A 144,179-nucleotide genomic window follows, 5' to 3' on the forward strand; every position below is an offset into this window, starting at 1 on the left:
TTTTAGTGATTGCACCATACAGGTTGATGAAGTTGCTGGAGGGAGCCTTTGCTGCGAAGGAGCTTCTTGTGACCATTCCAGGTGGTTTCGTCCCCTTTTCGAGTTTTTCCCTTAAGAAATTAATGATATATGTGCAGGTAAGGGTTCCTTTCTTTTGTTTGTTGAGGATCAGAACTTGAGGCATGAAGTCCCAAGTTTAGGCTCTGTATGTCTGGGGGAGGTCTGAGTAGTCATTGCCTCCTGCAAAGGCATTGTCAGGCATTGAAAGAGCTATTTTAGAAGGAAATCCTAGTGACCCTGTTATGCTCACCTACTAGGCGGCCATTCTAGGAGTTCCTGCTAGTTGTGAGGCAGTTAGAGAAGCCTACTATAGTAATGATGGAAAGAGATAAAACCTAAAGATCTGAAAGCCAATTTCTGAATATACGGAGGTGGTAAAAATGGGTTCTAACCTCTAAAAAAATAGAAAAGGAAAGAAAGAAAAATCGTTGAGCTGTTGTTTATTGCCTTACAAAGGCATGGTAGGTTCCTGGGGATGAGACAAGACTTGGGGCCGATGCTTTGTCTTTCTAGGGGTGACATTTGGCAGAAAAAATAAGAATAAAAGAAGGATGGAGCGAAAACAAAAGTGAGCGTTAGAAAAGGATTAAGTGTCACCTTGCGAGGGCTTGGTAGGTTCTTGGGTACCGAGACAGGACCTGAGGCCGATGCCTTGTTCTCCTTGGGTCACTAAGCTCAGCTCCCTCCTTTTTACACGCCCGAGTATGGAAAATGAGAGGTTAAAAGAGTAATGTGCTAAAAGAAACTATTTCTTGATCAGGCGATAGGAGTTCTCACCTAGTAGAAGCTCCTAGTTGAGTTGTCCTTAGTTAGGTAGGTAGTTTACACTACCACTTAGGATGACCTCTTTGATAGTTCTTTTTAGCTTGGCTATGTTGGAGCAACTGGTTTAGTGATTAGCTTCAGACTTTCTGTTAGATTATGCTAAGCCTACTCCTCGTGGATTTCATGCCTTGGTTTTGACAAGGGGTAGGGTGAGAGCTGTGATGTGTTTTGTTATGTATTTATTTTGTATCAGCTTGATGCTCTTTGTAGTTCCATTTATGTGCAGATTTGTTCGTGGGATTTGATGGGTTGAATCGCCCTATCCCGTGGTCACCAATGACAAATGATTTTTAAAGCCGAGAAGTGCTTAAAAATAGCTAAAAATTACGAATATCAAGGGAAAAATAAACTTCATCGAAGGCGGTGGTGGCGATCAATATGATTTTAAGCAACAAGTCCCTAAAGCGCTAGTGCTAATTTTCATGGAAAATCAAATGGTGGCATATGGCCGATCTGGAGTTTCCCTAGATGCAAAATGACGTCACGAATCCAATGCAAGTCTCAGATCTCAATTCCGAGGTCGTTTGATACCCCATTTAATCCCTACAAGGTTCGGGTTTGTGAAGCAGCTACTAGATCTAGAAGCCGAGAAGAGCATGACGGGACTAGCTTTGTAGATTTTGATGCCACGGAACCACTTGTCCAGACGGATCTCGAATCCGACGTCGTTTGCCCCTCCAAAAGCGAAAAAACCACTTGCTAAAAGTGTGAAAGCAAAAGTCATGAACTAGATAATTTGAGTTTTAAGCTTAAGCTCTAATTAAGAGCTTAAAAGATGCTTATGAAATGAAATGCCATGAGAGGGGGTATCAAATTTTTTGCGCCTCATTTTTTTCCCAATTTTTAGCATTTTCTGATTGGGAAAATGGAGAGGAATCCTCCTGGCTGTGGAATGAAGATTCTCTGCATCTCCGATCGCTCCAAATCGCGCGAGGAATGATGTACTGAGCAAAGAGATAAAAAACTAGTATTTCTCTCTCCTCCCTCTCTCTCTTGCATAGAGGCAATTCATGTGGCAAGAATCAAGAAGAGAATTGAGTGATGGATGCTTGTCCGAGAGACACCCGATTGTTCCAAGAGACTGAGGAAGCTGAAGACTGAAGATCTATGCTGAAATCCATGGCTGGTGGGTCAATACACAGTCCCAATTAATTATTCAAGAAACCCGAAACACGCAAAAAGCTGGCATGCTCTATTTTATGAAAGAATTTTGCTTGTTTTTTATTGTTCATGGTCTAAATGGTGTGCACATGGGCTGAAATTTTATTTGAATGTTCCTTGCATTATTTTTGAGGGCTGCAATCACTATTATGTAGAACCCGTATTGATTTATAGCAATTATAATTTTTCAAAACCCGAAAAACCACTAATTTTGATAGAAAATGATAGTTATTTTGATTTTGAGTGGGAAAAAACGAGTGGACAGGGGATAAAATAAGGAAAAATGCTAAGTTTCAGTTCAAATGATCAGTCATCAGAGGAAAACCAGAAAATACCTATTTTCTATTAAGAATAAATAGGAAAAAGCGAGGAAAATAGGAAAAAATGGGTTTCTTATGTTCGAAAAATATGGAAAAATAAGATCTATGTATGTGAATGTCTAACGGGGCTGAGCATGAGGTTAAGCCTTAGTTTGGCCTTGTCCTTTTTGTGTTAGAGTGCGTATTTATTGCTTTTACATACAAAAAATGACATAAAAACCCCTCTATATCTATGCAACACAACAAAATCTAAACGGTGAGGGGGAGGATGATGTTATACAATCGTTTAAACGCTGAAATGATAAAAAGTCTGATTTTTTTCTTTATGCATAACATTTAGGAGGCGGTTTATTCCAAAAATAATGAATCTAGCAGCACGAGTTTTGCCTTGGTGCTAGGTTAATACAATGAAGCATTGTGCATTAGCAGAAATTCATTAAAAGGAATGGTTTCTCATGACACAGGCTGATTTCAAACCATAATTGTTACCCTATTGGGATTTGGCATGTCTGGTGCTATGTATTCGATGTATTAGAGCGTTGCTTGCTCTCTTTGCATTTGACTTTACTTCTAGTGGGAGCCTCTTAGTATATTCAGATGCACACAGAGTCTTACTTACACTTGAGCTTGAGCTTGTGGGATAGCTACATGCATTTGCTCTCTTGAGAGCTTTATGTTTGCAGTTAATTTGTAGTGAGCTGATTTGATAAGCCTATTGGGACAGGCACCTATCTCTGTCACATGTTTATCAGTTTTATATGCATCTTGGATGGTTACGCATTGAGCTTCTTGCTCTATCAGTTGTGCTTGTGCTTGGTCTCTTCTCTTACCTCGAGACCCATTACATGCCTGACTTCTAGACCTATGAGATGTCTCTTTCCTGACTAGTTATTGTTTTGACAGTTCTTGGTACCTTCTTGTCCCTTGACACTCACTGTTGGATGTACCTTGCTACCTGGCAGTTGCAGTGACATATGTATCAGTGATTGCTTCATTTTGGGACAGTTTTACATATTGTTGTCATTTAAGCTTAGTGCACATGAGGGTGACTTGATTGAGGATGTCACTATGTATTGGAAGATTGTGAGCAACCTTATCTATTTGATGATTACTAGAACATACCTAAACTACACAGTTGGTTTTGGGAGTTAGTTTATGCACCTTCCATGGAAGCCACATTTGGATGCAGTGTAGCGCACATTGTGCTATGTCAAGCCCACATTGGACTATGCCTTATTCTATGGTGCAGGTGTATCATTAGACTTGCATGGTTACATAGATGCAGATTGGACATGTAGTACTTTAGATAGGAGATCTACCAGTGGTTTTATGTTCTCCTTTGATAGTGGTACTATTACTTGGAGTAGCAACAAGAAATAGTTGATAGTTGCCTTGTCTAATATAGAGGCAGAGTATAGAGGTGCTATAATTGCAGCATGTGAGGTAGCTTGGTTACACAAGCTACTTGGTGATTTGGGAATGCAAGTGGACAAGAAAGTTATCATCTATTTGTAAAAATATTGAGGATGCATGCTAAGGAGGATCACTGATGAGCAAGTAAACAATCATAATGAGGCATAAGCATTGACAAAGAAGAACAACTGATATTATCCAAGCATAATGCAAGTACAATTGATGAGAATGACTAATAGAATGAGTGTGGGGATGAGTACCTTTTATAGGCTTACAATAGGTGGTATTGGTAGGTGGAAAAAGGTGGAAAGGGACAATGGTAATCACCAACTGTGGGTTTTAATAAACCATGCATACATGAGCTAGTTTAAGGCTTTATTTGTAGCATGTTTGTTTCATATAAAGATGCTATGGTGGATGTGATTGCACATTTCTCAACACCCCTCCTCAATCACAACCAGGAAAGACATTGAGTATACAGAGGCTCTCATGAGTAGAACCTTGCTAAGTGTAGACATGGAAAAAACCAACCATACAAAGCTAGAGGCTATTACAAGGCCTCACTAAGTGTATAGAGGCAGTAGTGTGCAGAGGTTACATGAGGAGTATAGGAGCTTATGGTGGGAACATTAGGCAAGTCCACATTTTAAACTTAAAAAATTCTATGAGAAAATGAGCTACAAAAGAGTGACTGGTGAGTCATATCCTTTTGTTCTTGGGGTTCTTCATCTTCATCTTCTTCATTTTTGTCTTCATCTTCTTTGACTGTAGCAAGATATGCTCTTTGAGACCTTTTCTTAGCATAACAAAATTTCTCAATATGCCTAGTTTTCTTACAGAAGTCACAGACTATGCTCTTCTTGCCTTTCACATAGAGGAGTTGTTGATCTCCTCTTGGGATGCTTGTTTCTCCCTTGTTTTCTTACAAAAGTCACAGACTATGCTCTTCTTGCCTTTCACATAGAGGAGTTGTTGATCTCCTCTTGGGATGCTTGTTCCTCCCTTGTTCTTGATCTTCTTTTCCTCTTCCAAGAGAGAGGCTTTGATGTCCACAAGTTTCGACTTTGGCATGTTTATTAATGTGGTAGATACATTATTAAACTCAGGTGGAAGACTCTTGAGAAGCACTCCAGTGCAAATGTCTTCATCCATCTTCAAGTTGATTCTTGCAAGTTGTGTCAACAAGATTTCTATATAATTCAAATGAGTTGCAAGGGAGGTATTACTTTGCATGTCAAGCCTATTTACCAGACCCGACTAGTTTTTTCGTTGTTGTAGCACGTATAGGCAATTACATGTCAAAATATTTGATGGGGAGATAGCTTACATAGTAAGATTATAAAGCCCTATGATTCCCACCAAGATTGTAGGGTGCAGGAGCTACATGTAGCATATGACAGAGACATAGGCGCGCGCAGACAGGCAACGGGCTGAAGAAAATGCAATGCTGGAGCGATGAGAGGTTAATGTCATCATGCGAGGTGATATGCATCTGCGCCTAGAGCTGAGGAGGATTTACCTAGAAGAAAGCACAAGCTCAAATGGCTGGAGAGAGAGATTCAAGTCCTCCACTGAAGGTGGGTAGCTATGGAAGTAGGTGAGAGATTCATGGGAAGGTGGAGGGAGCCAAAATTTCAAAGTGAAGTGACCCAATCAGTGGCCTAATGACTCATTGTTGAGATTGCAAGCTCAACACATGCGGACATTGATGATGGACCACCTGTTTAAATGAGTCCGCACATCTACACTTAGCATGTTGGTGGTCATTATGATACTCATGTGGCCACTGACTTATCACTTATTATATTTATTTTGTTACACCTACCTGTAGCTGGCAAAGACATAGTGCCAGTTGATTAGTGTAGTCGGTTATGCACTGTTTGACTTAGTAGGCCACTTTTCTTTATGTTGTATCTTATCTATACTTTGTGTACATTGTATAGTATGTGGAAGAAGAAGAAAAAAACTAGCAAGAAAACGTTTTGGCCTCCATCTCTCTTCTTGTATTCTTGAGTGAGCTTCCTCTTGTGTATACAATGTGTGTTTGGCACCGCAGCTCAAGCAAGTCCTCCCACCACGCAATTCTTGACATGGTATCAGAGCCGCGCCACTAAGAGAGGCTGATTTTGAAGGCTAAAGTGAAGGAGAAGAAGCAAGGTTTGAGCAAGCAAGCAATGCATAAGAAGCTCTCCCATTCTTCCACTCTCTCTCTTGGATAGTGCCTGTGGAGGCACCAGAAGCAGGGTCGAGCAAAAATCTCAGATTGCTGTGAGATTTGGTGTGCAAGCATATCATTGCATATTTTGTAGATAAGCCCTTTAGGGTTGTTCCGCAGTTATTTTGGGCATTTGAGGCTGTTTCAGGCCCCGTTTTAGAGCCGCAAGGTTGCGGACAATAGTTTCAGGGTACACTGTGATTTCGGTTGTATTGACCGAAAGTGAAGGCACAGGTTACAGATTGCGAATCTATAATTTTTGAGGTGTTTGCAAGAAGCAAACATAAGGTTTATCTACAAACAAGTTGCAGATTACATGTAATGTTGAGCAATCAATGAAAAAGTTTGCTTGGTGTATTACTATGCACGTGTTGTGGAAGATTGCAGAAGACTAGCTTGCTGTGTTATATCCTTGTTTGTGATAATGGCAGAAAACAGTGGAAATCCCATTATTGAGAAGCTCGACAAGAACAACTACCCTTCAAGAAAGTTGCGTGTTACGAACTTCCTCATTGGAAAGGGCCTTTATGAGTTTGTGTTAGGTGAAGAAAAGGAGCCAGAGGTGGGTATTCCTCCGACTGCAGATGAGTTAAAAGCATGGAAAGAGTGGAATGCGAAAGACAAAAAGGTGATGTACTGGCTATCTGCAGTAATTGATAATACTATACTGGGACATATCAGGAACGCTGAAACTTCACATTCAGCTTGGAAAATTTTTGAGAGTATGTTTTCAGTAAATACAAAGGCATGAAAGATTCAACTCAAGCAAGAGTTGAATGCCTTGAAGAAAGGAAAAATGTCTGTCAATGAGTGAAGAGATCAATATGCAGGGTGATTTGTTTGAAAGAAATGGTAAATAGGTCCAAGAATTTTACTCGAGTTCAGAAAGGGGATGTGGTAGATCCTCTTCGAGAGGCCGTGGTATGGGACGTGCTGGTGATAACCAGCAAAACAGGTTCAATCAACAATTTAGTGAAATGCAAGTTTTTGGAGGCAGAGGAAACTTTAGAGGTAGGGGGAGCTCTAGAGGAAGAGGTGGATGGTAGAATAGAGGTTCTGGAAATTCTACTATTGTTTGCCATTATTGTGGCAAAACAGGCCATATTTCAGCCCATTGCTATGCAAAGAAGGATAATATTCGTAGTGGTAAATTGCAGCAAGAAAACTATGTATCGTCTTCACGACAGAATGAAGACAAAAATGAGCATCTATTTGTTATGTAGCATATGATAAATGCAGTTACAGGAAAGGGGACACATGATGATGTATGGTATGTCGATTCAGGTGCATCTAATCATATGATCAATCATGTTGAATGGTTTGGAGCGATGCAGGACTTACAAAACCCAGGTTATGTGCAGACGGTGGTGATTCATGCCACCCAATTTCACACATTGGAAAGGTTCCTTTGTCCTTGTATGATGGCCAAACAAAGAGTCTGATAGATCTATTACATGTGCCATCAATTACAAAGAATCTAGTATCTGTTGGCCAAATGGTAGAGCAGGGGTTGCACATCCGATTCAATGCAAAAGGTTGTTTTGTAGAAGACTTTAATGATAAGTGTAGGTTGGTCGCAAAAGGAAGTAAAGTTGGCCGAATGTTCACTTTAGATGCTGGAATTCCTGCAATGGATGCTGCTATGTATGCTAAAGGAAAAGGAGTAGTTGGAGATATTGAAATATGGCATAAACATATTGGACATGCAAATGTGCAAAGGCTAAAATTAATGCAGTCGAGAGGATTGGTTACAGGGTTGCCTTATTTTAGAGTTGTAGAATTGCATAAAGTCTGTGAAGCATGCCAGTTTGGTAAGCAGGCGAGACAACCCTTCTCGCATGATAGAGAAGTGAGCAGAAACATACTTGGTGTAGTACATACAGATATCTGGGGGCCTACATAGAATGTATCTCTTGGCGGCAACAAATACTTTGTCACATTTATTGATGACTATTCAAGGAAGCTATGGATATACTTCATGAAGGAAAAGAGTGATGTGTTTGAGCACTTCAAATCTTTTAAGGCAGCTGTTGAAACAGAAACATGCTTAAAAGTGAAGTGCTTGAGATCAGATGGAGGGGGAGAGTAGCTCTCTAATGAGTTCAGTGGCTTCTTGAGGACTCATGGGATAAAGAGGCAATTTACTTGCAGGTATACCCCACAGCAAAATGGTGTTGCAGAAAGAAAAAACAGGCATATTGCAGAAGTTGCACGAGCATTAATGGCTAAAAAGAATATGCCCAATTTTTTTTGTTCTGAGGCTGTTCATACTGTTGTTTACATTATGAACAGGACTCCCACAGTTCCAGTTCATGAGATGACTCCTGAAGAATGCTTTACTAGCAAGAAGCCTGATGTATCGCACTGAAGGTATTTGGCTGTGTTGCATACGTTCATGTGCCAGATGAGCTACGGAAGAAGCTTGATCCCAAGGCAAAAAAATGTGTTTTTATTGGATACTCTTTAGAGCAGAAAGGGTATCGCTGTTATAACCTTGTCACAGGTGAGTTCAGAGTGAGCAGGGATGTTATCTTTGATGAGATGGAAAGTTGGTATACACCTACTAGTGATGTTTTGGATGATGATAATGATCAGGACAGCTATGTGCAGAAAGATAAACAAGAATCACGGAGTCTTAGTGGACCAGAAGCATCATCTGGTACTACATCTACAGTGAGCCCTTGGTCTGGGAGACTAAGGAGTATCCCCACATCTTCAGATGGATCTATAAGTGTTGCAGGGAAGGACAAAGAAAAGAAGAAAGTACTGGATGGTAATGATTCATCTACTAGTCATTTGGGATTGGATGGAGATTCTAGTAGTTTGGAGAGCTTGGATGATGAGCTTGGTATTCCTTTTATCAGGACACCAGGTGTATAGAGAGCTCATAGTAATGTAAAGACTCCATTGAGTGATCCGATGGTATGCAGATCTAGCAGGGTCAGATACCCTGTTAAAAGATTTGGTTTTGAAGGTTATGCAGCTCACCATTATGCTTATATGGTGAAACTAGTTGAGGATTTTGAGCCCACTTCTTTTGAGGACACTATTGGTCATGCTCATTGGGATGCAGCAATGGATGAGGAGATGGCTGCATTAGAAGCCAACAAGACTTGGGATTTGGTACCCTTGCCTAAGGGTAAGAAAGCTATTGGATGTAAGTGGGTTTACAAAGTCAAGCATAATGCAGATGGCTCCATTAGTAGGTATAAGGCTAGACTGGTTGCAAAAGGCTATGCTCAAACATATGGCATAGATTATGAAGAGACATTCAGTCTAGTTGCTAGGATGGCAACTGTTAGGTGTGTGATTACCTTGGCAGCAGCCAAAGGTTGGAGTTTGCAACAAATGGATGTTAAGAATGCCTTCTTGCATAGTGAATTGCAAGAAGAAGTGTATATGGAGAAGCCAACAGGTTATGAGGATTTAGAGCATCCCACATATGTGTGCAGGTTAAAAAAGGCGCTCTATGGGCTGAAGCAAGCACCTAGAGCATGGTCTGACAAGATTAGAGAGTATCTTGTCAATATTGGATTTTGTATTTTTGATGCTGATCACTCACTTTATGTGAGAAAGGGAGATGCAGGCTTGGTCATCATAGTCATCTATGTGGATGCCTTGATTATTACAAGTGACAGTGACAATGGGATTGCTGAAGTTAAGGACTTCTTGAAGAAGAAGTTTGAGATGAAAGATTTGGGTAAGCTGAGCTACTTTCTTGGTATTGAGGCGATCAGATGTGATGATGGTATATGGCTATTCCAAAGGCAGTATGGCTTGGATATGTTATCCAAGTATGGTATGACAGCATATAAGCCTCTTTCAGTACCATTGGAGCAAAATGTGAAGTTGAGTGCTGATGTTGGGGATGAGATAGAAGACCCTACTATGTTTAGGAGGATAGTAGGCAGTTTGATTTACATGACTATCACAAGGCCAAACTTGAGCTATGTTGTTGGCCCTTTTAGTCAGTTTATGCACATGCCTAGAAAGCCTCATTTGGATGCAGTTAGATGTATATTGAGGTACATGAAGTCCACTTTATATTATGGACTTTTTTATGAGGCAAGTAAGGATGTACAGGTCTTTGGATACACAGATGCAGATTAGACTAGTCGCATGTCCGACAAAAGATCTACAAGTGGATTCATGTTTTCGCTTGGTAGTGCAGCAGTTACATGGAGAAGCAAAAAGCAACCTACAATTGCTTTATCAAGTACAAAGGCTGAGTATAGAGATGCTGCTATGGCAACATGTGAGGTGGTATGGCTGCAAAAGTTATTAGGTGATTTGGAGGTGCAGGGAGATGGTCCATTTGTCATTCATTGTGACAACATGAGCAGCATACAGCTAGCTATGAATCCAGTGTTCCATGCTAGGACAAAACACATTGAGGTGCACTACCACTTTGTGAGAGAGAAGGTACTTGCACGAGAGATTGACTTGGTATATGTCAGCACACAGGATCAGATAGTTGACATTTTCACAAAGGCATTGCGTATAGAGAAGCTTCGAAAGTTCCGAAGCTTACTTGGAGTTGTAGAGATAGAATTGAGCTTGAGGGGGAGTGTTGAGATGGCAAGCTCAACATGTGCGGACATTGATGATGGACCACCTAGCTAAGTCCGCACGTCTACACTTAGCACGTTGGTGGTCATTATGATACTCACGTAGCCACTGACTTATCACTTATTATATTTAGTTTGTTACACCTACCTACAACTAGAAAAGACATAGCGATACTCGATTAGTGTAGTTGGTTATGCACTGTTTGACTTAGTAGGCCACTTTCCTTTATGTTGTATCTTATCTATACTTTGTGTACATTGTATAGTGTGTGGAAGAAGAAGAAAAAAACCAGGAAGAAAACGTTTTGGCCTTCATCTCTCTTCTTGTGTTCTTGAGTGAGATTCCTCTTGTGTATACAGTGTGTGTTTGGCACCGCAGCTCAAGCAAGTCCCCCCACCATGTGATTCTTGACACTCATTACCTTGAAATTGGCTCTGATACCATGTAAAAATATTGAGGATGCATGCTAAGGAGGATCACTGATGAGCAAGTAAACAATCATAATGAAGCATAAGCATTGACAAAGAAGAACAATTGATATTATCCAAGAACAATGCAAGTACAACTGATGAGAATGAGTGATATAATGAGTGTGGGGATGAGTGTCTTTTATAGGATTACAGTAGGTGGTATTGGTAGGTGGAAAAAGGTGGAAAGGGACCATGGTAATCACCAACTGTGGTTTTAATAAACCATGCATACATGATCTAGTCTAAGGCTTTATTTGCGGCATGTTTCTTTGCCTTATTTGTTCCATATGAAGATTTCTCAACACTATTGTGATAACCTTAGTAGCATTCAATTTCCTAGTAACCCTAGTAACATTCAATTGCCGATTTAGGACTATGCTTGGAGTTCATGAGTTCATGCTAAGCTCGAGGGGGAGTATTGAGATGTTGAGCTCTATATGAGCTAGCATCCACTATGTGCCTTGGTGATGTGACACGATATTATTCACTCACATGTTAGGTGATCAACATGAGGATATGCTTGTGATTCTACAATTGGACTACACCCATGTAGTCCATCCTTGGTTATGGCACATCTATTGTTCCACCTCTTCCTTCCTAGTGTGTTCACACTTAGTGACTGCATGTATATATGTTGTGGTACTTTTATATTATTCTTTTATCATATTTTAGATTTTGATTTTTGTAAGAAATAAGAAAAAAGAAAAAAAAAGAAGATTTCAACCCTATATCTGTGTTCTCAAGTCTCCATTGATTGTGTATGTGTGTGTGTGTGTCCTTGAGTGCTCCACCTCCCTCCTCTCTTATTTGTTTTCACATACGACGCAAGGGTGGGGCCTTGAGATTTAGCATCAGCCCTCCCTTGGGTTGTGTTACACAATGTAAAGAAGAGGGTTTTAAAATGTCAAAGCCCAATCTTCATGTTGCACTATTTTGGTAAGTCGAAGACTCACCGTTTTGATGTCCTACTGAGAATACATGGATCAAGAAGACTATGAAGCTCCAAGGAGAGGCATGCAATGTGTGAAATCAAAACTTTGCTTTCATATTTAGGTTACATAGGGTGATTGCATGTGTTGACATCACTTTACATATCATCATTACATACAATGGTGTACCCATATCAAAATTTATCACACATGTTCAAGCCACTTGTGCAATCCCTAAGGCTGTAAAGGCCTTAGGTATTGTCAAATTGACTTTCCATTTTTGTTCTCTCTCTCTCTCTCTCTCTCTCTCTCTCTCTCTCTCTCTCTCTCTCTCTCTCTCTCTCCTCTCTCTCTCTCTCATGTTGCATGGGAGAATTGAAGCCCCCTCTATCCTAAGGTGCAACCCTAATTTAGCTCATTTTTTCCCCTCTTATATATTCCTTCAGGCTAGCACAACATGAGATGGGGCTCAATCATGTCTAAGTCCCCAGTCCTGCATTCCACAAGTCTTAGATCCTTTGGAGCCACATAACGTGAGGGAACAAGGGGGGGGGGGGGGGAACTTGGAGACCTTCTAATTCCTAGAACCCCCCCTCCCCCCCAAACATTGTGCAAGCACTAGACTTGCACAATCGAAGGGGAGGGGGGGTCTAAAAATCTCCAACCCCCTCCCCACATTGTGTGGATCAAGAACCATGTAACTTGAGTGCGAGGGCCTCCAAAAGTCTCAAATCCTCCTTCTCCCTTTGCATTGTGCAGGTCCCACATAACAAAAAGGGGCTTTCTTTGAAATTCTTGAGGGCTTCCCTTGCATTGCGTTGGCCCTACATGCCCTCCCCTCACATTATGTGGGTCCAAGACCTGCACAACATGAGGAGGGGGGAGGGAGGGGGGAGACTCTAAAAATCTATAAGCTCCCCCCTCACATTGTGTGGATCCTCCAAAATTCTTGAGGTCCCTCGTAGATCCTCATAACACAAGGGGGAGGGGGGTCCTTCAAAATTCTCAAGGGTCCCCCTTGTGTTGTGTTGGCCTAGCACACCCTCCCCTGACATTGTGTGGATCTAAGACCCACACAAAATGGGGGGTTCTTAAAATCTCCAAGTTTCCTCCCTCTATTGCATAGGGTCCTAAACTTGCACAACACAAGAGAGGACTCTTTGAAATTCTTGAGAACCCCCCTCATGTTGTGCTAGCACCTCTCCATGCATGGAGTCTAAGGAGCCCACCAACGAGATTGTAGAGCCTAATAGAGTTATATGTTTGCATATGGATTCTATCAATGTACATAATATGGAGCATCAATAGCCTAAGTGTGAAGGCACTCTTAACAATATGTTTCAAGATTTCCTTTCTTAAGTGGGACAAGATCATCTTGATTCTCTAACCATAGGTATCCCGAGTGTTTCCTGTCATTGCATCTGTGAAGAAATAGATAAGCTCTTCAAGAAGATACCTTGAGGAGCACGAGACCACTTTCATAAAGCAACATCTAGTGAAGAGGTTCATATACAGGGTGTCTAGTACATGCATATTGGAGCCCCAAGAGGAACACTAAGAAAATGAAGAATCTACTACAAGAAAATCAATCTTGTATCATCAACAAGTATGTTCTTCATATTTGAACCAATGACAAGAAGAAAAACATCAATCTTAATATAGCAATCCTCCTACGGATTTATCACAACAAAACTTCAACACATTTTTCATATTCTTTATCAAAAGAACAAGAGAACACAAAGGAATGCTCCACTTTGAATGAAAATCATCACATAATATTCATCTTCAATAGTTTCATAATTTTCATACTCTTTCTGATGATCTCACTTATAGTTACATTTTTTTGCACGAAAATTTAACTCTCTCACTCTATCTCTCACACACACATACTCTCTCTCAATAGTACATTGAAATAATAAAAAATAATCATTCATATCTCCTCTTTGATTGTGGATACCCCTCCCAAGAGGTAGGTTTAATATGAAAGGTCACCAAAGCCATTATAGTGTCCTTTCGCAGCTCAACAATGTCACTATCACTTCAATCTTCACTTGAGTCTTTAGCAGCTACCTCTTCCACTTCTTTGAGCTACTTTAAACTTGTATTCATCTCTTCCCAAGATTGGAAAACTTTCCCAATCAAAACATTCAGCCCACAAAACACTTACAAAGGCATACATAGCAAAAACAAAACAAAGATAGAGGCTCTATAGATGATCAACAAAGACTTTTAAAAAAAGTCATGAGAAAGCATTTAGCTCAACGAAACCATTCAAAACCATCAAGAACCATTCAATAAGTTTCCAAACAATCTTAAACTCCATCAATCATCATTCCATTCTCTTATACAGAAAAAAACAAAAAAACAAAAGCTCAATTGAACCAATCAAGCACTCAATAGAACCTATCAACACATTATATCTCCACTTAAAAACATCATGAGCTTCTCAAACATATTCAACCTTATCTAAAACTCTCTGGAACACTTCCAAACCAATCAATTAATTTTCAAATCATACAAAAATCTCCCAAACAACTAAAAACACAGTCATATCAATCCTCAACACATATCAACTATGGGTATTTTCATATGATGGTTTTCTTTTGTATATATTACTAGGAAATGAAGTGAAAGAGCATGTCCAGAATGTAAAAGGTACATAACAAGTTATTGAAGAAGATATCCATGAGGTGCAAGAGATCTCATAGCCATTAGAAGTGGCCAATGTGAGGGTGCAAAGTGCTCAGGTAGATACTGAGGCTTTAAAAAGGGAGAACATAGAGGTGGATTTAATTGATGGACAAACAAGTGAGGTGGATGATGGTGAAGTTCCTACAACTCTACCGCCTCCCATATTCCCTCTTAGTAAAAGGAAATATGTCATCTTGATTGATATCTAAGCTCTTTTTCACATTAGGAAGGACTATTACCTAGTTATTATAACACAAAATCTTAAAGAAGATTATGATTTTGTTGTTCCAAATTGGAATAAGTATTTGCTAGTGAACTAGAATGTCATGGATATAGAATACTACTCTACACCAAAGACTTTGACCATGATCTACAATTATGTGCTCCGATATGAGACAACACTTCCTTCAAGGACTTTGAATCGAGATATGACATCAAAAACCTCATCTTTCCAAAGTCTATTGTTTTGTATCATGTTTTCTCTTTTTACATTGAATTCCCTATCAAGATATCTTACAGAGTAACCCATTAGATGGAATACAAAGAAAATAATGTTGCTAGAGAAGTAAGAAGCTTTGTAATTTTTTTAAATCAAGGCTCTCGGTTTCATTTGCAAGGTGATAGATACCATTTAGTATATGCATCTTTTGGTTTAATGTCTGGGATCAAGGACCCAAATTTGCTTGCAAAATATGAAAAAAGGCACCTACTTAGATCTATATCAATTCCAATAATTGATCAACATTCCTTGAAAGAACTAGAGTAAAAATCAATAAAATAATTACATAATGAAGCCGAGCCATCTTCAAAGAGGCCATAAGGAGAGGAGTGAGATTTGACCATTGTATTGTCACTTTACTCAATGACAATATTTTTCAAAACATTGAGATACATTTTACTATATAATAATATTTAAAAAATTTATAAGCGTTTCATTATATCAAGTTTTCTACAAAACTCTTCAAGTATTTCATTATATATAGATTTTTGAGAGGAGTTGTGGATAGTGGGCATTCAAGCCTTTCCTTGTCTTTATATGGCACTTGATAGCATGTTTTATTTGCTACATTTGAATTTTATCAAGATTCCTTTCTTCTTTGTCTCTCCAAATGTTGCATTACTTTGTTAATTTTAGATGCTTTTAGTGCTTCTTTCTTGTGAAGTATATGGACAAGATTTTTGTAGATCCATTAGTATAATCCTTCTAAATTGTTAGATTTCTCAACTCCTTCACCATATCTTGTATAATTGAAATAACTAATACGAGCTTGATAATAGGTGTTCTTTATCCCTTGAGTTGATTACACTAACAAACTACCAGATTCCTTAGCAAACCAAGGGATATGATTGTATATAATGTATTGCCAAAGCATTAAAATGATGGATTATTATTGCACATTCAATTAAACATTTGAACTTCATCAAAATTTATGAAGACAACATACCATATAGTGAGTAATATGTTGATATGTCCATACACTAGCCATTGACTTTTTGAACTCTTCTAATACTATTTCAAAGGCCTTATAGTCAAAGGAATTCCATACTTATAAGTCACAAAACTTAAAGATCATCTGTAAAGACTTGAAAACATTGGCATTGTGTGATCATGCTTTACCACTATCTATATGGCCTACAACTACATTATGGATACACTTCCATTGGTTATATTGAATAATTTTTAGCAGACTATATTCCTTGACAAGGATTATTATATAAGGTTGGTACAAAAAAAATATTTGTACTTTCACATTTCCAATGGAATGTTTCTTCAACATCTCTTAGCCATCCTTTGATCTTTTCTCATTCTTTTCAATCAATGTTTGACAAAACATTTTTCAAGTGTTGTTACAATTGCCTTGACCTACCTAGACATAAGTTGTATTGTCCAAGTAAAACATATATATAAGAACAGCAATCGAATAGTAACTTCTCAATAATTTTGCATACACCATGCTTTGTGAAAATATAAACTCTCGACATTGGAATATCTAAATTTGTTCTAAAATTTGGATATTTTAGGTGCTTGTCAATAGCCCTTTTCCAATTCTTATGATCAAATTTATTTGCATTGTGCATGCAATATATACATTAGCTCTTTGAATATACCCCCTTTGAAAATCACATGCTAGTTACAACACTACTTTTTATCATCCAAATCTTTTCACCTCCAATAATCTTCCATTTCTTTACTCGCTAATAATTTGTAGCAAATTTATCTTATAAAAACTCTATTACAAGGTTTCAAAATTCTCAAACGTAACTTGGCACATACACACATATTATAAGAATGTAATACTCTTAGTTTGACATAGTCACACTATTATCATGCATGATCATAAGTGAACTTCTAATATAAATATATTGCTTGCCTCAAAGGACCCTAGCGAAAATGTATTGCTCTCAGAGTGGACACTAAACCATTTTGGATTTCCCTTTGAAATTGTTGGATCAAGTGCCCTATTTATTAAGGTGATGATAGCTCATTCTAGCTTTCTATGATTCATCATATGACACTTATCGAGCTTGAGTAAAAATTTTAAGGTACCATCACATTTCTCTAGAGTAACTTCAGATAAATGAACAAAGTATAAGTGCAAGGCCTCCAAGCTGTAAAATATAGACCACCACCTCCCATGTTACTCAATAATAATATGAAATGGAGCTCGTAAGACTTGTAAAACTTATTCATTCAGTTACTTTCGTATTTCTTTGAGTGATATCAAATTTCGCAATATTAATCTATGCTACCTAGATTCTTTCATTTTTTATTAAATAGATTTGTAAATAGCTATGTATACTTTGCTAGATATACTTGTCTCATCTAACAAGGCTTGTATATCACTTGGGTTAATTTGGTTCCCTTTCAAAAAGACTTCAATCTCGTATTTTGTAAGCTTTTGATCCTTTTTATCCTTTGGGATCACTTTGATAGCTTCAGTATTAAGCAATTTTACATGTGCAATTGATATCTCCATGCTTAAATCCCTTTCTTCATTAGGTTAAAAGATATCTCTATACTCCAAATTAAAGTGTTTAGTTATCATACAATACTTCAAAAAATACTTTTTAAGGTGGAGAAAGAAGAAACAAAGAGCGAGCTTACTTCATTGTGTGAGCACTTGCAAGGACTCCTCTTGATGCATTTGACTAGACTAATCTTGCACAAGGCTATATTTTCATAGCACCTCATAGCTCAAATTCTCTCAGTCCTTTTTGCTAACTAATTCATTAGCATACTATCATACAACAGCTTGAACATGATAACAACATTATCCCATAAAACATTTTTGTCAATAGCACGTCATCTTCCGCATCAACAATCACTTTTCTTGTTTTTTTGGAAAATATTCAAGGATATAGATAGTAGATTGATATGATAGGCAAGATTGTATATATTGAGAAAAGTAAGAACCATCGCAATGAAAATCACAATCGAGAATACCAACATTCACAACATTATGACCATGAGGATTCTCATGAAGATTGTTGTACATCAATACTCAAATTGTGATGCAAATCAAAAAATGGACTGTGACTAACTTCCTTACTACCAACCACCTTCATATCACTCTATTGCCTTTCCTGTGGCTACAAGTCTATGATTAGTCATTATGACACCACCCATATAGATACCTATCCTACCCTCTCTTTCTATTTCTAAAAAGATAGATATGATGAACTACTATGGTCATGAAAAGTTGAGTGCATCCTTGACAGCTTGGACCTCTTGGTTTTCGTGATAACCCTATATCACCCAACTACTCTGGATCCCAATGTTGAAGCAACTATAGACTCAACAACTTAATGCAATCGGCTCAACAATGGAAGCACATTCCTTTATATTCTTAACTTATAAAAATTTTGTGCTTGTGCATATAAGACATGTCTCCACCATTGCAAAAGTCTTGGCCAGATTGGCATCCCTTTGCCAAGTCTATACATTCAAGTATTGCATAACTCTCAAATTGAAGCTATGACCTCTCTCTGTCATAGATTCCCCTACCATGAAGGATTGCATCAACAAGATGGAGATACCAAATGAGCTTGCATCCCATCATAGCTTCAAAAGACCTTGTTCTGATGCTTCTGTCACATCTCGCATCATCGAAGTATTGTATATTTCAAATCAATCTTCTCACCTCTCATATATGAGATACTATACCTTCAGAGGAGCTAGTCCCAACAATACTAGAGCAAGATACACATCACAAGGAAATATATTCTCATAGAGCCAAAGCCCAAAGCTATGCTTTTGTGGTATTTGTTGAGAATTCTTCATCAAGAGCCATTCCTTTGACAAATAATTAGCAAGAGTAGGCTATATATGCTCTATTCCCTTCTAGAGTAAAGGGCCCATGAGAAAGCTTTCTATTGTCACACTTATTCCTATTTGTGCACCAATCATCTCATAAGTCCTTCCTCCTCCCCTACCATCTCACCTAGGGACTCCCTCATACTCGTCATCCCTTTTTAAGAAGGACGATCTTGGAGATGTAGCCACAAACTCCCTTGTTGTTTATGTTTGAAAGGGGGATTCCCAAGATCATCAGGAGCTTCTTCAAGGATTATAGTCCTAAGAGCTTCTTCAAGGAATATAGTTTTCTTTAAGCCTTTCTTTCATGCGGGAATCAATTTCCTTCGTCATCGAGCTACCATCTCCTACCACTTGTATAACCATTTCATGGCCCTTGGTCCCTATTCTTTTTCTAACAAGTTATGGTGCCTTCAATGGCTCCTTGCTTTTGTCTCTCATTTGGGTCAAAGGCAATGTACAATAAACATGAGAGAAAAACTCAAAAGCACTAAAGAAGAAGATTGAAGAACGATGAGCACTGAATCCTATTGAATGAATCATGCTAATACATTTAAGTGAAGCTAAAAGATAATTGCACTATTTGGCTTGGAAGGAATCTACACTATGATAGAAGCAAAATGTAGTCCTTCTCACAAAGAGGGGTCAATGACAAGGAAAAGACCTGCTCTACGAAGGGAGGGAAATGCAGTCCTCCCAATAGTGGAATATTGGAGTAGTCACTAAAAGATGAAGGAAAACTGTAGAGGGAGTGAGATGCAATAGTGACCAATAGCCCAAGAATGCTCCAAACAACTAGCAAACAACAAGGTGGCTTCTTGAGCTAAAAATTACATGCATAAACACTTGATGTGACATGTTACAACAAACCCATGAGCTCCTGGTGATGGCAATAGTCTTAATGAGATACCTAAGAGCAATTAGTCAGTGTAGGCAACAAATATAAGTGTAAACTACTGTTGGAATAAAATATGCAAGTGGACATCAAATCAGGGTGGCAGCTTCAAATGGTGTGGGCGTCAACAAATAGCTCCAAAAGGTAGCCCATGAGTCTCTCTCATGGGATACATTCACGAAATGTTGGAGAGGTGAAGGTGATACACAATCACTGAACAGTGAGACTCATTGTTGTGTAAAGTGATGAGTGCCCATGCCCTATTGATAGACACATGAGCCATTGATCTATCTAGGATGGTGCCCCAACTCTCTCATATTGATACTCAAGCACTAATAAATGATATAAATAAAGAAAATTTTGGGGTTGTAAATGGAAATCAAAATAAGAATTAATGGAATTTAACAAACTTAATGGCCTTTCAAGTGGTCTCCCACCTGCATTTCATTTTTGGTAGGGTGGGTGTACGTGTTCAAAGAGACATATACAACTCAATTCAATCTCCATTAAAAAATGCATTCTTAACATCCATCTGCCAAAGCTTCCATCCCTTAGACGATGCAAATACAATGACAATTCTCATGGTTTCCATCCTTGCAACTAGGCTGAAAGTTTCCTCAAAATCCAAAGCATGTTTTCATGCATACCCCTTAGCAATCAAGTAGGCTTTGTAACTTTCCAACAACCCATCTATCTTGTACTTCACTTTATCAACCCATTTACAACCAATGGGTGCTTTGCCTTCAAGTAGACTAACCAAATCCCATGTGTCATTTTCACCCAATGCTGCATATTTCTCATCCATGGAAACATACCAATTTTTATTTCCAACTGACTCATTGAACTTTATAGGCTCTTTGTGATCATCACTTTAGTCATGTAAGAAAAATGTCGAGTTGAATACACATTGTAAGTCAGCCTATCAAGCTTTATGACCCTTTCTAACCTTCTTAATTGCAGTTCACTATGCGATTGTCTCTCATGAGGAGGTACATACCTGCTACTCCAGGTGTCATAATAGATGGCATATCAAATTCACTATCAAGTCTATCACTACCAAGTTACTCATATCCAGATGTAAACGGACCAATAACATCATCAAAGATCTTCTCTTTGCCTTTATCTAATATCCTTCTCACTGACATATCCATGTCAGTGGATGTAGAATCATGATTGCACTGTCATCCTATCTAAGGACTGACATTAGAAGACATATCACTTATAGGTCCACTCACTATAGTACTAATGGTGGAAGGATAATTTTTAGCATGATTATGACTAATCAATCCATCAAAAAGCATTGCAATTTGGCCACCATACTATGATGTCAACTCATCAAATATTACATCCTTGCTAATCGATGTCTCACGAGTAAACAAATCGCAACACTTATAGTCTTTTATGTCCTGTACATAGCCAATAAAGACACTCTTAACAGCTTCTGGATCTAACTTCTTTCTCTTCTCATCAGGCACATGCACATAAGAAATGCAGCCAAAGACTTTAAGATGGATGATATCCAATATTCAACCACACAATTTTTCATACAATGTAAAGATCATGAATGCCAACTATAGATGTTCTGTTCAAGACATAAAGTGCAGTTACAACTGCTTCAATCCAATAACCATTCAGCAAATTCTTTTCATTAAGCATGCCCTTAAAGCTTCCATAAGCACTCGTTTTTTTCTCTCTATCACACCATTCAATTGTGGTGTATAACTGCATGTAAGATACCTTTTAATGCCATACTTAGCCCAAGTACTTGTCTAACTCTCAAGAAACATACTCATCACCTCCATCACATCTCAAGCATGAGATATAACATCCAAATTCATTTTTAGCATGTGTTTGAAAATCCTTGAAAACATCTAGCACATCATCTTTGTGCTTCAAAATATACAACCATGTATATATGTTGAAACCATCAATAAATAATACATAGTATTTGGCACCACAAAAGTATGCATTATGGGCTAGATCCCATACATCCAAATGCACCAACTACAAAGGTCTAGAACTGTTTCTGACATGTTTGACAAATAGAAACCTCACTTGCTTTCCAAACTAACAAGCAAAACATACATGTCTTAAATCCGTATACTTGAACTTTGGCTTGAACTTTGGCAAGCCAAGTACAATCTCCTTTTGCTACATAATTCTTAACCTTTGTATGTTTACATGACCAATATGATTATGCCATATTTCCACATCTCTAACTACTTCATTATCATGGGTAAACATGGCTGCCTTTAACTCAGGAATAGAAGTATCCAAAGTGAACATCCTACCATCTCTTTTGCCTTTAGCAATCAGCTTGCATCAATTTCCATACTAGCTTGTATGCTCCTACCATTTCTAGTCATATTATTGAACTGCTACTTTAGTTGTATTTTTCGTATATGAGTAATATTGCCACAATTCTTCATAAAAATGTCCCAAGCATCTTTTGGGGACTAACAACTAGTAATCTACATAGCCATTGCATCCGAGATGCATAATGAGAACCAATGTAGCACCTTTCTTGCTCTTTCTGATCACTACTTATAAGCCCTCTACTATTCAGGCGAGTCGGATTTCTCTCAAGTAGTTTTGGTTCTACTTCAGTTCTTGTACTCCTTTGCCAATCAAGAAAATTTTCATCCTGAACTTCCATAGAGAAAAGTTCTTGTTATCAAGGTTCTGTCCCACAATTTGAGTGATATTATAAGTACCTGTTCCATTTGCCAAATCTTCAGCTGTAAGTATTTATTGTAGTATGCAAATTGTCGATGCTTGACTCCTTGCAATCCAAGATGTCTTTTCATTGATAAAATGCTTGCATAACATTCAAGAAACACATGTACATTTGTAGGTACCCGACATTCAATTCAATCTATCTCTTCTAGACATGTGGCAAACAATAACTCATCAATTAGAACCCCAAAACTTTTAGTCGAGTAACATAGGCATGCCACTGCTCAGACATGTTAGTTTCAGTTCTAAAATTAATGATAGTAAAATATTTGTAATAACCAATGATATTTTAGCTTAGATCTCATGTAGGTATTTCCCAATAAATAATGATAGACAATAGCATGAAGCAACCAATAGTGAAATCTCTGCTAAAACCAAGGTATTCTCTATGCATAATAGCCTCAAAACATATTAGGCTTGTGTCGTAAAATCTGGGAGTTGATACATGGACATATGATCATCAATGCTTGTAGACTCTGCAAAAGTGGTAGTGAGAGACAGACTTTAAATAGGCTATAACCAGCCAATAGACCTGTTAACCAAGCTATAAATCAATCTAGATCTGAGCATTCCATAGACCTTCCACCTATAGCAACATCCAAGCATAAGTAGGTACCAAAAAAAAGTTTCAATGAGCTCTAAGTGTCAAGTACAAGCTGTCACAGATTTAAGACAGCACCCTGCTTGTCAAATACATTCAATTTTTGAGCTTCAATACTCCAAGGGTGCCCAAAGTGAATCGAGACGATGCTACACTAGTTGTTAAACACCTCATTGATGTTTGAGGATGCCAAGGTTAAGCATTTGTGGGCTAAAACATTTTGATCCACCATAAAAAACTAGCGCAGTTTTTCATGCTAATCTGTGGGATTCTTTGGGGCTGCTACTGCCATCACTAATGCTGGCAATGATGATACTAAATAAGCTCTTGATGAAAGGATTTAATTGGCCCTCAAAGGTACCATGTATGAAAACCATATCAAACACAATGATCATCAGCTGATGCTACCATTTGACTCCCAAGAGAAAAAAGTGCAGTTTTGGAAAAAGCAAAATGATCTACCAGTGTTGATGCTAGTCATGATGACCACTTCTCAAGCTCTAATGGATGTTAATGAACTCATTTTGCAAGCCTCAATAGGCTCTTTTAGATGTAGGAACCAAAACACATTGATACATACCACATCAAGTGCAAGCTATGGCTACCAATGTTGTAGGGAAATCTTCTTCACAAAGCTACAGGTCACAGTCACCCTCCAGCTTCCAAGACTGAGCTCCTATGCACTGTGAAGTGGAGCTCTCTAGCTCTAATACCATGTTCAAAGAGAGGGAAGGGACATACAAAGGCATGGAGCTACCAACCAAGAGCTATGTATATTGAGCTAAAAATGCATTAGCTTCACTTAAACAGCCCCAAAACATGCTTAATTAAGGAAGAAACCTTGTTTATTTAAAAAGGAAATGCATTTCTAGAGAGGGTATGTATCCCATAAGCACAAACCCACTTGGGAGGGCCCAAACTTTCTATAAATAGGTATGTTTCCCTCCATTCAACCTTAATCTTGTTTTTGCAAATTTTAGGTATTTTAGCTTGCTGCCCACACCCCGAACGTGGAGGACATTGTGATCCAAGCTGGCCATTGCTGTCTACAACAGTTAGGCACCTATTTTCCGCCTACCATACATTGTTCGGAGCTGATTTTAGCATGCTAACTATTGCTATTGGTTTTTGTTGCATTTTTAGTCTCTCTCTCCTCACCTGCATTTTTAGTCTCTCTCTACTGCACTACCATCTGCATCAGATCCAACCTTCATTGGCTGCGCTTGTTGGTGTTCAACATTCGGAGGCTACCTTGGTACGTTTGGGATGCAATCATTTTACGACACACTCTCTAGCTCATTACTGTGCCCTGATACTTGAGACAGGAGTTTGAGGTACGCGTGTTTGCTACATGAGCATTGTATATTCAATAGTCATATCACTTCATTCATTATTTGTGCTCATTGTCTTTGAGTTACCCTAACCCTAACTATGTTCTTCTATCAATCTGTACATTGTCTTACATTGTTATTTGTGTTTCTGTGTTAGGGTATTCTTTCACATGGTATCATAGTCAAGTTCTCTGAGAGAAACTTAGGCCTTGATTTGAAAGCTCTACATAAGAAGCAAAAACAACAGAAATGCAAATGACTTTGAACACTACTTCCACACCACTTCTCACATCTGAGCTAAATCCATCGAGGAATGAGTTAGAGTGAGCCTCACAGCTTGCTTCACAAGCTCCCGACATGATCAGACAAACATTGGAGTACCATGGAGTTCCACAACCTTATGAGATCACTATAGTTGAATACAATCTCATTTTGATGCATAGAGCCCAGCAACAAATAGGAGGTAAGTCTGAATTTCACCCTTTAGATTTGGTGCACCAATCTACTGACCACACACGAAGGGCAGAATCTCCAGTTAGGATTGGCCATCCGCAAGTGGAAACTCGCATTGAGTACACTCCATTTCCTTCATACTTATTCTCTCTAGTGCTAGGTTTGTCTACCATTTCAACTTCTGTTAATGATAATTCCCCTTCTCCTATTGGTATGGATGATTTTCATCATGAAGAAACTATGCAAAACAATTTTTGGTTTATGAGTAATGAGGAAGAGAAATACTTCTTTATGAACTCAAGACTAGGTAAGCATTTGAAACAAGAAACTATGAGTACTCCTTCCTCTTCTTTTCCTTCAAATAATTTTTTTTTCAAAGTTAAAAATGTAGGTGTATCTTCATCATCATTATTTTAATTTAACGCATTTAATAGACAAAAGGAACCCACATTATTTCCCACATCTACTATCACAAATCCATTTAATTTCCCTCCCATCCCACCCTCTTATTCCATCGCCACATCCTTTCAGCCTCCATTGAATGCACCGCATGTTGCCTCTCATGTGGGACCACGTGATTTTTGTCAAGAATCACGTGGTGGAGGGACTTGCCCAAGATGCTGCTCCGAACACACATAGAATGCACAAGGAGAAGCTCACTCAAGAGGCAAGAAGAGAGATGGAGGCCAAAACGTTTTCTTTCTAGTTTCTTCTTCTTTTTCCACACACTTTACAATGTACACTAAGTATAGATAAGATACAACATAAAGAAAAGTGGCCTACTAAGTCAAACAATGCATAACCGACTACACTAGTCGGCTGGCGCTATAACTATGCCAGCTGTAAATAGGTGTAACAACCTGAATATAATAAGTAATGAGTCAGTGTCCATGTGAGGGTCATAATGACCACCGACGTGCTAAGTGTAGATGTGTGGACCCATCTAACCAGGCGGTCCATCATCAATGTCCGCATGTGTTGAGCTTATAATCTCAACACTCCCCCTCAAGCTCAATTGTATCTCTGCAACTCCAAGTAAGCTTCGAAACTTTTGAAGCTTCTCTATACCCAATGCCTTCGTGAAGATGTCAGCTATCTAATCCTATGTGCTGACATACACCAAGTCAATCTCACCTGCTAGTACCTTCTCTCTCACAAAGTGGTAGTGTACCTCAATATGTTTTGTCCCGGCATGGAACATAGGGTTCCAAGCCAACTGTATACTGCTCATGTTGTCACAATAAATGACAACTGGACCTTCCACCTGCACATCCAAATCAGCCATTAACTTTTGTAGCCATACTACCTCACATGCTGCAACAGCAACACCTCTATACTCAGCCTTTGTACTCGACAAAGCAACTCTAGATTGCTTTTTGCTGCTCCAAGCAACTGCTGCACTACCAATAGAGAACATGTATCCACTGGTAGATCTTCTATCAGACATACTACCAGCCCAATCTGCATCTGTGTATCCAAACACCTGTACATCTGTACCTGCCTCATAGAAAAGTCCATAATGTAATGTGGACTTCACATATCTCAACATGCGTCTGACTGCATCCAAATGTGGCTTTCTAGGTACTTGCATAAATTGACTCACAAGACCAACAACGTAGCTCAAGTTTGGCCTTGTAATGGTCATGTAGATCAAACTCCCCACTATCCTCCTGAACATAGTAGGGTCTTCTATCTCATCCCCAATATCAGCACTCAACTTTACATTCTGCTCCAATGGGACTGAAAGTGGTTTGCATGCTGTCATACCATACTTGGACAACATATCCAAGCCATACTGTCTTTGGGACAGCCATATACCATCATCACATCTGATCACCTCAATGCCAAGGAAAAACCTTAGCTCACCTAAATCCTTCATCTCAAACTTCTTCTTCAAAAAATCATTGACTTCAGCAATCCCACTATCACTATCACCTGTAATAATCAAGTCATCCACATAGATGACTATGATGACCAAACTTGCATCTCCCCTTCTCACATAAAGTAAGTGATCAGCATCAGAAACATAAAAACCAATATTGACAAGATACTCTCTGATCTTGTCAGACCATGCTCTAGGTGCTTGATTGAGCCCATATAGCGCCTTCTTCAACCTGCACAAATATGTGGGATGCTCTAAATCTTCATAACCTGCTGGCTGATCCATATACACTTCTTCCTGCAAATCACCATGCAAGAAGGCATTCTTCACATCCATTTGCTGCAACCTCCAACCTTTGGCTGCTGCCAAAGCAATCACACATCTGACAGTTGCCATCCTAGCAACTGGACTGAAGGTTTCATCATAATCTATGCCATATGTCTGGGCATAGCCTTTTGCAACCAGCCTAGCTTTGTACCTAACAATAGAACCATCTGCATTGTGCTTAATCTTACAAACCCACTTACATCCAATAGCTTTCTTTTCCTTCGGCAATGATACTAGATCCCAAGTCTTATTGGCCTCTAATGCAGCCATCTCCTCATCCATTGCTGCATCCCAATGAGCATGACCAACATCCTCCTCAAAACATGTGGGCTCAACATCCTCAACTAGTTTCACCATATAAGCATAATGGTGAGCTGCATAACCTTCAAAACCAAATCTTTTAACAGGGTATCTGATCATGCTAGATCTGCGTACCACCAGATCACTGAATGGAGCCTTTACATTATTATGAGCTCTCTGTACACCTGGTGTCTTGACAGAAGGAATACCAAGCTCATCATCTAAGCTCTCTGAGCCACTGGAGTCTCCATCAAGAATTGCATCAATGCCATCTGACACTTTATTCTTTCCTTTGTCTTTACCTATAGTGCTACTAGATGCACCTGAAGATGTAGAGGTACTCCTTAGTATCCCAGACCAAGGACTACCAGATGATGTCTCTGGTCCACTAAGAGTTCATGATTCTTGCTTTTCAGCCTGCACATGAGTGTCATGATCATCATCATCATCATCCAATGCATCACCACTAGATGCATACCAACTACCCATTTCATCAAAGATGACATCTAGTGAGAGGGTTATAACAGCGATACCCTTTCTGCTCTAAAGAGTATCCAATAAAGACACACTTTTCAGCCTTTGGATCCAGTTTCTTCCACAACTCATCTGGCACATGAACATATGCAATGCAGCCACTTTCAAGTGTGATACATCGGGCTTCTTGCCAATAAAACATTCTTTAGGAGTCATACCATGAACTGCAGCTGTGGGAGTTCTGTTCATAATATAAACAGCAGTATGAACAACCTCAGACCAGAAATGCTTAGGCATATTCTTTTCAGCCATCAAGGCATGTGCAACTTCTGCAATATGCTTGTTTTTCCTTTCTGCAACCCCATTTTGCTGTGGGGTAAACCTGCATGTGAACTATCTCTTTATCCCATGAGACCTCACAAAATCACTGAACTCATTTGAGAGGTAGTCTCCCCCTCCATCTGACCTCAAGCACTTTACTTTCAAGCTTGTTTCTCTTTCAACTACAGCATTGAAAGTTTTAAAGTGCTCAAACGCTTCACTCTTTTCCTTCATAAAATATACCCACAGCTTCCTAGAATAATCATCAATGAATGTGACAAAGTATGAACTGCCTCCAAGAGATACATTTTGTGTAGGCCCCCAAATGTTTGTATGCACAACATCAAGGATATTTCTGCTTACATCTCTGTCATGTGAAAAGGGTTGTCTTGCTTTCTTACCAAACTGACATAATTCACATACCTTATGAAATTCTGCAACTCTAAATGTAGGCAAACCTGTAACCAACCCTTTGGACTGCATTAATTTCAGCCTTTGCACATTTGCATGTCCAATGCGTTTATGCCAAATTTCAATATCTATAACAACACCTTTTCCTTTAGCATACATAGCAGCATTCATAGTAGGAATTCCAACATCCAGAGTAAACATACGTCCAACTCTACTTCCCTTTGCTACCAACATGCACTTGTCATTGAAGTCTTCTACAAAGCAGCCCTTTGCATTAAATCTGACTTGCAGCCCTTGCTCTACACTGACACCAAGTTCTTTGTAATAGATGGCACATGTAATACATCTGAAAGACTCTTTGTCTTACCATCATGCAAGGACAAGGGAACTTTTCCAATGTGTGAAATTGGGTGGCATGAATCATCACCCGTCTGCACATAACCTGCATTTTGCAAATCCTGCATCTCTCCAAACCATTCTGCATGGCTGGTCATACGATTGGATGCACCTGAATCAACATACCAAACATCATCATGTGTTCCCTTTCCTGTAACAACATTCAGCATATGCTGCATAACAAACAGACGTTCATTTTTGTCTTCATTCTGTCGTGAAGACGATGCATAGTTTCCTTGTTGCAACTTACCACTCCGAATATCATCTTTCTTAGCATAACATTGGGCTGCAATATGACCTGTTTTGCCACAGTAGTGACATACAATATCAGAGTTGTTAGAACCTCTGTTCTGCCATCCACCTCTTCCTCTAAAGCTCCCCTTGCCTCTAAAGTTACCACGACCTCCTGAAACCTGCATATCGTCAAATTGCTGATTCAATCTATTTTGCTGGTTATCACTACCACATCCTGTACCACGGCCTCTTGAAGAGAACCTGCCACGTCCCCTTCTTGAACTGGAGTAGAAAACTTGGACCTACTCACCACTTCTTTCAGATGTCTCACTCTGCATGTTGATCTCTTCAGTGATCATAAGGGAGACCAACTCATCGAAATCTGGAAATGGCTTTCTGACATATACGAAAGTTACAAAAGAGTTCCAAGCCTTTTCATTATTAAGTCCACCCAAGGTAGACGACACCAAATCATCATCATCAGGCATTGCATCAATCGCTACCAATGCATCTGCAATGCTTCTTACCTTCAGTGGCATACTCATCGACAGACATCTTCCCTTTCTTTAATGTATTCAACTCTTGCTTGAGTTGAATCTTTCGTGCCTTTGTATTTACAGAAAACATACTTTCAAGTATGGTCCAAGCTGCATATGAATTCTCTGCATTTCTAATGTGTCCCAACATATTATTGTCAATTACTGCAAACAACCAATACATTAACTTTTTATCTTTTGCATTCCATTCCTTCCATGCCTTTGTCTCTTCTGCAGTTGGAGGATCACTCACCTCCAGCTCCTTTTCTTCACCTGAAACAAACTCGTAGAGGCATTTTCCAATAAGGAAGTTCATGACACGGAACTTCCATGATGGGTAGTTGTTCTTGTCGAGATTTTCAATGATGGGGCTTCCACTGTTCTCTGCCATTATCACAAAACTAATACCAAACAGCAAGCAAATCTTCTGCAACCTTTGACCTGTAGTGCACAGCAATACACCAGACAACCTTTTTCACTGTCTGCTCAACAATACATGTAATTTGCAGCCTGTTTGCGGATAAACCTTATGTTTGCTTCCTGCAAACACCTCAAGAATTACAAATTCGCAATCTGTAACCGGCGCACCCACTTTCGGTCAAAACAACCGAAATCACAGTGTACCCTGAAACTGTTGTCCGCAACCTTGCGGCTCTAAAACGAGGCCTGAAACGGCCTCAGATGCCCAAAATACTGCAGGTAAGCCCTAAAGGGCTTGTCTGCAGAATACACAGTACTCTTCGCGCACACCAAATCTCACTGCAATCTGAGATTTTTGCTCGACCTTGCTTCCAGTGCCTCCACAGGCACTATCCAAGAGAGAGAGTGGAAGAATGGGAGAGCTTCTTACCCATGGCTTGCTTGCTCGAACCTTGCTTCTTCTCCTTCTCTTCAACCTTTGAAATCAGCCTCTCTGAGTGCCGTGGCTCTGATACCATGTCAAGAATCATGTGGTGGAGGGACTTGCTCAAGATGTTGCGCCAAACACACAGAAAATGCACAAGGAGAAGCTCACTCAAGAGGGAAGAAGAGAGATGGAGGCCAAAACGTTTTCTTGCTGGTTTCTTCTGCTTCTTCCACACACTTTACAATGTACACAAAGTATAGATAAGATACAACATAAAGAAAAGTGGCCTACTAAGTCAAACAATGCATAACCGACTACACTAGTCAACTGGCGCTATAACTATGCTAGTTGTAAATAGGTGTAACAACCTGAATATAATAAGTAATGAGTCAGTGGCCATGTGAGGGTCATAATGACCACCGACGTGCTAAGTGTAGACGTGTGGACCCATCTAACCAGGCGGTCCATCATCAATGTCCGCATGTGTTGAGCTTGTCATCTCAACAATTTTATTCACCACACCAGGGGATTCTTCAAACTTAGGCATAGCCGTTAGGACCTCATTTCTTCCTTAGCCGGGTGGTGTTCCACCTTTACCTCACACACTTTCAGGATCATTATAGCCTAGGTATTCCCCCTAGTCTCTCTGAATAGTGGAACAATTAGTGCCATAGTTTGCCTCCATGGCATTACCTAGTGGACCCTTTGGTCATTATGTTGTATCCTAGCCGACATTTAGACAAGGTTTATGTGTCCTAGAGTCTCCACCTCCACCGCCACCTTATGGAAACATTCATGTCCTAGTGCCTTCATATCAATCAACACCATAGTTTCCAGAAATGTCGCAACAGGAACGGAAATGGAAACTGAAACATTAATTTTTAGAAGGGGTGAAATGGGAACGAGAATGCCATATCATCAAGGAGATACAAGGGGTTCATGCTGCATAGTATTCTACTTAAAAAGATTCTAAGACTTGCAAGAAAACTTAATTTATCAATAGTGAGTATTGAAGAACTTAAAGCTGAAGGTTGAAACTTGGAACATCTTTCTGAACTTATAACGAAGGGAAGGCCAAACTTACAAAAGATCACAGGTATAAAGGCTGAGTTTAAGCATCAAGAACTAAAAGAAAAATACAAATGAAATGTCAAGAAGAAGTAAAAAGAAAATACAAATACATCAAACATCTATCTCATCTAGAATCTCTTCCTCTTCGTCATCAGCATCCTCCTCCTCTTGATCTTCAAATCCTTGCATGGAACTTGGATTGTTTTCATGTTTATGAAATCCAATATAAAGATCATGAGTATACTTGTATTTCATCTTTGTTAGCAAATGCAAGTTTGCATTAACAAAGACTAAATCATTAGCCTTCTGAGTGCCTAGCTTGTTTCTCTTCTTGGTGTGTATATGACTAAATGTGTTCCAAAGTCTTTCAAGTGCAGAAGATGCACAAACTTTGCTTAAGATTTTGATAGCCAAGTTTTGGAGCTCTAGAGAATCAACTCCATAGTTCTCCCACGATGTAATTGCACCTACATGGAATCTACAACAGTCCAAAATAATGTATATTTAGAAAAGCTATTTTAAAAATTTATATAAATTGAAAAACTAAGGAATTTTGTGAATTACCTATCACATTGCACATCAGGTCAGTCAAACATGCCTTCTTTGTTGCAGTAGTTAGCGAGTTGAAATTTGATTTCTTGACGTTCCTCAAGACTTGCCACCAATTTTTGAAGTGTGGTATTCCAGCCTTGAGTTACTTCAACATCTAACTGGAGTTGCTTTCGCTTGTATTGGAACTCTGCATCCAAATTGTAAGTAGCACAATGAAGTGCTAACTAGTATTGGTTCCATTTGGTGAATGCAAGATCCTCAATTTCTTATTTCTTAGGTGGTGCAAGATTAAGAGCACGGATGTTTTCAATGAGACAATCCATTGCTTCATACACTTTATCAATATACAGTACATCACCATCCACTTGCCATAAGAGATTTACCATGGGTAAGCATAGAAGAACAAATTGCTTTACTTCCTCCCAATACTCATCTTGGGTTACCGTTGTGTAGCACAATTGGCCCAAAGCTGACTTTGAAGTAGACCATGATGCCCAAGATGGACTAGTGAACATTTGTTTTAAAGCTAGCCTCATGTTGTATAGCCGACAAAGCATAAGGAAATTATAGGCAAACGTGGTCTTTGAATATTTTAGTAGCTCCTTTTTTGGGAATTGCCTATATAAGAAGGCTAGAGAGAAATGATGGTGGGTGAAAAAAGAAATGATTTCCTTGCCTGTAACAATTGTACTCTTGATCCATGCGAATGCTCCAATGTCTTTCAATAAATTATTAAGACAGTGGGTCATACATGGACTCCATGTGATATGGGGATGTTGTTGCTGTAGTAACGAACCTGCAGCTCTATTTGTTGCCTCTCCAACGGAGATTAATTGAATTACATTCTTGGGTCCAACATACCCTTCGAGATGGACGTGGTGGTGAGTATACATTCGAGGTACTTTATGTGTTGGCTTTGGGGTACCTGTGAAGAAAACTGCTAGGGTTTGCACTGGACACACAGAGTGTACAATCACGATAGAAACACAAAGAGACAAACACACACATAGAGGGAAAAACTTTGGTAGACATGTACATCAACTGTGGTTGCTTCCCAGATGCTCAGTGCATTTTTCAGAGTCTGCACATCCGAGATGGCATCTCTTGGAATGCTATGATTGCAGGATATGATGATCATGAGCTTGGCGAGGAAGCACTAGCCTATTTTGAGCAGATGAGGTCGGACGGAGTACCCCCAGCTAATGTCATGTATACTTCAATATTGAAGGCTTGTAGCATCTTAAAGGCCTTGGAAAGAGGCCACAAACTTTATTCTGATATCACCAAGCAAGGTTTTGAGAAGGACCTCTTTATTGGGAGTGCAATAGTAGATTTATATGCCAAGTGCGGCTTGCTTTTGCAGAAGCACAATAAGCGCTCCTAAAACTTCTTGTTTGAGATGTGGTCTTGTGGATTGCAATTATTGCAGAATATACTGAGCACAGGTTTGGTGAGGAGGCTTTGAATTGTTTTGAAAAAATGCAGCTAGAGAATGTGCATCCAGTTTCTATCACATTTACTTGCAACTTGAAAGAATGTGGGAGCATTGGAGCTTTAGAAACAGGTAGAGAGATACATGCTGAGACAACCAAAAGAGGACTGGAGGGAGGCCTTCCTGTTGCGAATACATTGATAGATATGTATGGAAAATGTGGCTTCCTAATGGAAGCACATGATGTGTTTCACAAGTTACCTAGTAAAAGTATTGTGTCTTGGATTGCCATGATAAATGGCTTTGGTGAGAACCATAGTAGTGGCATGGCCATTCGATGTTTTGAAGATATGAAAGAGCAAGGTGTAAAACCCAATGATGTCACTTTTCTCTGTCTTCTTGGAGCATGCAGCCAAGAAATCTTGGTCTTGAAGGGACAGGATTATTTCAATATGATGATTAAAGAGCATAAAATTGAAAGCTTGGTCTTCCAACTAAAGAGGTTCTCAGGGCTCTCCTTATAGCCTGTAAAATTCATGGGGAGTTAGAAGTAGGACTTAGATGCTTTCAGCAGCTTGTGTTTACAAATGAAGAAGATGGTACTGCATCCATGCTTATGGCGGATATGTATGCAGGTGAAGGAAGATCGAGTGAAGTTGTCAATATGGAAGAAATGAGAAAAAGTGCAAGGGCAAAGAAAGTGCCTACAAGTGCATCAACAGAAGTGAACAAAGTACTACAAGAGTTTGTCATAGGAAATGGCTTTGAGCAAGGACACAAGAGCAATGTTGGAGGCTTTGAATTTGCATATGAAGGATGAAGGATATGTGCCTGGTTTGGATTTGGTAGTGTCACATGTGTGATGTTGAAAAGCAGCCTATGCTGATGACTTTGCAGATGAATATTATGTAAATTGAAAAGGCTAACAGCTAACTATGATAGCTTATTTCTGCCAAAGGTCTTCTTCAGCCACCCAAATTAGTTGGGTTTGTAGCCAGAAGCATTGGAAGGTTCCTTTTTTGAGATGACTGGCTATAGGAATGCATCCTCCTTTTTGCACTTTAGTATGCTTCTACCTTATATACATGGGTTGTGACAAGAGGGGGCAAGCAAGTCTCAAACTGATAGACAATTCATTTGGTTAACTATGGGACCATTGTGGGTGGTCTTATGTAGATCTGACTTATTACACAGTGCGTTAAGCCTTTGGTACAGCAATCCCCAAAACTGGAAATGGGTTTTCACTTCAGCTGCCTATGGGTTTGTGGTCAAGGCCATTTGGCAGTGGGGGGGTAGTGGCTTTGAAAACCACCTTGAATCTACTTTGCTCTGGGCTTGACAGGCTTGGAGGTGCCTTGCAATCTTACAATTAATGGTGAGGTGTAGGCCCACCTGGATTGCTGGTTGTTTGGGGTAACATGACAGTGCCACGATCTGGAAAGCTAGCATTGGCTTCCAACACTGTTCCCACCCTTGGTTGTGCTCGTTGTTTGAGGAGCTTCCACCTTGTCTCTATGTCTCTCTTCTTCACATGTAGATAAAAATCATAGGCATGTGTCTATCTTGTTGTTTTAGTGGCTGCCATTTTATGTCTATGTCCTTCAATTTAACAAAGACATGCAGCTATAAGAGAATATCCAGAAGTTTGCCCTATCCTATTGAGCTTCTATCTCTATCTCTCTTGCCCTTGTTTCACTTTCATGCATTTCATTTCTCCTCTTGCACTCGTGGGACAAGCTTGCGCTTTTTCTCTGCTAAAATTATTATTTCTTTGTCTCTGTGCAGATTCTGGATGTTTTTCCAAATTGGAGCTGGTTGTCACATGGTGTTCTCAGACTGTTTATGCTACATGCGTCTCAGACTCAATCACACAAGATTTTCCTTCACCAGGTACCAATACAAATGTTCTCTTGTTTAGGACAACATTCTAAATGATATCAAAACCTTTGTTTGATGAAGAAGCACCGCATGAACATCTAGCCAAGCTAAAGGTAATATTTAAACACATTCTTTTCTCCTTCTGTTGTATCCCATGGTTAAGGATTTTGGCTTTTTATGCTAGTCAGCCCAACATTTAATCCTAGTTGGCCAGCTGCCATATTTGGCCTATTTTGGGCCTATTTATTTTAGGGCTCCTCCTTTTCTACAATCATCGTCATTCTTCACGCAGTCTTCCGTTGGAGAGAGGAACCGGTGCCAGTGCCCATGCAACATGTGACTCACTATTGTACGCAAGTGTCTCATGTTTGGTAGATGGATTCCATTTCTCGATCACATCTCTAATTTCTCTTCTTTTGCAGTGTTGTTATGTTTTCTTTCTCTTGTGTCTTGTGTTTAGTAGTTTATTTCAACACTTGTCTATGATTCCATTGCTACACCACTTCATCATTCTTCAGGTGGTCTTCCATTGGAGAGAGGAGCCAATGCCAATGCCCACATGGCTAGTGACTCACTATTGTACGTGGATGTCTCTTGTTTGGTATATGGATTCCATTTCCCGAGAAAATCTCTAAGTTATCTTCTTTTGCAATGGTTTTTTGTTTTGTTTCTCTTCTATCTTGCATCCAGTAGTTTATTTTAGCATTTGTCCATGCTTCCATTACTACACCACTTCTAACATGGTCTAATCCCAATGCTTTTGATTGGATGGTATTGCCTATGGATCCATGTTTACTCTCTGATCTCACATTTCTTGTCCTCAGGCTGCAAACATGCGATTCCTAGCCTCAATCTATTATCTTTACTTGATTCAAGCAAATGGATTCACAGCGCATAGTTTGTATCTTCAAGGATTTGTGACTTTCGATGTATGTTATCTGTTATTCATTTGCTTTTCTCAATATGCCTACTCTATCATCTCTTTGATATATTTGTTGGCAATGCTACATAAAGGTGGATGTGGAAAGAATATGTTCTTGGAGAAGTAATATTGAGATGGTAGCATTGGAAAATCTAGAGAATTTGCAACCTCTTTGTGAGCTTACATCTCAATTATCACTTCTTGAAGACTATTCTCTATAAGCTCTTTGTGAGCTACATCTCCATTGTCACTTCTTTAATGCTATTCTCTACAAGCTTATATGAGGCGATAAAGCTTAAATTTGAAGCAAATGATAACGAGAGGAGAGCCTGACCATTGCATGCAAAACAAAAAATGGATGAGATCCTTTTTCAGCAACATCATCTTGAAATTTTGATGCAGTGTATTCGCATCATGCAATTGTGTTGCGAACTTTTAGAATGCTGTGATGCTGAAAGATGAGAGAGACTTCATATAAATACTATAAAATCCCTAAAAACCAACAAATGTGCCGAAATCATTAGACATGCATAGACTCACACGAGTTGATAATCTTGCTAAGACCCTCTCTCAGATCATGGGTGATCTGATATAATATAGTGAGATAATGATAATGACTCATCATAGTCCATATAATGTAGAACCACCAGAGTAAAACCATGGATACCCAAGTAGTGGATGATCAAGCCACCACTAAGGTACCTCAAAGAAAACCTGATATGGATGTCGAGCAGGAAGTTTAGGAATGTTGGGGTTTGACTATGGGGATGGCTTAGGGTTTGGATTAAAGGAATTAAAGGAATTGAGATATCCTCATCTCAAGAAAAACTAGGGATATTACTTACATAGAGCTTCCTCACTGTAATGTCTCTGGTTGCCCCCGCATAGAAAAACCCCCTTAATCAATTAAGGGAAATTGAATTTTTTAAAAATTACCCCCCTCCCCCCCCCCCGGTGCATAGGAATTCCCCCCTCCAATAATGGATAAAGAAAATTGAAATTTTTTTAAATATACATCCCCCACTATCAACATCGACAGCTTGCAGAGGAAGGGGGGAGTCAGCATGACGACGATGAGGGAGAGGCAGCTGCAGTCGATGTAGAGAAGTGGGAGACGATGATGATAACTATGGGGGGAAGGGGCACACCTGTGCCACCTCTTGCCCCCCCCCCCCCCCCAATCATATAGGGAAAAAAGAAGGGAAAGCCACCTTATTCCCCCCTTTTTGCTGCCAAGAGAAGAGAGAGAGAGAGAGAGAGAGAGGGGGAGGGAGAGAGAGAGAGAAGAAGCAGAAAAGAAGAAAAAGAGGGAGAGAGAGAGAAAAAGAAGAAGAAGAGGGGAAAAGAGAGAGAGGGAGGGAGAGAGATTCTTTCCCTTCCCCTTCAAAGAGGGTGGCCACACGCATCTCTTTCTCCCTGTAGCCGCGAACCTATACCCGTCTCGCGGGATTATCCCCCACTTGCAAACTCAACTCTCTCCCCAATTGGCCCCACTAATGGAGCACTAGGTGCGAAAGTCTTGTGCGACTCACAAAGATTGAGGATGGCCCCCAAGCAGAAAATGATGCGCGTGGATGGAAACCCCACAATGAGAAACAAAGCCCCAGGTGAGGACATCACTGCCCATCCAATCGTGGTACCGATCATAAGTAATGTATTTCTAGATTAATAAATGCTTACTTTGATTGCCGCATGAGATGAAGTAGACCCATGTTATGCCATACAGGAATAGGACATTAAAAAGGATAAACTGCATCGCAAGTGTTCGAAGGATTGAATTTTCCAAATGCGCATGTCAAAAGAAGTCAATTGTATTTTATACCATGTGATGAATTCATAAATAACATTTAAGGCTTCAAGCATATCCTCACAATAGTAGGTGTGTTTTCCTTGCTTTGAAGGTATATGTTGCAACTTGCATGCCTAAAGGATTGCATAGAAAATAGCTTAGTCTAGAAAAGAATCATTATGGAAGCTCTAGACCGTTGTCCAAGCTCTCGTTAATAGCTTATGTTTGATAGATTGGGAGTCTTGATGTTGTGCATAGTTAACAAAAATGGAAATCATAAGGGCTAAAATTGAGATGCCTTGAGATCCATCTGATAGCTACGATGTTATCAATCCTATTCAGGGACTGAAATGGATACAAATAACTCTAGGTCTCAAAGGAAAATGAAGAGCTCAAGAGTTAGGAAACCCTAAGTCAAAGGAAAGACCGATGCTTTTTACTCGTTAGGAAGCATGTTTGGTTATCAATCAAAGTAAAGGATTTTTAGAACTCATGTCTTGAGCAATGTTGAAACTTCGACATATTTCCTAGCCGAATGGAGGAAGTGTTAAGTAAATTTTGCATGGAATCGCTTAGATCTCAAGGGGGAGAGCAAATACACGATAAAAAGGTTATCATGACTATTCCTGCAATATTTGGAAAAGGATAGCATTGTTTTTCTGATTGATCAAATAACGTCCTAAATGCTTTTGCATTAAAGTGATTTGGAATGTGATCTAGATGATTATTCCAAGTTCTTGTGTTTGATGGTAAATGCATTGCAAGGGTTTGTAATGACAAGTTGCCATGGGAATAAATGAATGTTATCTTGGAAGATGGTAATAGGGTTGATTGCCTTGATTGTGCTTGATTCTCAATGGGATTAATTAAAGAAGGATATTTCGTGCGGGTGGATCATCTCCAAGGTCACGCCGCATTTCAACCCGAAAGGATACTACTCAATTCATGGGCCAAAGGTCAAGTGGTGAAAAGGCCAACCACGAAAAGTTGTGTCTCATTGCTAGGTCACCTAGGTCAGTGGAGCTTTGGACACCCCTTGCCTAGTCCGGAACGGAGTTATAGACTACCCTGAGCCCAGTGTCTAGGGTGTTGGAAGATCCTATTCTAGATAAAGGATGGAAATTATGGTGCCATATGATTTGGATCGGGTACTTCTATTGGATAAAAGGGGGTATATAATTCTGTTGTATGGGCAGGAGACAAATATTAACTTGAGATAAGTTAAGGAACTTGTTTGAACTTGTTTTTCAAAAGGCTTCTTACTCTGTATTTGTATTTGTGTCGTAAATTACATGAATGAACCCTATTCCCTAAAAGGCTTAACTAAGGAAGCTGATTTTCAATTTCAAACATAAATATGATAGGATCTAATTAGAAAACTAAAGCTATCAAGGGAAGCGGGTGGGCAAAACCCCCGATGGGTCTATCCTGCAATAGGGTGGTCCCAGAGAACTAGGAGGCTTCTCACAAGGTTTTACCGATGTTTGACTTTTAGGTATTGTTAGGAAAGAACCAGATTCATACCGTTTTAGGGGACCAGAATGGGACTATGCTCTGTGGTAGAGAGGTCGAGCAGTGCATCCCTCTCATTTCCCATTCTCTTTGAACCAAGTGCGCCATGGATCTACTACGGCTTGGGTATCTCTGTGTAAAGTAGGATGTCTAGGACTCGGCACTAGAATACTGTTAGGAGACTTTGACCACCAAAAACCCAAATATCAGATAGATCCTAGTGGGTTTGGCCACGAAAGTTTTATTGCGAGGCAGACTCAAAAAACCCTAGGCGACAAACCCCGTAACATTCCATGGGAGTGCCGGGCAGTGACGCTTAGATTCGTTTCTCGATGGACGGCTAAAACGTGCTTGGATAGCCAATAGGCGGGCATGTTACACTCACATCAATCTAATTGGTATTCTATTTAGAATAGTCCTTTTGCACTGGATAAGGTATTTCCTTAAAGTCCTACTTCTATGGATTCTCCCATTCACATCAAATATTCTTTTAGTATGGAGATTAAGGACTCGGCTCAACATTGCAAATCAATTGATTGTCTAGTACATCATTGGGGTTGGAGAAAAAATCATTTAACAAACTAACATGAAAAATATTATGGATCTTTAAGTGTTCAGAAATATTATGGATCTTTAAGTGTTCAGAAATTTGTATGCATTGGTCCCTAGGCATTGAGGATCTTGTAAGGTCCACAATATCATGGACTTGGTTCCTTGAATTCACCCAGTGATAGCTTTATCTATCTCCACTATAACATATTTTTGGAGGATTATACCTTTAGTTTCAAATCAGAGAAGTTGAACATGGTGAGACGGCCTTGCTCATATAAGGCCTAAAATGAATTCATCCAAATCTTTGGTGGTAAGAGACATTGCAAGAAAATTCCACTAAGGGTAGATATTGTATCCATTTCTTATTTTCTCTACAATAGGATGCCGTTAGGATGTCTTTTATGACTTGATTGACCCACTCTATTTGGCCTTTGATTTGTGAGTGATACGATATACTAAATTATAGTTATGTAGCAATAGCTTCAAATAAGCTTTTTCAGAATCAAGAAGTAAAGATGGAATCTTGATCACTCATTATCCCTTTTTATTACCCATGAAGTTTAAATTTTTCCTTAACAAAGAACCTTCAATGTTTGAAGCCTTATAGTTTGTCTTGATGGGAATAAGATTAGCAAACTTTGTTAGCATATCAACTTCATTAGTTCATGGCTAGAAGAAATGCATTATCTTTTCTCAAGGTACATAAGCTCTTCCTCAATGGAGAAGTCTCAATACTTAAGTTGCAACTCAAGATCTTGATCATTAAGTTAAACATCTCTTATTAACTAGTGATATTCAGAATCATTTTTAGATTCTTCTTTTGTCATTTGGATGATGGGGTTACTTGGCATTAACACTATGGAAACTAGTGATTCTACCCTAGAGGGTTTTTTTGCAGTGAGAGCATTAGGGAACACATTGCGGCTCAAAGCATTGCCAATCAAGTAATGTCTCCACAACTTGTTAGTGTGCATCATTGCCAATGACTCTAAGTCATAAATAGCATACTTTCTTTCATGTGTCTTCAGCTTCTTTGAGGAATAAGCAACTAGATGTTTCTCTTTCATAAGTAGAAAATTGAATCCCATAGAGCTTACATTTGTTACAACCTCAAATCTTTGATTTAAGTTGGGGGGAAGCTTTAGAATGGGAGCTACTACTAAACTTTGTTTGAGTCTCTCAAAACTAGATTGTTGAATTGGAGTCCATACAATTTGAGTCTACCTATTTAGCAAGTATGCGAGAGGTGTAGCAATCAAGCATAATCTTTGATACAGACTTGATATCACTTGATCAATCCTAAGAAATTGTGCACTTCTTTGACCATCTGTGGGGGTGGCCATTATTATACATCCTTGACCTTGCTGTGATCTACCACAAATTCTTCCTCTAACCTGAAGTTTTGACTCATGTTTCTCGTCTTTTTTGGAATAGGTCAAAATGTTATCAAAGAAAATGAGAATGATATCATAACAATAATATAGAAAGCCACCTAATCAATCAAGTCCACCCTTCCATAAGATGGAGTTGTCAGAACCTCTATCCTTCTACTCTCCATCCACTCACTTGGCATTCCTTAGTTCTTTAGTTATTGCCATCCTATGCTTAACATACATGCTCTTTCATTGCATCCTTACCACTAGTTTCTTAAAATAATAACCTTAATCAAACAAAGATGCGCAGTAATAAATTTTCTAATTAACAGAGTAATTTTTTACAAAAATTACTCATCACCATTGTCTAAAATAAGACAGCCAATAACCTAGGATCTGACTTTTTACTCCACCCAATCTATCAACTTGTTTGGACCTAAGAGACCACACACCTTGTCTTAAGTAGTTGGTAAGGTGACAAGTTGGCCAATAACCCTCCCTAGACCCAACACTTGACCTTTCCACTAATCTAACGGACATAACACACTAGGGTTGGTCTTTATTCACCACCTATCTCATGCCCACAATGATAGATAATCTTTTACACACCATCACTTGCTCACCAATGACAAACAACTAGATGTCATAAGCATGGAAAATAATACACAAAATAAAAATATAAAATTTCACCAAAACTTTAGTATATACTATGAAGATTCATGATGCACCATCCATTCCAAAAAATAATAAATTTTTCAATTAGCACCATCATAAACAATTATGTGAACCTTGTTGAGGAAGACGAATCCTTGAGCAAGGTTTAGCTATGGAGACTGGAAGTCAATGGCAAGAGACATGATGACTAAAACTAGATACACCAACTATTACTCAAGTGAATTAGGTTCCAAGATATATTATCTTGGACTCATAAACACAATCTTGAGTAGAGAGAGGCAAGACTAAAAGTACAAAGTACAATAGCATTGCATTCAAATGATTGTCATGTATACTCTTTTATAGTTGTAGGATGTTTTGAAATGTAGAAATTTAGTTGCTAGATGAGCCATTTTTGGCATCTTTCTACTTGGGTTTATATCCACAGGTGTTAGCTGCATCTAGAACAATAAGAATCACAACAATGGCCTAGGTAGCAATAGCATTCAAATAGCATTTTGGAGTCATGAGATCACTCGCCAATAATTTTTGCTAGTGTAAGTGGTGCAACCACAATGTTAGAATCCTTGCTTAGCTTGCTTTAGGTCAATCCGTGTGGGGTTGAGTGAGAGCTTTCCTTGCTAGGTGGACTCAAATAGTTCGAGGTTACAAACATTTAGTTATTCCAAAGGAGTTTTGAATGGAAGTTATCTTGATTATCTCTTGATGGACTACAAAAATATATGCCATTGAGATTTGTTAGATAGGCATATTACACCTAATATTAGATAAAATGCAAAATTTAAATGTGAACCTAGATATTGCTTGCAAGACTTCTTTGATATCCTTCTCTATTAGTAGGTTTTAATTTGCTTGATTTATGTGTTCATTACCATACCTAATATTCATTTTTTGGTCTCATTGATGAGAAGTTTTATGCACATCCAAGGCACAAAGCATTGGTATGCAATAAAGCATATGTTTCACTATTTGAGTGTTCCTCAAAACCTTGGGCTATTTTACCTCAACAAGGGGGAATCATCCTTGCCAAATGTATATGTGTTTTTGGATTTTGGTTTGATTGGTTGCTATGACACTCATGTATTTATAAGTGGTTTTTTCTTTAGGCTTGGAACTCATGCATATCAGGGTTGATCAAAAAGAAACCTACCATGGCCACTTCTAGTTGTGAAGCTTAGTTCATGGTAGCTTTTATAGCTATGGTTCAGTGTTTTTGGCTTAGACATATTTTTGCTAATTTAGGTGTTGAACAAAAATTTAGCACTACCATCTTTAATGGGTATTGGTAGTTGCATGGAACCCAATGTTCCATGCTCACACTAAGCACATTAAGGTGCATTATCATTATGTAAGGAACAACTCTCTACAGAGAGAGATTGCCTTGCTCTATGTCCCAACGTACGAGAATGTTGTAGATATTTTTGCAAAGGATTTACTCCATCAGAAGTTCAAAACTTATTGCAATTTGCAAAATTTTGGCCTTACTCTGCTTTGTCCATTAATCATAGTTCATTGGGTTTGGTAGTTCTCTATACATGAGTGTTGGCTATTTTTTAGCACATCATTCCTAGAGGGGATTTACACACCTAGGATTGTCAAGGCACTTTTTTCCCTCACTAGGAGGATTTTTCACTTAGCTTTGTATATGTCCCCATATACCTTCTTAGACCAACTTTAGTTTAGGAGATCTTCTACATTTATACTTCTCAATACACTTTATGTTGTGTGCTCCCAAGCTCCTTATTCTCTAAGTTGCATGTATGCATTCCTGCAACCCTAAATTCAACATTGGTCTGTGGCTTTCTCAGTCGAATAACGACATACAGAATGTACACTAACATGGCTAAAGCCTATGTTAGACACCTTAGTGTCTATAGGTTGAGGCTGTGGCTACCGCAATCATAGTTAGGCGAAAAAACCCGAAACGGTCCCTAATCAAGTCTGAAACTCCAAAATTTTTGATGATCCTGGTGAAATGCATTTTGACAAATGAAATGTTTCAGCCTTCCCATTTCAGTGCCACATGGCGTTTCAGGTAGGGTCCGAAACGTTTCACGAGACGTTTTGGGACAAGACGGTCAAATTTTGGCCATACATTTTTTGTTCATTAAATTTGATGGATGGAAAGTTTTAGATAGCATTCTGTGTCACTAAAAAAACATTCGTTCTGACCTTTAATGCTAATATTTCAACTTTTAAAAAAAATCGTTTCATATTATTCTTCCCATATGAAGACGATTGTGCCACCCATACTCCACGCCTGCCATGAAGTCGATCGGTGTAAAGGACTTTGGAGCAACAGATTCGAAACTCCCTCTTTCAAGTCGCTGATGCCAAATGGGGAAAAATGACCCATAAAAAATGATTCTTGCTCTTCATGCTTCTCTCTCTGACTTCGCACCTACCTCATCAGTAGTGAATCGAATGATGTCTCTGCACTCTGCTGTAACCAAATCCAGTAAATGACCCGAGCCCAATGGCCCACACAGTGCAGAGGTTGCAATAGAGAATCCTCTCTCTCTCTCTCTCTCTCTCATTGATAGTGGACACTCACTCTCTATTATAATGATTTAAATAACAAATAGCATCTCTCTCTCTCTGACATGAACCACCAAACACACTCTCTCTCTAGCATTATTCTTATATCAGGTCTAATTACTCATGAATGTTGAGTCATTATGTATATGATAGGTTATAGAACTCTCTCTCTCTCTCTCTCTCTCTGTGTAACAGATTATTCACTTGCAAGCTGCCAGATCAACCTCTCTCTCTCTCTCTCTCTAACCTCAAGCCTCTCAAGGACCTATACCTTGAACCTTATCTTGATTCCTATACCTATAAATATGTGCACTAAGCATCAAGTGAACTCATCTCACTCAAGGACCAAACCACAAGTCACTTCAATTCATCCTAAGCCTCAAACATTCACATCCCGCACACACATTCAGCTCGAGCTTCAGCACACTTCAACAAGCCTCCAAGTTCAACACACTTCAATTTAGCTTAAACCTCATACACTCATACATCTCTCTTTCTCCGTTGCTCCCTCTCTCTTTCCCAAAAGTGAAATCTCAACACAATCTCTTATCTTATAATCTCTCTCTCTCTCTCTCTCTCCTTGTTACCTCATAATGAGGCCTCAAACCATGGAAGCCCAACTAAATGAAACCCTGAGAGAGAAAGAGATGACCCAAAGTGACTATTGGTGGCAGCAAGTTAGCATCCTTGGATCCTACAATAGCAAGGCGAGTGGAGCAATACGCTTTGAGTGCCACTTTTGTGGCATCAAAAGAGGCAGAGGTGTTGATCGAGTGATGGTGCATCTCCTTAATGTCCCCAATCATGGTATCAATGGTTGTGACAAGATACCACCAAAGGATCATGCTCGTATGGCAAGGGATGTCAAGATGTATCCTGAAACTAGGCCCCCAAAGGACACTCACGTCATCCGAGCATCAATGCCTTCAACTACAACTACCACTAGTGAAGGTCGAGCTCGTGAGAGTAGAGCAAATCGATCTGCCACTTTTCCTACGACTGCGACAAGCAATGGAACACAAGGTACATCATCCATCCCTCGTAGAAAATAAGGCAAATTTTTCACAGCATGGCACCCACAAAGGAAGGCTCAAGTAGATGCAGCTATCGCACATTTTTTTAAATCATATGGAATTCCATTTAATGTGGCACAATATCCTTTTTTAAGGAGATGGTTTCTAAAATAGCCTAGTTTGGCCCTTCCTACCAACCTCCCTCTTATGATGCACTACGTGGGTGAGAAACTTCTACAAGAGAAAGTGATCAATGTAAAGGCTACCATCACACCGATTAAACAATAGTGGGATACCTACGGGGTGAGTCTCATAGGTGATGGTTGGTCTGACATACACAGTCATTCCCTAGAAGGTGTCCTTGCTGCATGTCATGGCAAGCCTCTATATATAAAATCCACAGAGTGTAGTACCTGGCAAAAGACAGCTCTTGTCTTATGTGAGATGTGGGCTGAGGCTGTTGAGTATGTCGGAACCAAGAATGTAATTCAATTTTTCTTTGATGCAAAGGCAACAAATAGGGCTACATGTGCCTTACTAGAGCAACAGTATCCCCATATCACATGGAGTCCATGTATGGCCCATTGTCTTAATAATTTATTGAAAGACATTGGAGCATTAGCATGGATCAAGAGTACAATTGTTACAGGCAAGGAAATCATTTCTTTTGTCACCCGCCATCATTTCTCTCTAGCCTTGTATAGGCAATTTGCCAAAAAGAAGCTACTAAAATATTAAGAGACTAGGTTTTCCTATAATTTCCTTATGCTTCGTCGGCTATACAACATGAGGCCAGCTTTAAAACAAATGGTCGCTCGTCCATCTTGGGCATCATGGTCTACTTCAAAGTCATCTTTGGCCCAGTTGTGCTACACAACAATAACCCAAGATGAGTATGGGCAGGAAGCAAAGCAATTGCTTCTTCCATGCTTACCCATGGTAAATCTCTTGCGGCAAGTGGATGGTGATGTACCGTATATCAATAAAGTGTACAAAGCAATGGATTGTCTCATTGAAAACATCCGTGCTCTTAATATTGCTCCACCTAAGAAACAAGAAATTGAGGAGCTTGGAGTCAACAAATGGAACCAATACTAGTCAGCACTTCATTGTGCTACTTACAATTTGGATCCAGAGTTCCAATACAAGGGAAAGAAAGTCCAATCGAATGATGAAGTAACTCGAGGCTAGAATACCACACTTTAGAAATTGGTGGCAAGTCCTGAGGAACGTTGATTAATCAAATTTCAACTCGCTAACTACTGCAACAAAGAAGGCATGTTTGGCTGGCTTGATGCATAATGTGATAGGTAATTCACAAAATTCCTTAGTTTTTCAATTTATATAAAGTTTTAATACAGCTTTTCTAAATATACATTATTTTGGACTGTTGTAGATTCCATGTAGGTGCAGTTACATGGTGGAAGAACTATGGAGTTGATTCTCCAGAGTTGCAAAACTAGGCTATCAAAATCTTAAGCCAAGTTTGTGCATCTTCTGCACTTGAAACACTTTGGAGCACATTTAGTCGTATGCACACAAAGAAAAGAAACAAGCTAGGCACTCAGAAGACTGATGATTTAGTCTTTGTTAATGCAAACTTGCGTTTGCTAACAAAGATGAAATCTGAGTATACTTGTGATCTTTATATTGGATTTCATAAATATGAAAACAATCCAAGTTCCATGCAAGAAGTTGAAGATCAAGAGGAGGAGGATGCTGAAGAAGAGAATCAAGATAATGAAATTAATGAGGATGACGAAGAGGAAGAGATTCTAGATGAGATAGATGTTTGATGTATTTGTATTTTCTTTTTGCTTCTTCTTGACATGTCATTTGTATTTTGTTTTTAGTTCTTGATTTTTAAACTCGTCCTTTATATCTTTGATCTTTTGTAAGTTGCAAGCTTATTACTACTTCTATGGAGATATGCTTGAAGTTGAGTCATCATGAACTCCTTAAGAAGCCGATGCAAATCCTCTAATGAGTCATCATCTTCCCCAAACTTTGACTACAATCCTCTGTTCACCCGTAGAAGTCCAAGGCACAGAAGGAATCCACTTCTTCAGACTAAGAAAGCAGCTTGACTGCCCCTTCCGCTACTACTTTCTAGTCCAAGTAATGCAATCATCCGTCACAACTCTCCCGTGCCACAAAGGGAGTGTGACTAGTGAGATGGGGTAGGAAAGCCTCTGCACAGGTTCCAAAGAGGGATGTCCTTAACGCATCAATTGAAGCCTGGCAAGTTCAAACCCTAGAGCTAGAATTGACATCCACATTCATGATGAGTTGGTTATTTGATAGAGAGCAAGCTTGGCTCCTAGTCTTGATCTCACATGAGGAGACACTTCGCCAGTCTTGCCAAAGCCAAGGAATCCATGGTTACATATGTTCAAAGGCACTTGGGACAAGATGGTCTTATATGCTACTATGAAACAATGATGACGAACACAAAGATATGCTATGGCTCTTTTCTATTTTCAAGAGCTGGGAGGATCGACATGATGCCAGGAGGAATATTCCACAGTGGATTCCCTGCCACGGTGGATTCTGTGAGGTTTTGCGGTGGATTTCGTAAAATTTTATTATCGGGACTCATATACAAAGTGGATTCTTTGTGCGAGAAGTCGATCGGGACGCCTATCCTTTTCGGGCGTTTTGTTAATTTTATGTGTACATGGGTGATTCCATAGTGGGTGATTCCGCAAAATACATATTTAAATTAATAAACGCTTATGAGTTTAGAGTACGCACTCGTAATAAATTAAGGTTAGGATTGATTTCTAACCAATTTATTTTTGTAGCTGAAGACTGCTAGGTATTCACTTTTGTTAGTTTAATTGTATTATTTTTCTAACAATTGTGAATGCTTCAGTTGATGTGTAGAGTGAGCAGTAGTGGCATTGGGAAGCATTGGAGGATAGCGTGTATTCAAATTATCATCAAGTTTTGATGGGTGCGTATCTTAGGCATGGCGCCTATATTTTGTCGCGCTTATTTATTAAAGCGCTTGATATTTATTTATTATTTTTGTACTATGCGCATGGGCGCACATTTAAATACTTGTATTGGACATTATATTTGGGTACCGCCTGACTTCTTGGGTGCCCAAAAGCTTTAATTCTTTAGTGGCACAAAAGCAAACTCAAAAGCTAAAGCGTGCTATTTTGTAAATTGGGCTATTATTTGAGCTTGAAGATGAATAATATATTAAATACATGCTTTGTGGAGCGCTCACACAAGGCATGGGGGGAGATTGCACCCAATTGGTCTCTTGTTCATGTCGTGCAAGCTTTCTTCATTGGTTTTTGTGTAAAAAGTAGAGTTCTTTTATTCTTGGGGACCTTCTGACGCTCACTACGCGTGCATACGGCGACCAATCTGTGCACTAGTGGTATCAGAGCGAAGCTGAGATTGAGAGCTTCAAATCGCTTACCATCTTGCGTGATGGTGGAGCTCCTAGAACGATCGAGCTCTATAGTCAGTCTCATCGTGAATGATCGATACCAGCGTGTTCCTGGTAGTCAAGAACCCCATTCTGCACCCTCTGATCGTCGCGAGAGACCAACCTCTATAGGCGAAGGACCACGTGGATACTTCCTTCAACAAGTCGTCATGATACAAATAAGGAGATCCTCCATACCTTTCAAGATTAAAGCAAAAAGCTTATTAAGCTTTACTTTACAAGAAGCTTAATTTAAAAAAAAGCTTCATACATCGAATTACTGCGCCTGCGGCGGCAGTATGTACTGCCCGCTGTCAACGCTGGCGAGGACATACTCATGTCCTTTAAATCCACGCTTAATCAAAAAAAGATTCAAGCTTTTAAGTCCTCCAAGTGGTCCAAGTCTCCTAAGTAATTCAAGTCACAAAGGTCACTAAAGACTTCCTCAACAACTACCTTAGAGGTAGTTGGTACTCAGAAGCACACGAATCAGTCTATTGCTCTCTAGAAGTCCCTGTTCACACTCACAGTCTTGCTGAACCAGTTTCAGCAAAAATAGAAGTTCACACGCAGACTATACGCAGTTTCCACGCAACACTATTCTCTTGGAAGGTGGTTGTGACAACGAATTCCGCAATCGTAAAGGAGAAATATTACAAAAGCCAAACAAAATATACAAGCCTTGTAAACCCGCCTTTGAGCTACACTCATCCCGCTAATAAGATTTTGAGAGTGTGAGGTCTTTTGGAATTTTGCAGGATGACTGAACAAAACATGGACGATCTTATGGCTAAAGGAGATTTACCCGAACCAACAATGGAGCAAAAGTTGGATTTGATTATGATGCAGCTTGAAGAAGAACGAAGAGCCCGACAAGCTTTGCAAGTTCAATTGGCCAATTTGCAACGATCTACCACCGACCAAGATGGATCACAACCCGAAGATCTTATACGACGTACCATCGATGCAATGCTTGAAGCCCAATCCATTCGCAAAGAAACAAAGATAAGTAAAAGAAACTTCAAATTTCATACTTTCAATGGATCACGCGATGGAAAGATTGTACTTGCTTTTATCAGTCAATTTGATGATTACTTTCATGAAGAAACATATGCTGAGAAAGACAAAATTAAATGTGTCACTAACCATTTAGTTGACCGAGCATCCTTATGGTGGACTGTAGTCCGCAAGAGCATTGATTGTCCCACTACTTGGGAGACTTTCCAAAAGAAATTTTTTGTAGAATTTCCTTCCTCCTCAATTCCATGAAAAATCCATCAAGCAATGGGATCTTCTACAATAAAGGGATCGTGAACCTATTTCCCAATACACTGAACGTTTTTGGAATGCCCTACTGCAACTATGTATGCTCGAAGATGTACCTGAAGCAACTCATAAACGCAAGTTTATGTCTGGCCTACTTGGACATTTCTATGCGGAAGTCAATATGTTCAAGCCAACAACCCTTGAAGATGCAATTTCCTTGGCCCATGACACTAAAGACAAGATCCGCGGACGAGACAAGCGACCACAACAATTTCCAACTAATGGTAATTTTGGTTCCAAAAAATTCAATTCAAATTTTGAGATAGGATGTAATAACCTTAGTTGAAAAACTTTAAAACTTTCAAACGGTTTGTCAATTCAATAAATAACATTGCTATTCTTGGTGTCATCCTCATCAACATGTGGCATCATCATTGTTGCCATCCTTACCACCGTCATCATCCATATCTTCATCATCATCATCAAAGCTCCATCTTTCTGTTGTGAAATCCGAAAAGTAATCACAAAAGGAAGCTCCTCGCCCAAAACAATCTTATAGATTTGTGGTGATCAAAGATGATACATAAAGCAAGACAAATAATTGAAAAATGCCAAAGAGAGGGAGAAAAACATTGGACAAAGGCCATATAATCCTTAATCTCTAAGGTTTAAGGCTACTCATGCATTTTGAGAAGTGTTGGAGACACACACACACACGTGCATGCATATGCATTTAGAGAGAGAGAGAGAGAGAGAGAGAGAGAGAGAAGCATAGAAGAGTGAGGTGATGGCAGCCTTTGTTGAGATTTAGCAATCACACTCACTAACAGCCTCTTTGTATGGAGCTTCAGGGCCAAGGACATGTAGGCTTACCTATCCCATATGCACAGTGGTGCCTACTGCAGTTTCCTACTTTCCTATAAAGCATTGTACTTGCTTCCTTTTCTTAATGCAATGATAGTACTCTTTTCTTTCCAGTAAAGTGTCAGTGTCATTGTCCACACACAAGATTGTGTTTATGAGTTCAAGTCTCAATCTTGAAACCTAATTCACTTGTGTGACAGTCAGTGTCTGAGTCTATGTCTACATGAGTCTTCTTCCTGTCTTTGAACCACCATAGCCATGCTCTAGATCTGTGTTTCTCAACATGGTATCAGAGCCGCTTCGGGCATGGCTCAGCTCGGATTAGCTCTCCTCTATTCTCTCTCAGCTCATATTAATCTCTGGTCAGCTCAGTTTCATCCCATGACTTCATATCCCAACTCTACCTTCACTTGAGCTTCCATGGTAGCCATAGACAGTAGCACCCTGTCAGATTGAGTCGCTTATATCTCACTCCACAGGTCAAATCTCTTGGAGCTTCCTTCTGGAAAAGTGTTCCCCAACTCAGAAAGCTTCCCTATATCACATCAATCCATGCATTTGGCTATCTGAAGCTCAGCATTATGAAAATTCTCAGTCACTGCCATAGTCTTCAACTATGACCTGCAGGACATACCCTCCATGGAGCCTTCATATCTCTCTCTATAGAGCATATCTTTATGAATTCTCTTCTAGACATATCTTTATCTACTTAGGGAACTCCATCCTGGCACAAAAATCATCCGCATTGTTGATCAACCAGCATGGCATTGTTGAAATTCGTGGCTACTAACGAAATCTGCGCCTGATGTATTTGTCCACTCTGCACGCGCTGTACATGCTGCTATCTTGATGAGGAGATAGGGCTTTGGAAGAGCTTGAAGTAAGATTCATTTCTATAAAAAAAGTTTTCAAAATGGTCAACTACAGCTCCTGCAATCTGCAAAAAACCAGGGCCCTGTCTAAAACCCTAAACTGTCAGCCATAGCCAGTTTCATCAAAGCTCAAAAATCTCATCATTTTCTCTCTCTTGCCACCTGGAACAACCCACTGCCACTCTGATCTATTGTCCCAGCACCAAATCAAGGAGGGGAAGGACTTGAGAAGATTGAAGAAGGATCGACGACCCCGAGCAAGGAAGATTCAAGCTCAACATCAAGTCTCTACATAGTGTGTTTTCACACTACCATTACTTGTGTCTCTTGACACATTGTAATCTGCTCTTTCACTTGTAAAATCTGAGAATCTTGGAGCTGATTTGCTGCTGCTCCAACCATCCAACATGGGAAAAGACTCTCTAAATGCTCGGTTCAAGGGAGTCAGGTTTCACGCCTAGCAAACCCACATCAAGCTCATCCCGATGAAGAAGGGTCTCTGGGCCATCACAAATGGCAAAGAAAAGAAACCTCGAGATGCAGACCTTGCAGTTACTTGGTAGAAGAATGATGACAAGTCACAAGCCATCATTAAGCTAGAATTGGATGACAGCTACATCCATCATGTGGATGCTTGTGACACGTCCCATGACACTTGGGACAAATTGGATACCTTATTTGGTGCATAGTCAAAGTCATCTAAGTATAGTCTATTGATTGAATTTTTCCGACTTGATATGAAGCCTCATACATCCCTGGGATCCCATCTAAATTACATGGAAGTCTCCTAACCCAACTTGCAGGGATAAAGCTAAATATGGATGAAGATGTTTGTATTGGTGTCTTGTTAAAAAGTCTGCCTCGTGCCTATGATAATGTATCAACCACTCTAACCAATATGCCTGATCCTCAACTTGTTGATATTAAAGCCTCTGTACTAGAGGAAGAAAAGAAACTTAAAAGCAAAGAAGAGCCTAGCACTTCAAAGGATGAACAAATGTTATATGTAAACAACAGATACAAAGGTAAAAAGGAACCGCTCTTCTGTGACTTCTGCAAAAGGACTGGACACACTGAGAAGTTCTGTCATGCTAGGAAGAGGTCCCAAAAGGCCTATCTTGCAGCTGTGAAAGAAGAAGAAGACCATGGACCAAAAGATGAAGATGAAGATGAAGATGAAGACCACCAGGATCAGAAGGACAAGCCTCATCAGTCCTTCTATTCTCATTACTCTGATAGACTGTTTTAAAAGCCTTTTATTTCCTAGCCCTAATGCTTCTTGCCATAAGCTTTGTAAACTCCTCATATAACTTGGCACTATAGTCCCTGTACACTTTGTGAGGCCCCTGTTACAGCCTCTGGATGTCCATCATGTTTTGATGCCCACACTTAGCCTTTTCTGCGACAGCCTCTGGTGTCTACCATGTTTGTGGTGTGCCCACACTTTGCAGGTGGTTTTCATTACATCCTCTACACACTTTGTGCCTTTCTAGTTGTGATTGAGGAGGGATGTTAGATTTAGCAAGCACACTCACTAACAGCCTCTTTGTATGGAGCTTCAGGGCCAAGGACATGCAGGCTTACCTATCCCATATGCACAGTGGTGCCTACTGCAGTTTCCTACTTTCCTATAAAGCATTGTACTTGCTTCCTTTTCTTAACGCAATGATAGTACTCTTTTCTTTCCAGTAAAGTGTCAGTGCCATTGTCCACACACAAGATTGTGTTTATGAGTTCAAGTCTCAATCTTGAAACCTAATTCACTTGTGTGACAGTCAATGTCTGAATCTATGTCTACATGAGTCTTCTTCCCGTCTTTGAACCACCATAGCCATGCTCTAGATCCGTGTTTCTCAACAGCCTTGTGGGCCTACTGCTGCACAGTGTACAAGACAACTATAGGATAGACCCCCTTTAGATTGACATATGGTGCAAAGGTAATCCTTCCCTTGGAATTCTTCGTACCAAGCCTCAGGATTGCCCCTCAAGAAAGATGGGATGGGAAGGGGGCATGGATGGAACACTTGATTGGACTCAAACGCTTAACGAAAACCTAACTTCTAGCCACCCATGCACTCATATGCGAGAAGGCAAGATTCAAAAGTTGGTTTGACAAGAATGTCAAGCAGCACAACTTCAAACAGGGTGACTTAGTACTGCCATACTCAGTCAAAGGACATAAGAAAAAGCTGAAGTTTCGAGGGCTAGGACCTTTTAAGGTTCAAACCATCAACCGAACTGGCAACGTCGAACTAGAAACCCTAGAGGAGGAGGGCATAGGCTTCTTTAATGGCAGCCGCATAAAGAAGTATTTCCCTCCCATGCACCCATAGCATGAGCCCCAATGCCAGCACCCTCGGTCCACATACGAGTAGCCACTATCACTGAGGTGGACGATGAGGATGAGGAAGTAGTACCACTAGCTTACCTACGCATGATGGTCTGCTAAAGACACATGCACCATCAATGCATTGATCAATGAGGGAGATGATTTTAATATCTTGACTCATGACCATTAGACCCAAATTGGCAAACTGTAGTTGCAGTAGCCACTCACGCTAATCTCACCCCTTATGGAGGCCAACCCTACGCACTGTTAGGAAAGTGCAAGGTTGCAGTTTCTATCAAGTCTTAAAGTGTACTGATAATCTTCTATGTGTTTCCCAACAATAAGAATGCAGAAATGGAATCACTGTTAGGAAAATCTTTCAAGAAGAAAACTCGTTGCAATGTTGACTATCAATCGCAGCGTATCCACCTAGCCATGGGCAATGTTTGCATTGTTCCAAGACCGCAAAGCCACCGATAGAGGAACCCACCATCAAGACTAATGAGGGAGGTTGTGACTTGTCACAACCTACCAAACCTCGATGCCAGAAACCCACTGGAAACAATGCTGAAGCCCATGAGCCCTAGTTCAAATGGGTACCTAAACAGAGAGCACAACTTAGGAATAGAAACCCACAGCCTCACCAAGATAATGATCTGCACTCAAAACCTAGGAAGTCAAGACAAAACTATAAATATCAATGTACGGTCAAGCCACGATGGGTCTCCAAGGCCTTATTGCATGCACAAGGCTACTATGCAAGTAACACCTCAATTTGGCTGCCTAATGCCAAAACAACCAAAGGCCCTACTAAAACGCCACCCTCAAGCTTAACCACATAAAACATCATGGCAGAGACACTCACAACACAAGAGAATCAAGCTGCTAAGTTCATAGAACCTCCAAAGTCTAGCTCAATAGGGCCTGAACCACTCTACCGTCCAAAATCGCAACCTGCTACTAGCAAAATGCCCAGCTCTAGCACTGATGATACCTCTCAGATCTCAAATGCATCTAGTAGCATGACAACCGCAACTACCACCAAACCCATCGAATGTGAGGCCAAGCTCTAACCTAAAGAGCAACCCAAACTACGACTATTAGCTGCTGAACTCTCTAGTCTTGTTAAGCCTCAACCACCCCACAAGCCTTCGACCCTCTTATGAGCGATGATCAATTCTAACATTGGCCATGGACTTAGCTAAAAATACAGGGGACGACTTGGTTGCTTGCCTTCGGTGCTTGAACGCTATTTTCATGACCTTGGTCAAAAGCTATGATTGACTAGACTTAGGCCTTTTGGAAGAACCTATAACAATGGAAGTACGAACACTCCCTTGCTCTTGGGAGAAGTCGGAATTTGTATTTGTTAAGGCTTTCGAATCAGCCCAAGAGTTAATTGCAACTGAGATATCCCAGGAACAAGCAATCAAGCAGCGTCTCATTTCGTCATATCGCAAGAATATAATCATGGCCACAAACCAAGAAATCAAGTAGTTGAAACATATTACCGACCACGTCTCCTCCTTCTTGCGGAAATGGTATGCTTTATGCTTCTAATGGGAACTAGAGGGATGGCAAATAATAACCAATGCTAAACAATGATGCACAATCAAGGCATTTGAATATGACCTAATCTATATCGCTCCAACTTCTTATAGGGTGTTGACTTCCATTCATAACCGACCCTTGGAAGAACACATCGAGGGAGATCCTTATTTAGATCGCATCCTCACTTGGCAAGAGTTGCATGGCGCTAGTCGCGTGGACTCTGGCAACTTCTTGCTTAATGTCCTCACTTACATTACACACGTAGGCATCCACCCTGTTGACATGGATAGCTATGCTAATTTCGAGTATAACCAAAATTTCTATGCCTAGCTCATGAAAAGGTAAAACACAAAGATTATGTGTTGAATGCCCTTTATCCTCTAACCCTTTAATCCTAGGAAGGATTCTTCTCAATTCAAATAGGGGGAGGTAAGGTGAAACAAACCAAACACATAAGAAAAACCATGAAGGAAAATCTCACAAGAGGGACCTCCATGGTAGGACAAAGCAACTTGTGATTGAGGAATTAACAATAAAATTTGCAAGCAATAGACTTAGACTGCTTGGAGGAAAAAGTCTAATTCTGCACTAAAAATAAGTTAATCTGCCAAGCATGAAGTTTTTTCTTTCAGTGAGTAACTATTTGAAAAAGCACTAATGGCAAACCATGGCTTACTATAGGAGTTGAAGATGTCGCAGTAAAACCAAGCCCATTGCCTACCCTTCACAGAAGAGGAAAGAGCGAAGTATGGCCTATCCCTTGAAAATCGAGCATACAACCAGCCTAGGTTTAGGAGCATCCACAACATCGAAGGAGTGGTGACCAGTGAGGAAGCCGTTAGGAGGATCGTGGATTAGTGCAAGCTCGCCACGTATATCGAAAAGTTTGCTAACCACACTAGGTGTGTGGAATTCCTGAAGATGTATGACTCTAATAAGGAGAGTGGGACACTGTCCTTGGCAAGTAGGTAAGGAATCAAGCAAGTGCAGGTCTTGCTTAGCAAGGCATTAGTGGAGAAGGCATTGGGGTTGGAATTGAAGGTGGAGAAGAGGCATAAAAGAGATGTCTATATGCCATGCTGGGGATGAAGAAGGAAAGTATCTTAACAAATGATGGCATAAGTATCCAGGACATTCCCAATGCAGAGGTTAGATTGCAAGAAAAGGTGATCCAGGCCCTCTTCTCCTACCTAAGATACAATTCGCTTATGCATAGGATCAGCATGCATGTGCTGGAGAGCGTGGTGGCTCAATCGTTGCATAAAGTGGATTGGAACGACTATGTCAAGAAAACTATAGACCAATCAGCCAAGACACTTGACCTTGGAAGCAGACTGGCGGGTGGAGAAACCCCAGTCTCAAAGGGAACTAACTGGAAGAAGCCCTTGGCCAAGGCCTCATTCATAGGGTATGGAGGAGTCTTGACCGCCCTTATCTAAGAGGCGATAAAAGGGGCACAAGACAGAGAAGAGGGATTAGATGAAACACTTGAGAGGTCACCTCCTCATCATGACAAAGAACCATCAAGTGATAGGATGGTTAGTGAAGAAGAGGAAGAGCAAGAAGCTCAATCCAACAAGAGGAATGCAAAGACGCCTAAAAAGAAGGTGACAAAGAAGAAGCAGGAGGAAGAGAGGAAGAAAAAAGAGAAATCAAGCCTACTTAAAGCCAAGGATGAGTATAAAAGAGTCAAGGAAGAGAGGAGGAGAAAAGCTACTGAACAAGAGGAGGAGTTGAGAAGGAAAGAAGAGGAGGACTTGGCACAAGCTATGCACATGTCCATAGAACAACAGTGCAAGTAGGAGGAACTAGCAACAATGAGCCTGCCTAGGCAGGACAAGCCAAGAACTAGTGTCCAAGCATCAGAAGACAGCTCCACCTTTCCGTGAAGGAAAGGGCAAAGCCACACTCCACCCAAACCCGTCTACCCTCTTTCCCAATATCCCAACCATCACAGCAACACCAAGCACCCCAACGACAGTGGACGCCATCAACCTCATGGCATGGGTGCAGTTCTTGGTCGATAAGGCACATACCCCAATGCCCACCTCCAGTGTGGGAACCTCAACTACATGAGTGAAAAGATCAGCTGCTGCTGTAGATGCCGAATCTCAAGAGGAGCCCAAGCGACCAAGAATAGATACTAGCACTATGGAGCCACAGCCCACTGACGACGACGAGCATGTGAGGGAGCTCTATGCTCAGTTGGAAAGGGAAAAGGAGGAGAAGAGAGCAGTTGTGGTGAAGCTAGAAATAGAAAAGGACATGTCAAATGCCTTCCAGTTAGAGAAGACCCGCCAACTGGCCTTGCAACAAAAAGAAATCCACTCGCTAAAAGCAGAAGTGAGGGCCAAGGAAATTGAGGAACAGTGGCGAAAAAGACTCGAGGAAGAGAACCACGAGCTGGTCGCAATGCAAAGGGAATACAAACTCTTGGTTCTACAATAGGCGGAGCTCGAAACAAAAATGAGAAAACTCTAGGAGAGCATGGAAGAGCTCACCACACTAGAAGCAAAGAGAGTACAAGAGCAAGAAGAACGAAAAAAAGAAAAAGAAAAAGCAGAGCGTGGAATGCAAAGACAAAGGGAGTAACAAGCAACACTAGAAAAGGAGATTGAGTGCCTAATAGAAGAAAAAGAAGAACTTGTACAAAAATGGAAAAGGCAGGATCTACTGATAGTGGCCCTGTCACAAAGGCAAGGTGAGGGCTTGGAAGAGATGAACAAGAGGGCAGAAGAATGGGCTAGCCAGAATGAGAAAAGAGTCAAAGCCTTGGAACACTATCTCGCTCAAGTCGAAAAAGAAAGGATGTTGAAAGCAGAGCAATAGCTGCCCAAGTGAGCTTCCAAACCCAGCAATGCACCTTCTTGGATGCCCTACTGGATATCACTCATGCAGAGGAAGGAGAGTCCATAAAAACAATAAAAAAGAAATGGGGATTGGCTCGTAGAGCATTGACAGAAATACTACAAATGCCGCCACAACCTAGTGGAGTTGGCCCAAGCTTGGAAGAGCAACGCCATTATCTCCTATTGGCAGGCCTAACCTCACACGAAGTGAATGCACTTGGGTTCATCAAAGAAGAACAGCAAGGGCCAAGCCGGGAGAGAGAAATGGATGAGAACTTTGGAATGGGATCACATGAAGAGGAGCTTGTCCCACTGCCTCCTTTCCCACAACTTGAAGAGTAGGAACATGCAGACACCTCCACAGAAAGAAAGGTGGCACTGAGGGAAAGAAGGAAACAAATGGAGGAGATAAGGAGAAAATGGAATGCCAAGGGAGTGAGGGCACCCCAGGCACCTATCCCACCCCAGGAAACAAATGGTGGAGGAGATAAGGATAAAATGGAATGCCAAGGGAGTGAGAGAACCCCAGGCACCTATCCCACCATGTGCGAATGACACCCCAACAATTTTCCATGCAGACTTTGTAATCTGGAAAAGGCAAGAAATGGACAGGAGCCCCTTCAACCTTAACTTCTGATTCCTCGCCGCCCTGCATAGGGTTTTACCCATCAAGGTGGTGAAGGAGGTGATTAACATCGGAGGAAGGCCTGGGCAGAAGTGGCTAGAGGAGAGAGCACAAAACCCCACATTATGGGCCACTGAAGATGCCAAATTTTGGCAAAATCAAGTTTTTGAAGTACCAAGGTATGTGCCTGGCTATGAATGCCAACCTACATGGAGAAAAAGGGTATGTGACACCAACTTGGACACTTGGATGGCCTTTTGCAATACTCAACACTTTGAGCAGAACGAACCAACCTTTATGCCCTACCCTCAAAGGGTGGGAGTGGATTTTGACTCCACTGTCCACGGCCGCTATGAATTTCCTATAATTTATAACCCTCATTGTACTACATATAAAGATGCCCTCCTCTTCACATAAGAAAACTTGTATGACACCCTAATCCAATTCACTAATGAAATCTCTTCATACCCTGACCCCACCTTTATTACTACTTGTAATTACCTTAGATTGCTTAGGATACTCCTTAGGAAAGATCCCACCTTGTAGGACCGCATCCTTCCAGTACTCCATTTTGATCCTACCACTATAGATAGTTGTGCAATGGCCCGACTAATGATGTGAGCTGCTCTATTACCTTCATTTTACTTATCTCTACTAGAGGACATGAATGATAGCCACTTCACCTGCTTCACCCGCTGCAATCATCCATTCCTCTCCACCACCACCCTTCAAGTCCACCTAAATCTTAAGGGGTATCTCCAAAGCCACCGATTCCTTAATAAATCTATTAAGCCCCCTTCTCCACATCACTCCGATGACAAAGATTAAACTTCTATCACGACTATGTAACTTTATTATTAGTATTTAAAAAAACCAAGAAGAGAAAGAAAAAGAAAAAGATATCACAAGTCGCCACCGCAAGTTGCACATCGACCATAGTTAGTACACCTAGGGGTCCTCAAGTTAGGAGCATCTGGTGGATTCAGTTAGCCAATTCCATCCCTAATCCCCTAGCCTCATTTTGATCCCCCACTTCACGCTTAGGGCACATCAAGGGCAAGACACATCTAGGGAGGTAACACTTGCCTATGGTTAGACATGTCACCCTAAGCTACACACACCGCACCTCCCTTATGCACAAATTAAGTCCTCACGTGAGCAGCAACGCCCAGGCTTGCTCTCAGTCCCACTAGCATGAGCACATTGCACGACACGACAATGGAACACACCCCCTGGTGGTGCACCTTCTTTTCTTTTCAGGTACAACCACCAGCCTTGGAGACCCCATCATCCATGCAATGCACTCCCCATCTTATGCGACAATGTCACCATGCTGGCAAAACAAAGCAGGGCCACATTGAGGCAGCCCCAATCAAAAAGTGAATGAAGAAGCTCATTTGGAACAATGCAAGAGAAGGCAACCGTAGAGGGCCAAGAGATGGATCCATCTAACACCATATTCAATTTAAAATATGGATCCGCTCATCGACCTCTCTCCCCACCGAGATCCATCCAACAACACTAGGGTTCATTCCCAACTCAAGAACCTTCCAGTTCCATAAATCCCTCTAGCCCACCTCCCAACACGGCTTGTATACAAACTCAAAAAGCCACCTGGCCACCCTAGCAACACCGTCCGACTCACCACCCTGCAAGTGCCATGGGACTTGCACTCAACTAGGAGGGGGGTAATGTGAACCCTCAAATGAACAAGGTGGAAAATCTAAAAAATCTAAAGCAGAAGACAAGGCCAAGGAAAAAGTGGAATGGAGAACGAAGGCATGCCAAGAAAAATCGAGAAACATAAGACGTGTGAAAAAGTTCTAAATCAAGGAGAGGCGCATAAGAAAAAGCACAAGTCAATACTTTTGTAAAAGAGCGCAAGGTGCACCATGATTTATTTTAAGAGCGCCAACGTACAAATTGTAAATGTAGATGGGCAGTAGGAAGGAAGCTAGGAAGATAAGAGAACAATGAAAAAAGGGCCTAGGCTATGGCAACTGGCCACGTAAAAAAGGGATAACCGCCCAAAGGGGATATAGGGTTTTGTATATGAAGTTCAAAAATTGAATGAGAGCTCATTCTTTGGTGTGTGGCAACAAGAGACTCACCTTCTTCTCTTCTTCTCTTCTCTTTGCTTACTAGTGTTTGCTTGAGGGAGGAAGTGTGAGAGTGTGAGGGAGTGAGTGTGTGAGGGTGAGGGATCAAGGAGGTGAAGCTCTCCACCATCTCCTCTCTTCTTCTTCTCACCTCTTCTCTCCTCTCCTCTTCTCTTCTCTTCTCTTCTCTTCTCTTGTCTCGCGTACGGCTATGGAGAATGGAGCTTGGGGTGGAGACTTGAGGATGCTTGAGCTTGCATCAAGAATCGTGGAGCTATCGGAGTTCTTGAGAGAGAAAGCAACTCAATCAGACATCAAGGTAAGCTCACTACACTCATAGAGAAGAATGGCGCGTCGGCTATGTGAGAGGTAGCCATTATTTCTCGCTTGAAATGCTTGAACAATAAGCGGTCCGTGGGTCTTGGCGGTTGAGCTTCTGTTCACCTCTACAGTCTCACTAGGTGGCAATCAAAAGGATACTAAGATACTTGAATCTTAGCATTGGGGTATTTTATATGCAAATGATAAGTTGAATCTACATGGATTCAATGACTCTAATTATGCTTTCTTCCTTGGAAGTGGAGTAATCTCTTGGTTCTCCAAGAAGAAAAATACAGTCAGTCTCTCATCTAGAGAGACTAATAAAAGGCCTTAATTAACAACTTGTGAAGATATCTAGTTGAAGAGATGCTTGAAAGAACTTGTTGATCTCTTTTCTATCCTTCATGATAACATCTCAACTAAATCTTTAGTAAAAATTCTAGTCATGCATTAAAAGACGAAGCCTATTGAAGTTAGAGAGCACTTTTTAAAGGAAATGTGCATTTTGGTGACATAGTATTGCATCATTGCAATACCAAAGAGAATGTTACTAATATCTTTACTAAGGTTTAGAAAAATAACTCTTCTATAAAAAAGGAGTAGGACTTGGCATGATGGATCTTCCCTCAAGAAAATGAATTTGCGAAATAAGGGAAGACTCATCATGGAAGGTTTCAAAGTCTTTCTATTGCTACTTATCTCTTTAGATGTCTTTCTTTATTTTACATTTTTAGATTATATTTATAGATATTGCTAAACTTGAGGAAGGTGTTAAAGTATACAAGCTCACAGCATCTCTTCAATAAGGTGTGAACAATGCTTATGGATTAGCAAAGGTCAAGGATGATGTTATGATGGTAAGGTGATGTAGAAGTATGTAGCTAAATTCATAGAATTAATCTATGGATGTACTTTTTGATAGTACCAGCATGTGGTATTGAAAGGTGGAAAAGTTTCCTTTAGTTAAGAAGAAAATTCATGTTACTACCTTTCTTGGAAGCAATTTTATAGAGCTCATATCTCTCAATTCAACCATGAACTTTAAAAGTAAAAAAAGATGAAATGTTCACCTTTTTATGTACTACAAGTTAACTCTTGTGAGTTTTTCTAGATTTCTCTAGATATTTTCATACTTATCATGAAGTTGGTTGGTCACCTCATTGCTAAAATTCTAAATAGCACCTAGTTACCTACCTACCTACTTGGGGAGCTAAATATTTGGAGCTACAACCATTATCTCATATTGAAGTGTGAAGAATACTTATTTTCACTTAATGAAGCATCCACCTACCAGAGAGCTTCTTGAGATCCACTCAAAGAAGACAGTCATATCAATAAATTTGAGCAACCAGATGGCAGTAATGCTTAGTTTTACATATTCTTGCACAGTCCTATACTATCCCATCGAGCGAGATATTTTATATATATATATATATATATATATATATATATATATATATATATATATATATATATATATATATATATATATATATATAGGATTTTAAGATATTTGAATTCAACTCTTGATACATCAAAATTGGGCCTATTGCATCATTATTTGGGTACTTAGTTCAAGAGTATGATGGAGATATTTCTTTGTGTCAAACAAATTATATTGAGATATTCTTATCTTTCTCCATCAACAAGCTATTGGATGCTTGATTCATGTATGTATTATGAAGCTTCAAATTTTGTTTACAATCTTATAGATGAGCAAGCTAAGCACTGAAGCTTATCTTTTGCTATTTGTAGTACTCACCACCTTGGGTTGTCCTAAAGGAGATAATAATTATGACTATATTTATATGCTTTTTCAAATTTTGATTGGGTTGGTTATTATGATATTTGTGTAAATGATTAATAATTGGGAATTAATGCTAATAACCATGTTTACAAAGAGAAAAAATAGAGAGAAAAATGATTAATAATAGGAAAATAATGCCAACCACGTTGGCACTGCATATAAGATATAAAGAGGCTCATTTTTCAAGATCATTCAGGAATAAATCAAGTTTGTCTTATCTTTACTTCCTTGCATAGCTTCCATGGTTGCCTTCTCTTTCTTTCTCTTTTTCTTATCTTTCTCTCATCTTCTAATATGTCTCTCTCTTTTGTAGTCTTCTCGCCTTTTCCTTCTCTCTTAGATTTCTTCTCGATGGATGTATCAAAGCTTCAGTCTTTGACCCCTTTTTTCAATAATTTTTATACCCATTTTTCATCTATTTTCTTTTAGACAATCAATTTTACCATAGGTGCAATAGATATATGCTTTCGTAGTGAGTAGCAATCCGTGCACATATAAAAGACACCATATCTAGAGCTATTCATTGGAGCTTTGGAAAATTTTGGCAGGATCAAGGTTCAAATGGCAGCTCATCACTTTTTCTCTGTGAAGTTGTTTTTATAAGTACTTTGGTGAAAGTAGGCTTGCACGAGTTAACAGAGGTTTAAACTATGGTTACTTTCTAAAAAGCGCTTCTTCTTTCTCATTTTTTCAAGCTTCCATGGAGTTGTTAGTCACAAATCTTCATCTCTCTTCTTCAATTTCAATCTCTTTCAAGATCAAATCATCCAAAAACTTACCAAAGGTCATTTAGAGCATAGTGACAAGCATTATGCATTGTTCATGATCAATTGAAGCCTTCAGGATGCTACTCATTAAACGTAACAAATTTTTTTGCTAAATAATAAATAATCCTACATTGAATGTTAGCAACAAGTGGTCATTTATTTGATGTTTAATCAATCAATTAGCATGAAGTTCATGCTATTTTCCCATAGGGGGAAAGGGTAAGAAGTGAGCTTTTTGAGTGAGTTTTTTTTGCCAACCCCTTTATTCTTGTTCCACATAGTTCACTTATTCCACCTTTAGATGTACCCACCTCCGCTTCCACTTCTACCACTACCACCATCACCATCACCACTATAACTTTGCCACTACCACCACCTTTACTCTCTCTCTCTCTCTCTCTCTCTCTCTCTCTCTCTCTCATTCACACACTCTTAAGCCAAAAAAAATCAAACACCCTCTCTCTACCTATCCCTTCTCACTCTCACTCTCTATTCTAGTCTTCTCTCTTCCATATCCATCTCTCTCTCTACATCAAAGAGAGAGAGATGGGATCAACACACACACAGACACAAATTGAGAAAGAGATAATTTGATGTAAATATATAGATAGAGAGAGAGAGAGAGCAAGAGATAAAGATACAATTTGATGTAGATAGATAGATAGATAGATAGATAGATAGATAGATAGATAGATAGATAGATAGATAGATAGATAGATAGATAGATAGATAGATAGATAGATAGATAGATAGATAGATAGATAGATAGATAGATAGATAGATAGATAGATAGATAGATAGATAGATAGATAGATAGAGAGAGAGAGAGAGAGAGAGAGAGAGAGAGAGAGAGAGAGAGAGAGAGAGAGAGAGAGAGAGAACAAGGAGATAAAGAGATAGATAGATAGATAGATAGATAGAGAGAGAGAGAGAGAGAGAGAGAGAGAGAGAGAGAGAGAGAGAGAGAGAGAGAGAGAGAGCGAGAGAACAAGGAGATAAAGAGACAATTTGATGTAGATAGATAGATAGATAGATAGATAGATAGATAGATAGATAGATAGATAGATAGATAGATAGATAGATAGATAGATAGATAGATAGATAGATAGATAGATAGATAGATAGATAGATAGATAGATAGATAGATAGATAGATAGATAGATAGATAGATAGATAGATAGATAGATAGATAGATAGATAGATAGATAGATAGATAGATAGATAGATAGATAGATAGATAGATAGATAGAGAGAGAGAGAGAGAGAGAGAGAGAGAGAGCGAGCGAGAGAACAAGGAGATAAAGAGACAATTTGATGTAGATAGATAGACAGATAGACAGACAGACAGACAGACAGACAGACAGACAGATAGATAGATAGATAGATAGATAGAGAGAGAGAGAGAGAGAGAGAGAGAGAGAGAGAGAGAGAGAGAGAGAGAGAGGATATGAGGAGAGAGAAGACAAGGAGAGACAAAGAGGGGGTTTGCATTATTATTTTTTCCAAAAAGGGGGCATCAAATTTCAACCCCTAGCTCTCTCTTTATGTCTCTCTTTGTCACTTGTTTTGATATTCAAGTGTCCTTTGGGTCTTGTGGGTCACCTTGAAGCATAAATTTATTTATCTTCAAGAGAGGTTCAAAGTGAATTTTCCAAGTGGCCTCGAATCCCCTTTAGCCTAATAGATAAGTTATGTATTTCATGTTCATTTATGTTATATGTGGGCCTTTTGTTTCCTTTCAAGAAATTAAATTGGGTTAAAGTTGAGGGGCTACTAAAGACCTCTTTTTTGCCCTTTGATGTTGTAAAGTCTTGGCCTTTTATTTCTTGGGACCAACTTACATCATTTAGAGTGATGGAGCCTTTTAGGGAGAGGTCTATGTGCTTGTGATTCTCCCTCCTTAAAATAATTCAATTAAATAAACCTTGGAGCATTATTCTTAGGCATCAGATAGCCAACAATAGAACGAGGGGACTGTAGTGGGTGGTTGTTTATGACATGATTCTCTTTCCTAAGTTTGACAACGTGAAGATTAAATAGTCAAAGCTAGATTGATGGATGGATGGTGCTTGGAAAAGCATCCTTAGAGATACTCAACAATTAGTTAATGCTTAGAAAAGCATCCTTATGGATGCTAAATGGGTTTCGACCATTGGGAGGCAAGGGTGGGGGGATAGAGATTTTTTGTGCAATTGTTTTGCATCAAAGAAGGCAGTGCTGGTGTTGGCCTTTTGGGTGCAAAAAATGTATGAAAAACATTTGAAAATAATATGACTTTTGCTTATGCTAGGATGAAGGCCTACTAATGAATCACTCATTATTTGATGATTTTTTTTTCGCCCAACATGACTGCCTATGGAATCAAGCACACGTTGTACTACTACTTGGATTGTGATATGTTGCTTCTTTAAATTGATCTTGCTGATTTGCAATGCAACACTAGAGTCAAACATGTATACAAAGGTGAGGAAGTGGGCTAGTCTTCTGTGTGTGTGTGTGTGTGTGTGTGTGTGTGTGTGTGTGTGTGTGTGTGTGTGTGTGTGTGTGTGTGTGTGTGTGTGTGTGTGTGTGTGTGTGTGTGTGTGTGTGTGTGTGTGTGTGTGTGTGTGTGTGTGTGTGTGTGTGTGTGTGTGTGTGTGTGTGTGTGTGTGTGTGTGTGTGTGTGTGTGTGTGTGTGTGTGTGTGTGTGTGTGTGTGTGTGTGTGTGTGTGTGTGTGTGTGTGTGTGTGTGTGTGTGTGTGTGTGTGTGTTGATAGTTCATTTTTAATCTTGCTAATCATTTTTTATATTGTCAATGCTATAGTGAATGCCTTGCAAGCATTTATCTAGAAACCTTACCAACCATGGATGGACTAGAAGCCCAACATTAGACCTTGGCAATACCTATAAATCATTTTCCGTCTTCATTGTCTAATTCAAACATACATTGATGTTGTTCAAAAAAACTTTCCACTAAATTTATGGATTGAGATGTATAAAAATTTTAATTGATTACACATGGATTTGAGTTGCAATGCCACATAACCCCATCCCTTAGTAGGAGCTTATATGTCTAAAAGCCTCGGTCTTATAAGGACAAAGCTTGTTGTGTTTACACACAAACTTTTGGTGAAATCCACTATTGCTAAGGTTTCAAGTAGGTCAAGCTAGCCTTCATTGAAAGGGCATCATTCTGACAGAGAAGATCATCTAACAAAGAAAAGAGGACTTGTCTTCTTTCTCTTTAATTGAAATAACATCTAACAAACAAGAGAGCACTTTTCTTCTTTCTAAAATAGCTATTTCAATAACAAGAAATCCAAAGTTCTCCTAATCTCTTTGTCCTTTATTGAGATAAAAACAACAAACATACTCTCACTCACACATTTGGATGCAAAATGTTTTCAACTTAGGGAGGGAGAGAGAGACAGAGAGAGAGAGAGAGAGAGAGAGAGAGAAAGAGAGAGAGAGAGAGAGAGAGAGAGAGAGAGAGAGTGTGTGTGTGTGTGTGTGTGTGTGTGTGTGCACGCGCACGCGTGCGCACGTAGCATAGAGAGAGAGAGAGAGAAGCACACACACACACACACATAGATACACATGCATCCATGCAAAAGCCTGTTTGTATATTTGTGTATGTAGGAGAGTGACAAAGTGAGGATAACAACACACACACACACACACACACACACAAAGAAGCAAATAGGAGAAGTGTTTCCCAAGGGAGTTCGTGAGAGATAAATAGGAGAGAGAGAAGCTCTGTGTGTGTGTGTGTGTGTGGAGTGAGTAATCATTACTTTGCCAAGACCTATGAATTAACTAGTACCTAATTAGACACTTACATACTAACTCATTGATTAATTTGATATTGAGTAACATTACTTAATTTATTGATTGGTTAATAACTTGACCAATAACAACTTTTAAGTTAATTATTAAATAGAAATACAAATATAGAGATAGGGGAAAAGATAGAGAGAGCGACATATGTGAGATATATATATATATATATATATATATATATACATATTAGGCAACTTGCTTCAATTTTTTTCACCAAGAAAAGGGTTGCTAGCAATCCCTTTTTGATGAAAAAAATTCACAAGTATGATCAAGGTAGGTGCAAGATAGTTCTGTAACTCATTCATCAAGAAGGAGTCAAGTGAAGCCATAGTTTCTTAGAAAAATTTATGATATTCATTGGCCACCCTTTAGCCCTACATCGATACTACTTGTGGATGATAGCATAGGAAATATGCAATATAACCCACCTAGCTCCTTTATATACCCACCTACATTTGAGGAAAATCCCATGGACTGTGTCCTCTTGGAATGCAAGCTTCCCTATTTGAATGAGCTAGTAGATTTTTACAGGGGAGTCTAGAAGTTATTAGAGAACATCCATTTCACCCTCCAGTAGTAGAGCTAGATTGTAGATATGTTCATTTTCTTTGTACACGTCAATTCATTAACTTGCAAATGCATTTGTGGGTTTTTTTTGTTTGTGGTAAGTGTTAAAAATGCGGGATCTAGAGCATGGCTATGGCGGCTTGTAGGCATAGAGTGAACTCATGATGGAGAAGACAAGGACACTGTTTGTTACACAAGTGAATTAGGTTCCAAGATGGAAGCTTGGACTCATAAACACAATCTTGTGTATGACTGACAATGACAAGACACTTAACTGAAAGTACAAGGCATCATGACATTGTATTCATTCTACATGAAAAGTGGTAGTCAAGTACAATGCTTATATAGTTGTTGGATGGGTAGCAATCTTCCCTCTCTGTGCATATGGGATTACTGCAGCCTGCATGTCCTAAGCCTAGACTGCCTCATACAAAGAGGCTACATTAGGTGTGATTGCAAATATCTCAACACCCCTCCTCAATCACAACTAGAAAAGGAACAAAGTGTGTAGAGGCTGTAATGAGAACCACCTGCAAAGTGTGGGCATACCACAGACATGGCAAAACACCAGAGGCTGTCGCAGAAAAAGCTAAGTGTGGGTACCATAAACATGGTGGACATCCAGAGGCTGTAACAGGGGCCTCACAAAGTGTACAGGGGCTGTAATGCCAAGTTACATGAGGAGTTTACAAAGCTTATGATAAAGACATTTGGGCTAGACATTACAAGGCTAAAGAAGTCAGTAAAAAATTGGGTCAAGGACCGGGAGGTCCTTGCAGTTTTCAGCATTACTTTTGACATTCAATTTATTGTAGGTCTTCTTGTCGGAGTAGTTCAGCTTGCCCTTTTTGATCATGTACTTGCTGTTCACTTTGCTTGCTGCTTCAGAGTCTTCATGATTTTTCTGCTTCTTCTTCTTCTTCTTTTTCTCTTTGATCTTTCCTTCATGGTCATCATTTTCATGGACTTTGCTTGCATTAGTCATCTGGTTCTTGTCTTTAAGGTCCCCCTCAAGCAAAGGTACAATCTTTGAGATAGCGTAAATGTCTTCAAACTTTTGCACTTTCATGTCTTCAAGGTCTTCAAATGGATGCACTGATGGCATTTGGATATAATCAGCTCCTTGTCTTCTTGTAGGGAGAGTAACATCTTCTATGTAGTGTATTTTGGCAAGGAGAATTGTATCACTTTTCATAACAAGCATCTTCATAAAGGAATTCATTTTGGTCATTCCCATAACTGAGAATGAGCTTCAAATTTTGAGTTTGCACCGCAGAAGAGTTACACTTTAATGTGTCAATAGACACAAGAAGACTAGTGTTTATCAGCACTGAATGAGTATCAAAAAGATACTATCTTGAAGCTTGGTGTTGAAACTGAGTTTGATTTCTTAATTCCCTTACTGATTTGAATTGGAAACTCAGTAGATCAAAGTGAATTAGAACTGCAGAGGGTTGGTTGAGCCCAAAGGAGTGAGAAATTGAAGAATTTTATGAGCTTGAGTTAAAAAGCTATGGAGGACTATTAGGGTTTGAGGTGCAGGCGACTGATTTTTTCGATGATTCAGCAGCTACGATGGATCATTTCGTCGCATATTTGATGGAGATGGAGCTTAGGAGTCCTTCTTCAAATGCCCTATGCCCAGAGGGTAAATCGCGCAGCGCAGAGGTCAAGTCGGACGTACGACCAGCACAGGCGCAGATCTGGACAGCAATCACGAATCTGGGCAATGCTGGAGTATAGACGGACCAATGTCAGACTGTGATGTACCAGGAGGCTTTGCCCTGACCTAGACAAGATATCTCAAGAAGAAAGCGTGAGGAGATAAGGTCTGTAGAGGGAGATCTCAGCCCTCTATCAGAGGTATGTCCAGGCTGGCTATGGTGGCCACAGGACAGAACCACAGAAGAATGACAATGCTAAAGCTATAGGAGCCCAATGTCAGTGATTGATGTGTCAAGAAGAAGCTCTGGAAGTAGGGGAACACTTTCCCAGAAGGAAGCAAGTGAAGATATGCCCTGTAAGTGGAGATCCAGCTCCTCCAACAGAGGTAGGTTGCAGGTTGGCTATGGCTGCCAAGGGATAGAGAGTGAAAATGGAGTTGGAGATTAAGTCAAACACTTGAGCTGAGCTGGATAGAGATTATGAGAGACTGAGGGAGCAGAGAGAGGACCTGAAACATGCTAAGCCATGCTCAGCTGCGCTCTGATACCATGTTAAAAATGCGGGATCTAGAGCATGGCTATGGCGGCTTGTAGGCATAGAGTGAACTCATGATGGAGAAGACAAGGACATTGTTTGTTACACAAGTGAATTAGGTTCCAAGATGGAAGCTTGGACTCATAAACACAATCTTGTGTATGACTGACAATGACAAGACACTTAACTAAAAGTACAAGGCATCATGACATTGTATTCATTCTACATGAAAAGTGGTAGTCAAGTACAATGCTTATATAGTTGTTGGATGGGTAGCAATCTTCCCTCTCTGTGCATATGGGATTACTGCAGCCTGCATGTCCTAAGCCTAGACTGCCTCATACAAAGAGGCTACATTAGGTGTGATTGCAAATATCTCAACAGTAAGTTCATGCAGTGAAATGTGAAATATATCAATATATCAAAATATTTTATTGTTGGAGAGCGAGAGAGAGAGAGAGAGAGAGAGAGAGAGAGAGAGAGAGAGAGAGAGAGAGAGAGAGAGAGAGAGAGAGAGAGAGAGAGAGAGACTCAATACTAGAGGTAGTTCAGGGGAGGGAGAGACTAATAAGTGTTGGTGGTGTTGTTGATTGGGGTTATGATAAGATGTGGTGGTGGGGGGAGGGGGAGTGCTAATGGTTGTGATGGAGGTGGTGGTGGCAATGAAGGAATAACATTGGTGCTTGACATATGCTCACAAGAAAAAGAGAATGAAGTGAACTATATGAAATAAAATTCAAGGTTTCCAAAAAATCTTGCTCCAAAAGCTTGCTTCTTGTACACACTCTTCCATTAGGTTTGAGTTTTGTCAAAAATATTTAATAAAGGCCTCTTCTACAACTTCTTGCTTAGTATACTTCAAGATAGTTTCATCAAGCTTGAAGATTATGAAGATTTAAAGCATTCTTGCAATTGAGATGGCTCATGGAGTAATATTTGGGCTGATCATTGATTTCAACCCTTTCCTTCATATTGAGGTATTATTTCTTACTACAAAGAATTGAAATAGTGCATGCGAGCTACAATTGAAGCTACATAATCAAAAGATCAAAGAATTGGCTACATTTGGTACCTTCAAGCTCCCAACTACTAACATTGCAGATGCATTTCTCTTTGACATCTCTCTGCCCAATTTCTTAACCATCATCTTGAGTAAAAGAGAGATTAATTCAATAATAGCCTTGATTTTCATTCTTGCATAATTGAAATGCTTCATTACTGAAATTGTAAATCCATAGAGTCATACATAGTAGCATTTTCCCATTCTTATACTTCCTTCAAATTCTATGAATATGGATTGTTTAATCCCTAATTATTTGTACTTGTTTTGTTAACCCCTCCTTTGCTATTTAGGACTTTGAAGGGGTACGCAACATGGCCTAAGATGGAACTTTGCATACCCCTCATTGATCTGGAGCCCATTAGAGAGTCCTATTATCCATTTTACCTTGCACAAGTATCCTCATGTGGAAGATTGAAGACAAAATCTTTGCTAAAGAAATATGGCACTTGTAGGCTCATATAGGAAATTCAAAGGTCATTACAAGCAAATTGTTATAGGGATTTACAAGGCATTTGTAGGTCAAATACAAGTATTTTAGGATATGTTTAAGCTCCTATAGGTGCAATATAGGTCTCATAAATTTCCATAGGGTCGATAGGCCTTAAACAATGTTGTATACCAAGTGTTTTTATTCTAAAATAGGTCTTCCACATGGTGTGTGACTGTTATAGATAGTCATAGAGATTTTGTTTCACAATTTTCTAATCTTACTCTAATGAAGAGCTTGATAGCTCATTTTTAAGAGGGCTTTGTCACTTTGATTTGAACTGATAGTCATTTTAGTGATTGTATGTCATGAGGGTAGGGTCTCAAGATTTTGCAATGCCCCCCCTCCTCCTCCCTGCATTATACTACTCCAAGTCCCATGGTCCAAGTCTCATACTATTAACCCTAGTGCAAAAAAAAGAAAAAAGAAAATTAAAAAGATGTGGCTTGACTGAAGAAATAGGAGGAAAAAAAGTCAAAAGTGCAAGGACAACCTTAAAAGTTCAAGGTAAGTGCAAATGAGGAAATGTACATTTTAAATATAAAACCGAACTCTAAATCCTTGTAAAGGAGTGCTAAGCTCCCTCCTCTACAATTTGTAAATGTAGATGGGCAAATTTCAAGGGAAAATTGGATCTCATCAAAGGTGGCATAGGCAATTGGATCGATTTTAAGCAGCAAGCAGCTGACGGGTGCCAAAAGTGCTCTAAAGACCAACTAAGCGATGGTTGTGGAATTTCCATAATTTCTCAAGAATTTGGATGAGACTTCAAACAATGTCGTGCAGTGCAGGACCCCAAGATGGACTGCCTGGAATTTAGAGACCTTGAAACGGAGGCCGGACGCGGGAGTTCATGAAGCGAAGGACCAAAAGAGAGGAAGTGTAAAAGGACTTGGGTGGGAAGCGGGGTGACCCTTCGGGTCTCCCACCCCCCAAAAATTCACATGATTGGGGGGGTATCTTTTTTAATGGTGTAGAAAAAATGGAGAGTGTTGCTGCATGACAACGAGTTTTTTAGGAAGAGGGGGAGCTATAGGCCATCTCTCACCTCAATGCAACCCCATGGATCAATCACAATAGCTTGATGAAGACATTTTTTGCCCTCCATTGCCACTCTCTAATCCTCCAATGGCTTCCCGGATTGACAAATCCTATTTTAGTCTTTGTCTCTGCTCCCTCTCTCTCCCCTAAGAAGCAATTCATGTGGAAGAAGCCCAATTGGTGAATGCTTGTTCGGTGTGGTACCAGATTGCTTCCAAATCGAGTGGGACTGAAGATGGATGATTGGAGAAGGGATGATCATAAATGTTGGATGGTTTTGCTGTCCCAAATCAGATTTTAAAAAACCCGCAACAAAAGAAGAACCGGTAACTCTCTTTTATGAAGGAAAATGGCTCTTTTTGATATTTTATTGGTCAAATGGTGTTCATATTGGATGAAAATTGGTAGGAATGTTGTTTGCTATATGTTTTATGGTTCTATCTCAGAAAAATAAGAATGCCTAATGCCATAATACTGAAAATACTTTTCTAAAACCTGAAAAAACATGCATTTTACAAAGAAAATGGGATTTTTTGTCATTTTGGGTTTGATAAAAGGTTGCATGAGGGATGAAATGTGGGAAATGAGTGATTCTCAGTTGTCATAATTAGAAAAAACTAGAAAAACCACTAAATGCTCTATTTTCTTGATAAATAAATAGTAAAAAATAGTTTTAAAAAGGGGAAAATTTAGGTTTTTGAGGTAGAAAATGCAAAAAAATATGGTTAATGTGTATGCATGTGTGACAAGGAGGAAGCATGAGATATATTCTCAGTTCAGTCTGTGTCTTTGTGTTTTAGTGCCTTTTTATTGCTTTATACATCGAAAATTACAAAAAATAGAACCCTACACCTATGCAATGATACAACACATAAGCGGTAGGGGAGAGAAGGGTTGTGGAAGCATTTAAATGTTGAGAATGAAGTAAAGTCTGATCTTTTGGTTGTGCATGTCATATAAGATGACAATAATTTAAGTTTTAAGGGGCTAATAGCACGAGAAATCAATGCTAGTCTCCATATATCGAAGCATACATTTAGTAAAGATCATGAAAGGGTTGTTTTTGCACATCACAAAATGCTAATTTGATAAATGGTGTTTGTGCACTAGGATCATATACACTTTTGTATCTTGCATGCCACATGGTATAAAATCCTGAATGCATAACACTTGTATGTTGAACACTGACCAACATTGAGAGTGTGAGGAAGTCCCTTTGCTGAAGGTTAGACGAGCAGTTCCTTGGGATAAGTTGAGTGAGGAAATGTAAACTCCTAGATCATTCGATAAATCAAAGCATGGACTATGTATCGTGTGTCTTATATGTTGAGGTAGTGCATCAAGGGGCCAATCTGCAAGATGTAGAAGAGCTGCAGTGGAGTCATGGCAGTTAGCCAAGAGGTGCTTCCCTATGTATGTGCTACGAGGTATTATACCTATATGTTATGGGATATCCCTCTGAGGAGAAGGGAAGGTAAATGTTGGGGACTGTGTCCTATTACAAATGCAAAATTGATATTAGAGTTTAGTGTAGCATGTGCCCTAGACACTCCTAGCCGCAAGGTCGTGTGGGGTGTCTTGTGTGTCTTAAAGGTCGGCGGGCTAGTGCTAGAGAGCTAGTGTCAGCCCATTTTAGGTCCCAAAACTGAAAAACTCTGACCTCACTAGACCTTGTAGAGGCCAAGTCCTAGCTATAGGACACCCCGATAGATCCCCAAGTGAGGGAAATGGATAATAGAGCTGATTGACTTGAGAGCTGAGACCCAATAGTCTAGGAGTGATTGCAGTCACTAACCATACCCAAATAGAAATATGAATGGAGAACTTGAACCTGCTACCCTTCAGACCACGCTTCAAATGTATAGTAGAGATTGAGAGTGGACCATTGCGAGTAGTAATAACTTGCACGAAAGAGCTAGCACTAGCCGAAATTGATCAAATGAAGTGTGATCTGAATTGATTGTAATTGAATTCACTCATTTTGTCACATCAACACTTGGAGTGCATCAGAAAAGTTGAAAGCTTGATTTCTTTTAGTGTACATTAAGGACCTCTCCACTAGCATTTGAGTGCATGTAACATGAGGATTTATTTGAATAATATGGAATTCCCACAAGATAAGATAAGTTGAACAAACCCACTAGTAGAGAGAGACCCCTAGGCATCGAATACTGGCCAAGGGCACCGATCACTGAATACTGAGAGACTTGAATCGTTCAGCCACTTAGGGAGCAAAACCAACAGGCACAATTAGGGGTGCAACTCTACCCAACTTGATCAATCTGATCGATACCCTAGTTGCCCAAGAACTTAGAAACATATCAAGAACCAATACCAACCCAAAAAATGACGAGCGAGATCTGAAGGAATATCATTTTTCCAATCGAGGAAATCATAGTCAACATGATTATTGCTCTCGATATTCATAAGTGAGATCCAAAGTGAAGAGCTTTACAAGGCTTTAGTAAGCAACTCAACCCTGCAAAGGGATGTGCTAGCTAGGGTCTTCGAATAAGCCATATGAGTGGATGGCCTACTCAAGGAGAGGAGCTCAAGACCCACAACCCGAGATAGCACTATCTCTAGAACCTCAAAAAGGACTATGACCATTGCTAAAAGATCTAATTAGAGCACACAAGACAAGAGAAAGAGTGTTGACCAAAGCCAGCAGGAGTTGGTGGACATGAAGCTAGAGTTGGCTAGGCTTCAAGAAATGATGAGAAGGTTCTCATGACCTCATGTGTAGTGCATGCACTGTGGAGGAAACCACCTTTTGGTTGAGTATATGGATTCCAAATCTAGACCCTATGCCAATTGCAGTAGGTTTGGCCATGATGCAATGGACTACATCCACATAGTCATCCTTGGTTACGGCACATTTATTGTGCACCTCTTTCTTTCTATCGTATTTACACTCAGTGACCACGTGTATATACATTGTGGTACTTTTATATTAGTCTTTTATCGTGTTGTAGATTTAGCTCTTTTGTGTGAAAGAAGAAGAAAGAATAAGAAGAAGATTTTAGGTCTATCTCTCTATGTTCTCAAGTCTCCATTGATTGTGTGTGTGTGTGCTCTCTTGAGTGCTTCACCTCCCTCCTCTCTTATTTGTTTTCATGGTATCACAGCCGTCCCATAGCTGTGCAAAGCTCGATTGAAGGCTAAGGTGAAGGCATAGGAGAATGGCAGCAAGCAAGCAAGCAACATGTAAGAAGCTCTTCCACCTTGCTCAATTTGCTTTAGGTTATAGTTGTAGGAGGCTCTTAAAGTTGGTAAGACTATAGTCTTCGATTGTAGTGAAACTTTGTGAAAAAGGGCCTATCCTGCTATGATTTTTAGCATCTGAGGTCATTTTGGTCTTCATTCTAGACCTGTAAGTGGTCCTAACAACAATTTCTAGGTATACTGCAATTTCGTTTGTGTCCGAGTTTACATGTGAACATGTTACAAATTTCAAATATGTAAGGTTTGAGGTATTTGATGGATTGCAAAACAAAATGCATTTGCATATAAATTGTAGATTGTAGCTACAATTAAGCAATCACTCAAAAAGACTGTGTGTTTAGTTATGGTGCATTTGGTATCAGCTGGCTTACAGATTGCAAGTTTTGGCAAGGTTCTCTATTTTATCAAAGTGTCTAATAACTTCAACCAAATTGTCAACAAGAAGCTTAATAAGAACAATTGCCCTACATGGAAGTTCAAGATGACAAATTTCTTGAAGAGCAAAGGTGTTTGAAATTACATTGAAGGAGACATGGCAATAGCACATCTGAAGTGCCTGTACGAAATGCTACTCCTCCAGAATAGTTAAAGCTAAGAAAGATTGGGAGTAGACATAGAGTAAATGCATGTATTGGTTGTCTATTAGTATTACAGTAAAAGCGTGTATTGGTTGTCTATTAGTATTATAGATAGCATGATGGATTATTTGCAAGAATCTAAAACCCCCGCTATTGCATGGAAGAATTTGGCAAGACTGCTCGAAGTAAATAAAAAGGCTAGAAAGTTGCAGCTCAAGAGCTGTTGAACCAAGTGAAAAGAGAGAACATGTCCATTAATGATCATGCCTTGAAGATCAAGAGTATTTGGGGAAACTCTTGAATCTATCAATGTAGTAGTTAATGATGATGATGTTGTGCATGCATGCTTAGATGGACTTGGAGATGAATATAGGAGCTTCAAGTCATCTATGAATACGAGGGATGATATCCTTGATTTTATAGACTTGATTTCTATGCTATTCTTGAGAAAAAGAACCTTGGCTTGGATTATTCTTCTTATTAAAGCAAGAACAAGTCTGAACATGTGTTTTACTCTACTAGCAGAGGTAGACGTCATTGCAGAGGCCAAAATGGTGGTCGTGGTCAAGGTTATGATGTACAGCAAAATAGAGGAGGACAATTTCGAGAAAGGGGAAGTCAAAGAGGACAAGTTGCAAATTCTAATAGGCTGCAAAATTTTGATGATAATAGAGAATATTGGCATTGTGGTTAAAAAAAATGCCATATTTCTAAAGATTGCTTCAAAAAGAAGGCTAAAATAAGAAATGAAAAAAAGCAGCAAGCTACCTATGCATCTATAGCCAAAATACTAATGACAAAAGTGAGCAATTGTTTGTTATGCAATACTTTATGAATACTATGATTGCTAATAGAATAATAATATATGATATATAGACTCAAGTACCTCTAACCGCATGACTTCTTATGGAGAGTGGTTTAGAGAGATGCACAGACTAGAGTCTCTAGGCTATGTGGAGACAAGGGACAATACAACTCACCCCATTACTCATGTTACAAATATTCTTTTAATTATGCAAGATGGAAAAACTAAGTACTTAGTTTATGTACTGTGTGTACCACATATCACAAAAAATTTGGTTTCTATTGGTCAAATGGTAGAACAGGAATTGTAGGTTCAGTTCACATTTGATGATTATTATGTAGAAGATCTAAAATATGATTGCAAGTTGATTTCAAAATATAAACATATTGGCAAATTTTTTACTCTTGATGTAAATTTTCCTAAAATAAATGCTACCATATTTGCACAAGGTTCAGGTGTTGTGGTGGTTGATATTGAAATTTGGCATAAGAGAAGTGGTCATGTGAATATGTAGCAGTAGCTGAAATACATGTAGTCAAAATAGATTGTGGATGGCTTGCCTAAGTTTGGAGTTAATGGGATACACAAAGTATGTGAAGCATACCAACTTGGAAAGCAACCAAGGCATACCTTTCCACTTGAAAAGCATGTATGCAAACAGTCACTTGAATTGATACATTTTGACCTACAAAGACTACAGCTTTGAGTGGTTGCAGGTATTATGTTTCCTTCATTTATGATTATACTTTCAAAATATGGGTTTACTTCATGTGTGAGAAAAGTGAGGTGTTCACTCACTTTAAAAGCTTCAAGGCTTTAGTTGAGAAGGAGACATGGCTGCATATTAAATGCCTAAGGTCGAATGAAGGAAAAAAAAAATATCTCTAATGACTCATGAGTTTTGTAAATTTTTGTAGAGAAATGTTATACAAAGACAATATACATGTAGATATACTCCACAACAAAATGGAGTTGCTGAATAGAAAAGAAGGCATATTGTAGAGGTGGCTCGTGCATTGATATCAGAAAGAAACTTTCCCTACTACTATTGGCTTGAAGCAATTGCTATTGCTGTATACATTATGAATAGGACACCCACTACTACTGATGTACATGGTATGACACACGCAAAGAGAAGTTTAAAGGTAGAAAGCCAAATCTATCCCATCTGAAGGTATTTGGATGTATTACTTATGTGCATATGCCTGATGAGTTGCACAGTAAATTGAATCCCAAAGTAGAAAAATGTGTATCTATTGGATATTATCTTGAGCTGAGGAGATATAGATGTTACAACCCTGTTACATGTGAGTTGATAGTTAGCAAGGATGTAATGAAATGAGTACTTAGTATAGTAATGTGCAAAACATTGTTGGGATTGGTGAGCATAAGAGTGTGGCTATGTAGAAAATAGGTAAACACTCACAAATATTGAGTGGACCACAAGAGTCTCCTAGTCATGGTTTTGTTGATAGACCTTGGAGTGGAAGATGGAGGTCACAAGTTACTCACCAAGTACATCACAAATGTCAAGAAAAGGTAAGAGAAGTTTGGGACTCACCTAATCATGACAGATCTATCATCATTTTTTTTTTCATATTGATGCTAATTCAGATGGCTCTAAGCAGATCTTGGATGAGGAGTTTGGAATTCCATCCATTAAAATACTTGGTATACGGAAGGGATAAGAGAAAGCTAAGGCATCTGGTAGTGATCCGAATCCACACAGGTCAAGTAGAGTGAGAAATCCAATGCAGTGATTGATATATGATAGCTATGTAGCTCATCACTATGCGCATATGGCTAAGGTTGTGCAAGATGTGGAACCCACTTATTTTGAGGATGCAATGGGTAATGAGTATTGGGATCATGCTATGGATCAAAAAATGGCTGCACTTATCGATAATGACACATGGGAGTTAGTGTGCTTATCTGAAGGCAAGAAAGCTATTGGTAGCAAATGGGTTTACAAGGTCAACCATAAATCGGAGATCTATTGAGTGCTATAAGGCACAGCTAGTTGCCAAAGGGTATGTGTAGACTCATGGTATTGACTATGAGGAGATCTTTGCTCCACTGGCTACATCATAAGGTTGGATCATGCATCAAATAGATTTTAAGAATGCATTGTTGTAGGGGAGTTACAAGAGAGTTTATATAGAGTAGCCACCTAGCTATGTGAATGATAATCATCTAGATTATGTGTATAGGCTTTGTAAGGCCTTGTATGGGCTAAAGCAAGCACCTAGGGCATAGCATGACAAGATTTCAAAATACCTTGTCAGTATTGGATTTTGCAGAGTACAGGTTGATCACTCACTCTATGTATGTGAGACTGATGTAGATATTGTGGTCATTACTGTATATGTGGATGATTTGATCATTGTGGGTGATGCTCAACAATGCAAAGGGTTTTCTCAAGGCTGAATTTGATATGAAGGATTTAGGAGAGCTGCACTATTTTCTTGGTATAGGGATTATTAGGACTCTAGAGGGTATATAGCTATCATAGAGACAATATGCATTGATATATTAAAGAAGTATGGTATGGCTAATTACAAGCTTATCTCTATACCTTTGGATGTTTAAGCTTAGTGCACATGAGGGTGACTTGATTGAGGATATCACTATGTATTGGAAGATTGTGAGCAGCCTTATCTATTTGACAATTACTAGAACAGACCTAAACTACACAGTTGGTTTCGGGAGTTAGTTTATGCATCTTCCATGGAAGCCACATTTGGATGCAGTGTAGTGCACATTGCGCTATGTCAAGCCCACATTGGATTATGCCTTATTCTATGGTGCAAGTGTATCATTAGATTTACATGGTTACATAGATGCAGATTGGACTGGTAGTACTTCAAATAGGAGATCTACCAATGGTTTTATGTTCTCCTTTGATAGTGGTATTACTACTTGGAGCAGCAATAAGAAATACCCAATAGTTGTCTTGTCTAATACAGAGGTAGAGTATAGAGGTGATGTAATTGCAGCATGTGAGCTAGCTTGGTTACACAAGCTACTTGGTGATTTGGGAATGCATGTGGATAAGAAGGTTATCATCTATTGTGATAACCTTAGTAGCATTCAATTGGCTAGAAACCCATTCTATTATGTGCAGACCAAACACATAGAGGTCCATTACCATTTCCTTTGGGAGAGGGTTCTAGCAAGTGGTATTGACTTGGTTTATGTTAGCATAGAGGATCAAATTGCTAATATTTTTACCAAGGTCTTAGAAGTTGAAAAGCTTTGCCCCTTTAGGACTATGCTTGGAGTTCATGAGTTCATGCTGAGCTCGAGGGGGAGTATTGAGATGTTGAGCTCTATATGAGCTAGCATCCACTATGTGCCTTGGTGATGTGGCACGATATTATTCACTTGCATGTTAGGTCACGGACATGTGGATATGCCATTGATTATACAACTAAACTACACCTATGTAGTCCATCATTGGTTATGGCATATTTGTTTTGCCACCGCTTCCTTCCTATCGTGTTCACACTTAGTGTGTGTGTGTATATACGTTGTGGCACTTTTATATTAGTCTTTTATCATATTGTAGATTTGGATTTTTTGTATAAAAGAAAAAGAAGAAGAAGAAGAAGATTTCAACCCTATCTTTGTGTCCTCAAGTCTCCATTGATTGTGTGTGTGTGTGTGTGTGTGTGTGTGTGTGTGTGTGTGTGTGTGTGTGTGTGTGTGTGTGTGTGTGTGTGTGTGTGTGTGTGTGTGTGTGTGTGTGTGTGTGTGTGTGTGTGTGTGTGTGTGTGTGTGTGTGTGTGTGTGTGTGTGTGTGTGTGTGTGTGTGTGTGCCCTTGAGTTATTCACCTCTCTCCTCTCTTATTTGTTTTCACATACAATGAAAGCGTGGGGCCTCGAGATTTAGCATCAGCCCTCCCTTGGGTTATTTTACAAAATGCAAAGAAGAGGGGTTCCAAAATGTCGAAGCCCAATCCTCATGTTGCACTAGATTGCTAAGTCAAAGACTCATCGTTTTGATGTCCTACTAAGAACACATGGATCAAGAAGACTATAAGCTCCAAGGAGAGGCATGCAATGTGTGAAATCAAAACTTAGCTTTCATATTTAGGTTACATAGGGTGATTGCATGTGTTAACATCACTTTACATATCATCATTACATGGTGGTGTACACATATCAAAATTTATCATGCATGTTCATGCCACGTGTGCAATCCCTAAGGCTATAAAGGCCTTAGCTATTGTCAAATTGACTTTCCATTTTTGTTCTCTCTCTCTCTCTCTCTCTCTCTCTCTCTCTCTCTCTCTCTCTCTCTCTCTCTGTCTCTCTCTCTCTCTCTCTCTCTCTCTCTCTCTCTCTCTCTCTCTCTCTCTCTCTCTCTCTCTCATGTTGCGTGGGAGAATTGAAGCCCCCTCTATCCTAAGGTGCAACCCTAATTTAGCTCCTTTTTTCCCCTCTTATATATTCCTTCAGGCTAGCACAACATGAGGTGGGGCTCAATCGTGTTCAAGTCCCCAGTCCTGCATTGTAGAAGTCTTGGATCCTTTGGAGCCACATAATGTGAGGGAGTAGAGGGGGGGGGGGGACCTTCTAATGCCTAGAACCCCCCAAACATTGTGTAGGCACTAGACTTGCACAATGCGAAGGGGGGGTCTAAAAATCTCCAACCCCCTCCCCACATTGTGTGGATCAAGAACCACATAACTTGAGCGGGGGGGCCTCCAAAAGTCTCCAATCCTCCCTCTCCCTTTGCATTGTACAAGTCCCATACAAAAAAAAGGGGCTTTCTTTGAAATTATTGAGGGCTTCCCTTGCATTATGTTGGCCCTACATGCCCTCCCCTCACATTGTGTGGGTCCAAGACCTGCACAACATGAGGAAGGGGGGGAGAGGGGAGACTCTAAAAATCTATAAGATCCCCCTCCCCACCCCTCACATCGTGTGGATCCTCCAAAATTCTCGAGGTCCCTCCTAGATCCTCATAGCACAAGGGGAAGGGGGGGTCCTTCGAAATTCTCAAGGGTCCCCCTTGTGTTGTGCTGGACTAGCACACCCTCCCCCGACATTGTGTGGATCTAAGACCACACAAAATGGGGGGTTCTTAAAATCTCCAAGTCTCCTCCCTCTGTTGCATGGGGTCCTAGACTTGCACAACACAAGAGAGGAATCTTTGAAATTCTTAAGAACCCCCCTCATGTTGTGCTACCACCTCTCCACGCGTGGAGTCTAAGGAGCCCACCAACGAGATTGTAGAGCCTAATAGAGCTATATGTTTGCATATGGATTCTATCAATGTACATAATATGGAGGCTCAATAGCCTAAGTGTGAAGGCACTCTAAACAATATGCTTCAATATTTCCTTTATTAAGTGGGACAAGAGCATCTCTTACCATAGGTATCCAAGGTGTTTCCTATCATTGCATCTGTGAAGAAATAGATAAGGTCTTCAAGAAGATACCTTGAGGAGCACGAGACCACTTTCATAAAGCAACATCTAGTGAAGAGGTTCATATATAGGGTGTCTAGTACATGCATATTGGAGCCCTAAGAGGAACACTAAGAAAATGGGGAATCTACTGCAAGAAAATCCATCTTTTCTAAGTCCCCTGTCCCTACATTACACAAGTCTTGAATCCTTTGGAGCCGCATAATGTGAGGGAGCGAGGGGTACTTGGAGACCTTCTAAGAACCCCTCCCCCCCAAACATTGTGTAGGCACAAGACTTGCACAATGCGAAGGGGGGGTCTGAAAATCCCCATTCCCCTCCCCACATTGTGTGGATCAAGAACCATGTAACTTGAGCGGGGGGGGCTCCAAAAGTCTTTAATCCTCCTTCTCTCTTTGCATTGTGTAGGTTCCACACAGCAAAAAGGGGCTATATTTGAAATTATTGAGGGCTTCCCTTGCATTGCGTTGGCCCTACATGCCCTCCCCTCACATTGTGTGGTTCCAAGACCTGCACAACATGGGGGGGGGGGGAGGGAGAATCTAAAAATCTATAAGCTCCCCCCCCCCCCGCACATTGTGTGGATCCTCCAAAATTCTCGAGGTCCCTCGTAGATCCTCATAACACAAGGGGGAGGGGGGTCCTTCGAAATTCTCAAGAGTTACCATTGTGTTGTGCTGGCCTAGCACACCCTCCCCCGACATTGTGTGGATCTAAGACCCACACAAAACATGGGGTTCTAAAAATCTCCAAGTCTCCTCCCTCTGTTGCACGGGATCCTAGACTTGCACAACACAAGAGAGGACTCTTTGAAATTCTTGAGAACCCCCTTCATGTTGTGCTACCACCTCTCCACGCGTGGAGTCTAAGGAGCCCACCAACGAGATTGTAGAGCCTAATATATCTATATGTTTGCATATGGATTCTATCAATGTACATAATATGGAGGCTCAATAGCCTAAGTGTGAAGGCCCTCTTAACAATATGTTTTAAGTGGGACAAGAGCATCTCTAACCATAGGTATCCCAGGTGTTTCCTATCATTGCCTCTGTGAAGACATAGATAAGGTCTTCAAGAAGATACCTTGAGGAGCACGACACAATTTTCATAAAGCAACATCTAGTGAAGAGGTTCATATACAGGGTGTCTAGTACATGTATATTGGAGCCCCAAGAGGAACACTAAGAAAACAAGGAATCTACTGCAAGAAAATCCAACTTATATCATCAAGTATGTTCTTCATTTTTGAACCAACTACAAGAAGAAAAACATTAATCTTCTCAAATTTTCACGCATCACGATATAGCAATCCTCCTACAGATTTATCACAACAAAACTTCAACACATTTTTCATATTCTTTATCAAAAGAACAAGAGAACACAAAGGAATGCTCCACTTTGAATGAAAATCGTCACATAATATTCATCTTCAATAGTTTCATAGTTTTCATAGTCTTTCTCATGATCTCACTTATAGTTACATTTTTTTGCATGAAAAATTAACTCTCTCACTCTATCTCACACACACGTACTCTCTCTCAATAGTACATTGAAATAATAAAAAACAATCATTCATAATTCCTCTTTGATCGTGGATACCCCTCCCAAGAGATAAGTTTAATATGAAAGGTCACCAGAGCCACTGTAGTATCCTTTCGCAGCTTAACAATGTCACTATCACTTCAATCTTCACTTGAGTCTTTAGCAACTATCTCTTCAACTTCTTTGAGCTATTTTAAACTTTTATTCATCTCTTCCCAAGATTGGAAAGCTTTCCCAAGCTAAACATTTAGTCCACAAAACACTTATAGAGGCATACATAGCAAAAACAAAAAAAAGAATAGATGATCAACAAAGACTTTAAAAAAAGTCATGAGAAAGCATTTAGCTCAATGAAACCATTCAAAACCATCAAGAATCATTCAATAAGTTGCTAAACAATCTTAAACTCTATCAATCATCACTCCATTCTCTTATACATTAAAAAAACAAAACAAAACAAAAGCTCAATTGAACCAATCAAGCACTCAATAGAACCTATCAGCACATCATATCTCCGCTGAAAAACATCATGAGCTTCTCAAACATATTCAACCTTATCTAAAACTCTCTCAAATACTTCCAAATCAATCAATTATCATTCAAATCATACAAAAATCACCCAAATAGCTAAAAACATAGTCATATCAATCCTCAACACATATCAATTATGGATATTGTCATAGGATGGTTTGCTTTTGTATATATTACTAGGGAATGAAGAAAAAGAGCATGTTCATAATGTAAAAGGTATAACAAGCTATTGAAGCAGATACCCATGAGGTGCAAGAGATCTCCTAGCCATTAGAAGTGGCCAATGTGAGGGTGAAAGATGCTCAGCTAGATGCTGAGGCTTTAAAAAGAGAGAGCATAGAGATGGAGTTAGTTGATGTACAAACAAGTGAGGTGAATGATGGTGAAGTTTCTACAACTCTACCCCTCCCATTTTCCCTCTTAGTAAAAGGCAATATATCATGTTGATTGATATCTAAGCTCTTTTTCACATTAGGAAGGACTATTACCTAGTTATTATAACACAAAATCTTAAAGAAGATTCTAATTTTGTTGTTCCAAATCAAAATAAGTATTTGCTAGTGAATTTGAATGTCAAGGATATAGAATACTACTCTACAACAAAGACTTTGACCATGATCTACAAGGATGTGCTCCTATATGAGACAACGCTTCCTTCAAGGACTTTGAATCAAGATATTACATAAAAAACCTTACCTTTCCAAAGTCTATTGTTTTCTATCATGTTTCCTCTTTTTACATTGAATTCCCAATCAAGATATCTTACAGAGTAACCCATTAGATGGAATACAAAGAAAATAATGTTGCTAGATAAGTAAGAAGCTTTGTAAAATTTTTTATCAAGGCTCTCGCTTTCATCCGCAACATGATAGATACCATTTAGTATTTGCATCTTTTGGTTTAATGTGTGGAATCATGGATCCAAATTTGCTTGCAAAATACGAAAAAAGGCACCTACTTAGATCTATATCAATTCCAATAATTGATCAACATTCCTTGAAAGAACTAGAGCAAAAATCAATAAAATAATTACATAATGAAACTGAGCCATCTTCAAAGAGGCCACAAGGAGAGGAGTGAGCTTTGACCATTGTATTGTCACTTTACTCAATAGCAATATTTTTCAAAATAATGAGATACATTTTATTATATAATAATATTTAAAAAATTGATAAGTGTTTCATTATATCAAGTTTTCTACAAAACTTGATAAGTGTTTCATTATATCAAGTTTTCTACAAAACTCTTCAAGTATTTCATTGTATATAGATTTTTGAGAGGAGTTGTGGATAGTGGGCATCCAAGCCTTTCCTTGTCTTTATCTAGCACTTGATAGTATGTTTCATTTGCTACATTTGAATTTTACCAAGATTCCTTTCTTCTTTGTCTCTCCAAATGTTGCATTACTTTGTTAATTTTAGATGCTCTTAGTGCTTCTTTCTTGTCAAGTATATGGACAAGTTTTTTATAGATCCATTAGTATAATCCTTCTAAATTATTAGCTTTCTCAACTCCTTCACCATATCTTGTATGATTGAAATAACTAATACGAGCTTGATAATAGGTGTTGTTTATCCCTTGAGTTGATTACAGTAACAAACTACCATATTCCTTAGCAAACCAAGGGATATGATTGTATATAATGTATTGCCAAAGCATTAAAAGGATGGATTATTATTGCACATTCATATAAACAATTGAGCTTCATCAAACTTTATGAAGACAACATACCATATAATGAGTAATATGTTGATATGTCCATACACTAACCATTGACTTTTTGAACTCTTCTAATACTATTTCAAAGGCCTTATAGTCATGCATATTCCGTACTTATAAGTCACAAAACTTAAAGATCATCTCTAAAGACTTGCAAACATTGGCCTACAACTACATTATGAATACACTTCCATTAGTTATATTGAATAATTTTTAGCATACTATATTCCTTACAAGGGTTATTATATAAAGCTGGTACCAAAAAAATCTTTGTACTTTCACATTTTCAATGGAACGTTTCTTCAACATCTCTCGGCCATCCTTTGATCTTTTCTCATTCTTTTCAATCAATGTTTGACAATACATTTTTCAAGTGTTGTTACAATTGCCTTGACCTACCCAAATGTAAGTCGTATCGTCCAAGTAAAACATATATATAAGAATAGCAATCGAATAGTAACTTCTTAATAATTGCGCATACACAATGCATTGTGAAAATTTAAACTCTCGACACTGGAATATCTAAATTTGTTCTAAAATTTGGATATTTTAGGTGCTTGTCAATAGCCCTTTTCCCATTCTTATTATCAAATTTATTTGCACTACGCATGCAATATATACATTGGCTCTTTGAATATACCCCCTTTGAAAGTCACATGCTAGTTACAACTCTACTTTTTATCATCCAAATCTTTTCACCTCCAAGAATCTTCCATTTCTTTACTCACCAATAATTTGTAGCACATTTACCTTATAAAAACTCTAATGCAAGGTTTCAAAATTCTCAAATGTAACTTGACACATACACACATATTATAAGCATGTAATACTCTTTAGTTTGACACAACCACACTATTATCATAAGTGAACTTCTAATATAAATATATTGCTTACCTCAAAGGACCCTAGCAAAAATGTATTGCTCTCAGAGTGGACACTAAACCATTTTGGATTTTCCTTTGAAATTGTTGGATCAAGTGTCCTATTTATTAAGGTGATGATAGCTCATTCTAACTTTCTATGATTCACCATATGACACTTATCGAGCTTGAGTAAAAATTTTAAGGTACCATCACATTTCTTTGGAGTAACTTCAAATAATTGAACAAAGTATAAATGCAAGGCCTCCAAGCTGTAAAATCTAGACCATCACCTCCCATGTCACTCAATAATATCTTATCTTAAATATGAAATGGAGCTCGTAAGACTTGTAAAACTTATTTATTCACTTACTTTCGTATTCCTTCGAGTGATATCAAATTTTGCAATATTAATCTATGCCACCTAGATTCTTTCATTTTTTATTAAATAGATTTGTAAATAGCTATGTATCCTTTGCTAGATATAGTTGTCTCATCTAACAAGGCTTGTATATCGCTTGGGTTAATTTGGTTCCCTTTCAAAAAGACTTCAATCTCATGTTTTGTAAGCTTTTGATCCTTTTGATCCTTTAGGATCGCTTTGATAGCTTCCTTATTAAGAATTTTTACATGTGCAATTGATGTCTCCATGCTTAAATCCCTTCCTTCATTAGGTTAAAAGATATCTCTATATTCAAAATTAAAGTGTTTAGTTATCATAGAATACTTCAAAAAATACTTTTTAAGGTGGAGAAAGAAGAAACAAAGAGCGAGCTTACTTTATTATGTAAGCACTTGCAAGGACTCCGCTTGATGCATTTGACTAGACCAATCTTGCACAAGGCTATATTTTCATAGCTCAAATTCTGTCGGTCCTTTTTGCTAGGTTCATTAGCATACTATTATATAATAGCTTGAACATGATAACAACATTATCCTATAAAAAAATTTTGTTAATAACAAATCATCTTCCGCATCAACAATCACTTTTCTTTTTTTTTTTGAAAATATTGAAGGATACAGATAGTAGATTGATATGATATGCAAGATTTTATATATTGAGAAAAGTAAGAACCATCACAATGGCAATCACAACTGAGAATACCAACATTCACAGCATTATGACCATGAGGATTCTCGTGAAGACAATTATACATCAATACTCAAATTGTGATGCAAATGAAAAAATGGATTGTGACTAAATTCCTTACTACCAACCACCTTCATATCACTCTATTCCCTTTTCTGTGGCTACAAGTCTACGATTAGTCATTATGACACCACCCATATAGATACCTATCCTACCCTCTCTTTCTATTTCCAAACAGCTAGATAGGACGAACTACTATGGTCATGAAAAGTTGAGTGTATCCTTGAAAACTTGGACCTCTTGGTTTTCATGATAACCCTATACCACCCAGCTACTCTAAATCCCAATGTATAAGCAACTATAGACTCAAAAACTTAATGCGATTGGCTCAACGTTGTAGCACACTCCTTTATATTCTTAACTTATACAAATTTTGTGCTTGTGCATATAAGACATATCTCCACCATTGCAAAAGTCTTGGCCAGATTGGCATCCCTTTGCCAAGTTTGGACATTCAAGTATCGCATAACTCTCGAATTGAAGCCACGACCTCTCTGTGTCATAGATTCCCCTACCATGAAGGATCGCATCAACAAGATGGACATACTAGATGAGCTTGCATCTCATCATGGCTTCAAAAGACCTTGTTATGATGCTTCTGTCACATCTCGCATCACCGAAGTATTGTATATTTCAGATCAATCTTCTCACCTCTCATATATGAGATACTATACCTTCAGAGGAGCTAGTCCCAACGATACTATAGCAAGATACACATCACAAGGGAAGATATTCTCATAGAGCAAAAGCCCAAAGCTATGCTTTTTGGTATTTGTTGAGAATTCTTCATCAAGAGCCATTCCTTTGTCAAATAATTAGCAAGAGTAGGCTCTATATGCTTTATTCCCTTCTAGAGCAAAGGGCCCTTGAGAACGCTTTCTATTGTCACACCTATTCCTATTTGTGCACCACCCATCTCATAAGTTTTTCCTCCTCACCTACCATCTTACCTAGGGACTCCCTCATACTCACCATCCCTTTTTAAGAAGGACGATCTTAGAGATGTGGCCACAAACTCCCTTGTTGTTTATGTTTCAAAGGGGAATTCCCAAGATCATCAGGAGCTTCTTCAAGGATTATAGTTTCCTTTAAGCCTTTCTTTCATGCGGGAATCAATTTCCTTTGTCATCGAGCTACCATATCCTACCACTTGTATAACCATTTCATGCCCCTTGGTCCCTATTCTTTTTCTAATAAGTTATGGTGCCTTCAGTGGCTCCTTGCTTTTGTCTCTCGATTGGGTCAAAGGCTTGGCTCACTCTTTCTCAATTGGACTTTCTTGGATTGATTTATTTGAGGCTACTCCACTCCTATTTGCCCATGGTGGCCTCCTAAATGGGCTTTCATGAAGACAAACTTCATCTATAGTGGGACTTCTACCACCCTCAAATCCAATTCATCTTTGGCATTCTGTCACATCTAAGATCTAATAGTGTTAGCAATCATGGGTAATGCAAGGTCCTCTCCTACTTATGAGCCCTAGTCAAATGAGGATATTTAGAGCTATAACATTGTATGTGCCTATCAATTTATCTATCCTTGACACTTCTATCAAGAGATGAAACACTATGAAAAGGAAGGGTTTGTGGGGAGAAACCCGCAATGTATGATAAACATGAGATAAAAACTTAGAAGCACTAAAGAATAAGATTGAAGAACGATGAGCACTGAATCGTATTGAATGAATCATGTTGATACAATTAAGCAAAGCTCAAAGATAACTGCACTATTTGGCTTGGAAGAAATCTACACTATGAAGGAAGCAAAATGTAGTCCTTCACAAAGAGGGGCCAATGACAAGGAAAAGAGCTGCTCTACGAAGGGAGGAAAATGTAGTCCTCCCAATAGTGGAATATTGGAGTAGTCAATAGAAGATGGACAACTATAGAGGGAGTGAGATGCAATAGTGACCAATAGCCCATGAATGCTCCAGACAACTAGCAAACAACAAGGTGGCTTCTTGAGCTACAAAGTACGAGCATAAACAGTTGATGTGACATGTTACAACAAACCCATGAGCTCTTGGTGATGGCAATAGTCTTAATGAGACATCTAAGAGCAAATTAGCTAGTGTAGGCAACAAATATCTGTAAACTACTATTGGAATAAAACTTGCAAGTGGACATCAAATTAGGGTGGCAGTTTCAAATGGTATGGGTGTCAACAAATAGCTCCAAAAGGTAGCCCACGAGTCTCTCACATGGGACACATTCACCAAATGTTGGAGAGGTGAAGGTGATCAAAAGTCAGTGAACAATGAGACTCATTGTTGTGTAAAGTGATGAGTACCCATGCCCAATTGATAGACACATGAGCCATTGATCTATCTAGGATGGTGCCCCAACTCTCTCATATTGATCCCCAAACACTAATAAATGATATAAATAAAGAATTTGTCGGGGTTGTAAATGAAAATTAACATAAGAATTAACAGAATTTAACAAACTTAATGGCCTTTCAAGTGGTCTTCCACCTGCATTTCATTTTTGATAGGGTGGGTGTACGTGTTCAAAGAGACATATACACCTCAATTAAATCTCCATTCAAAAATGCATTCTTAACATCCATCTGCCAAAGCTTCCATCCCTTAGATGTTGCAAATATAGTGACAATTCTCATGGTTTCTGTCCTTGCAACCAGGTTGAAAGTTTCCTCATAATCCAAAGCATGTTGTTGTGCATACCCCTTACCAACCAAGCAGGCTTTGTATCTTTCCAACAACCCATCTACCTTGTACTTCACTTTATCGACCCATTTACAACCAATGGGTTCTTTTCCTTCAAGTAGACTAACCAAATCCCATGTGTCATTTTCACCCAATGCTAAATATTTCTCATCCATGGCAACATACCAATTTCTATCTCCAATTGACTCATTGAACTTTATAGGCTCTTTGTGATCATCACTTTAGTCATGTAAGAAAATTGTTGATTTTCTCTCATGAGGAGGTACGTACCTGCTAGTCCAGGTGTCATAACAGATGGTATATCAAATTCACTATCAAGACTATCATTGCCAAGTTACTCATATCCAGATGTAAATGGACTAGTAACATCATCAAACATCTTCTCTTTGCCTTTATCTAATCTCCCTCTCACTGACATATCCATGCTAGTGGATGTAGAATCATGATTGTGCACTTGTCCTATCTAAGGACTGACATTAGAAGACATATCGCTTATAGGTCCACTCATTGTAGTACTAGTGGAAGGATAATTTTCAGCATGAGTATGATTGATTGATCCATAAAAAATCATTGCATTTTTACCACCATACCATGATGTCAACTCATCAAATATTACATCCCTGCTAATCGATGTCTCACGAGTAAACAAATTGTAGCACTTATAGACTTTTTTGTCCTGTACATAGCCAAGGAAGACACTCTTAACAACTTTTGGATCTAACGTCTTTCTCTTCTCATCAGGCACATGTACATAAGCGATGCAGCCAAAGACTTTAAGATGGATGATATCCAATTTGTAGCCATACAATTTCTCATGCAATGTAAAGATCATGAATGCCAACTATAGGTGTTCTATTCAAGACATGAAGTGCAATTACAACTGCTTCAATCCAATAACCATTCAAACAATTTATTTTCAATGAGCATGGCCTTTATAGCTTCCATAAGCACCCAATTTTTTCTCTCTATCACACCATTGTGTTGTGGTGTATAACTACATGTAAGCTACCTTTCAATGCCATACTTAGCCCAAGTACTTGTCAAGATCTTGAGAAACATACTCATCACCTCCATCACATCTCAAGCATGAGATATAACGTCAAAATTCATTTTTAGCATGTGTTTGAAAATCCTTGAAAACATCTAGCACATCATCTTTGTGCTTTAGAATATACAACCATGTATATATGTTGAAATCATCAATAAATAATACATAATATTTAGCACCATGAAAGTATGCATTATGGGCTAGATCCGATACATCCAAGTGCACCAGCTGCAAAGGTCTAAAACTATTTCTGACATGTTTAACAAATGAAAACCTCACTTTCTCTCCAAACTAACAAGCAAAACATACATGTCCTAAATCTGTATACTTAAACTTTGGCAAGCCAAGTACAATCTCCTTTTGCGACATAATTCTTAACCTTTGTATGTTTACATGACCAATACGCTTATGCTAGATTTCCACATCTCTAACTATTTCATTATCATGGGTAAACATGGATGCCTTTAACTTAGGAATAGAAGCATCCAAAGTGAACGTCCTACCATCTCTTTTTCCTTTAGTAATCAGCTTGCATCAATTTCTATACTCTTCAATAAAACAACCATCTCTATTCAATCTGACTTGCAAATTCTACCATTTGTCCAACACACAATAGATTCTTAGTGATAGATGGTACATGTAACACATCATAATAGACTCTTTTTCCTGCCATCATGCATGACTAACAGTTCCACACCTATATACTTGATATCATGCTATGTATTATCACCAATGTATGCATAGCCATGAGAGCTTGCAATCATTTCATCAAACTACTCACCATGTAGAGTCATATGATTGGATACACTTGAGTCTATATACCACTCTGTTCATCAACCTTGTCTTGCTTAGGTATATTGCTTAGGTGTATCCTTAGAAACATGCTACATAGCAAACAACCTTTCTATCTAATCATCATGAGTGTTACAAAGATGCATAGTTGCCATGTTGTTTGCGTTTTGCTTTCATGTCAACTTGCTTTTTATGACAATCCTTTGCTATGTATCCATATCTACCACAATAATGACAATCTTTATCCCTATTCGACTAATCATGAGACTGCCAAGAACCACCTTTTCTTCTAGGTGACTCTCCCATGCATTCTCTTGGAACCACCTCTCCTTCTAGGACCTTGTGAATTTTTACTCTTTCATGCATTATGTTGCTACTATCCATAGGTATTCTAAGTCTCACCACAACCTCAAGAAGCTCCATAAACTCTACCACCTCTAGCATACTAGAGTAAAAGACAATATCTCTACTCTGAGAGATACTCAAATTTGTATTCAAGTCGAGCTTGACTTCCTAATGTAGCAACAATGCAAGTAATTCATCCCATTCACGGGGTGTCCTCTCACAGAAATTGAAGTGTGAAAGGCTTTATACTTGCTCGAGCCATTCAAGGTGATTGCAATCATTTCATCCTCCTCAACTCTCGAACCAATAGTAGCAAGCTAATCTATAATGGTTTTGATCTCCTTAGTATAAGCTTGTATGCTCCTACCATTTCTGGTCATATTATTGAACTGCTACTTTAGTTTTATTTTCCGTGTATGAGTAACATTGCCACAATTCTTCATAAGAGTGTCCCAAGCATCTTTTGGGGACTAACAACTAGTAATCTACATAGCCACTGCATCCAAGATGCATAATGAGAACCAATGTAGCACCTTGCTCGCTCTTTCTGATCACTATTTATAATCCCTCTACTGTTCAAGAGTTAGATTTCTCTCAAGCAATTTTGGTTTTGCTTTAGTTCCAGTACACCTCTACCAATCAAGAAGTTTTGCATCCCGAACTTTCATAGAGCAAAGTTATTGTTATCAAGGTTCTCTCCCACAATCTAAGTGATATTATTGGTACCTATTGCATTTGCCATATCTTTAGCTGTAAGCATTTATTGCAGTATGCAAATTGTCAATGCTTGACTCCCTACAATCTGAGATGTCTTTTCACTGATAAAATGCTTGCATAACATTCAAGCAACACGTGTACATTTGTAGGTACCCTACATTCAGTTCAGTCCAACTCTTCTAGACATGAGGCAAACATTAGCTCATCAATTAGAACCCCAAAACCTTTGGTCGAGTAACATAGGTATGCCACTGCTCAAACAAGATAGTTTCAGTCATACAATTAATGACAGAAAAATCTTTGTAATAACCAGTGATATTTTATGTTAGAAACATGCCAAGTATCTCCAAACATTTGTCACACCCTTTGGGGATAGTAGCACTTCATATAGATCTCATGTAGGTATCTCCCAATAATTAATGATAGATAATAGCATTAAGCAACCAACAGTGAAATCTCTGCTGAAACCAAGGTATTCTATGCTCATAATAGCATCAAAACATATTAGGCTTGTGTCATAACCTCTAGGAGTTGATACATGGACATATGATCATCAATGCTTGTACACTCTACAAGTGGCTGTGAGAGATAGACTTCAAACAAGCTATAACCAACCAATAGACCTGTTAACCAAGCTATAAATCAATCCAAATCTGATCATTTAGTGCTCATAACATTCCATAGACCATCCACGACTCATGTAGCAACATCCAAGCATAAGTAGGTACCAAAAAAAAGCTTCAATGAGCTTCGAGTGTTAAGTACAAGCTGTCACAGATTTAAGACAACACCCTACTTGTAAAATACATCCAATTTCTGAGCTTCAAATACTCCAAGGGTGCCCAAGTGTATGGAGATGATGCTATGCTAGTTGTTAAACACCTCATTGATGTTTGAGGATGCCAATGTTAAGCATTTGTGGGCTAAAACCTTCTGATCCACTGTAAAAAACTAGTGCAGTTTTTCATGCCAATTTGTGGGCTTCTTTGGGGCTGCTATTGTCGTCACTAATGCTGGCTATGATGATACGAAATAGGCTCTTGATGACAAGATTTAACTCACCCTCAAAGGTACCAAGTATGCAAACCATATCAAACACAATGATCATCAGTTGATGCTACCATTTGACTCCCAAGAGAAACAAGTGCAGTTTTGGAAGAAGCACACTGATCTACTAGTGTTGATGCTGGTCATGATGAGCACTTCTCAAGCTCCAATGGATACTAATGAACTCATTTTTCAAGCCTCAATAGGCTCTATCAGATGTAGACACCAAAACACACCGATACATACCACATCAAGTGTAGGCTATGGCTTCCAATATTGTAGGGCAATCTTCTTCACAAGCTACAGGTCACAGTCACCCTCCAGCTTCCAGCTCCTTCAAGACTGAGCTCCTATGCACCACGAAGCGGAGCTCTCCAACTCTAATACCATGTTCAAAGAGAGGGGAAGGGACAGACAAAGGCATGGAGCTGCCAACCAAGAGCTATGTATATTGAGCTAAAAATGCATTAGTTTCACTTAAACAGTCCCAAGACATGCTTAATTAAGGAAGAAACCTTGTTTATATTTTAAAAAAAGCATTCCTAGAGAGAATCTGTATGCCATAAACACAAACCACGATTTGGGATGCAATCATCAGAGTACAGCACACTCTCTAGCTGATTACCCTACCCTGATCCTTGAGATAGGAGTTTGAGGTACAATATTCATGCACTACATAGTGTGTTTGCTACATGACCATTGTATATTCAATAGTCATATCACTTCATTCATTCTCTGTGTTCATTGTCTTTGAGTTACCCTAGCCCTAACTGTGTTTTTCTATCAGTCTACGCTTTGTCTTACATTGTTATTTGTGTTTGTGTGTTAGGGTATTCCTTCACATGGTATCAGAGTCAAGTTCTCTAAGAGAAACTTAGGCCTTGATTTGAAAGCTCTACATAAGAAGCAAGAACAATAGAAAGGAAAATGACTTCAAACACTACTTCCGCACCACTTCTCACATCCGAGCTAAATCCATCGAGGAACGAGTCAGAGTGAGCCTCACAGCTTGCTTCACATGCTCCTGACATGTAGACAAAGATTGGAGTACCATGGAGTTCCACGACCTTATGAGATCACTACAGTTGAATACAATCTCATTTTAATGCATAGAGCCCAGCAACAAATAGAAGGTAAGTCTGAATTTCACCCTTTAGATTGAGTGCACCAATCTATTGACCACACAGGATGGGTGAAATCTCCACTTAGGACTGGTCATCGACAAGTGGAAACTCGCATAGAGTACACTCCATTGCCTTCATACTTATTCTCTCCAGTGCCAGGTATGTCTACCATTTCAGATTCTGTTAATGATGATTCCCCTTCTACTATTGGTATGGATGATTTTCATCATGAAAAATGCATGCAAAACAATTTTTGGTTTATGTGTAATGAGAAAGAGAAATACTTCTTTATGAACTCAAGACTAGGTAAGCAGTTGAAACAAGAAACTAGAGTATTCCTTCCTCTTCTCTTCCTTCAAAAACAATTTTGTTTTCAAAGGTCAAAGTGTAGGTGCATCTTCATCATCATTATTTTAATTATTTTAATTTAACGCATTTAATGGACAAAAGGAACCCACATTATTTCCCACATCTACTATCACAAATCCATTTAATTTCCCTCCCATCCCACCCTCTTATTCTGTTGCCACATCCTTTTAGCCTCCATTAAGTGCACCACATGTTGCCTCTCATGTAGGATCATGTGTTTTCAATCACCACATCGGGGGATTCTTCAAACTTAGACATAGCCATTAGGACCTCATCTCTTCCTCAATCGGGTGGTGTTCCACTTTTACCTTGCACACTTTCGGGATCATTACAGCCTAGGTATTCCCCCTAGTCCCTCTTGAGTGTGGATTAATTAGTGCCGCAGTTTGCCTCCATGGTATTACCTAGTGGACCCTTTGGTTATTATGTTGTGTCCCAACCAATATTCGGACAAGGCTTACGTGTCCCAATGGCTCCACATCCACCGCCACCTTATGCAAAACTTTCATGTTCTAGTGCCTCTGCATCGATCAACACCATAGTTGAATAAAACATCGGAACGGGAACAAATGAACCTGCAGCTCTATTTGTCGCCTCTCCATCAGAGACAAATTGAATTACATTCTTGGGTCCAACATACTCAACAGCCTCAACCCACATCTCACATAAGACGGGAGTTGTCTTTTGCCGAGTACCACACTTCGTGGATTTTATATATAGAGGCTTGCCACGACATGCAGCAAGGATACCTTCCAAGGAATGGCTACATATGTCAAACCAACCATCACCTATGAGACTCACCCCATAGGTATCCCACTGTTGTTTAATTAGTGTGATGGCAGCCTTTACGCTGGTCACTTCCTCTTGTAGAAGTTTCTCATGTAGTGCATTATAAGAGGGAGGTTGGTAGGAAGGGCCAAACTGGGCTATTTCAAAAACCATTTCCTTAAAAAAAGGAGATCGTGCCACATTAAATGGAATTCCACATGAGTAAAAAAAATGTGTCACAACTGCATCTACTTAAGCCTTCCTTTGTGGGTGCCATGCAGTGAACAAATTGCCTTGTTTTCCACAAGAGATGGATGATGTACCTTGTGTTTCATTGCTTGTCGCAATCGTAGGAAAAGTGGCAGACTGATTTGCTCCACTCTCATGAGCTCGACTTCCACTAGTGGCAGTTCTAGTTGAAGGCATTGATGCTCAAATGACGTGAGTGTCCTTTGGAGCCTGGTTTTAGGATACATCTTGACATCCCTTGCCATGCGAGCACAATCCTCTGGTGGTATCTTGTCGCAACATTTGGTACCATGGCCAGGGACATTAAGGAGATGCACCATCACTCGATCAGCACCTCCACCTCTTTTGATGCCACAAAAGCGACACTCAAAGCGTCTTGCTTCACCCGCCTTGCTATTGTAGGACCCAACGATGCTAATTTGCTGCCACCAATAGTCACTTTGGGTCATCTCTTTCTCTCTCGAGGTTTCATTTAGTTGGGATTCCATGGTTTGAGGCCTCATTATGAGGTAACAAGGGGGGGAGAGAGAGAGAGAGAGATTATAGAATAAGAGATTGTGTTGAGATTTCACTTTTGGGACAGAGAGAGGGAGGGAGAGAGAAAGGGAGATGTATGAGTGTATGAAGCTTAAGCTGAATTGAAGTATGTCAAACTCAGAGGCTTGCTGAAGTGTGTTGAATGTGTGTGCGAGATGTGAATTTTTGAGGGTTGGGCTGATTTGAAGTAACTTGTAGTTTGGTCCTTGAGTGAGATGAGTTCACTTGATGCTTAGTGCACATATTTATAGGTATAGAAATCAAGATAAGGTTCAAGATATAGGTCCTTGAGAGGCTTGAGGTTAGAGAGAGAGAGAGAAAGAAAGAAAGATATATTAACGTCTACATAAGGCCAATGTGGCTTATGAGACAAAATACAGAGTGCATCCATATCTAATGTCATCTCATCAGTAAGGTAAAGATAACATTAGAAATAATTGGGTGGCCTATGAAACAATACTGAAAAGAACCATACGATGGGACTATACTAGAGTTGAAGCATGTTTAGTGTTGTTCCATCGATAGAAAAGAAAAGGAAAGGAAAGGAGAACCAGATCTGATAGAACCATGCACAAAAGTGTAGTGGAGACTATGGATTGTGACTGATCTCAAGATGTGCACATGATCTCAGCTATGATGTGGTCCCTAGATGCTTCACTAATATTCATGGTGGTGAATCTTCAGTGTCTCATGATAATGACTCTAATCCGACTGTGGTGTGGCCTCCTTGGATGTGGTCCTGGTAGACGGGGTCATCGTTCTCGACGAAGGGAAATGCCTCTATCCAATGTGACTCCACGGTGTGGCCTGTAAGGTGTCTGGTGGGGTAGCTTTGTCTCCGCTAGGCTGGTAGTGTCAATAGGGTCAGCTCTACAGAAGAAGTATGCCACTGCTCTGTATGTGTGTCCTCTAGGTAAGCTGGCCTCCTATCTTGCAGTAGTGCAATTGGGCACCTCTCGAGCTCCAGGAGAAAAAGACCTAGGCATCTCTGGCCTCATGCTCCATTACGCAACGAAGGGGTCCATATCCATCACAGAAGAGGCAGTGGTACTATCCTCATATGTCATAGTATACTATGCATCTGCATATGTAGTGCTCCTCCGTCTCAGGCTCTCGACCACAACGCTGGCAAGTCCTATTCTTTGCTAGGGTATTTATCCATCTGCATGTCTCCATCTAAAGCCTATGTGAGGAGGTGCGGATCTGTCCGATAGCAACCCATATGCTATGGTAGGGATGGGTGTCCATATATGCTGACTGAATAGTGAAACCATCATCAGAGAGACACAAGAAATGACTCCTGTAGAACTCCATCCTCGATCCTATAGGGAGTGGTGGATGGATCCATGTCCTTGCTATCTCAATCCTCAAGATATCAGCTCTGATCACCTGGTTCAACTCTGATTGGCTAAGAGAAAGTGTAGGGCACTCAAGGCTATAATCCAAAGGTTGAAGACGAGTCAATATCCAAACCATGTAGGCTCATCTAAATAACCATCTATGAAAACCAATAGTTCTTCTTGCCTCCTACTATTGGTTGTCTAGATGAAGTTAGTGCTAATTTAGAGTATCTATAGCATGGGAGTTCCCATAGTCTATGCCAAAAGGTCACTGCCCTGAAGAGTGCCTCCGTAACTATATGTGTTGCCCCTAGCTCTGCTCTGACAATGGATGTGGGATGGAGGGCTTACTCCTAATCATGTGTGCTATCATCATGATCAATGGCTTTTCCATGCTATCCCAACCATCATAATAATCCCTCTTTACTCCAATCCGATCAGTGAATGGGTTAAGACACCTATGGTACAAGCTGCAACCCCATACCTTTGCTCCATATAGTAATGTAGGTGTGACTAGGGTGTCAAACAACCAGAGTTTGGTGCGGGGCTCCTGGAACTGTATGTGAGCACATTGACTCTTGAGTGCCCCTAGTGTTGCATATCCACGTGCCAAACATGCCTCTAATGTCTCTCTCAAAAACGTGGGCCGAGAAGGTGACTCCCAAATAGACATATTCCCTCACATACTCCAGTATGTCTCCTCCAAATGTGAACTGGTACATAGATCTAGTCACCCATGTTGCTGAAGTATTGAAAACCATGGTTTTGGTCTTCCCAAGGTTCACTATGAGGTATTTATCCCTACAGAAGATGTGCAAAGCATCTAGATGCCACTACAATCCCTCAAGTGAATCTGAAATGAGAACAATATCATCTACATGCAGTAATATCGGTATCAGCACCCCTGCCAAGCTATTGGCTCTAGCTCCTCCTCCTCGGTCTATGTAATCAGACCCTTCATGTATGTATAGACCAAACAATGTGGGTGAAAGTGGACATCCTTGTTTCACTCCTATGATACTCTCAATCCTCTTTGATAGTCCCCCTAGGTGCTCGTACATGACCTGTCACTACCTCATATAATGCATAGACACCCCATCATATACCCTCTGGTACTCCAATGTCCTACAATCTCTGCATGATGCGTGTAGTACGAGGCACTGTATCAAAAGCTTTGCGAAAGTCTACAAAGCAACAATAGATCCTCTTGTCTTGGGCTCGACCCTCCTCAATAATGGCTCTAAGTGTGAGAATATGGTCCAGTGTGGTATATCCTTATCTGAAACCTGCATGTCCTTGTGCTCTCTTGCCTTGTATTTCAGCCCACTCACTGAGTTCATGCTCCAATATAGATATGTATATCTTGGCCAAAGTATGGCCGTGATCATGATAGTCCTGTAGTTGTTAGGGATCAGGGAATCACCACTTTTAAATAGCGACATTATAGTATTATTTGACCAACTCATAGGGAAACCTTCACATACTGCTCTATTAAACATATGTGCTAATATGGGTGCTAATATGTCACAAGCATGTCAGAAATGCTCTCCTACCAGTCCATCTTCATCCTGTGCCCTCCCATTTTGTAATCTATAAATTGCATCCCTAACCATTTTCCATGTGAAGGAAGACCACTTTGTCCCATAGTCAAGCTAAGCATCTGGTGATGTAATCTGTATGGGGGGCTATCTTTCATGAAACATCTTCCATGCACTCTTGCTATCCTACCCCAAAAATAGCTTATATATCTCTGCTTCTGCTTTCACTAAGTAATCTCATTTCTTCTTTCGCCCAAGGCTTTTGAAGAATGCCTTTGCTTGGAGATGTCTCTGAGTGCCTAGCTCCACTTCTTTCTGTAAGTGAGATCAGGTGACTCTACACTCATCATCATACCAACTATTTTGGGGAGCAAAGATCGTGTCGGTCTACATCGGGGCAAGGTGTGTGGGAATGCATACATGGCTGATCCATGTATGGCCTTTGCTAAATCCCTTGTACATTCTTCCAACGATTTACTTAGGCCCAATGTATGTAAACTAGTCTTGCTGAGAACCACTGTAGATGTGTGAGTGTTTCATGTTTCATATGTACACAAGAGAGCATGAATGTCAAAGTAGCATGATCTGCTGCTATGACAATTGGTCTCTTAGATATCTTAAAGTTTTGGATGTCTAGTATCAATGCTGGTGAGCCTATCAAGTAGTCCACAGTACTTGCCCCTCCTTTGTGATTCCAACATGTCAAATTGTCAGATCCTAGCCATTGTGGCAGACCATTAAAGATGGCTAGTCTATGTGCACTTTCCAAAGTCAATAGGTGTGTCCCATAGGTACTCACTTCTTTATCCTGGGCTCTCCTGCATAGGCCTATTTCATCTATGTCCATCTCTTTGAACATGGCATTATCATGCATATAAAAGTCACTCTGTCTATCTCCAGTGCGTGCATTGAAATCCCCTACTAATAATATGTCCCCAATGCTAGCATATCTCATGATATCCTCATAAAGTACATCAAAGGGAGATCCATCTCGTGTGGCATAGGTAGAATTTGTAAGAGGAAAGTAGTATATGGCGATGAATATATATGTGGTCTTCCTACATGTATCCTAATCCATAAATATCATGCATCATCATCTCTTTTCATTACTTGCATGATCCCTTTGAGGTCTTCCTAATATAGTATGGCCACACCTCCAGAACCCCTAGTGCTTCTTGGTTTTCTAGCTACTGGACGAAATGCACTTTTCCACCTGTATCCCCACACATCTGGTGGTCAGCTACCTTTACATTGGTGTGTTTCTGTGTACATTGCTATATCTATGTTTCGGAAGCTATCTTCAAAGTAACCAACATCCAAGCGTAGGGCTCCATTACAATTCCATATCGACATCCGAAGTGTCTCATAGGCCTCGTACCGTCATGAGATCCTTTTGTCAGTGATGATGACTTGTCCATCCCTATAAACACCCCACTTTCCCTCTTTGCGAGCCTCCAATACCTTGGACATGTGTTCTCTGTGATGCGCTATTTGTACTGGGTTAAGGTCCTCATCCAAATAAATCTTCTCACCCTTGAGGGCTCTCCTTTTGGAGAGGAAGGCCTTTTTTTTCTCTATGTCCCCAAAGTGAAGAATTAGAGCCTTGGACTTAGATTCCTCTTTCCCCACTCTCCAAGCACTGACGATAGGTACGTCTGAAGCCCCAATTTTTTCAGTAAGTGTCTTAGAATCTTGCTGTGAGCTACTCTTCTCCTCCCATCCTACTACCCGTACATATAAAACCCTAGCATGTCTCCTAGCCTCTTCTTCCAAGGTAGCATTCATTACTTCAGTCTTGTTCATTGATGTTTCCTTATTATTTTTTACTACCTCAATCCATGGGTTGGCTTCTTCTATCGACTTTTGTGTTGCCTTTGTCACTTCTTCCCATGAGTGAACCTCCCTTTCACATGCCTTCAAAGCCTCTTTCTTTTTTTGTAGTTTTTCTTGCATGTTCGTTTCTTTTTTCTTAAATGTATTCAATCCTTCCCCCAGTTCTAAGATTTCAGATCAACATTTCAATTTTCAGTGTGTGCAATTCGAATAGCATTTGTGCTTGTAAATCATTCTTAATCTTTATATGCATGTCTTGCATTTCTACCCTCTAGTTTACTATCAGTTTGGCTTTGACCTGCTCTCGTATTTATTTCTCCGATTCTTGTCTCATAATTCGTAGTTCAGAGCAAATCATGAGATGAATTTCTTTGTATTTCTTTTCATTCATGGTGCGTGAGGTCTTTCCATGCCTATTAGATGCTGGGGATACATTCCAATCACGAACCCTACGGCCATACGTCTTGTATCGTGTGTTCTTAGAAGGGATGTTGAACATTGCTTCCATGGACAGTTGTGTTAGTTCTTGATCAAATTCCTCTCCCAGATATTCATTTTCCACGGTTTGATGCTTGCATTTGTCTACATTATCCATCTCTCACACACTTTGTGCAAAACCACTCGGCTTTTACTTTGTACTGTCAAATTAGAGCACTTTCTGTGATTCCTGCAAATTTCTAGGGTTTCCCTAACCCCTCACTAAATTTTTGCAAGCCCAATAATCTTTTACGAACCCAAATGCCTTTACACTATTTAAAGTCACTACAAAAATACAAATTGCAGCCCTACTCAATGCATCAATGCATACTCCAGGACATGATCAAAATCAAAATCAATGCATCATTGCCTAGTCCACAAGCCAATGCATCAATACATTCACCCAGGTTTGCATTCATGTCATTCTGAGTACATTCGTGTCATATCAATTTGATTACTTCTACAATCTTAGTACATTGGCATCTAGGGTTGTGTTAGTACATTGCTACGTCAATACAATACTGCATACAGTACGCCTGCATCAATGCATTCAATACATCTCTACATCACTATAGTAGTAATGACAGGTCTGCCTCATGCTAGATACATTCCTGTTCACGACAGGTCTGCTTCACGCTAGAGAGATGTCTGCCTCACGACAGGTTTATCTCACATCAGAGGGATACTGCCTCACGACAGGTTTGGCACCATGACAGGTGTAATAAAGATACATTCCACAACAAGCTTTTAAATTGAAAATACAAGAAATAGACATAAAATGCCAGGAAGCCATAGCCAAGGTGGCTTGGCAAGAAATGGTATTACCAATATTGGTTGAGAATCAAATGATGAGAGGCTGCAACAAGGTATGCACCCCAAGCTATGGTGGCCAAGAGTATTCATCCTCTTAGATGGTGGGAGGTTGAGACCTCAAACAAGAAATGTTTGTAAAATGGCAAAAAGATACTACACATGTTACACCTCCACCTTTTATATTTACCCTAGACTAAGGCATTTATGCTAGGCATTTATGCTTTATTACAAGCCATCCCGACCTAAGAGAGTTTTGTTCTCAAAGCTGAAATTGGGACAATTGATGAAGAAAGATTACAATAATAGCTTGTAAGTGATGAATCCATGCTGAATGAAACTCCAAGCTGAAGAAGATCTCATATATCAATGAAGTATAGGTATGAAATTTGAATATACTGCTTGAAACTTTCTAAAACAGGCTGTTGCACAAGAATGGCCATAACTTGAAGAAGGAATGTCCAATCATCATGGATGAGCTATAGAAATGTAGAGGACAATCCCTAGTATCCAATCATGTCATAAAATCCAATTTTGATGACCATAGATCAATTATTTTTTTGACAGAAATTTAATACAGCAAGCTGTCCTGTTCAGATATTACTCTGTTTCCTGCAAAATCCATGGAAAAGAATCAAGGTATGATGATGGTTTCCAAGTAGACTCCTCCACGGGCAAACCTCTCCATTTAATAAGGTACTCCAGCAGCAAACGGTTCCTTAAAACCTTTTCTCTTTTGCCAATAACCTTTTCAGGCTCATAAATGATAAGACCATCTTCATCCATGGGAGGTAGCTCTTCTAAAACCTTAATGGATGGACCCACATATCTCTTAAGTTGGGAAACATGGAAGGTAGAATGAATCCTTGTTGAAGAAGGCAAATCAATCTTGCATGCAAGCTCACCAACTCATTTGAGGATTTGATAAGGCCCATAGTAACGATGAGCCAACTTATTATGACTGCCTTTGAGAGAAGCATACCTAGATTTAGGCACTTTGAGAAATACCCAATCCCCTTCTTCAAACTCCAAAGGTCTCCGCTTTTCATCAACATAAGCCTTCATAACATCTTGTGCCTTCCGAATGTTTTCCTTGCATTGATGCAAAAGAGCTTCCATTTTCTCAACTTCAGCCTTGGCTTGTGGATTCGCGTCTTCATGAAAAATGGCTAAAGGTATTTGCACTTTGTATCCATAAAACGCTTCAAATGGTGGCATGCCAATGCTCATATGATGAGTATTATTATAATAGAATTCAGCAAGATGTAACCAATGATCCCACAAAGCTTGGGTTTCATGGTAAAAATGACGAAGATAGACTTCCAACCATTTATTGACATGCTCTATTTAGCCATCAGTTTGGGGATGATATACCGTGCTAGGAGTCGAAATTGTTCCCATAGAAGTGAATAAACTTCTCTAAAAGCTTCCCATGAACTTAGTATCACAATCGGATACTATCTTCAACGGCATACCATGAAGCTTAAAAACCCATTCCATGAATTGTTCAGCCACTTGCTTTGTTGTAAATTGAGCCTTGGTATGGATAAAATGAGCTAACTTAGTCAACCAGTCCACCACCACATAAATGCTATTCCATCCATGCTTTGTTGTAGGTAAGCCCACAATAAAATCCATAGTAATATCAGTCCACTTGCCTTGAGGAATAGGAAGTGGGTGAAGTAAACCACCGGGTAGAAGAGAGGAATCTTTATTTTGTTGACACGGAAGACATTGCATAACATAATCCTTAACATCCCTACAAATTCCCTTCCAATAGAAACTCTTATGGATATTGTCAAAATGTTTTGAACAACCCATGGTGTCCCGCTAAGGGTGAAGAGTGCATCTCATGCAAGATACGGTCTTTGAAAGAAGATTGTGGTGTCAAGAATACTCTACCACGATACAATAAAAGGTTGTTATGCCATTTGGATACTCTTCTTCTTTGACTTGCTGAAGTTCCTTCATCATCTTTGATGCTTGCTCATCAAGAAAATAATCCTCTTGGATATCATGGATCCAATTCTTATGCACGGTTGAAATGGTAGAAATGGAACATGCCCACATTCTTGATAAGACATCCGCCACCACATTGTCTTTTCCAACCATATAAGATATATCGAAGTCATATCCTTGAAGAGTAGCTAACCATCTTCGTTGCTTGGGAGATAAATTTGGTTGTGAAAGAAAATATTTCAGCACACGATGATCACTTTTGACCTTGAAATGGCTACCATAAATGTAATGATGCCACTTTTTGATAGCATGCAATATTGCTGACATCTCTTGCTCATAAACATGTAATTGACGCTCCTTGTCATCAAGCTTTCGGCTCTCATAAGCTATGACTCCATGATCTTGACATAAAATAGCCCCAATTCCTCTTCCACTAGCATCCGCACATATGATAAACTCCTTAGAGAAATCCGGACATACAAGGATGGGTGTTGAAACTAGAAGAGATTTCAGCTCATTAAAACTTTGATCAACGATGGAGTCCCAAAAGAAAGCTTCCTTTTTGAGCCTATCCGTCAATGGAGCTACCACATGAGCATAATTCTTGATGAACTTTCTATAGAAGGATAACAACCCAAGGAATCCTCTCAAAGAGGTTGCATTCGTAGGAGTAGGCCATTCTTTGACACATTTTACCTTATTGGGGTCCTCTCTAATCCCTTGTTCTCCCACAACATGACCTAAGTATTCAACTTCATCTTCCATGAAAGAACACTTCGTCATCTTGGCAAAGAGTGCGTGTCTTCGTAAAGTGTCAAGGACCTCTCTCATATGCTTCAAATGCTCATCCTTGGATTTACTATAGATTAGGATTTCATCAAAGAAAACAAGAACTGTTTTGAACAAGAAGGGCTATAATATTTTATTCATGAGGGCTTGAAAAGTAGCAGGTGCATTGGAAAGTCCAAATGGCATAACCAAGAAGTGATATAACCCTCTTTCAGTTCTAAAGGTTGTTTTGAACTCATCTCCTTCCTTCATTCGGATTTGATGATAACCCAATCGAATATCTATTTTGGTGAAGACCTTTGCATCTTTAAGCTCATCCAAAAGATCATCAATTCAGGGAATAAGATACATATTCTTAACCGTTGACTTGTTCAAATCCTGATAAACAATACACATGCGAAATGATCCATCCTTCTTTTTTACTAAGAGCATGGGAGAGGCAAACGGTGACTGACTTTACTGAATTAAATCCATTTGCAGCAATTCATTGACTTCACACTCTACTTCTTCCCTTTCAAACTTGGACAAGCGATAGAGAGGTTTGTTTATGCGTTTTGTATTGGGAAACAAGTCAATAGGATGGTCAATCTCTCGCTTTGGAGGTAAAGATAATGGTGGCTGAGATAAATCCTTATACTCCTCCAATAGCTCTTCTAATCTTGGATCCCTTTCCTTTGAAGAAGAAGATGGCTGATTTTTTGATTGTCCTTCATCTACTTTCGCAAACAAAAGAGTGAAGATACATGACTTTGCATTGAATTCTTTTCACAATTTCTTCACAGAGATGAGTTCTATTTGTTTGTGGTCTATGCCTTTCAACTCTATGTGCTGTCCTTGCCAATTAAATTCCATTAGCATTTGCTCCAAGTCCAAGGTAAATTTTCCAAGTGTTTTCAGCCAATTACAACCAATGACAATGTCAATAGGCCCCATATCCAAAGTGATCAAATCCACTTTTATTGTGCAAGAGGGAGATAACTCAAATGAGGTACATGGACACACTTCTTTACTAGACTCATATGCACCGTTAGCAACTTGTATCCGCAAGGAAGAATCTATATCAATAGGTAGCAACTTCAGCCCATTCAAAGATTTGGTGTTGACAAAGCTATGAGTACTGCCCGTATCCACTAGAATATGTGCAACCTTGCCATTAATGAAACCTTTGAGTCTAAGTGTATTTTTCCTTTTGCAACCGGTCCATGCATCATGTGAAATGGTATACAAGGAAACATGAGAATCATGATTGCCACCTAGATCAAAAGGAAATCCATCCATGGGATCATAGAATTCTTCGTTAGTGGCATGCTCTTCTTCATGAATCTCTTCAACCATTGGGTATGCATCAACATGCAGTAAATTTCCCTCTTGATCTTCTTCTTCTTCAACTTCCACTTCCTGAGTGATCACCATGTTGATTTTTGAGCTCTTATCTTTACACTTCAGCTTATGATCTTGTGACCAGTTCTCCCCACACTTGAAGCATAATCCTTTTGCATGCATTTTCCTAAGCTTGTCATGAGGAAGAAAGTTGTTGTTAGAATTGTTTTGTGGCAGTTTAGGAGCATTTTCAACTCTTGAAAAAGTACCTCATGGCTTAGCCACATTATTGAAAGTTTGCCCCTATTTTTGTACAAAATTTCCACCCTGTTCAGAGGCATAAACAGTGGGAAATGTTGGCACTTCCATGTTATAATTGTTTAGACTGTTATAACCTCTATTTTCTTGTCTAAAAGAGTCTCTTGATTGGCTGAAAATTTCCCATACTTTGTAGGTTGATTGGAAACATTATTACCCATACTTCTTTGCTAAAAATTTCCTGCATCCCTTTTGTACTTCAAAGAATATCTTTTAGCCAATTGTATGGTCTCATGTAATGTTTTTGGTTGTTGAGCTCCTACCTCCGATGATAGGGCAAGGTCAAGACCAAAAATTTATTTATTTAGCTTAGCAAAATCTGAAGTACCTTCAACATACATGGAAAGATTCAAGTAGGCATTGGAATAGTCTCTAACAGACATTCCCCTTTGAGCGCACACATACCATCTTCTTTGAAGCTTTTCTTTTTCCAAAGGAGACACAAAGACATCAATCATCGCTTGCTTGAACTCCTTCCAAGAGTCAAAACTTTGTCCAATCTTTTGCATGTAATGCCACCAAGTATGGGCATAACCTTCAAGATGAAGGGCCACAAAATAAGTTTTGGCATTTTCACTTCTAGGGTAAAGGGTGAAGTACAATTCAAGCTTATTTATCCACTCCTCCCATTCTGAAGGTGATGCATTATCTCCTTTGAAATTAGTGGCATTGATCTTCTCTTATATTCTTTTTCATTGTAAGATGGATGTCCGTGAGATTGTTGTCTCCATGAATTTTGTCTAAAAGTAGGTGGCCCAAAACCATGAGATGGGGATTATCCATTTGAAACACGCTCTTGGTTTGGGATGTCATGGGCTGATCTTTTCTCATCATGCATTCCACCTTCATGAACTTGATTGTTGACTACATTTCCTTTTTGTGCATTTGAGGGCTAATGAGAAAAATTCTTATAGAAGGGGTCACATCCATGATAATCACTGTCCCATCAAGCATTGTCATGTTCCCCTTCATGTCTATGATTATCCTTTGGACTGCTAAACTGAGGTCTTGGGGTATGAATACCATGAATTTGTGAAGGATGATGGTTGCCCCCCCTCACTCTAAATGGCTCTTCCCTTTCAAAGGTGTGCAATACTGACTGAGACTTTTCTTTGTTTGGATGGGAAGGATTACCAACAAAGGGAATCACATGGGAGTCTTCAATATTTTGAGGTTCACTTTGTGGTTTGCTTCTGATTTCCTTTATGACTGAGATGAGCTCTTGGAATAAGAATTTATTGCTTTGCTGCAATTCAGAGATTACTTGGTTTACTTGTGCCATCCCTTGCAAAAAACCTTGATTCATATGGGTTAAACCTTCATTCAAAGCCTTCAAATCCTTAGAAAGGCCTTCATTGACATGTCCCAGCTCTTTTGACAGTAGGAGATAATCATTCCCTGCATGCTCTTCATGTATGTCCTGATGTCCTTGATGTGTGCTATGAGCAATCCCAATACTTAATTCTTCATCTACTTGATCAACATTATGGGCTTTAGTTGTGTAATTTTTATCCTCTTGGAAGTCTCTGACATCATCATTCAATGCCTCAATAATAGGGTCTTTCTTCTTATTCCTGGCCATTAGGAAACAGTGTTGTAGTAGTAGGCAGTTTGTCACTTAACCCCTTGTTTCTCTCTGAATATGGCACCAATCTCAATGCTTAATAGCTCTATGGAAATCTTATTATATGGGGATATACTAGATTTAATAATATCTCAACTTGCAATAAGGTATATGGGTAGAACAAACTTAAATAGTGTATTCCAGACAGCTTGTTTAGGTGCAGTCCACTAGACCCCCTGTCAGTAAATTGGCCATAACTTTTGCTCCCAATGTCGGAATTACAAAATTTTTGATTTAAATCGGAGCTTAGGATCCCTCTTCAAATCAAGCTATTAAGATCCCAAATCAGATCACGGTAGAATTTTGTGTAATAGAAATTGTGTACCTGTCCAAAGAATTCCTGCAACCTGTTAACACCTTATGGAAACCCTGTTTGGCCCTATAGGAATACCCTGAGTGAAGGAAAACCTTGTAAACCACTGTAGCAACTAGGAGAGGGTTATGGGGCACTTGTAGGGCTCAAGAACAACCTGTAGATGGGTATATACCTGTCGTTTTATCTGTCAAACACTTGTAGATGTCCCGAAAATAGAAGATGCTCTGCCTCTCTTCCAATGGTTCACCAACCACTTATGGAACCCTCATTATTGCTGATCAATGATGTACTTGGGCCATACTCTGATGATGGAAATGTACTTGCACCTAAATTTGAAAATAGCATGGGCTCCGAGACAAGAGGGGTGTGCAAAGTTCCACCTCAAGCCAAGTTGTGCACCCCTTCAGGGTCTTAATCAGGAAGGGAGAGTCACCTCTCTTTTGTCTTTCCAACTCGCCTGGCATCCACTTTTCCTCGCGGGAACCAACATGGCAAGTACATTTTAATGGCTAATCAAACAAGGATTCTATGCATTGACTGAAAAAGCCTTTGAACTTTTAATGAAATGCAAGTGGGTATTGGGAAATGACTGAATTGAAAAGGCTATGGATAGAACATTACCCTTTTGCAGTGACTCACTGCTTTTACAATGTTTTTACTTATCATTTTCATCATTATTTCAGTCCTATAGCATCAATGCTCAACCATCCAACAAAAATCCAAGTCGAGTAGGCAGTGAGTAGCATTTATACAATCAATTGAGCTTCAACATTTGAATGGACAGAAAAGAACTCATCAAACAATCATAATCAGTCCAAGGCTGAATTCTACATGCCTTCAATAGGAATTAAGAGGTTCTATTACACTTAATCTCTCATGAACAATAGGACTGGTTCAACAATTGGATAAAAGAGAGATTAAGCTGAAAGTACTAGAATTACCTCTTTAATGCTGATGGAAAGTAGTGGATGAATCCAATCAATCAACCTTCAACATAAGATCCCATCAATAGACCAAGATTTAAATCAATAAGATCAATCTTCAAGAAGGATTTGTCCAATATGATTGCTACCAAGTAATCTTTAGCTCCTGATCAATAAGATTGCTCCAATGCAACCAAAAGAAGCAAATGATTTAATAGAAGTCTTCAATAGCTTGTTGGAGAAGATCCTTTGCGCTTTAATGAGTGTAAATTCTCATTAGAATCATGGATTCCATGAAATTTCAGACATGGCCATGTTCAAGAGACTAAAAATGCCTTCAAACTTAAAGAAATTATTCAATGTAAGCCCAATATTTGAGGAATACCTTCAATTGAACCTTCCCGAGGTTGTAGACAACAAAAGCCCCATGAAATTGAAGAAGATAATCCAAGAATTGGATTTTTGAAGCTTGCTGCCCTGTTTTGACTCCATAGCCACCATATTTTGAAGCTTCGCGTCCAAGAAGGCTTCAATGTCAGTCCCTCAAGTGTTGAGGAAGCTTCAAGATACTTGTTAGAGTAAAAGCCATTTGATTCTTTGAAGAAATTCCAAGAAAATCACTACTGTCCTAAAATCTGCCATAGCTAGGGTTGTGAAGAAAGCTTCAGGGCTGAATGAGAGTGAAAGATCAAGCAATAGAGTGTAGGTACTTCATGTCAGTGATGCCAATGATCCATCAAATGAAGGAGAAGCTCAGTGATGACGGAGATTGCTGAAAAACCAGCCGGCAAGGAGCACCCAAAAAATGGCGCAAACTGTCCAGGAGCCTCTTCTTCTCCACATGATCATTATCTTGCTGAAGATCCCTCAAATAGGTAGTCCATTTGTTGCTCAGGGCCTCAAGAATCAACTCCAGTAGGTGGCTTGAAGAGAGATGATCATGGCAAAGAGAAATGAGCAAAGATCTCCATGGTAGTTTTCAACAAGAAGCTTGGAAAGAGGAAAGAGAAGCTTGTTCCAAAAAGTAACCACGGTTTAACCTCTCTAAACCCTGTTTAGGCTTTAGTCCATGATCCTTCAAAATGGCCCAAAATTGACCACGTACCACCAAAATGACCATGAATCCACCATTGTTTCTTCAGACATTCTTCAAGACCATCAAATTTAGTCACGATTTACTGCATAGACCTTAACTAGTCACGGTTTTAACCGAATCAAATCCTGTAACTAATTCTTGTCCTCCAGTTACTCTGTGCCTAAACTGTAAGGATCAAAATCCATGCTCTTATACCAATGTAATAAAGCTAAATTCCACAGCAAGTTTTTAAACTGAAAATACAAGAAATAGACATAAAATGCTAGGAAGCCATAGCCAAGGTGGCTTGGCAAGAAATGGTATTACCAATATTGGTTGAGAATCAAATGATGAGAGGCTGCAACAAGGTATGCACCCCAAGCTATGGTGGCCAAGAGTATTCACGATGCTCTTAGATAGTGGGAGGTTGAGACCTCAAACAAAAAATGTTTGTAAAATGGCAAAAAGATACTACGCATGTTACACCTCCACCTTTTTTACTTACCCTAGACTAAGGCATTTATGCTTTATTACAAACAGGTCCCTCCCAACAGGTTTGACACCATGACAGGTCTGACATCATGTCACGTACGTCGACTAAGATCTTTAGGACACGTCTGACATCACACGATGAAGAGAGAGAGAGAGAGAGAGAGAGAGAGAGAGAGAGAGAGAGAGAGAGAGAGGCTGACCTGGCAACCTGCATGTGAATAATCTGTTACAGAGAGATATATATATATATATATATATTATTTATGAGAGAGAGAGAGAGAGAGAGTTCTATGACCTGTCATATACATAATGACTCAACATTCGTGAGTAATTCAGACATGGCATAAGAAAAAAGCTAGAGAGTGTGTGTGTGTGTTTGGTGGTTCATGTCAAAGAGATGTTATCTATTATTAAAATCATTATAACAGAGAGTGAGTATCCACTGTCAAGTATTACTGAGAGAGAGAATTCTCTATTGCAACCTCTACACTATGTGGACCACTGGATTGGGGTCATTTACTGGATTTGGCTACATCACAGTGCAAAGACATCATTCGATTCACTATTGATGAGGTAGGTGCAAAGTCAAAGAGAAACAGGAAGAGAGGGTCATTTTTTCTGGGTCTTTTTCTCTATTTGGCTCATTATTAGGAATGCAATAGTAGATTTATATGCCAAGTGTGGCTCGCTTGCAAAAGCACATAAAGTGCTCCTAAAACTTCATGTTCGAGATGTAGTCTTTTGGACTGCAATTATTGCATGATATACTGAGTATGGGTTTGGTGAGGAGGCTTTGAATTGTTTTGAAAAAATGCAACTAGAGAATGTGCATCTAGTTGCTGTCACATTTACTTGCATCTTGAAAGCATGTGGGAGCATTGGAGCTTTAGAAACAGGTAGAGAGATACATGCTGAGACAACCAAAAGAGGACTGGAGGGGGGTCTTCTTGTTGCGGATACATTGATAGATATGTATGGCAAATGTGGCTCCCTAATAGGATCACATGATCTATTTCACAAGTTACCTAGTAAAAGTATTGTGTATTGGACTGTCATGATAAATGGTTATGGTGAGAACCATAGTAGTGGCATAGCCATTAGATGTTTTGAAGATATGAAAGAGCAAGGTGTAAAACCCAACGATGTCACTTTCTCTGTCTTCTTGCAGTATGCAGCTAAGCAAGCTTGGTCTTGAAGAGACATGAGTATTTCAATATGATGATTAAAGAGCATAAAATTGAACCTACTCTTGATCATTATGCCATAATGGCTGATATTCTTGCACGATCTGAATATCTTTATGAGGCAGAGAAATTTGCCAAAGTGATGCAATGTCTTCCAACCAAAGAGGTTCTTAGAGCTCTCCTTACTGCTTGTAAAACTTATAGGGAGTTAGAAGTAGGACTTAGATGCTTTCAGCAGCTTGTGTTTACAAATGAAAAAGATAATGTTGCATACATGCTTATGGCGGATATGTATATAAGTGAAGGAAGATGGAGTTAAGCTGTCAAAATGGAAGAAATGAGAAAAATTACAAGGGCAAAAAAAGTGCATGCAAGTGCATCAACAGAAGTAAACAAAGTAATGCAAGACTTTGTCATAGACAATGTCTTGAGCAAGGACACATCAGCAATGTTAAGGCTCTGAATTTGCATATGAAGAGCGAAGGATATGTGCCTGGTTTAGATTTGGTAGTGTCACATGTGTGATGTCGAAAAGCAGCCTATGCTGATGACTTTGCATATAAATATTCTATAAATTGAAAAGCCTGAGAGCTAACTATGATACCTTATTTCTGCCAGAGGTCTTCTTCAACCACCCAAATGAGTTGGGTTCTGGTGCGCAGATCGGTCGCAGAATGCTCACGTAGTGAATCCCGGAAGGTCCCCAAGAACAATGAACTCTACCTTTTTGCACAAAAGACAATGTAAAAGCATGAACGACAAGAAGCAAGAGACCAATTGGGTTCAATCTCCCCCCATGCCTTGTGTGAGCGCTTCACAAAGCATGTATTTTATGTATATTTCCATCTTCATGCTCAATAATAGCCCAATTTACAAAAATATGACAAGCTTTTAGCTTTTGAGTTTGCTTTCTACAAAATAGGAAATAAAGCTAATGGACGGTGCCCATAGAGTCTGGCATGCCCAATCTCAATGTCCAAATAGAAATAACATATCCGTGCGCATAGGCGCATACAAAATAATAATCAATAATCGATGTCTCAATAGACATAACAAAATATAGGCGTAGCGCCTATCAAAATATAATCCAAAGGTCGAATACTCGGTAGACTCCAATACTTTCCTCCGCCACTGCTGCTATCTCTACACATCAACTGAAGCATTCACAATCGTTAGTAAAATAATACAATTAAACCGACAAAAGTGAATACCTAGCAGTCTTCAGCTACATAAATAAATCAACTGGTTAGAAATAAATCCTAACCTTAATTTATTACGAGTGCGCACTCTAAACTCATAAACGTTTATTAATTTAATATGCATTTTGCGGAATCACCCGCTATGGAATCACCCACGTACACTCTAAATTAATGAAACGCCCGTAAAGGACAGGCGTCCCCATCAACTTCTCGCACAAAGAATCCTCTTTGTCTATGAGCCCCGGTCATCTAAGTTTACGGAATCCACCATAAAACCTCACGGAATCCACCGTGGCACGGAATCCACCGTGGCACGGAATCCACCGTGGAATATGCCTCCTGGCATCATACCCCCGGGGTGGGATAGCAATTGACCTCAATTGCTATTAGCTCAATGTGGAGCTAACAGAGTGGGGAAAGCATTTAAGTCTCTAGCGTGGATCCATTGTGCTTCCTCTACAGGATGGTTCTTAAATTTTACTAGATATCTAGAATACCTTCGGCCAGTTCTAGTGGTCATGTAGTCAGTGTCTATGATGGCTTCTGGTTCAAGTATTTCAGTCTCTTCCTCTAATAAAGGTGGGTTTTCATAAATAGGGTGGATAGGTAATTGGCCTCTAAATGGTCTCAATAAACTAATATGAAATGTATTGTGAATTTTCCAATGAGATGGCAATTCTAACTTGAATGCATTATCATTAATCTTATGAATGATTCTAAATGGTCCATAGAATCTAGGAGCTAATTTGACAACTGGATGTCTATTTACACTTTGCAGTCTACGTTTTTCTATTCTAAGCCAAACATAATCATCAACTTTGAAATTCATGGCTTGTCTTTTCTTGTTGGCTTGTTTGGTATATGATTGTTGGGCTTTAGCAATCATATCCTTAACCTCATCAAAAATATTGTTATGCATAGTAGCAATATCATCAGCACTCTGAATTCTATTAGACAAAGATGCAACAGGTGTAGATAATCTATATCCATAGATGACTTCAAAAGGTGCTTTCTTTGTAGATGTGTGCGGTGTATTGTTGTATGCAAACTGTAATAAATGCAAATGAGTGTCCCATGTCTGAGGTTTAGAGATAGTATATGCACGTAAAAGATCTAGAATGGTGCTATTTGTGGCTTCTGTTTGTCCATTTGTTTCTGGATGAAATGCAGATGAGAAATCAATCTTTGTGCCTAGATTTGCAAACAATGTAATCCAAAAATTGTTATAAAATCTAGAATCACGATCTGAAATAATCACTTTTGGCAATCCATGGTTAGTAAAAACAGTTTTCAAAAATAATTGTGATGCTTGTGATGATGTTAAAGTTTTCTTACATGGAATGAAATATGCTTGCTTACTAAATCTATCTACAATTGTCCAAATCATGTCATGGTTAGATTTAGTATTTGGTAAACCAGTAATGAAATTCATAGAAATATGTTCCCAAGGTTTAGATGGAATAGACAAAGGCATTAGTAATCCATACTGTTTACCATGATATCTCTTTATTCTTTGACAAATCAAACATTCAGAAACGAAATTAGATACATCTGCATCCATATGCGGCCAATAAAAATCTTCAGTTAACATGCGTAATGTAGATATGATACCTCTATGACCTTGATATGGGGGACAATGAATTTCATTCAAAACAAAAGATCGGAATGGAATAGTAACGCACAGTCTCTTTTCAAAAAACATAAATCCATCATTATATGATAATGAATCAACAGGAATGAAATCATTTTGAACTAATTTTTGCCAATCAAAATGAAAAGTAATATCCTTGTGATATGTATCTTTCATAGCAATCAAAGAATCAAAAGATATGATAGAAATATTATGAATTGCAGGTCTTCTACTCAAACTACATTTTCTTTTCCAGGTTGGTATTGAATGATAGGATGAAAGCTTTGAATGAAGGAAGCCCATTTGATATGTCGGTCAGAAATTTGGGGTTGGCTAAGTAGATGTCTAATGCTTTGCTGGTCGGTCTTTATCATGAATTCTGAACCCATTAAATAGTGCTTCCACTGTTTTAATGCTTGTACAACTGCTAATAGTTCTTTGTCATAAGTGGAATATTTGAACTCAGAGGGTTTTAGCTTAGAACTAGAATATGCTATTGGATGATTATCTTGCATTAGTACGGCTCCTATTCCTGATCCGCTAGCATCGGTCACAACTAGAAAGAATGGTCTATTAAAGTCAGGCAATTGTAGAACAGGGGCATTGGTTAATGCACGTTTCAATAAGTCAGGATTTCTGCTGAGTTTCAGTCCATTGATAAACAATTCCTTTCTTAAGAAGTTTGGTTAATGGTAAAGCAAGTAATGAAAAATTACGTACAAACTTCCTATAGAAACTAGCAAGACCAAGGAATGAGCGTAATTCATGTACATTTTTAGGAACAGGCCAATGCAATATTGCATCAATTTTTTTAGGATCAACTTTAATTCCTTCTTTTGATACAATATGACCTAAATACTCAATTTCTGTCTTAAAGAATTCACTCTTTTCAGGATTTGCAAACAATTGATTTTCTTTCAGTAATTGAAAAACTAATGATAAATGCTCATAATGCTCTTTTTCACTTTGACTAAACACCAAAATATCATCAAAGAAAACAAACACACAATATTGATATTTCAGAAAGATACGGTTCATCATTCTACTGAAAGTAGCAGGTGCATTAGTCAATCCGAATGGCATGACTAAGAATTCGTAATGGCCAAACTGTGTCCTGAATGCAGTCTTAAATATGTCAGTTCTATCTAGCCTCACCTGATGATATCCAGACTTAATGTCAATTTTACTAAATATAGAATATCCTTGTAGTTTGTCCATAAGGTCATCAACTCTAGGTATAGGATACCTATTCTTTACAGTGATCTTATTTAAAGCTCGGTAGTCAATACACATACGATAGGTATTATTCTTTTTCTTGACTAAGAGTACAGGTGCACCGAATGGAGAACTGCTAGGTCGAATTAAGCCTCTTTTTAGTAATTCTTCAACTTGACTCTGGATTTCTTTTTGCTCTATTTGATTGTGCCTATATGGTGCTTTGCAAGGTGGTTGTGTGCCAGGGATTAAATCAATCTTATGGTCTTCTGGTCGTGAAGGTGGTAAACCTGGTGGTAGGTCTTCTGCAAAACAGTCCTTAAAATATGCAAGAAATTTCTTATGCCTAGGGTGCATATGATTTTCCTTTGCTTGCAATTCATTCACCCAAATGAGATATGATTTAGTACTCTTTCGTAATGCACATTTTGCTTGAGTATGTGAAAGCAGTGGAAAGACATTAGATGCATGCATACCATATAATGTAATAGATTTTCCTTGAAAATTAATATTCATTGTGTGCGTGGAATAATCTATATTTGGATTATGCTGGTGTCTCCAAGGCATTCCTAAAATAATGTCACTTGACTGTAATGGGACAACTAAGAAATTTCTTCTTTCAATGTATGAACCAATTTGAATCTCTAAATCTTGAACTTCTTGTGTGCCATTGTACCTAGTACCTAAAAATGCAGCTTTTATGCGATAATGCGTAGGTACAGTCTGTAATTTCAATTCCTTTACCAATTTTGCTGAAATAAAGTCATGAATACTACCGTCATCATGCAAGATAGTTCTTTCCTTTCCATGCACCAAACATTTCATAGTTAATAATGAATGTGGAGTAGGCATACCTGGTAAAGTGTTGGAAGTAGTAGTAGGATCATCCTCATCTTCAGTGAAATCAGGCATATCCTCATGCTCGTCTTCGTCCATGGCTCCAAGATAGTTGATATGTGCTGGTGGCTTCTTTGAATGACAATTTGCTGCGAGATGTCCCGGTTGGTGACATTTATAGCATACTATTGGCTTAGCTTTGGTTACATTATTTGCAATGGCTAGAAGTCTGGGTACATTTGGATTTGCTTGTGGAATAGGCTTAGGATTTGGATTGACATTGGATGGTAATGCAGGTGGTTTAGCCCAATTCTTGCGGAAAGATAGTGATGAGAAACGACCTGGATTAAACATTCTAAAATTGGAATTGAATTGTTTAGATCCATAATTACCATTGGCTTGGAATTGCTGTGGTCGTCTGTCTCTTCCGCGTAACTTATCTTCAGTGTCGTGAGCTAAGGAGATGGTGTCTTCAAGGGTAGCAGGCTTGAACATGTTCACTTCAGCGTAGTAATGTCCAAGAAGTCCAGACATATACTTCCGCTTATGTGTCGTCTCTGGTACGTCTTCAAGCATGCGTAGCTGTAGGAGTGCATTCCAAAAACGCTCTGTATACTGTGGAATAAGCTCACGATCCCGTTGTTGAAGTAGATCCCATTGCTTGATAGCCTTCTCATGAAATTGCGGTGGAAGGAAATTCGGCATGAATTTCTTCTTGAAATCTTCCCAAGTAGCAGGACATTCTATGCTCTTGCGTACTACAGTCCACCAAAGTGATGCTCTGCCTACCAGATGATTAGTAACACACTTGATTTTATCTTTTTCTAGATAAGTTTCCTCATGAAAATAGTCATCAAGCTGGCTAATGAATGATAAAACAGTCTTTCCTTCTCGTATGCCATTGAAAGTGGGAAATTTGAAACTTCGTTTACTTATCTTTGATTCCTTGCGAATGGTTTGTGCTTGAAGAGTGGCGTCGATGATACGTCGAATCAAATCTTCAGCTTGAGGTTCTTCTTTGTCAGTAGACGCTCTTTGTAGTTTTGTCAATTGCGCTTGCAATGCTTGCCTAGCCCTTCGTTCTTCTTCCAATTGCAACATGATTAGATCCAGCTTTTGTTCCATGGTAGGCTCAGGTAGGTCGTCTTCAGTCATAGGATCATCCATATGTGGGATCGTCATCCTGTAAAACTCAATAAATCTTTCTCACTCAAAATCAGGTTAGCGGGATGAGCGTAGCTCAAATTCGGGGTTACAAGGCTATGTATTTTTGGGTATTTCTTTCTCAATTTTCAGAAAATCTGCAATATTTCCGTCTTCGTTTGCTGAAAATACTTCAGCGAACCTGTAGATAGGTAGAATACTTTGCCACGAACAACTTTCCAATTCAGAGTTTTTGCATAGGAACAAGCCTTCTAGGAGTTTTGAGCACTAGTCAGTTTTGACTCCAGTTGACTAATCTGACTTGCAGAGTTGCAGACTTAGCCGACTTGCAGAGTTGCTGACTTGCAGAACTTAGGCCGACTTGAGGAACTTGCAGGACTTGATTCCACTTGAATTGCAGAACTTGACTTTTGATGCGCAGGACCCGGAGTTTAGTAACTTTCTTGCCCTGTGTGACTTATAGAACTTAGCTGTGACTTAGAAGATTAAGCTTAAGAGCTTAATGAACAGTCGTCGTCAAATTTCGTGGGGGGGGCCATTTTTCTCCACGACGCGTGATTTTCGGAGGCCTTCTTGCAGCTCGATGAGAAATTTTGAAGCTTATTAAGCTTCTCAAGCTTCTTCTAAGCTTAACTTAAGCTTAAACTTATGAGAGATGAAAGATATGAATTTTGTTTTCTCACTGTTTCTTGACGACTTGATGAAGGAGATTGATGCGTGGTCCTCCGCTTGCAGAGCCTGGTCCTTCGCGATCTGACAGTAGAAACAGGGGTTCTTGATCGCCAGAAGTCTGTCTGTATCGACGGTTCGCGACGAGATTGACTGTAGAGCCCGATCGTTCCTGGAGCTCCCTCTTCGCCCGAGATTGGTAGCGACTGGAAGCTCTTGATCTCAGCTCCGCTCTGATACCACTGATGCGCAGATCGGTCGTAAAATGCTCACGTAGTGAATCCCGGAAGGTCCCCAAGAACAATTAACTCTACCTTTTTGCACAAAAAACAATGTAAAAGCATGAACGACAAGAAGCAAGAGACCAATTGGGTTCAATCTCCCCCCATGCCTTATGTGAGCACTTCACAAAGCATGTATTTTATGTATATTTCCATCTTCATGCTCAATAATAGCCCAATTTACAAAAATATGACAAGCTTTTAGCTTTTGAGTTTGCTTTCTACAAAATAGGAAATAAAGCTAATGAACGGTGCCCATAGAGTCTGGCACGCCCAATCTCAATGTCCAAATAGAAATAACATATCCGTGCGCATAGGCGCATACAAAATAATCAATAATCGATGTCTCAATAGACATAACAAAATATAGGCGTAGCGCCTATCAAAATATAATCCAAAGGTCGAATACTCGCTAGACTCCAATACTTTCCTCCGCCACTACTGCTATCTCTACACATCAACTGAAGAATTCACAATCGTTAGTAAAATAATATAATTAAACCGACAAAAGTGAATACCTAGTAGTCTTCAGCTACATAAATAAATCAACTGGTTAGAAATAAATCCTAACCTTAATTTATTACGAGTGCGCACTCTAAACTCATAAACGTTTATTAATTTAATATGCATTTTGCGGAATCACCCGCTATGGAATCACCCACGTACACTCTAAATTAATGAAACGCCCGTAAAGGACAGGCGTCCCCATCAACTTCTCGCACAAAGAATCCTCTTTGTGTATGAGCCCCGGTCATCTAAGTTTACGGAATCCACCATAAAACCTCACGGAATCCACCGTGGCACGGAATCCACCGTGGAATATGCCTCCTGGCATCAGGTTCGCAGCTAGAAGCATTAGAAGGTTCCTTTTTTTAGATGATTGGCTATAGGGATGCATCTTCCTTTTTGCAGTTTAGTATGCTTCTACCTTATATACATGGGTTGTGACAAGAGGGAGCCAGCAAGTCTCAAACTGACAGACAGCTGATTTTGTTAACTGTGGCAGTATTGTGAGTGGTCTTATGTAGATCCGACTTATTATATAGTGTGTTAAGCCTTTGGTATAGCAATCCCCAAAACCGGAAATGGGTTTTCACTTGAGCTGCCTGTGGTGCACGAAGATAAAGCAACAGTGCTTTTAGCAGAGAAAAAATGAAAGCTTGTCCCATAAGCGCAAGAGGACAAAATGAAATGCATGAAAGTGAAACAAGGATAAGAAAGACAGAGATAGAAGCTCAACAGGATAGGGCAAACTACTGGATATTCTCTTATAGCTGCATACATGTGTTAAACTGAAAGACATGAACATAAAATAGCAGACACTGAAACAACAGGAGAAACACATGCCTATGATTTTTATTTGTATTTGAAAAAGACAGACATAGAGACAAGGTAAGCTTCTCAAACAACGAGCACAACCAAGGGTAGGAAACGATGTTGGAAGCCAATGCTAGCTTTTCAGATTGGGACACTCTCGTGTTACCCCAAACAACCAACAATCCAAGTGGACCTGCTCCTATTGTAAGATTGCAGGGCACCTCCATACCTGTTAACCCCAAAGCAAAGCAGATTCAAGGTGGTTTTCAAAACCACTATCCCCCACCGCCAAATGGTCTCGACCACAAACCCACATGCAAGTGAAGTGAAAACCCATTTCCAGCTTTAGGGATTGATATACCAAAGGCTTAATGCATTGTGTAATAAGTCGGATCTACATAAGACCACCTACAATACTGCCACAGTTAACCAAATCAATTGTCTGTCAGTTTGAGACTTGTTGACCCCCTCTTGTCGCAACCCATATATATAAGATAAAAGCATACTAAACTGCAAAAAGGAAGATGCATCCCTATAGCCAATCATCTCAAAAAAGAAACCTTCTAATGCTTCTAGCTACGAACCCAACTAACTTGGGTGGCTGAAGAAAACCTCTAACAAAAATAAGGTATCATAGTTAGCTGTCAATCTTTTCAATTTAGAAAATATTCATCTGCAAAGTCATCAACATAGGTTGTTTTTCAACATCACATGTGACACTACCAAATCCAAACCAGGCACATATCCTTCGCCCTTCATATGCAAATTTAGAGTCTCCAACATTGCTGTTGTGTCCTTGCTCAAGCCATTGCCTATGACAAACTCTTGCAATACTTTATTCACTTCTGTTGATGCACATGCAGACACTTTCTTTGCCCTTGGACTTTTTCTCATTTCTTCCATTTTGATAGATTCACTCCATCTTTTTTCACTTACATATATATCCGCCATAAGCATGTATACAACATCTTCTTCATTTGTAAACACAAAATGCTGAAAGCATCTAAGTTCTACTTCCAACTCCCCATAAATTTTACAGACTGTAAAAAGAGCCCTGAGAACCTCTTTGGTTAGAAGATATTGCATCACTTTGGCAAATTTCTCTGCCTCATAAACATGTCCGAATCGTGTGAGAATATCAACCATGCAAGCATAGTAATCAAAAGTAGGCTCAATTTTATGCTCCTTAATCATCATATTGAAATACTCCTGTCTCTTCAAGACCAAGCTTGCTTGGCTACATGCTGCAAGAAGACAGAGAAAAGTGACATCGTTGGGTTTTACACCTTACTCTTTCATATCTTCAAAACATCGAATAGCCATGCCGCTACTATGGTTCTCACCATAGCCATTTATCGTAGCAAGCCAAGACACAATACTTTTACTAGGTAACTTGTGAAACACATCATGTGCTTCCATTAGAGAGCCACATTTTCCATACATATCTATCAATGTATTCAACAGGAAGACCCCTCTCCAATCCTCTTTTGGTTGTCTCAGCATGTATCTCTCTACCTGTTTCTAAAGCTCCAACGCTTCCACATGCTTTCAAGCTGCAAGTAAATGTGACAACAACTGAATGCACATTCTCTAGCTGTATTTTTTCAAAACAATTCAAAGCCTCCTCACCAAACCCGTGCTCAGTATATCCTGCAATAATTGCAATCTACAAGACCACATCTCGAAAAGGAAGTTTTAGGAGCACATCCGGTGCTTCTGCAAGCGAGCCGCACTTGGCATACAAATCTACTATTGCACTCCCAATAAAGAGGTCCTTCTCAAAACCCTGCTTGGTGATATCAGAATAAAGTTTGTGGCCTCTTTCCAAGGCCTTTAAGCTGCTACAAGCCTTCAGCATTGAAGTATATGTGACATCGGCTGGGGGTACTCCGTCCGACCTCATCTGCTCAAAACAGTCCAGTGCTTCCTCGCCAAGCTCATGATCAGCATATCCTGCAATCATAGCATTCCAAGAGACGCCATCCCGGACCTGCAGACTCCGGAAAATGCACTGAGCATCTGGGAGGCAACCACAGCTGTTGTACATGTCTACCAAAGTGTTGCCAATGAAAGGGTCACCTTCCAGACCCTTCTTGACAACGTCAGCGTGTACGGCGTGTCCTGTTTCGATATTGACAAGCGCAGAACAGCCTTTGAGGAGGGAGACGAAGGTGTAACTGTTCGGCTGGACATGTTCCTGCTGCATTCGATGGCAGAGGTGGAAAGCGAGGTGCAGATCGCCGGATTGCGCGAAACCAGAGATGAGGGAGCTCCAGCAGTGCTCGTTACGGGAGGTCAGCCTGCGGAAGACATGGACGGCATCTGGCAAACAGCCACACTCGACCAGGGCAGGCACCAGGTAGTTGCCAAGGACTCGGTGATCTTCGAGCTTGTGGTGGCAGAGGTAGGCGTGGATCCGTTTGGCCTGCGGCAGGCTCTTGGTTTGTCTGTAGTCGTGCAGTAGAGCGACTAGGCCGTCCAGAAATTTGCCAGGGAGTAAGACCATTAGCCACACGCCACCTTCGATTACTTTTACCAGACTTGCAGACTTGCAGCATATAGTCGGGGAGCGGCTCCCCAGCAGCAGCGGCAGCGTTTAAGGGTTGGGTGGGTTGTACGAAAACCAGACTCGATGCCTAGGGACGAACACCGCGGTGGATTTCAAGCTTTTTAAAAAAGCATAAGTTTAATCCCCGCCAGCAGCTTTTTGAACAATCATTAAGGTCTAAACATTTGTGTTGTGTTACATGAGACACTTTATGATCAAGTTACCTAGTAGTCATTCCGGCATCTATGTGGGGTTGCATGAGAAACCACATTCAATTCTTAGCGAGCAACAGACCAATGGATTTCAAACTCTACCCATACACGACACTGTGATAGTATCCAATAAACTGCCAAAAATTGTATCACATTTAAAAAAACATACATCCAAGTTTATTATGAGACTGATCCCCACCAACCTTTAGAGCAATCGTTAAGGTTTCAAGATGTGTTTTATGTGAGAGGCTGGAATTGATCAATTGGATTTCAGTGTGTCACATGAGAGGCTGCTTTCAATTTCTGAAGATGGACTAGCGGGTTTCTTACTTGCTCTTATGATATAGAGCACTTTATGGGATCGGGACCAGTTAGACTTTTTTTTCGTGATGTCATGTCATTCCTGACAATGTATTTCGTACCCTCACATTTTTGGCAATTTATTTGGTGCCCTCATATCACCCCATATGATCAGAGATAGAAATCAACCAATTCATCCTAGGGAATCAAACTTGGCGTCTCATGCTACACATACACATGCCTTATCAATTGCCCTAAATGATGTTAGGTGGAACCAATGAGTTCCTTGCTTGCTCTTCTAGTATGGAGCATTATATGGGTTTCAAGCCGTGTTGCAAGAGAGCCTAAGTTTGACTCCTAGTAGTGGACTTCTTCCTTTTCTCAAATGGAACATTACAAGGGCCACTATAATAATATGCAAGTAACATAAGCTAGTATTGAGTAATAATTTAGATCATCCTAAGAAATAAGAACCTAGTTTTGTGAGAACATATAATCTACTTGATCCATTCTCCTTACATTATCTTTTTTAAACCATCCATGATTAAACTTTGTAATTGTGTTACAAGAGACATCAACCATGTATGAGCACCAAGATTATGTGAGCAAGACAACTCGTGCATGTACCAAGTCAATAGTTCACTAGATGATTATAGAATACATGGTTATAGACCTTTAGGGTAATAGATTACACTAAGATTATGTGAGCAAAACAACTCCTGCATTTACCAAGTCAATAGTGCACTAGATGATTATAGAATACCCGGCTATAGACCTTTAGGGTTCCAAGGTTCACCAAAAATGGAACAAGTCTATGGTTGGGTGTGTCGTATATATGGTTAGTTGTCATGTTAGGTGTCTAGTGTGTTGCTATTAGGGGGCAAGTGCAACCCAAAATAAAGGATCTCAATACTTGGTCTAAAATTAGATATGGCTAGCTAGAACATTTGACAAGCACACTATTCAAAGTAGTGTGGTATCTTAAGACATCCATGGCTATAGCAAAAGCTCAAACTCATGTGTCTAAGCTTTCATGGCACTCAAAAGTAGTCTCTAATTTTCTCTTTGTTAAATTCTGTGAGATTGCAAGAGTCGCATCATCACAAGCTTTCTAGCTATCTCCTCATCTTTATTATTAGAGCATCCAATCACCATCTCTGGCTTCTTGCTAGCCATGCCCATCGCCATATCCTTCTAGAATGAGAATTGTTCTACTTTGTTAAAACATAATCAAGAACAAAAATAGTTAAGCAATCCATAATTTAAGTGGGATACTAATATAATTTGTTAAACTGGCTAGATTTATGCATATATTGAACATAGTCATCTTTGCACAGGGTTGAATAAGAATGGAAGAAGGAGGTAAGTTAAAATAAAGAGATAAGACAATAACATCACATTGCACATGATTCTGTCCCCAAAGGTTTGTGTCTCTAGCTCCGTACCTTGACTCTTATTGATTTTGATTGAGAAACCATACATTAATAATATGAAACCAAGCTTTTATGAGAGTTTCTTTAGTCCATAAATAGCTTTTCTATTAATCTAAGTATTAGGCTTTAGCCATGTTAGCGTACACTCTGTATGACCTTGGTCAACTGAGAAAGCCACACACCAATGTTGGATTTAGGGTTGCAGGAATGCATACATGCAACTTAGAGAATAAGGAGCTGGAGACCACACGACATAAAGTGTATTGAGAAGTATAAATGTAGAAGATCTCCTAAACTAAAGTTGGTCTAAGGCATATGGGGACATATACCAAGCTAAGTGAAAAATCCTCCTAGTGAGGGAAAAAAGTGCCTTAACAATCCCAGGTGTGTAAATCCCCTCCAGGAGTGATGTGCTAAACAATAGCCAACACTCATGTATAATGAACTACCAAACCCAATGAACTATGATTAATGGACAAAGCAGAGTAAGGCCAAAAATTTGCAAATTGCAATAAGTTTTGAACTTCTGATGGAGTAAATCCTTTGCAAAAATATCTACAACATTCTCCTACGTTGGGACATAGAGCAAGGCAATCTCTCTCTGTAAAGAGTTGTTCCTTACATAATGATAATGCACCTTAATGTGCTTAGTGTGAGCATGGAACATTGGGTTCTATGCAACTACCAATACCCATTAAAGATGGTAGTTGTAAATTGTTGTTCAACACCTAAATTAGCAAAAATATGTCTAAGTCAAAAACACTCAACCATAGCTATAAAAGCTACCATGAACTAAGCTTCACAACTAGAAGTGGCCATGGTAGGTTGCTTTTTGATCAACCCCTATATGCATGAGTTCCAAGCCTAAAGAAAAAACCACTTGTAAATACATGAGTGTCATAGCAACCAACAGAACCAAAATCCAAAAACACATATACATTTGGCAAGGATGATTCCCCCTTGAGGTAAAATAGCCCAAGGTTTTGAGGAACACTCAGATAGTGAAACATATGCTTTATTGCATACCAATGCTTTGTGCCTTGGATGTGCATAAAACTTCTCATCAAGGAGACTAAAAATTGAATACTAGGTATTGTAATGGACACATAAATCAAGCATATTAGAACCTACTAAGAGAGAAGGATATCAAAGAAGTCTTGCAAGCAATATCTAGGTTCACATTTAAATTTTTCATTTGCTCTAATATTGGTTGTAATATGCCTGTCTAACAAATCTCAAGGGCATATATTTTTGGTAGTCCATCAAGAGATAATCAAGATAACTTCCATTTGAAAATATTTTGGAATAACCAAATATTTGTAACCTCAAACTATTTGAGTCCACCTAGCAAGGAAAGCTCTCGCTCAACCCCATGAGGATTGTGACCTAAAACAAGTTAAGCAACGATTCTAACCTTGTAGTTGCACCAGTTACGCTAGCCAAAATTATTGGCTAGTGATCTCATGGCTCCAAAATGCTGTTTGAATGCTATTACTACCTAGGCCATTATTGCCATTCTTATTGTTCTAGATGCAACTAACACCTGTGGATATAAAACCAAGTAGAAAAATGCCAAATATGGCTCATCTAGCAACTAAATTTCTACACCTAAAAACCAAGTTATTGTAGGCTAGGTTTGTTGAGAAATATGCAGTCACACCCATGTGTTGCCTCTTTGTATGGAACAACTAGTCAAGGAACATGTAGCTCAATCTAAGAAGAGTTGCCTTTATCCCATAGGCACAATAAATGAAAGTGGTATCATCCTACAACTATAAAAGAGCGTACTTGACAATCATTTGAATGCAAGGCTATTGTACTTTGTACTTTCAGTCTTGTCTCTCTCTACTCAAGATTGTGTTTATGAGTCCAAGCTAATCTATCTTGGAATCTAATTCACTTGAGTAATAGTCAACAGTGTATCTAGTTTTAGTCATCATGTCTCTTGCCATTGATTTCCACCCTCCATAGCTAAACCTTGCTCAAGGATTTGTCTTCCTCAACAAGGTTCACATAATCGTTTATGATGGTGCTAATTGAAAAATCTACTATTTTTTGGAATGGATGGTTTTGAATTATGCATCATGAATCTTCATAGTATATACTTAAGTTGTGGCGAACTTTTGTATTGTTATTTTGTGTATTTTCTACCATGCTTATGGCATCCAGTTGTTTGTCAATGGTGAGCGAGTGATGGTGTGTAAAAGATTACCTATCATCGTGGGCATGAGATAGGTGGTGAATAAAGACCAACCCTAGTGTGTGATGTCCCTTAGATTAGTGGAAAGGTCAAGTGTTGGGTCTAGGGAGGGTTATTGGCCAACTTGTCACCTTACCGACTACTTAAGACAAGGTGTGCGATCTCTTAAGTCCAAACAAGTTGATAGATTTGGTGGAGTAGAAAGTTAGATCTTAGGTTACTAGCAGTCTTATTTTAGACAATGATGATGAGTGATTTTTGTAAAAAATTACTCTTTTAATTAAAAAAGTTATTACTTTGAATGAAGGTGCATCTTTGTTTGATCAAGGTTATTATTCTAAGAAACCAATGGTAAGTATGCAATGAAAGAACATGTATGTTAACCATAGGATGGTAGTAACTAAAGAACTAACGAATGCCAAGTGAGTGGATGGAGAGTAGAAAGATAGAGGTTCTGACGACTCCATCTTATGGAAGGGTGGACTTGATTAATTAGGTGGCTTTCTATATTATTTTTATGATTTCATTCTCATTTTCTTTGATAACATTTTGACCTATTCCAAGAAAGACGAGAAACATGAGTCAAAACTTCGTAGTTCTTGAAACAATAATGATGCACAAGCTTTATGCTAAAAAGAAGTGTACATTCTTCAAAAGATTGGTTGAGTACCCTGATTTATAGTGTTAGAGGAAGAATTTGTGGTAGATCCTACCAAGGTCAAGGATGTACAATAATGGCCACCCCCACTGATGGTCAAAGAAGTGCACAGTTTCTTAGGGTTGACCAAGTGATATCAAGTCTATATCAAAGATTATGCTTGATTGCTACACCTCTCACATACTTGCTAAATAGGTAGACTCAAATTGTATGGACTCCAATTCAGCAATCTAGTTTTGAGAGACTCAAACAAAGTTTAGTAGTAGCTCCCATTCTGAAGCTTCCCCCAACTTAAATTGAAGATTTGAGGTTGTAACAAATGTAAGCTCTATGGGATTCGATTTTATACTTATGAAAGAGGAACATCTAGTTGCTTATTCCTCAAAGAAGTTGAAGACACATGAAAGAAAGTATGCTATTTATGACTTAGAGTCATTGGCAATTATCCACACTAACAAGTTGTGGAGACATTACTTGATTGGCAATGCTTTAAGCCGTAATGTGTTTCTTAATGCTCTCATTGTGGAAGAACCCTTTAGGGTAGATTCACTAGTTGCCATAGTGTTAATGCCAAGTAACCCCATCATCCAAATGACAAAAGAAGAATCTAAAAAGGATTTTGAATATCACTAGTTAATAAGAGATGTTTAACTTAATGATCAGGATTCTAAGTTGCAACTTAAGTACTGAGACTTCTCCATTGAGGAAGAGCTTATGTACCTTAAGAAAAGATAATGCATTTCTTCTAGCCATGAACCAATGAAGTGGATATGCTAACAAAGTTTTCTAATCTCATTCCCATCAAGACAAACTACAAGGCTTCAAACATTTCAAGGTTATTTGTTAAGGAAAAAAATTAACTTCATGGGTAATAAAAAGGAATAATGAGTGATCAAGATTCCATCTTTACTTCTTGATTCTGAAAAAAATTATTTGAAGCTATTGCTACATAACTATACTTTAGTAAATCATATCACTCACAAATCAAAAGCCAAATAGAGTGAGTCAATCAAGTCATAAAAGACATCATAAGGGCATCCTATTGTAGAGAAACTAAGAAATGGATACAATATCTACCCTTAGTGGAATTTTCTTGCAATGCCTTTTACCACCAAAGATTAGGACGAATCCATTTCAATCCTTATATGGGAAAGGCTATCTCACCCTCTTCAACTTCTCTGATTTGAAACTAAAGGTAGAATCCTCCAAAAAGATGTTATAGTGGAGATAGATAAAGCTATCATTGGATGAATTCAAGAAACCAATTCCATGATATTGTGGACCTTACAAGATCCTCAAGTGCCTAGGGACCAATGCATACAAGTTGCAACTTTCTGAACACTTAAAGATCCATAATATTTTTCATGTTAGTTTGTTAAAGGATTTTTTGTCCAACCCCAATGATGTACTAGACAATCAATCGATTTGCAATGTTGAGCCGAGTCCTTAAGCTCCATGCTAAAAGAATATTTGATGTGAATGAGAGAATCCCTAGAAGTAGGACTTTAAAGAAACACCTTATCCAGTGCAAAAGGACTCTTCTGAAGAGAATATGAATTGGATTGGTGTCAGGAAGCTCTATGTAAATAATATCCCTAGTTTCTCTTGAGATGAGGATATCTCAATTCCTTTAAGGGGGATAGGATGTAATAACCTTAGTTCAAAAGCTTTAAAACTTTAAAACAATTGTCAATTCAATAAATAACATTGATGTTCTTGGTGTCATCCTCATCAACATGTGGCATCATCATCATTGCCATCCTTACCATCGTCATCATCCATATCTTCATCATCATCATCAAAGCTCCATCTTTCTGTTGTGAAATCCATATCTTCATCATCATCGTCAAAGCTCCATCTTTCTGTTGTGAAATCCATATCTTCATCATCATCGTCAAAGCTCCATCTTTCTGTTGTGAAATCCAAAAAGTAATCACAAATCAATCTTATGGATTTGTGGTGATCAAAGATGACACGTAAAGCAAGACACATAATTGCAAAATGCCACGAGAGAGGGAGAGCGATATTGGACAAAGGCCACATAAGCCTTAGTCTCTAAGGTTTAAGGCTACTCATGCATTTTGAGAAGTGTTGGACACACACACACACATGCGCGTGTGTGCACACGTATTTAGAGAGAGAGAGAGAGAGAGAGAGAGAGAGAGAGAGAGAGAGAGAGAGAGAGAGAGAGAGAGAGAGAGAGAGAGAGAGAGAGAGAGAGAGAGAGAGAGAGAAGAGTAGAGTAGAAGAGTGAGGGAGATAGATAGAGAGGAAAAATTTTAGAGGATTAAGCCACTTCATCTCATCCTTCTCCTTGAGAATTGCCTTGCTCCACAAGTCACTCTCCTCATTGTATCCATCTACTATGTAATTCAACCCCAACTATCTATATCAACCTCTCTTCATTCTCTATCTTTATATTTTGACCAATTACCAAGTAACCCTTGCTGCATCTCCTACTCTCTATCCTAAATCTACCCCCAAAAATCACATTAAAAACCTTCAACTTGTCATACCTCCTCTTTTATCTTACCATCAAGCTCACCCTCTATAAAGTGACATTTTCTTCTTACTCAGCTAGACTCTACACTTTCTTTGAGATTATTTTTCTACCTTGACAAGCCTTGACTTAAGAATTCGAAGCCCTAGAAGGCTTGAAAAAGACCAAAGGATAAGCGAGACAAGAAATGAGCTCCAGATGCTAGGATGAGCATTGAACATGAGAGCTCTCTTCATAGGAATTTGTCATTTAGTTAAGAGGTTCCAAGGTGCTAGGGGGATTCTAGTTGTAATTCATTCGGTATTCTAGGACTAGCTTACCCCCTACGATCCTAGGTTGATTTTCTAGAAGGCCTCGATACTAGCTAAAGGTGAACTTGGTGGGTTATTTTTGGCCTTTGAACAAAGTTATGATATGGATTGTCCAACATTTATTGCAATAAGAATAAATATAATAAATTAAATAAATAATTCAATCTCAAAAGTATATTTTCTCTTGAATTTATATCAATACTTAAAGTTACGTTAAGGAACACTATTTAATATGGTAATTAACGAAGCTAGCTTTATATGTAAAACTAAAATATGTTAGGGTACTTAGAAAATTAAAGGTACTCCTCAAGGGAAGTGGGTAACTAGATCCCTAATAGACCTTTTCTGTCAAGAATCACGTGGTGGGGGGACTTGCTTGAGCTGTGGCGCCAAACACACACTGTATACACAAGAGGAAGCTCACTCAAGAACACAAGAAGAGAAATGGAGGCCAAAATGTTTTCTTCCTAGTTTCTTCTTCTTTTTCAGACACTATACAATGTACACAAAGTATAGATAAGTTACAACATAAAGGAAAGTGGCCTACTAAGTCAAGCAGTGCATAACCGACTACACTAATCGATTGGCGCTATGTCTTTGCCAGCTGTAGGTAGGTGTAACAAACTAAATATAATAAGTGATAAGTCAGTGGCCATGTGAGTATCATAATGACCACCAACGTGCTAAGTGTAGATGTGCAGACCCATCTAGCGAGGCAGTCCATCATCAATGTCTGCACATGTTGAGCTTGCCATCTCAACACTCCCCCTCAAGCTCAACTCTATCTCTACAACTCCAAGTAAGCTTCGGAACTTTCGACGCTTCTCTGCACCCAATGTCTTTGTGAAAATGTCAGCTATCTGATCCTATGTGCTGACATATACCAAGTCAATCTCTCCTGCAAGTACCTTCTCTCTCACAAAGTGGTAGTGCACCTCAATGTGCTTTGTCCTAGCATGGAACACTGGATTCCTAACTAGCTGTATGCTGCTCATGTTGTCACCATGAATGACAACTGGACCATCTCCCTGCACATCCAAATCACCTAATAACTTTTGCGACCATACCACCTCACATGATGCCATAGCAGCACCTCTATACTCAGCCTCTGTACTACTCGATAAAGCAACTGTAGGTTGCTTTTTGCTGCTCCATGTAATTGCTGCATTACTAAGGGAAAACATGAATCCACTTGTAGATCTTTTGTCTGACATGCTACCAGCCCAATCTGCATCTGTGTATCCAAAGACCTGTATGTCCTTACCTGCCTCATAAAAAAGTCCATAATATAAAGTGGACTTCACATACCTCAATATACATCTAACTACATCCAAATGAGGCTTTCTAGGCATCTGCATAAACTGGCTGACAAGGCCAACAACATACCTCAAGTCTGGCCTTGTGATAGTCATGTGAATCAAACTCCCTACTATCCTCCTGAACATAGTAGGGTCTTCTATCTCATCCCCAACATCAGCACTCAACTTCACATTTTGCTCCAATGGTACTGAAAGAGGCTTACAAATCCAAGCCATACTGCCTTTGGGACAGCCATATACCATCATCACATCTGATCGCCTCAATACCAAGAAAGTATCTCAACTCACCCAAATCTTTCATCTCAAACTTCTTCTTCAAGAAGTCCTTAACTTTAGCAATCCCATTGTCACTGTCACCTGTAATAATCAAGTCATCCACATAGATGACTATGATGACCAACCCTGCATCTCCCTTTCTCACATAAAGTGAGTGATCAGCATCAGAAATACAAAATACAATATTGACAATATACTCTCCAATCTTGTCAGACCATGCTCTAGGTGCTTGCTTCAACCCATAGAGCGCCTTCTTTAACTTGCACACATATGTGGGATGCTCTAAATCCTCATAACTTGTTGGCTGCTCCATATACACTTCTTCTTGCAATTCACCATGCAAGAAGGCATTCTTAACATCCATTTGTTGCAAACTCCAACCTTTGGCTACTACCAAGGCAATCACACATCTAACAGTTGCCATCCTAGCAACTGGATTAAATGTCTCTTCATAATCTATGCCATATGTTTGAGCATAGCCTTTTGCAACCAGCCTAGCTTTATACCTACTAATTGAATCATCTGCATTATGCTTGACTTTGTAAACCCACTTACAGCCAATAGCTTTCTTACCCTTAAGTAAGGGTACCAAATCCCAAGTCTTATTGGCTTCTAATGGAGCCATCGCCTCATCCATTGCTGCATCCCAATGAGTATGACCAACAGCATCCTCAAAACAAGTGGGCTCAACATCCTCAACTAGTTTCACCATATAAGCATAATAGTGAGCTGCATAACCTTCAAAACCAAATCTTTTAACAGGGTATCTGACCCTGCTAGATCTGCATACCACCGGATCACTCAATGGAGCATTTACTTTACGATGAGCTCTCTGTACACCTAGTGTCCTGACAGAAGGAATACCAAGCTCATCATCCAAGCTCTCCAAACCACTAAAATCTCCATCCAATCCCAAATGACTGGTAGATGCATCATCACCATCCAATACTTTCTTCTTTCATTTGTCCTTCCCTGCAACACTTATAGATCCCTTGAAGATGTGGGGCTACTCCTTAGTCTCCCAGACCAAGGGCTCACTGTAGGTGTAGTACCAGAAGATGTTTCTGATCCACTAAGACTCAGTGATTCTTGTTTATCTTTCTGCACATAGCTATCCTGATCATTATCATCATCCAAAACATCACTAGTAGGTGTATACCAACTTTCCATCTCATCAAAGATAACATCCCTGCTCACTCTGAACTCACCTGTGACAAGGTTATAACAACGATACCCTTTCTGCTCTAAAGAGTATCCAATAAAAACACATATTTCTGCCTTGGGATCAAGCTTCTTCCGTAGCTCATCTGGCACATGAACATATGCAACACAGCCAAATACCTTCAAGTGCAATACATCAGCCTTCTTGCCAGTAAAGCATTCTTCATGAGTCATCCCATGAACTGCAGCTGTTGGAGTTCTGTTCATAATGTAAACAGCAATATGGACAATCTCGGACCAAAAATGTTTGGGCGTATTCTTTTCAGCCATTAATGCTCGTGCAGCTTCTGCAATATGCCTATTTTTTCTTTCTACAACACCATTTTGCTGTGGGGTATACCTGCAAGTAAATTGCCTCTTTATCCCATGAGTCCTCAGGAAGCCACTGAACTCATTAGAGAGGTACTCTCCCCCTCCATCTGATCTCAAGCACTTTACTTTTAAGCATGTTTCTGTTTCAACAGCTGCCTTAAAAGATTTGAAGGGCTTAAATACATCACTTTTTTCCTTCATGAAGTATACCCATAACTTCCTTGAACAATCATCAATAAATGTGACAAAGTATTTGCTACCACCAAGAGATATATTCTGTGTAGGCCCCCAAACATTTGTATGCACTACATCAAGTATTTTTCTACTCACTTCTCTATCATGTGAGAAGGGTTGTCTTGCCTGCTTACCAAACTGGCATGCTTCATAGATTTTATGCAATTCTACAACTCTAAAAGAAGGCAACCCTGTAACCAATCCTCTAGATTGCATTAATTTTAGCCTTTGCGCCTTTGCAGGTCCAATATGTTTATGCCATATTTCAATATCTGACAACTACTCCTTTTCCTTTAGCATACATAGCAGCATCCATTTCAGGAATTCCAACATCTAAAGTGAACATTCGGCCAACTCTACTTCCTTTTGTGACCAACCTGCACTTATCATTAAAGTCTTCTACAAAATAACCTTTTGCATTGAACCGGACCTGCAACCCCTACTCTACCATTTGGCCAATAGATACTAGATTCTTTGTAATTGATGGCACATGTAATACATATGTCAGACTCTTTGTCTGGCCATCATACAAGGACAAGGGAACCTTTCCAATGTGTGAAATTGGGTGGCATGAATCATCACCCGTCTGCACATAACTTGGGTTTTGTAAGTTCTGCATCTCTCCAAACCATTCAATATGACTGGTCATATGATTAGATGCACCTAAATCAACATACCATACATCATCATGTGTCCCCTTTCTTGTAACTGCATTCATCATATGCCGCATAACAAACAAACGCTCATTTTTGTCTTCATTCTGTCGTGAAGACGATGCATAGTTTCCTTGTTGCAATTTAGCACTACGAATATCATCCTTCTTCGCATAGCAATGGGCTATAATATGGCATGTTTTGCCACAATAATGGCAAACAATAGCAGAATTTCCAAAACCTCTATTCTGCCATCCACCTCTTCCTCTAGAGCTCCCCTTGCCTCTAAAGTTTCCTCTGCCTCCAGAAACTTGCATTTCACCAAACTGGTGATTGAATTTGTTTTGCTGGTTATCGCCAGCACGTCCCATACCACGGCCTCTCGAAGAGGATCTACTACGTCCCCTTCCTGAACTCGAGTAAAATGCTTGGACCTGTTCACCATTTCTTTCAGAGGAATCACCCTGCATATTGATCTTTTCAGTAATCATGAGAGAGATCAGCTCATCAAAATTTGGAAATGGCTTCCGTACATATACTGAAGTAACAAATTATTTCCATGCCTTCTCATTGTTAAGGCCACTCAGAGTGGATGAAACCAAATCATCATCATCTGGCATTGCATCAATCACTGCTAAAGAATCTGTAATGCTCCTCACCTTCAATACATACTCATTGACATTCATTTTTCCTTTCTTCAAGGCATTCAACTCTTGCTTGAGTTGAATCTTTCGTGCCTTTGTATTTACTAAAAACATACTCTCAAAAATTGTCCAAGGTGCATGTGAAGTTTTTGCATTCCTGATATGTCCCAGCATAGTATTATCAATGACTGTAGATAGCCAGTACATCACCTTTTTATCTTTTGCATTCCACTCTTTCCATGCTTTTAACTCATCTGCAGTCGGAGGGATACCTAGTTCTAGCTCCTTTTCTTCACCTGAGACAAACTCATAAATGCCCTTTCCAATGAGGAAGTTTGTCACATGGAACTTTCATGAAAGGTAGTTATTCTTGTCAAGCTTCTCAATAATGGGATTTCCACCGTTCTCTGCCATTATCACAAACAAGGATACATCAGAGCAAGCTAGTCTTCTGTAATCTTTCACAACACATGCACAACACTACACCAAGCAACCTTTTTCACTGATTGCTCAATAGTACATGTAATTTGCAACCTATTTGCAGACAAACCTTATGTTTTCTTCCTACAAACACCTCAAAAATTACAAATTCGCAATCTATAACCTGCGCACCTACTTTCCGTCAATACAACCGAAATCACAGTGTTCCCTAAAACTGATGTCCGCAACCTTGCAGCTCTAAAACGGGGCCTGAAACGGTCTCAGACGCAAAAAATAACTGTGGAATATATAGTGATCTGCTTACACACCAAATCTCACAACAATCTGATATTTTTGCTCGACCCTGCTTTCAGTGCCTCCACAGGCACTATCCAAGAGAGAGAGTGGAAGAATGTGAACAGCAAATGCAGGCATTTAAAGCATGGCATGAGAGAGCCAGGAAAGTTATGTATTGACTGTCTATCAGCATTTCAGACTCTATGATTGTGCATATTCAGGATGCAAGTACGCCAAAGGAGGCATGGGATACTTTGTCAAAAATGTATAGCACAAATATGCAAGCCAGGAAAATGCAGCTCAAGCAAGAGTTGCACAATGTGCAAAGAGAAAATATGAGCATCAATGACTACCATATGAAGGTAAAGAAGATTGCAGATGCACTTGCTTCCATTGGGTCACCAGTGGAAGATGATGATTTAGTTTCTGTGACCTTGAATGGTCTAGGAAAGGATTATGCACAGTTTCGGACATCCATTTCAGTTCGTGAAAGATTTCCTGATTTTGAGGAGTTGATTGCTCTTCTAATTTCTGAGGAACAGAGAAATGGTGGTCCATCTTCTTCAGGAGGAACTTCAAAAGAAGCTGTCTTCTACTCAAATGCTGGAAGAGGTAGAGGCAGAGGTAGAGGAGGCCGATTTGGAGGCCATGGTAGAAATCAGAATATGCAGCAAACTCAAGAAAACCAGTCCTATGGAGGAGGACATGGTAACTCTAGAGGCAGGGGGAGCCAAAGAGGTCGTGGTGGATGGCAAAGAGGTCAAAATGCAAACAGTAATGTTGAATGCTACTACTGTGGTAAAATGGGTCATATGGCTAAAGACTGCTATAAAAAGCAGAATGACATCATGAATGGAAAACTGCAACAAGGGAATTATGCATCTTCTAGCAGACAGGGTGATGACAGAAATGAGCATTTGTTCATGGTGCAGCACATGAACAATTCTGTGACAAGTGCAGAAGAAAGCAATGATGTATGGTATGTTGACTCAGGTGCATCAAACCACATGACAGGTCATGCAGAATGGATGGAGGATGCAAGGAAAATGGAAAAACCAGGATTTGTGGAGACTGGTGATGATACTGCACATCCTATTGTGCAGATTGGAAAAATTCCCTTGTCTATGCAGGATGGGAAAAAAAAATACCTGTCCGATGTATTTCATGTCCCGAATATCACCAAGAATCTGGTTTCTGTCGGTCAAATGGTTGAGCAGGGCTTGCAGGTCAGATTTAATCCTCATGGATGCTTTGTTGAGGATATGAAAAATAAAGGTCGCTTGATAGCAAAAGGAAAGAAGAAGGGCAGAATGTTTACGTTGGATGCAGACATGTCTGAATTGAGCGCAGCAATGTTTGCACATGGGACCGGTGTAGTTACAGATATTGATATCTGGCATAAACGCATTGGTCATGTTAATGTACAGCGACTTAAATCAATGCAGGCCCAAAATATTGTTGCAGGATTGCCAAAATTCAAGGTTGCAGAAATGCATAAGGTATGTGAAGCCTGTCAGTTTGGAAAACAGGCAAGGAAACCATTTCTTAGACATGTTCAAGAGAGTGAGAAGCCATTGGAATTAATCCACTCTGATGTGTGGACTACTAAAGCTGCATCTCTTGGAGGCTGTCATTATTTTGTCACTTTTATTGATGACTATAGCAGAAAAATTTGGGTGTATTTTATGAAAAAGAAAAGTGAAGTTTTTGGGCATTTCAAAACCCTTAAAGCTATGGCTGAAAAAGAAACAGGTCTGCAAATAAAATGCCTGAGGTCAGATGGAGGGGGAGAGTACCTCTCAAATGAGTTTGCAAAGTTCTTGCAGGAGCATGGCATAAAGCAGCAATATTCATGCAGTTATACCCCACAACAAAATGGAATTGCAGAAAGGAAAAACAGGCATATTGGAGAGGTATCTCGTGCCATGCTCAATGAAAAAGACTTGCCAGATTTTTATTGGGCTGAAGCAGTTGCTACAGCAGTCTACATAATGAACAGGACTCCCACTGCAGCAATACATGGAATGACTCCAGAGGAGAGGTATACTGGTAGGAAACCAGATATTTCTCATTTGAAAATTTTTGGTTGCATTGCCTATGTACATGTGCCAGATGAGCTGAGATCCAAGTTGGATCTAAAAGCTGAGAAGTGCATCTTTATTGGTTACTCTCTGCAGCAAAAAGGGTATAGATGCTATAACCCTTCTACTCGTAAGTTTACAGTGAGCAGAGATGTTGTTTTTGATGAGATGAGTAGCTGGTATAAACCAGTAAATGTGATTGATGATGTAGATGCACAAAATGGTAATGCTGCACAGAATTCACAGCAGCAGTCACAAAATATTAGTGGACCTGGAGCGTCCTCTAGCAGTGGTTCACATTCTTCGCCATGGACAGGCAGATTGAGATCAGGAGAATCTTCTCAAAGTAATGCAGATAGTGGTATGCAGGTATCACGAAAAGGAAAAGAGAAGATTGATCAGCCCATGTTTGATGTGAATGCAGGTCATTCTTATGTGGATGGTGAATCCAGTGGCTCAGAATAGAGCATTGATGATGAGTTGGGTATTCCTTCTATTGTTACACCTGGAGTAAGGAAGACCAGGGATGTTTTGAGAGCACCTGGGAGTGAACCCACTTTGCGCAGGTCTACCAGAGTTAGGTATCCTGTGGATAGGCTGAAATATGATGGATTTACAGCCATTCACTATGCATATATGGTCAAGGTGATACAGGAACCAGAACCCACTTCTTTTGAGCAAGCCATGGGAAAAGAAAAATGGGAGAAAGCCATGGATGAAGAAATGGATGCCTTGGAAGCAAACGCTACATGGGAATTGGTACCTTTGCCTAAAGGTAAGAATGCAATTGGCTGTAAGTGGGTTTATAAGGTGAAGCACAATGCTGATGGTTCTGTCAACAGATACAAGGCAAGATTAGTAGTCAAGGGGTATGCACAAACATATGGCATTGACTATGAAGAAACATTCAGTCCGGTTGCAAGGATGGCAACCATAAGAGCAGTCATTGCTATGGCTGCATCAAAGGGATGGTCTTTACATCAGATGGATGTAAAGAATGCCTTCTTGCATGGTGATTTGCAAGAAGAGGTCTATATGGAGCAGCCACCAGGTTATGTGCATGCTGTTCATCCTGAGTTTGTTTGCAGGTTGAAGAAAGCTTTGTATGGCTTGAAGCAAGCACCTAGAGCATGGTCTGACAAGATAGGACAGTATCTTGTCACTATTGGCTTTCAGATTTCCAAGGCAGATTTCTCACTTTATGTGAGAAAAACAGAGAAAGGTATTATGCTACTTGTCATTTATGTTGATGATTTGATTATGACAGGTGACAGTGATGAAGATATCCTTCATGTGAAAATGCTATTGAAGCAGAAGTTTGAGATGAAGGATTTGGGAGAGCTGCGTTATTTCTTGGGCATTGAGGTGATTAGATCACCAAGTGGGATACAGCTCTTGCAAAGGCAGTATGGATTGGACATGCTGTCCAAATATGGGATGACAGGCTGTAAGCCTATTTCAGTTCCTTTGGAGCAGAATGTGAAGCTGAGCGCAGATGCAGGTGAGCTTCTGGAAGACCCTACTATGTACAGATGCATAGTAGGAAGCTTGATTTATATGACTATTACCAGGCCAGATTTGAGCTATGTTGTTGGATTGGTAAGTCAGTTTATGCAGGCTCCAAGGAAACCACATTTGGATGCGGCTAGACGTATACTCAGGTATGTGAAGTCCACATTGCAGTATGGACTATTTTATGAGACTAGGGTTCAGATACAGTTGCATGGATACACTGATGCTGATTGGGCTGGTAGTATTTGTGATAGACGATCTATCAGTGGATATGTGTTCTCTTTTGGGAGTGCTGCAGTCACTTGGAGCAGCAAGAAACAGCCTACAGTTGCCTTGTCGAGCACAGAGGCTGAGTACAGGGGTGCAACAATGGCTGCATGTGAGGTAGCTTGGTTGCATAAGCTACTTTATGATATGCATCAGTCTACAGATGGGCCAGTTGTCATTTATTGTGACAACATGAGTAGTATACACTTGGCAAATAACCCAGTCTATCATGCTAGAACAAAGCACATTGAGGTGCATTATCACTATGTGCGAGAGAGGGTTTTACTAGGTCTTATTGATCTAGTTTATGTCAGTACAGAGGATCAGGTAGCTGACATATTCACGAAGGCATTGGGCGCAGAGAAGCTGCGCAAGTTCAGAGACCTGCTTGGTGTGCAGGAATTGGGATTGAGCTCGAGGGGGAGTGTTGACATATCGAGCTCCACTCGTGATACGCCAGGGTGACCGTTGTGTATTTATGTCACCGACTTGTCAGTTGCAGATGCGGTTGGTACACCGCCCCTGAATAATAGCTACATGATAGCTATCCTTATCTACTCTAGTTCGTGGCTCAGTTAGTATGCCACCTTAGTTAGTTGAGTTTGGTTTGAGACCCATATCTAGGATTCTTCTATTTCTTTGTACTTGAGTTCTTTTGGCTTCCACAACTAAGAAGAGGAAAACTGTTTTCAGCCTCCACCCTTGTGTGTATTCCCCCATTGTGCAAGCAAGAAAGCTACAAGTGAGACTCCTTCCTTCTCTCCCACAATCTTGACACTACTTAGTCAACCCCAAATATCTGACCGACATATCAAATGGGCAGCCTTTATTCAGAGTTTTCATCCCCTTATTCAATATCAACCAGGAAAAGAAAATGTAGTAGCTAATGCTTTAAGTAGAAGACCGACTATTCATAATATCTCTGTCATATCATTTGATTCTCTAACTTCTATG

General features: G+C 39.5%; 1 protein-coding gene and 2 pseudogenes across 1 annotated transcript; 1 reads left to right on the forward strand and 2 right to left on the reverse strand.

Moving 5' to 3' along the window:
* Nucleotides 1-31,894: 31,894 nt before the first annotated feature.
* Nucleotides 31,895-99,025, reverse strand: LOC148034927 (uncharacterized; annotated as a pseudogene).
* On the forward strand, nt 46,178-47,815 carry LOC148034928 (uncharacterized; annotated as a pseudogene).
* A 25,486-nt stretch (nt 99,026-124,511) lies between the features above and the next one.
* On the reverse strand, nt 124,512-126,033 carry LOC148034929 (pentatricopeptide repeat-containing protein At2g02980, chloroplastic-like). The gene is made up of 3 exons (XM_087680733.1): nt 125,503-126,033; nt 125,343-125,421; nt 124,512-125,071 (listed from the first exon to the last, which is right to left on the reverse strand). The coding sequence occupies exons 1-3, from the start codon at nt 126,031-126,033 to the stop codon at nt 124,512-124,514; spliced, it is 1,170 nt and encodes a 389-aa protein (XP_087536859.1).
* Between the last annotated feature and the right edge of the window lie 18,146 nt (nt 126,034-144,179).

Source organism: Lygodium microphyllum, chromosome 6, assembly GCF_053477565.2.
Source record: "Lygodium microphyllum isolate KBCC chromosome 6, Lygodium_microphyllum_v1.1.10, whole genome shotgun sequence".
NCBI classification, from domain to species: domain Eukaryota; kingdom Viridiplantae; phylum Streptophyta; class Polypodiopsida; order Schizaeales; family Lygodiaceae; genus Lygodium; species Lygodium microphyllum.

Excerpts from the sequence above, each read along its gene's own strand:
- LOC148034929 (XM_087680733.1), bottom strand. The coding sequence starts at position 126,033 with ATGCAGCAGGAACATGTCCAGCCGAACAGTTACACCTTCGTCTCCCTC. Across the intron at positions 125,422-125,502 it reads AACTTCCTTTTCGAGATGTG|CTAGAGAATGTGCATTCAGT; the intron begins GTCTTGTAGATT and ends GAAAAAATACAG. Across the intron at positions 125,072-125,342 it reads CGTTGGAGCTTTAGAAACAG|CATGTAGCCAAGCAAGCTTG; the intron begins GTAGAGAGATAC and ends GTCTTCTTGCAG.